The 144,179-nt window shown below is 37.8% G+C and overlaps 3 protein-coding genes across 8 annotated transcripts; all 3 read left to right on the top strand.

Annotated features, from left to right (window-relative positions):
* Positions 1–1,839: 1,839 nt before the first annotated feature.
* Cr2 (complement C3d receptor 2) lies at positions 1,840–39,651 on the top strand. Of its 3 annotated transcripts, XM_051186693.1 has the most exons (25): positions 1,840–2,089; positions 11,599–11,778; positions 13,329–13,428; positions 13,788–13,873; positions 14,403–14,801; positions 16,878–17,054; positions 17,132–17,234; positions 17,829–17,914; positions 19,065–19,454; positions 26,631–26,819; positions 26,905–27,004; positions 27,248–27,327; positions 27,821–28,228; positions 28,928–29,104; positions 29,180–29,270; positions 29,559–29,635; positions 30,461–30,868; positions 31,676–31,757; positions 32,283–32,365; positions 32,816–33,208; positions 34,035–34,220; positions 35,820–36,005; positions 36,617–36,640; positions 37,297–37,369; positions 39,087–39,651. In XM_051186693.1, the coding sequence occupies exons 1-25, from the start codon at positions 2,014–2,016 to the stop codon at positions 39,157–39,159; spliced, it is 4,227 nt and encodes a 1,408-aa protein (XP_051042650.1). In that variant the 5' UTR covers positions 1,840–2,013; the 3' UTR covers positions 39,160–39,651. The 3 variants fall into 3 exon arrangements, with proteins under 3 accessions (XP_051042650.1, XP_051042652.1, XP_051042651.1); XM_051186695.1 differs by lacking the exons at positions 1,840–2,089; positions 13,329–13,428 and having other exon boundaries at positions 11,683–11,778; XM_051186694.1 differs by lacking the exons at positions 1,840–2,089; positions 13,329–13,428 and having other exon boundaries at positions 11,683–11,778; positions 13,788–14,801.
* Positions 39,652–54,746: 15,095 nt separating this feature from the next.
* Cr1l (complement C3b/C4b receptor 1 like) lies at positions 54,747–100,301 on the top strand. 3 transcript variants are annotated; one of them, XM_051186697.1, is made up of 12 exons: positions 54,747–54,882; positions 62,919–63,098; positions 63,731–63,830; positions 67,112–67,197; positions 72,893–73,288; positions 75,478–75,580; positions 76,735–76,820; positions 81,402–81,581; positions 84,929–84,952; positions 86,154–86,229; positions 94,275–94,379; positions 100,244–100,301. In XM_051186697.1, the coding sequence occupies exons 1-12, from the start codon at positions 54,768–54,770 to the stop codon at positions 100,284–100,286; spliced, it is 1,494 nt and encodes a 497-aa protein (XP_051042654.1). In that variant the 5' UTR covers positions 54,747–54,767; the 3' UTR covers positions 100,287–100,301. The 3 variants fall into 3 exon arrangements, with proteins under 3 accessions (XP_051042654.1, XP_051042653.1, XP_051042655.1); XM_051186696.1 differs by lacking the exon at positions 100,244–100,301 and adding an exon at positions 96,774–97,019; XM_051186698.1 differs by lacking the exon at positions 100,244–100,301 and adding an exon at positions 98,719–98,737 and having other exon boundaries at positions 54,749–54,882.
* A 1,385-nt stretch (positions 100,302–101,686) lies between these two features.
* Positions 101,687–124,588, top strand: Cd46 (CD46 molecule). Of its 2 annotated transcripts, XM_051186699.1 has the most exons (11): positions 101,687–101,945; positions 105,760–105,948; positions 106,900–107,002; positions 108,775–108,860; positions 109,641–109,838; positions 111,041–111,223; positions 113,052–113,099; positions 117,523–117,564; positions 119,698–119,733; positions 120,554–120,614; positions 124,473–124,588. In XM_051186699.1, exons 1-11 carry the CDS (start codon positions 101,819–101,821, stop codon positions 124,492–124,494), a joined length of 1,095 nt encoding a protein of 364 aa, XP_051042656.1. In that variant the 5' UTR covers positions 101,687–101,818; the 3' UTR covers positions 124,495–124,588. The 2 variants fall into 2 exon arrangements, with proteins under 2 accessions (XP_051042656.1, XP_051042657.1); XM_051186700.1 differs by lacking the exon at positions 111,041–111,223.
* The last annotated feature ends 19,591 nt before the right edge of the window (positions 124,589–144,179 follow it).

Genomic DNA, 144,179 nt, shown 5'->3' with positions numbered 1-144,179 from the left:
CTAAGTAATTTGCCTTTGGAGAGCAGAGTTACAAATATAGGTAGAGGAAAGATGTGGAAAGTCTATAGTGATAGACTGGAATTAGAAGCACACAGCACCCATCCTCTGATATATCTGTCCGAAAATGCAAAATTTCAATCTAATTTTGAAGAAACATTATATCAAACCAAACTGAGTGTGTTGGCAACCAGCCTCCAGGATGGTCCACCTTCATCTTTGACTCCCAGTATTCCCATCCATGAATAGTATCTTTGAGAAGAGCTGACTTTTGTTCTGAAAATCCCATGAATACTGAGGATCATGAAAGGCATTTTGTCTTTTGTCCTTCTTGATCTAAAAGAAGTTAGCTGTCTTAAGATGAGAAGTTTCAACTCCTACAAACCAACAACCCAATGGCCATACACACACATGATGAAGAATCCAGCCACTGAGTGTGCATCTTCTGTGTGCTTTTTCTGCCCCAGTCAAGCAGATAACTGTAGTTCCAGCTATCATTTTGGCCAGAATATCAGGGAAGATAGATGTTCAGTACAGCTAAATTGTTTCCAAATTATGATTTCAGAAACTAAAAGGTAATATTTAGTCTCACTTCAAGCCACTACTAATCTTAAGGTAATTTGTCATTACACTATATAATAAATATTTTAAGTGTCATTCTAGAAAAATAATTATTATGTGTGCTTCAAGGATATCAAAGACAAACAATGAAAAAAACATCAAAATTCCAGATCTGGAGCTGGGGAGGACTTTGTTGGTACAATGCTTGTCATATTAGCACGAGAACTTGAGTTTAGATTTCCAGAATCCAGGTAAAAGCTGCATCCAGTATACCTATATCCTAGCACAACAGAGGCTGAAACATCCACCCTATCATAGTCTGCAAGTTTGGGTTTCAAAGAGAGACCTTGCCTCAAATAAGAGGGTGGGAAGTTGGCAAGAAAGACATTAACTTATAATCTTCACATACATCTTCATGTACATGTGCAAACACATGAACATGTGTCTCAAACACAAGTGCATGCGCGTGTGCGCACACACACATACATACACACACACACACACCTCCCACTCGCAGAGATTTTTTCTCAAATTAAAGACAAGGAGAGCCAAGAGTCAAATATATGATCCTGAAGGGTAGATGATTTTGATGTTCTTACTTTGGCATACCAGACTATTGAGATATTCATCAAAATTCAAGTACAGTAAATATTATAAAATAGCACTGTATCAATATTAGTGTTTTGTAATCGATCATTGTACTATAGTTGTGAAAACATGTCCTTATTTTTAAGAAATATACATTAAAATATTTAAAGGAAAGATAAATGCCTATAATTTATTTAAAAATATCAAAGTAACAATTATACAACCCAATTTTATAGTTAAAGATATATCCTTTTATATATTTTTGTACTGAGAGACAAAATTTCTAAAGTATTAATCTTTAGGAAACCCCTTCACAGGTATACAGAAATTAAAATTTTCACTATTTACACTAGAGTAAAAAAGACTGCAATACCAGGCAGTGTTATTCCTGAACTTCCACTTTAAGTAAACCATTTTAAGTTGTTTTCTCAAACTCAGAGTTCACTACATTAATTGGGTTTGGAAATGAATTAACTGGAACAAAATGCAAAACAGGTTTGAAGAATACAATACTGTGAGTTAGCACAGCATACGAATATTGTAGATGAGTATTATTTTGTGAAATGTTTCAGATGTTGGCAGCGAAAAGGTTAATGTATTTGGTTGCATAATCAACAAAAAATAAAAAAGCCAGGAGCTGAACAGGACCCAGCTTGAGTCAAAAGCAGACTTCCCCGGGGCCACCCCTCCCTGCCTCTTCCGCTCCTGGCCACCTGCAGATGTGCTCCACAAATCTTCAGTACCCAGCACTGAGCAGACACTATTTAAGGGTCCTTCCTCACAGCTTACTACCAGCCACCAGCGGCCCTCAGCCAAATTCTCCTATCCTTGCTTAGAGGCTCACAACACTGAGAAAGCAACCTGCTGATGAGCGGCTGTGGTGACATGGGAGCCTTGGGTTCGCTCTGGGTTTTCTTCACTCTCATCACGCCAGGAGTTCTTGGTGAGCTGGGCATGGGAACATGGATAGGGGAACTCCTCCAGGGCTGGGAAAACTTTGTGCCCACACAATGGCTAGAGACAAAACCAGGGATGCAGGGGCCCTGCTGTATACTTGCCTGTCCCGGACAGCTTTGGAGACTCCCTCAATCTCTGTCTGATGCAGAATGGCCCCACCTCTTCTGCGAGCAGACCACCACCATTGAAGCTTGCACCACACATGGGTGCTTTGGAATGACTGATGCCTTGGTTCAGTGGTTGTCTCTCCCATCTCAGGCTCCCAGATTCCTGGGAATTCAGCAAGTGCTCAAATAGTTCCACCAAGGGTCCCAAGCTGTGTTCAAGAATCACAGAGCATATGTGCCTCTTGGCATGCAGAAATCCTCTCTAGCCATGGAAGGGTCATTGAGCCCCTGCTTCTTTTCTTAAAGAATAATACTTGATTCTCTGATATGGGTCTCAGACTTTAGATTTGAGAGGATATGTAAAAACTAACTAAAGTTAGTTTTTAAAGTTGAACATGAAAAAACTGTGACTTCTGTAATGGTGTGTGCTTTCAGAGGTATCCCTTCAATGTTCTCTGTAAGAGTTTTTGTTGTTGTTTTGGGTTTTTGTTTGTTTGCTTGTTTTTGTTTTGCAGATTGACTTTCTTTTAAAGTAGTATAATTTGTTCTGGTAGTGAAAGCATAGGTTATAAGACATTTACTATAAGCAAACATCAATAGCTGGGTGAATTTTGGCAAGTCACAACATAATTTGTTCTCATAGTGAATATATTCATAGGTTATGTTTATTATAAGCAAATATCAACAGCTGGGTGAATTTTAGTAAGCTTGTTAGAGTCCCAACCTTCAATTTCTCATGTATGAAATGAAGGTAGAAATGAGCTGTGCTACCATCTCACAGAACTATGAGATATCAGGAGCTGTTAGAGAAATTAGGTCACAGGCACTCGATTGTTGACACTAAGTGTAGCAATTAGCCGCTGATGGTGGTTCTAGTCAGTAAAGGGTCTGAATATTATGCATTAGTTCTGGTACAACTTTTACCGGAAAATAAATTTTAGGGATTGCTGGACATCATTTCATGTTCACTGATAAATGTTTTGTGTTTAGTACCATACTTTCATTATCACACATGACTCTCATTTTAAAAAAGTCATCCATTAGATGGCCAGGAATCCCAGTATTAAGGCATTTGATGATAATTCTCAATAATGATATCCCTCCCCTTCTGATTTGTGGCCAACTTTTCAGATTTACTTTTATCCTATAAATAAATGTTCCATCTACTTCCAAAGAACTTCTAAATCATCCATGTAAAGCCCTTAGATCTAAATAGTCCATTACACCCTGTCCTTCAGAAACATTTTCTGAACGGTTTTTCCTCCCGCCGCTGGTCTGGTCCCACCGCCACGCCAGCCCCAATTAACACACAGAGACTCTGTATATGATATAATTCTGTTGGCCAGTTACTAGTTTCTTATCGGCTAGCTCTGTCTTATTAACCCATTTCTATGTATTTCCAGCGAGAGACGGCTGGCGGGTCTATTCTCTCCAGACTCTCCATCTTGCCCCCCCCCTTACTACTTCCTTCTTGTCTCCTAGTCCCTCCTATCTCCTTTCCTGTTGGCCAACAATGCTTTATTCATTAACCAGTATGAGAAACATATACAGAATGACATCTCCCATCATCTCCTCTTTTCTGTCTAAAATAAAAAGAAGGGTTTTAACCTTAATATAGCAAAATATATTACATAACAGTTATCAAATAAGAATCACAGTTAACACTATTTAGTCCATTAACATTTAGCAAGATTTAAAAAACTATTCTATCATCTATCCTATATTTGTGAGTCTAAAGTCTTATATGTAACTTATCTTTAAGCTTAACTAAGGAAAATTGTAACCATAACTATCTGTCTTCAACTCCTTCAAAGACCACAGAAGGATAGTATATAAACTCTAGAAATGACAGAGACAACTCACTGCCTGGTCCCCCGAAGTTCTTTTGTAATCTTCCATCTTCAGCCCATAGGCCATAGTGTGTCTAGCAGACTCTTCAGCAAAGCAGGAAACTTTAAACTGTCTTCTTGTATTGGCAGTTTGTCAGTCATTTTTCTCTGTGTCCTGCAGACTATCTGGCAGACTCTTCCATGAAGCAGGAACTCTGTAGCAATGACCATCTTGAGTCACCAGTCACTTTTCTGTGGGTACTGCATGTCCAGTTTATACAGCATAAAGTCAAACAGTTCAGACAAGAGCAGTATCTTGTCCAAATGTCTAGTCTTGCCATATTGGAAGCAAACTCATAACTCGTTTCCTCGATGTCCATCTTCCTTTCTGATGCAGGTGGTGTTGCCAGGAGCAGTTATGTCTCATTGTCAAGAAAAACCCTAAAACATTTTAAATGCCATACTCTGTAGGTCTTTGAAAGGTTTGAAGAATTCCTATTTATCTCAAATACATCTCTGTGTATCTTGAAAGCCTAGCTAACTTAACTCTAAGCTTTGACTATCATAGGTAATTATCTATAATCTGTACTACATTATACATTTTTGAATGAACTATATAAACACAATACCTAAACAAAAGGAGAAATATACACATCACAAAATTGACCTTAAATTGTATCAATAAATGAAAATCCATTCCCAAACAAACTATGCATATCTATACCATAATTCTCTTTTTACCTTTAAAAAGATATTGGTTGTGATCATTAACTATTTATAACCAAGTCCATTTAAATGAAAACAAACATTTATAAACAGTATTTGGGAATTTGAGTGTCGTTCTTTCCAAACTACTTCCTGCTGATAGGGGGCGCTGTCATGGGGATCCTAAGAAGATGCAGAAATCCTGGCTGTAGTCTGCAAGGCTGCCTTGTTCAAGCTGTTTTGAATGTTGGATCACCAGGAACACTGTTTCAGGGGGTCTGACTTGATCAAACCACATTAGTCTGGAAGGAATCCACAGCTAGATTCCTTTTCCCCAGTAACTTGTCCTTGAACTTAAATTTTGGAGTCAAAGCATTTTTAAAATATATAAATTGAATTAATTCAGCATTTTTTTTAACAATTGTTTCCTCAGCAGTCAAACAATACAAAGACAATATAATACCATACAGTAACCAGATTCTCTCTGAGCTTTTCATCTTTATGTGGCTTTATTATTACTCTGTTTCTTTTACTTTTATTTTTTCATTTTTTGAGACAGGGTTTCTCTGTGTAACTTTTATCGGTCCTGGAATTCAGTCTGTATACCAGGTTAAAATCACAGAGATCTGTTTGCCTATGTCTCCCGAGTGCTGGGATTAAAGGCGTGTGCCACCACACCCAGTTCCTGTCTTTTTAAAACCATTTTTTTTTATTCTTTCCCAAGCCTACATATTTTTTTAAAACACACTGTAAACTTTTAGCGCTTTTTCTTAATGTGAATCTGTCTTTACTGTAAACCTTTATCTTTTTGTAGCCACAAGTCTTTATCTGTTAAACAACAACATTGTTAAAATGAAAGTCTTTGTTGTTTCTGCCGTGGTGTATAAAAGATGGCGGCAGCTATTTTACCACCAGCACTGAAAGCTGCGCTCACTGCCTTGGTCTGCATGCTGCCGGCTTGGAGATGTGGTCACTGCCATTGCCATCTCTCATACACACCAATAAATTGTTAGCAGAGTTTCTTAAAAGCTGTGCGGTTTTTTGCCGCTTATGCTGAGTCAGGAACCTTCCCTTAAAGGAGCTGCGCAAATATCTGCTTGTCTCTAGCAAAGCAGAGTTCAACTGAGAAAAAATGCTGCTACCAAGAAACCTTGCTTGTCTCTGTTCTTTTGTTTCTAAAACCCTTTTTTAAGCTTTTGTTAAATTTTAAGAAGAAGTTCTTATTAGCCACGTGGGCGCCATATGTAACAAGTACGATTTTTCTGCCTGCTGCCGCTGGTCTTGTCCCGCCGCCACACCAGCCCCAAATAATGCACAGAGACTCTGTATTTGATACAATTGGCCAGGTGCTAGTTTCTTATCGGCTAGCTCTGTCTTATTAACCCATTTCTATGTATTTCCAAGTGGTCTTACCAGCGAGAGGCAGCTGGTGGTTCTAGTCTCTCCAGACTCTCCATGTTGACTCTGATCTTCACTCTTATTGCTAGAAAAAGGGAAAGAGGGAACAATGTTGGTTTCATTTGGGGAGCTTGGGCAATCTATGGGGCCGATGGCATTGGGACCAGTATTTAATCCCTAGTGCATGAACTGGCTTTTTGGAGCCTATCCCCTATGGAGGGATACTCTCTCAGCCTAGATACAGGGTGGAAGGCCTGGGTCTGGCCTCAAATGATATGACAGACTTTGATGATCCCCAATGGAAAGTCTACCCTCTCAGAGGAGTGAGTGGGGGTGGGATGAGGAGATTGTGGGGGGAGAGGGAGAACAGGAGGGAGAGGGAAATGGGATTGGTAGGCAAAATAATATTGCTTTTAGTATAAATAAAAAATTTGTATTTTTAAAAATAGAGGGAATAAGGACTTTAAAAAAAACCTATCATACAATAGTTTGTAGACTAGTCTTTCTTTTTCTTTTTTTAAATGTATATTTATTATTTTTTCTTATTTTACATATTGATCCCAGTTCCCTCTCACTCCCTCCCTCCCTCCGTCTCTCCCATACCTGCCCCCACTCCACAGGGAGGGTGAGGCCTTCCAGGAAGGATCATCAAAATCTGTCAAGTCATTTGGAGTAGAGTCTAGGCCCTCCCTCCAGCCTCTAGGTTAAGAGAGTGTCCCTCCATGGGGAATGTGCTCCCAAAGTCCTTTAGTGCACCAGGGATACTTCCTGGTTCCACTGTCCCAGGTCCCTTAGACTGCCAGGCCCTATAACTGAGACCCACATTCAGGGGGTCTGAGTCGGTAGAATGTTGGTTTCCCAGCTATCAGTCTGGTGATCCATTGGCTCCCCCTTGTTCAGGACAGCTGTCTCTATGGGTTTCTGTAACCTGGTCTTGACCCACTTTCTTATCACTCCTCCCTCTCTGCAAGTGGATTCTAGGAGTTTGGCTCAGTGTTTAGCTGTGGGTGTCTGCTTCTGTTTCCATCAGCTACTAGATGAGGGCTCTGTGATGATATATAAGTTAGTTATCAATCTCATTATCAGGGAAGGGTATTTAAGGTAGCCTTTCCACTGTGGCTCAGATTGTTAGTTGGGGAGTCATCCTTGTTGGTCTCTGGACATTTCTCTAGAGTCAGTTTTCTCTTCAAACCTATAATGGCTCCCTCTATTATGCTCTCTCTCCCTCCATCTCTCTCACTCTGTTTTGGCTGTCATCTATCCATCCCCCAACTCAATCTTCCTGGTCCCACATGTTCTCCTCTCCTCCCCTTCTCTTTTTCTTAGCTCCCTCTACACTCACTGCCCCCCCCCCCCACTGCCAATATGCTCAGGAGATCTTGTTCCTTTCCCCTTCTGTGAGGGGCCTTGTATGAATCTCTTAGACTACACCTTGTATCCTAGTTCCTCTGGTGGTGTGAATTATAGGCTGGTGACCCTTTGCTCTATGTCTAAAATTCATATAAGTGTTCCTCTTTTTGTGACTGGGTTACCTCACTCAGGGTGGTTTCTTCAAGTTCCATCCATTTACCTTCGAATTTCAAGATTCCATTGTTTTTTTCCCAGTTGAGTAGTATCCCATTGTATAACTGTACCACATCTTCTTTATTCATTCTTCAGTTGAGGGACATCTAGCTTACTTCCAGGTTTTTGCTATTACAAATATCCTTTCTTTTAATTTGAAAAATTATTACATGTATTTATTTCTTTGTTTATTTGCGTGGGAAGGGGGAGCTGTACTTTCAATGCCATGTCCTTGGAGGTCAGAGGACAATTTACAAAAGTTAGCTCTCTCTTTTCATCATGTGGGCTCCAGAGATTAAACTCAATTGGTCAGTCATATTGGACAGCAGGGACTTTAGCTAGTGAAACATCTCACCTGCTCCCTTCCTGTCTGATCAGAGGAGAAACCAACCTCTGGAGATTCTATACTGTGACCTGGAAGGTAGGTAGTTGCAATAAAAGTCCAAGGTCTCCCTCTTAGTCTGTATTATTACCACTGATTGAATCTTATGAATTTAAATGGTTTCCCTTATTATGGAAGATAATTTCGTTTTTCCTTACTTACATTTGATAATCACACATTATTGTCTGATTATAGTAACTGGTAGATGTGGTATTACATTGTGAAGTCTATCTTCATTGTTTTTAAAACTTCATTTTTCTTAAAGTCTTTCTTGCTGTTTTTTCACAAAGTATGTATTTGGGGACATTGGTAGGTATTAATGGAAGAAAGCAAAGAATAACAAAAGAGGGAGATAAGGCAATACCTGGCTGCTGACAACAGTGACTATTTTTCAATTCAGCCATGGGTGGTCAGTGAATGCCCCAGTCAGAAGACATTCTCTGCTTAACTTTCACTTTTACCTGCCTCACACTTCTAGAGGAAAAATAAAAAATAAAAATTTGTTAACTCTCAGATATACTTCTACTCTTGGAAGGCTTCACACCTTGCCTAGATTACCTCTGATCTGAATAAGAGTGATTTTCTGGATCTCTGCAAATAAATTTGAGGAGGTAAAAATGTGAGTCTTCACTCATACACATGGATCACATGGATGTTACAGTTTCATAGATGTCTTATAGGGAGGAATTTATTTATTTATTATTTTATTTTTATTTTTATTTATCTATCTATCTATCTATCTATCTATTTATTTATTTATTTTGTAGATCCAGTAGTTTTTATGGGAGGTAAGGAAGGGCAGGCGCCGGCTAGTCTCCCTTGGGAGCGGCCTTCACCCTCATCTCTGCCAGTTTGTGGGTGAGGAAACCCCACTTGAAGCTTGCCGCGGGGTCCACCTCCCGTGTCTCGGGGCACTCCGTGTCCTCCTTGGCAGGCTTGTCCTGGCGATCCGGTCTGGTTCAGCCATACTGTCCACGCCGAGCAGCATGGACGCCGCCGCTTGCTGCTGCTGCTGCCATCTGCTGGCGAACGCGTCCCAGAATCCTGGTCCGCGTGGCTCTGTCTCTGCTATGGCCACCTGCGATGAGGAGAGGCGGGGGGCTTCCACAAGGGGACAGTGAGCAGGAGAAGAGACAAGGGCAAGGTCAGGGCCCGTAAGCAAAGGGAGGGTTCAGAGGCTCTGGGGCTCAGTGGGACAGGGTCAGGAGAGGAGGTGAGAGGGCTGGGCAGGGGGGAACAGGATTCCCGAGTTGGATGGAGCTGTCAGGAGTTGGAGACAACTGAGACAAGCAGGGTCCGGAAAGCCAGGGACGATCTCTCAGAGAGTTGGGATGGGCTTGTTTAGGCCCATAAGAACACCCCACCCCCCAAGAGGGGCGGGGAGGAGCAGACGGGAGACTGCTGGGCGAGCCAAATGGTTAGGGAAAGAGGAATTTGGCACACAGGAGAAAGGGGAGGAAATCCTAGCACAGATGCTTCAGGAAGAGGCAGAAGCTGAAGGGCTATTAAGAAGGGATGACAATGTCCAAAGGAGTCTCGTCTCTGGAAAAGTCCTGGGACAGGAAGGCAATGAAAGTTCGGGAGGAATTTATTTCATTATTAATGACTAGCTCTTTTCTCTGGTACATAAGAAAGCTATTACTAGCTGTTTTTGAGTTTCACTACTCTATTTGATTAAAATAAATATAGTTAAAAGTAGAGTACTAGGAGGTTAAGACAGAAGGATCCCAAGTTCAAGTTCAGCCTGGGTTATATACTGAGACTCTGTCTTATAAAACCACAAATAATAAATAAACAAATTCAATGAAGAATAAATATATTTTCTCTATATCTAAAAGTTTAGTGATTAAGATAATCATATAAATCAATTAAAGTTATTTTGATTATACAAGATCTCTGTGGTACTTTAGTTTTTATTTATAAGATTTTTACTTGGCTGGAGAGATGGCTCAGTAGTCAGAGCATTTGTTGATCTTGCAGAGGACAAGGTTTTGGTTCAAGGCACCTACTTGGTGCCTCATAATCACCTGTAACTTCAGTTGTAGAGGATCTATCACTGTCTTCAAGACTTTGCAGGCCCTGATCACATATAGTGCACATACATACATCTAGGCAAAACACTCTTAGATGTGAAATAAAAAATTAAATGTCCAAAAATTTTTAAAGAGAGTTTTTACTTGAACTATATAATATACTTTGAGCATATCCTATGACCCTCTCCTTCTTAATCTTCTCCCTTCCCATTAGTATCTTTTTGTTCTCCCAGACAGTTTGTCTCAACATTCAAATATATATGAAAGAAAACAAAAGATAATTGTTTTTCTGAGAATGACTTAATTCACTTGATATTATCTCCAGTTGCATCCACATTCTTACAAACAACATAAGTTAATTCATTTTTATGGCTGAAAAAAGTCCCATTGTGTATATATACTACATATTCTTATTCTAGTCTGTTGCTGGGCATCTAGATTGGTTATATAACTTAGCCATTGTGAACAGTACTGCAATCAGCATTGATGTGTAAGTATATCTGTGATATGTTGACTTGGACTCTTCTGAGTAAATATTGACAAAAGCACTGGATCATGTGGTAGGTCTAGTATTATTATTATTATTATTATTAAATACTATTTACTATTATTTTGCTGAGAAATCTCCAGACTGACTTTCATGATGGCTGGATGAGTTTACATTTTCATTAACAATGTACAAGTGCTTCCTTTTATATACATCCTTACCAGCACTTGTTGTTACTTATTTTCATGTCTGCTATCCTGAATAGTGCAAGATGGAACCTTAATGTAGTTTTTATTTTCATTTCTCTGATGACTTGTGAGGTTTAACAATTTTTTCATATTTATTGAAATCTGTACTTCATTTGAGAACCATATGTTCATTCCATTATCTCACTTAGTAATGATTATTTTTTGGTGTTTGTGCTTTTTATTTCTTTATATATTCTAGATATTAATTCAATATCTTGTTAGCAAAGACTTTCTCCCATTTTGTAGACCATCTCTTCATCTTTTTTCTTCTTTTGCTGTGCAAATGCCTTGTACTTTCATTAAGTCTCATTTGTCACTATTTTCTGAGCAACTGGTGTCTTTCTTATGCTGATATCTTTCAGCATTTTTCCTTCATTTTCTTCTATCGCATATATTCATCCCTGATGTTCTACATGCTTTTCTTATTTTTCATGACTTCACTGTGTAAAAAAAAAAAAAAAAGAAACAAAAGGCAAACAATCCACCCCCCAGTTTTAAACTATAAAATTGTAAGAGGGTGGGATTTTATGAAAAAAGTTCTCCAGCTATAAATTCTAAAGTCTGTCTTAAAAACTGTTTCAATCTCTGAATTTCTCTGTGTCCACCCATACTAGAATGATTTCCTTAGATAATATTGCTCCAGGCAATGTTAGTTCTAAAAGTCAAATTTGTTAGGATAAATGGTGGAGGAGAGAAGCAGAGAAACTTCAGCCTTTCTGATATTTCTGCGATCCTTATTCTAGGTCAGTGTAAGTCGCTGCCAAAGTATACTTTTGCTAAGCCTACTATTGAGAGTCATAAGTCTGTATTTGCTGTTGAAACAACTTGGGAATACAGATGCCTCCCTGGGTATACTGGGAAGCCATTCTTAATCACCTGCTTAGAAACCTCCAAGTGGTCAGATGCTCAGCAGTTCTGTAAACGTGAGTACTCCTAAAAACCATGTTTGATTTTATTGTTTTATCTATATAGGATAGTATGACATTTTCCAGAAAAAAAGAGACAAGTAAATTAGTAAGTCATGGCAAGTAAAGAGTGATCCCAGCCTCTTTGTTTCCTTTAATTTCTAAATTTTCTGGGTACTAGGGTTTAAGTCGTCACTATGGTTTAACCTATCACCTTCATGACATCATTCTGATTTCTATATCATGTTAGAGATTAGATGTTAGCATACAAAAGAATATTAGTTTCATTTCATTCTTACCACATTCAATTCAAGAAATATTTTCTCTTTTTTCTTCTTTTATTAATTTATTTTTTATAATCCAACCCCAGTTCCCCTTCCCTCCTCTCCTCCCGCTCCCCTGACTCTCCCCTCAACTTTCCATCTGCTCCTCAGAGAGGGTAAGTCCTCCCCTAGGAAGTTTACTAAGTCTGACTCATCATCTCAATTAATGCAGGACTAAGAACCTCTCCACTCCCACACCCCTGTGTCTAGGCTGAACAAGGTATCTCTCCATATAAAATGGGCTTCACTAAGTCAGTTTGTGCATTAGTGTTAGATCTTGAACCCACTGCCAGTGCCTTCATATATTGTCCCAGTCACACCGTTGTCAGGAAATATTTTTATTAACTAGCATGTGTGAAGTAGGAGACAATAGATCATGTAAGGCACAACAAAAATTACACATATATAATGTATAACTGAGGACTGAACACAAGTTGTTGCACAGGTTAGGCAAAACTCTATTAATGAGATAAATCCCCGGATTTTATGATGTTGTTTAATAATAGAGGTAAACTGCTATTCAACCATAAAAAACTAAAGGCTATCTAAAAGAAATAGGGAGATTGAGGCCTTCTGGGGAAAAATTTGAAAGAAATGGAAAAAGATCAGTATGGTTTGAGTACATGTAAACTTCAAGACTGTCTACTTTTTCTTGTGAATAATGGTAAGCCATCATAATTTTTAAGTGGAAAGTATTATGTGACCATATTTATAATATAAAAAGAAAACTCATGCCATGCTATGGAAGAAGTACTTCACCAAGGAATGCCAGCATTAGAAAGTAAATTTTGCCACTCAACAATCCAGTAAAACTGTAAAAAATATGCCTAAGTGGTTTGAGGAGATATTCTGGAATCCAGACACTAAAATTTTTTAATTTATTGAATTAAATGAAGTATTATAGGATGAGTTATAGAATGGAAATAATGGCTTTAGGTTTTTAATATAGGAGACTTAGTAGGTGATGCCATTAACTGATATATTTTAATAAAGAGAAAATTGAGGTTTTAATATACAATTAACCACAAACAAAGTTTTCTCTCATACACAGAAACATAGACAATAGGGTTTTAACAGTTTTCCAAAATTGATTGCCTCTTGAGAAAATACACATTTTACAAATCTCAAAAATTGCTTTGAAAAGAACACATGCAGGACCATCAGCAAGTCCCTCAGGAGATTTAATAGAAAACATACAATGTCTTCTCCATTCCAGCGCCAAGTCCTATTTTGTTTCCCTTGTAGGTAAAGCATGTACAACTCCCAGTGAACTCCTCCATGGCTCTGTGCATATAAATACGGGTATCACGTTTGGGTCAACAATTACATATTCTTGTAATAACGGGTGAGTAGGCAGGAAGCATTTGTAGGATGTGTGGATACTGAAATAATATTTCTAATCAGAAACCTTTTAATATGAATTAATACAAAAGCATGGTCTCTTTGACTTGCTTCAGAAGTGACGCTTTGGTGTTACTCAGTTAAGAGGATCCTTAGAAGGAAAGAAGTCTCCAGTGTTATTGACAAGGAAGTCAGACCATTTGGCTATAGACCATTGACCTACTATAGAAGTCCTTCTTTATCAATACTTCACTGTATCATTCATGATATTCTACCTTTTCTCATTCTTTAAATGGAAAAACATAGGCTTTTCTAAAGTACTAAGTGTAACTTGGATGTGATCAATCACCTCTTTGCTTCCAGATATCGACTCATTGGTGACTCATCTGCTACATGTATTGCCTCAGGCAAGGGTGTAACTTGGGATAATAATATTCCTTATTGTGAATGTGAGTAAAATAGTCTCTTTATGGCATCCTACTAAATTACTCTTATCTCTTTCTAAAGGGAAACTTGGCATCTGCACATAAAAATGAGTGCCTGGGAAGTCTCACTAAGTTTGGGTTGTTATGGACACAGCTCTGAATGGAATTCTTCCATGATCTCTAGTTCTATAATAGTTTTCCACTAATGTTCTTTTATGATATTATTTAATAGTGAATAGATTATTACATTTAAAATAGGCATGCAATTACACACTGACAAATGTAACCATGCAAAAGTAGATCACCCTAAGAAGTCTCTAGTAACAGAGTGTCTGTAGTCTGTCTGGGCTCATAACTTTTTGACTTTTTACCAGCCAGTTCCATGTATTTTCCTTTCTAGCTTACTTTTATTTAGATCAGAACACAGAATTCTGATATTATAGACATGTTATAGGTAAAGTTTAAGTTTGGTTTATGAAAATGAAGACTAAATTTTCAGAAAATATAACATTTCAATGCCTTCTCTCTTTTCTTAACTACTTCATTTCAAAAGCTATTCCTTGTGAATCACCTCCAGCCATCGCCAATGGGGACTTCTACAGCAGCAGTAGAGACAGCTTTTTCTATGGAATGGTAGTAACTTATCACTGCCATCTTGGAAAGAATAGGGAAAAACTGTTTGACCTAGTGGGTGAGAAGTCAATATATTGCACCAGCAAAGACAATAAAATTGGCATCTGGAATAGTCTACCCCCTCAGTGTATTGGTATAGTCAATTGCCCAGTGCCAGAAATTGAAAATGGAGATGTGGAGTATGGATTTAAACACTCCTTCTTCTTAAACGATACAGTAATGTTTAAGTGCAAGCCTGGTTTTACTATGAATGGCAGCAATATAGTATGGTGCCAGCCAAACAGCAAATGGAGCCCTCCACTGCCAACATGCTTCAAGGGTAAGTTGGGATGATATCTGTAAATAAAATATGAGGTTTTGCATAATAGATACAAGGTACCTACAGAAAGTATAGGAGGAATATGTGACTGGATTTTCAAGATAAAGGATTTGAAAGTAAATTTTGGAAGCAATATTTTTTAACTTTACCATTCCATGAGTATAGAATCTCTGTCAAAGAGATGAGGATTTTATTATATTCTGGGGCAGTACTATAATTGTAGGGGGAAAGTATAACACACTTTTAAAAAGTCATTGGGATGTTTTAAAGTAGAATTATGAGACATGAAACTCTTTGAAGAACATAGATAATAATAGTTAAGAACATTCGAATAGTTAACATGCTTTGGATAAGACCATGAAAAGCATAGAAAACAATGGCATAAAAAACTAATTATGTAGAATAAAAAGTATCTCTATGACAAGTGAAACAATAAAGAGAGATCATATATAATGGGGAAAAGAAATCTAACTTCAAAGTATACATTAGATATTTTTCAAAACTAAAATAAAATGGACAACAAATTTATGGCAAAATGTTTAATATTACTAATCATCAATGAAGTGCAAATCAAATCACAATGATATATGACTTCTCTTCAGCTAAAATTAATCATAAAAGAAAAAAAACAAAATATAGAACTGGTTCAGTGTATAAAGTTCTTGTTGTACAAGTATAAAGGCTTGAGTTTAACACAGAGAACCTATATTGAAAAGGTTCATGTGGTGACACATGCTTATAATCCTGGAATTTGCAAGGCAGACAGACAGATCTCTAAGGCTTGCTGACCAGCTAGTCTAGCTTAGTTGGTGAGCTACAGTTCCCATTGAGAAGACTTGTTTCATAAAACAAGGTCATGTCCTCTACATGCATAAGTATCAGTGTACACTCCCATGTGCATACACATACACAAGTATGAGGACCTGAAACCACTCCTACATATATAAAGACCTCTCCATTATACAATGTATCAAATGCTGTTAAGAATGGAGATAAAAGTCAGATTAAATAGAAGTAAGTTCTGGTGTCCCTATGAACAGAATTACCACTGTATATTATGAGAGTTGTTGTATATATTTTAAAATCTAGTATAAAGGATTTTGAAAGTTTTCACTGCAAAGGAATGTTAAGTTTTAGAAGACAGCTATGTTTACTCTTATTTTCATATTATACAATATACTTACTCATATGAGTATCACATGAGATTTTATAAGTATGTACAATTATGTCTTTTAAAGAATAAAACACAGTACAAAAGTTGATCATTAAAGCTTTTAATTATTATATTTTATTTAAATGATGATAAAATAAACTCTTCATTGTATTGGCCATATTGAAAGACAGAATTGCCTAAGATAAGAATTTGATTCAAAAATTTGTAAACATCCATCTTGGTACTCAAAATGAATGTTGTGGAAGAAAGCTGCTAGTTAGATCTTGAGCCTGTGGCCACCATTCTCTCCTTCTAGTCTTAATGTGAATTGCCTGCCTTTATAAAAGCCTGACAACAAAGTTCAGAAGCCTCATAAACCTTGTTTTTGTAGTAAAAATGATATGTCAGATTTGGGTAGGGAAATTTTGTGTTACAAAATTTGGTTCCTTGACTGCCCTATTGGTGGAAGCATATCTCAGATCTTTAGTAGAATGAAGTGAAAAATAAGTAAGAGTAATATTTCCTGACATAGATCAAGAAATAGAAAGCAGATAGACATATAGCTTTCTACATCTGGGCGGCAAAAGGCTTAACCCCACTCTGTGACCCTACTCTCTGCCTTAGCGTGGAAGAATTGCCAAAGTCATTGTTTGTTTGTTTGTTTGTTTTGTTTTGTTTTTGAGACAGGGTTTCTCTGTGGCTTTGGAGGCAGGCTGTCTGGAACTAGCTCTATAGATCAGGCTGGTCATAGAGATCCACCTGCCTCTGCCTCCCAAGTGCTTGGATTAAAGGTGTGTGCTACCACTGTCCAGTGCCATGGACTTCTTTATTCCACTCAACTAAACCCAAGATAACTGAAGTTATAAAGAATAAAGTTCTTATTGCAGAAATAAAAGGACTTCCTGCTCCTGTTCTTCCCTTAGGATGTCTACCACCTCAAAATATCCTCCATGGTGATTATAACAAAAGAGATGAGGAATTCTTTTCTGTTGACCAGGAAGTGTCATATAGCTGTGAACCTGGCTATACTCTCATTGGAACTAACCTTGTGCAGTGTACATCCTTGGGAACCTGGAGCCATACAGCCCCAACATGTGAAGGTGCTTAGAGCTCTATTCAAAGGAAACACAACTGTTTCCTGACTCTTCATGTGCAAGCCTTCTCTCTTCTTTCCTAGTGAAATCATGTGATGCCATTCCAAACCAACTTCTCAATGGCCATGTGTTTCTTCCTCTTAATCTCCAACTTGGGGCAGAGGTTTCCTTTGCTTGTGATCAAGGGTGAGTGTAAAGTGAAAGGTCCTGCATTGATTGTTTCCCATAATGATTTCAAAGTATGAGTTCTGAAGATAGATAAGTTTTTACTCATTATTTTCTTTCTTTTACTTGGCCTTATCTGACTAAGAACTCTGTTACTACTCAATTCCTTTTTATTTTCTTCAAGTGTGCTTGACCAGTAAAAGTAGGTACTGTCACTTCATCATCTGGAACTGCAAGGTTTTAGTTTGCAGATTAAGACTCCTGTTATAGAGAATGGATATAAAATTTGGACTTAGTCAGACTCATTGGAATAAACTTGGGAAAGAAGGTCTTTGCTATTTTCTCTATAGGAATACTCAACAAAATCTTGACATTTGAATACTGAAGAGGAGAGGGAGAATTCCAAAGAAAAGATGCATTTTCAATATGTTTTAATCCATTATTTATTCATTGTTCAGTAGACCACCAGATTCAAAAGTAACTGTGGGCTTTTTCTTAAGACAGAAGTATTTTAAAATGCATACCATCCTATGAATACTTGAAAGAAGTGATTCAGTCTGTACAATTGAAAAATATTTTGTTCTAGTGATTATTTGCTGCTCCTTATTGTTTAAGGTTCCAGTTAAATGGAAAATCTTCTAGTCAGTGTGTCCCAGAAGGAGAGACAGTAATCTGGAATAATAAGTTTCCTGTTTGTGAACGTGAGTAAAAAATAAGAATAATCAAATATGGAACTTGTCTCTTGATTCTATATTCCCATACAGTTACTAAATAAAACATCATCCAACTATATACTTTTAAAAATATTTGCCACTTTTCTCTGTTTAAAATGAAGGAAAAATTTTTAATTTGTTCACTTCTTAACATATTAAGTTGTGATTCTTTAAATAAAGTAATAAATGCTCTGGAAAGTTACCTATAACAAAACCAAGCAGAACACTTTCTAGTGTACTAAAACTCTGGTTATGCCTCTATATGTTGTTTCTTGTACTGAAGAGCTCTACCTGGAGCAAAATGGACGGTACTGAAAAATCAGACACTGACAATTTTCTCTTTATTCTGTAACTTTCCCAGAAAAGATGTGTATATATTATCATAGTAGCTGTTAACAACTAATAGCCTTCATGAGACCAGGATGTAAAAAGAATACGAGATCAATAATCAGATAGTTTTCTCAAAGGAACCTAGCATTAAGGGGCCTTAAATGACTTGTAATGAGGTTGCAATGTCTTCGGTAACTGTATCTAATGTCACTGACTATACTACCCACAAGCTAGCTGTGTGTTTCAAACAGGTACTGCATAATTAGTGTGCTTTGAGTACTGTACTGGCCCATTTCACATGCTTTTATCTCACTATATTCTTATCATACCTTATGTAACCTGAACTACAGGAAACTGAAGCTAGGGGAGGGTACGACTTGCCTAAGGTCATACAGCTATTGAATGACAGTGAGGATTTGAAAACAGGACTATTGAGCCCAGATCCGTTCATGTTGACTCCCTACATGCAATTAGCATGTCATTAAATATTTTAAGTTTGCCTCTTTGTTTATTGAAAGTATTTGGAGTACAAAAATTATAGAAATAATCTCTGAAAGTACAGACTAGATAGCTTTCTTTTCTACTTCCTTATTTGGTTAAGGTGATTTATATTGATTTCTTTGACAAGGATCAAGAAAGAGGTAAGAACTTAAGCATTTAGAAATGAACAATTTATAAGTAAAATCATAACAAAGCATTTGATTTCTTAGTATATTTCTGGAAAAGTGATTTGATCTGTACTAGGAGCTTTTATTTATTTAGTTTTAAATGATTAATATGCTCACTTGGTCTCTTTTTTATTTTACAGAGATTTCTTGTGACCCTCCTCCTGAAGTCGAAAATGCTCGGAAACCCCATTATTCTCTTCCCATACCCCTTCAAACAGTTGTGCAGTACAGCTGTTTACCTGGCTTCCGTCTCATTGGAGAAAAGACTCTTTTTTGCATAAGTAAAGATCAAGTGAATGGCACTTGGGATAAAGCTCCTCCTGTATGTGAAATTTTGAATAAACATTCTGGTTGTTCAGAGCCCAGTGTACCAGGTGGATTCAAAGATAAAAGATCTAGACCACCTTTCAAACATGGTGATTCTGTGACATTTACCTGTAGAGCCAACTTCACCATGAAAGGAACCAAAACAGTCTGGTGCCAAGCAAATAAGATGTGGGGACCAACACCACTGCCAATCTGTGAAAGCAGTAAGTACATAATTAAAACCTAGTCAAGGGCCTGGAGCCTACAAGCTGTGAGAGCCCTGAGTGTGGAAACAAAGCTTCATCAAGGGCTGGGGCTGTAAGAGTGTTGGGTATGGAAGTAGAACCTTGCAGAAGACTATGATCTTCCATTTATGGGCAGATCATTTTATTGCATGTTCCCAGGGACTTGTTCCTGGCACATGAGCTGGCTTTTTGGAACCCATTCCCAATGCTGAGTTGCCTCTACAAACATGTTCACAAGTAATCTCTTTACTCAAACCACCTTCTGGCTGAGACCCATATTCAGGGGGGCCTGAGTCAGTCCCATGCTGGCTTCCCAGCTATCAGTCTGGTGGCCTGTTAGCTCCTCCTTGTTCAGGTAAGCTGTCTCTATGTGTTTCTGCCGCCTGGTCTTGTCCTCTCCCTCTGCATCTGAGTTCTACTTCGACTCAGTGTTTATGTATGGGTGTTTGCTTCTGTTTCCAACAGGCATCAGTTGAGGGCTCCATGGATAAGTTAGTTGTTGATCTCACTCTCCGGGAAGGGCATTTATGATAGCCTTTCCACGGAAGCTGAGATTGTTAGTTGGGAGCAGTCATGTAGTTCTCTAGACCTTTCTTTGTGTTCAATTTTATCTTCAAACCAACATTGGCTCCATAGTTTATGTTCTCTCTCTGTGTGTGTCTCTCTCTTTCTTTCCTGTCTTCTATTCCTAACCAGGCTCAATCTTCCTGGTCGCACATGTTTTCCTTTCCTCCCCCTCGTTTTCTCCTACTTCTCTCTCCATTCGCTGCCCCCCCCCCCCACTTCCCCTGAGCTCTGGGGGACTTGTCCCTTCCCAGTTCTGTGAGGGACTTTATATGACTCTCTTAGAATACACCTTGCATCCTAGTTCATCTGATGGTGTGAATTATAGGCTGATGATCCTTTGATCTAGGTCTAAAATCCATATATGAGTGAGTACATACTATGTTCCTCTTTTTGTGACTGGGTTACCTCATTCAGGATGGTTTCTTCAAGTGCCATCCACTTGCCTGCGAATTTCAAGATACCATTATTTTTTCCTGTATTCCATTGTGTAGATGTGCCACATCTTCATTAACCATTCTTCAATTGAGGGGCATCTAGGTTGCTTCCAAGTTCTTGCTATTACAAATAGTGCTGCTATGAACATAGTTGAACAGATGTCTTTGTTGCATGGATGTGAATCCTTTGGATATATGCCTAAGAGGGGGATTGCCGGGTTCTATGGTAAACTAATTCCCATTGTCCTGAGGAACCACCATACTGATCTCCAAAATGGCTGTATGAGTTTGCACTCCCACCAGCAGTGGAGGAGTGTTTCCCTTTCTCCACATCCTCTCCAACATGAGGCATCATTGGTGTTTCTAATTTTAGCCATTCTGGCAGGAGTAAGATGGTATCTCAAAGTTGTTTTGATGTGCAGTTCCCTGATAGCTAGGTATGTGGAGCATTTTCTTAAGTGTCTTTCAGCCTTTTTGATTTCCTCTATTGAGATTTCCTTCTTCAGTTCTGTACCCCATTTTTTAATAGGGTTATTTGGTGTTGTGTTGACTAGTTTCTTGAGTTCTTTGTATATTTTGGAGATTAGCCCTTTGTCGGATATAGGATTGGTGAAAATCTTTTCCCAGTCTGTGGGCTGCCGTTTGATCTTATCGACTGTGTCCTTTGCCTTACAGAAGCTTCTAAGTTTGGAGAGGTCCCATTTATTAATTGTTTCTCTCAGTGTCTGTGCCCCTGGAGTTATGCTCAGGAAGTGGTCTCCTATACCAATTTGTTCAAGGGTACCTCCTACTTTCTCTTCTAAGAGGTTCAATGTGGCTGGATTGATGTTGATGAGGTCTTTGATCCATTTGGACTTGAGTTTTGTGCATGGCGACAGACATGGGTCTATCTGCAGTCTTCTACACACCCTCATCCAATTGTGCCAGCACCATTTGTTGAAGATGCTGTCTTTGCCCAATTGTATAATTTTAGCTGTTTTGTCGAAAATCAGGTGTTCATACGTGTGTGAGTTAATATCAGGATTTTCAATTCCTGATTCGATTCCATTAGTCTACCTGTCTATTTTTATGCTAATACCAGGCTGTTTTCAGAACTATAGCTCTGTAGTAGAGCTTAAAGTCAGGAATGGTGATGCCTCCTGAAGTTCTTGTATAGGGTTGTTTTGGCTATCCTGGGTCTTTTGTTTTTTCCATATAAAGTTGATTATTATCCTTTTAAAAGTCGGTGAAGAAATGTGGTGGGATTTTAATGGGGATTGCATTGAATCTGTAGATTGCTTTTGGCAAGATTGCCATTTTTACTGTGTTTATCCTACCTATCCAAGAGCATGGGAGATCTTTCCATTTTCTGGAATCTTCTTTAATTTCTTTCTTTCGAGCCACAAAGTTCTTATTATATAGGTCTTTTACTTGTTTGGTAAGAGTTACACCATGATACTTTATGTTGCTTGTGGTTACTGTAAAGGGTGATGTTTCTCTGATTTCTTTCTCTGTCTCTTTGTCATCTGAAAAAAGTAAGGCTATTGATTTTTTTGAGTTTATCTTGTATCCTGCTAGTTTGCTGAAGGTGTTTATCAGCTGTAGGAGTTCCCTGGTAGTTTATTGCGTCACTTATGTAAACTATCATATCATCTGCAAATAGAGACAGTTTGACTTCTTCCTTTCAAATTTGGATCCCCTTGATCTCCTTTTGTTGTCCGATAGCATTAGCTAGAACTTCTAAATATTGAAGAGATATGGAGAGAGAGAGGACAGCCTTGTCTTGTTCCTGATTTTAGGAGAATTGGCTTAAGTTTCTCTCCATTCAGTTTGATGTTGGCAGTTGGTTTGCTGTATATTGTTCTTATTATGTTTAGGTATGTTCCTGTTATCCCTGACCTCTCCAAGACCTTTATCATGAAACGGTGTTGAATTTTGTCGAAGGCTTTTTCTGCATCTAGGGAGATAATCATATGGTTTTTCTTTTTCTGTTTGTTTGTATGGTGGATCACGTTGATAGATTTTCGTATGTTAAACCATTCCTGCATTCCAGGGATGAAGCCTACTTGGTCATGGTGGATGATTTCTCTGATGTATTCTTGAATTCGGTTTGCCAGTATTTTATTGAGTATTTTTGCATCGGTGTTCATCAGGGATATTGGTCTATAGTTTTCTTTCTTAGTTGTGTCTTTGTGAGGCTTGGGTACCACCAAGGTTATTGTGGCCTCATAAAAAGAGTTTGGCAATGAACCTTCTGTTTCTATCTTGTAGAACAGTTGCAGGAGTAGTGGTATTAGTTCTGCCTTGAATGTCTGGTAGAATTCTGCATTGAATCCAACTGGCCCTGGACTTTTTTTGGTTGGAAGGCTTTCAATGACTGCTTCTATTTCATTGTGGGTTATAGGTCTATTTAAGTTGTTTGTCTGTTCTTGATTTCATTTTGGTAAGTGATAGTTATCCAGAAATTTGTCCATTTCCTTTGAATTTTCAATTTTTGTGGAATACAGATTTTCAAAGTATGACCTGAAAATTGTCTGGATTTCCTCTCTGTCTGTTGTTATGTTCCCCTTTTCGTTTCTGATTTTGTTAATTTGCATATTCTGTCTCTGCTTTTTCGTTGTCTATCTTGTCGATTTTCTCAAAAATCCAACTCTTCATTGCATTGATTTTTTGTATTGTTTTCCTGGTTTCAATTTCAGCCCTCAAGTTGATTATTTCCTGGCATCTACTCCTTCGGGGTGAATTAGATTCTCTCTGTTCTAAGGCTTTCAGTTGCGCTGTTAATTCTCTCATGTGACTACGCTCTGTTTTCTTCATATGGGCACTTAGTGCAATGAGCTTCCCTCGTAGCACTGCTTTCAAGGTGTCCCATAAGTTCGGGTATGTTGTGTCCTCATTCTCATTGAATATTGAAAGTTCTTAATTTCTTTTTTTATTTCTTCTTTGACCCAGGAGTGGTGCAATTGCACATTGTTCAGTTTCCATGAGTTTGCATGTTTTCTTCTATTTGTGTTGTTGTTGAATTCCAATTTTAAAGCATGGTGGTCTGATAAGATACAGGGGACTATTCCTATTCTTTTGTATCTGTTGAGGTTTGTTATGTCACCTAGTATGTGGTCGATTTTAGAGAAGGTTCCATGTGGAGCAGAGAAGAAGGTATATTCTTTTGTGTTTGGATGGAATGTTCTATAGATGTCTGTTAACCCCAGTTGAGACATAACTTCTGTTAATTCTTTTGTTTCTTTGTTGAGTTTCTGATTGGTGTTCCTGTCTAGTTTTGGCAGTGGTATATTGAAGTCTCCCACTATAAGTGTGTGAGGTTTTATATGAGCTTTGAGTTTTAGTAGTGTTTCTTTTACGAATGTGGGTGACTTTGTATTAGGGGTATAGATGTTCAGAACTGAGACTGTGTGTTGATGGATTTCTCCTGGGATGAATATGAAATGACTGTCTTCATCTCTTTTGACTAATTTTGGTTTGAAGTCTAACTTGTTAGATATTAAGATAGCTATGCCTGCTTGCTTCTTATTGCCATTTGATTGTAAAATCTTTTCCCAACCCTGAGGTTCCTTTGAAGCATAGATGTGTTTCTTGTATGTAGCAGAAGGATGGTTCTGTCTTCGTATCCATTCTGTTAGCCTGTGTCTTTTTATAGGTGAGTTAAGACCATTAATGTTGAGGGTGAGTAAGGACCATTGATTGTTGATGCTTGTTTGATTTAGGTTTGTTGTTGGCAGTGGTATTGTGAATATATTAGTTCTGCTCTACCCTTGGTTTCTGGTGTAGTTGGATTATCTGTTGCCTACATTTTTGTGGGCATAGTTACCTTCCTTGGGTTGGAGTTTTCCTTCCAATACTTTCTGTAGGGCTGGATTTGTAGATACATATTGGGAAAATCTGGTTTTGTCATTAAATATCTTGTTTTCTCCATCTATAGTGATCGAGAGTTTTGCTGGATATAGTAGCCTAGGCTGACATCCGTGTTCTCTTAATACTTTTAGAGCATCCATCCAGGACCTTCTGGCCTTGAGGATATCCATGGAGAAGTCAGGTATAATTTTGATAGGTCTGCCTTTATATGTTACTTGTCCTTTTTCCTTCGCTGAACTTAATATTCTTTCTTTATTCTGTATGCTAGGTGTTTTGATTATTATATGTCGAGGGGTCTTTTTTCCTTGGTCCAGCCTATTTGGGGTTCGGTATGCTTCTTGTACTTTCATGGGCATGTCCTTCTTCAGATTTGGAAAGTTTTCCTCGATGATTTTGTTGAATATGTTTTCGGCACCTTTGAGCTGGGCTTCCTCACCTTCCTCTATGCCTATTATTCTTAGGTTTGGCCTTTTCATGGTGTCCCACATTTCCTGGATGTTTTGTGTTAAGGATTTGTTGATTTATGATTTTCTTTGGTCAATGAATCTATTTCTTCTAGTTTAATCTTCTGCGCCTGAGATTCTCTCTTCCATCTCTTGAATTCTGTTGGTTATGCTTGTGTCTGTAGTTGCCGATTTTTTGCCCAGTTTTTCTATTTCCTTCAGTTTGTGTTGCCTTTATTTTCTCTATTTCAGTTTTCAAGGCTTGAACTGTTTCCTTCACCTGCTTAATTGTTTTTTCTTGGCTTTCTGTACTTTCCTTAAGGAATTTGTCCATTTCTTCCACTTTTTTGTTTGTTTTTTCCTCCATTTCTTTAAGGGATTTTCTCACATCTTCTTTGAGGGCCTCTATCATTTTTATGATGGTAATTTTTAAGTCGTTCCCTTCTGCTTCCTCTGCTTTGTTGTTGTGTTCCATTCTAGTTGGTGTAGATTCCCTAGATTCTGGTGGTGTCATGCTTGTCTTTCTGTTGTTAGGTGTTTTCTTGTCTTGCCTTCTTCCCATAACTTCTTCCAGTAGGTGTTGGTGGGGTCTCCCCCTCTATCTATGGTACTTCCCCGGTGGGCTTATGTGGGTCTGAGATTCAATATCTGTAGCTCTGTGGGGTTTCTCTGCAGTCAGGGACCTAGGGATGGGGTCAAGGATGAGGATCCAGTAGAAGATGCCAGCAGGAACTCAGAGTGGACCCGCAGAGATAGGCGGATCTCTGGGAGGGGCCCGGGACTCCAGCAGAGGACTGGAGGTGGGGTCAGAGACCAAGCAGGTGGAAATTACGGGTGGTCCTGTGTGGATAGTCAGGTCTCCTTTGTTCAGAACTGCTCCGAGAAGTCTCCGAAGTAGGATGGACTCAAAAAATTTCTAATAAAGAACAATATTGATACATTCTAAATAGATTATAGAGCTTAGGAAGTGCTACATTGTTTATGAATATGATTCACTCTGGCCTGGGAGCACAGAGCTGCAATTTCAGCTTCACAGGAGGATGAACTAAGAAATTACAAGTTCAAGGCCTGCTTGGAGTACACTGTGATTTTAAAGCCAGCATGGGCAACTTAGCCAGATCTTGTCTCAAAATAAAAAGGAACAAAAGGGATTGTAGGTGTAACTCAATGAAAGAGTGCTTGCCTAGATCTATCCCAACTACTACAAATTATATTTATTTTACTTATATATCAGTAGGTTGATTAACCAGTAATCTCAAAACAGATCGTCTATGGAAAATAAAGATTTGGGTGGACCTATACATATTCGAATGAAAAAATTATCATGGAATAAAAAACATTAAAATAGTATGTGTTATACATAATGTGCATATTTTTATATATGTTAATATATAAGATACTAATAAATTGTATTAATAATGTCTAATAGGATAATCCTTTGAATGATAAGCTTACAGATGAACAAAACTGAACATTTCCAGTAACTGAAATTTTTCTCAATGCTAAAATATAATTAAAGATGAAAATAACACAATAAAGCTGGGTGTGGTGGTACATACCTTTAATATTCACACTTGGGAGGCAGAGGCAGGTGGATGTTTGTGAGTTCAAAGGTAGCCTGATTTACATAGAGAGTTCCAGGCCTACCAGGGTTACATAGTGAGACCATGTCCTCCCAAAATTGCAATTATTTTTCCATAAAAGGAAACAAGCCATATCTGTTTGGGAATGAGTTAAAAGTTAATGGTGACTGGTCTGGTGACCAGAGATTGCATGCTATTTATTTATAAATGTGTCCTATGCAGGCATCTAGATTCATATATATTATCTGATGGCTTTTCCCCCTATGTGTATGTATTAAGATTTCCCTCTAGTGTGCCCATCACTTCCCATGATCCATAATGGACACCACACAGGACAGCATGTTGGCCAGTTTGTTGCAGGGTTGTCTGTGACATACATTTGTGATCCTGGTTATTTGCTTATTGGACAAAAGACAATTAAGTGCTTATCTTCAGGAGACTGGGATAGTGTCATCCCCACATGCAAAGGTATCTTAAATTTACTATCTACTGGGGGGGGGGACTGCCCTGATATTTACTATGATTTATTTCTTAGTCTTGCCATTTTTCCTAGAGGCCAAGTGTGAACCTCCAGGAGAGATCCCCAATGGGCAGATAAAAGGGCCTCTGAATCTTCAGGTTGGCAAAACTGTGTACTTCTCCTGTAATGAAGGGTGAGTGTTTAGAGTGTAAAATTTAATGCAATTGTATTATATGTGCTTGCTGTGAACTACAAAGCCAACAGAAGGAACATGGATGAGCCTGGTTATTATTCAGGAATAATCTGCAGAGAGGTAGTAAAAGAGAATACTAATAAAAGAGTAGCTATACAGATTAAGTGAACATGTACATTTAAAGTTAACCAGTTTTTCAGCACAAGCTGCCTAATAGTACTAAATTTCAACCCCTGTATCTAGGTATCAATTACAAGGACAACCTAGTCAGTGTGTAATTGTTGAACAGAAAGCCATTTGGACCAAGAAGCCAGTATGTAAAGGTAGGTAAGACAATAGTGGTTTGGTAAGGAAATACAGGGGTCCACACACAGTGCAGCCTTGGCTTTCCTATAAGTATGAATTTCTTCGTATAATCTTGTATGTGTGTGTGTGTGTGCATGCACGCATGCGTGTGTGTGTGTGTGTGTGTGTGTGTGTGTGTGTGTGTGTATGCTCACAGCAAAATAAAACTAGAAATCTTAAGGGTCTGGTCTGTAGTGCAATGCCTTTCAATTTTTTATTATTATTATTCTTTTTCCTTAAGTCAAAAGAAGCAAGCAGCTTTTCTTTCTCTCAAAGATACATGATCTTGGTGACAGAATTCGAGTCACGTACCTAAAGAAGATTGTGTATTTGGTAACTAAACTAAAAAATCAGCAAAGGAGACATACTCAAAAATGAACTTTTAAGACCATATTTGTAATTATATTGCAAAATTAGTTGACTGAATGACTTATTGCAGATTCAGAAATCACTGTCCTTTACCTTCTCTAGAAATTCTCTGCCCCCCACCTCCACCTGTTCTTAATGGAAGACATACAGGCAGCTTTTCAACAAATGTACCATATGGAAGCACAGTTACCTACATCTGTGACTCAAGCCCAGAGAAAGGAGTGAACTTCATTCTTATTGGAGAGAAGACTATCTATTGTACCAGCGACAGTAAGAAGAGTGGGATTTGGAGTGGCCCTCCTCCACGTTGTGAACTTTCAACTTCTGCAGTTCAGTGTCTAAAGCCCCAGATAGATAGAGGCCAAATGTTATCAGATTTGAAAGATAGATATTCCTATAATGATACTGTGACAATTTCTTGTGAATCTGGGTTCAATTTGAAGGGCAGCAGGAGAATCCGATGCAATGCCCAGGGCTCATGGGAGCCATCCATACCAGTGTGTGAAAAAGGTAGGTGCTTATTAATCAGAAAATGGAGCATTTCAAAAATGTATAGGAACGACCTATGAACTTTATGTAAGGTACTTTGTAGTCCCTACACCTTCTGTCATACAATAGTAGATATAAAGTATAAAGAAGACTTTCATAGCACTCCATTACCACTATGGAAAATACACTAGAGTTTACTAAGTTGTCCACTTCTTTAAGAAATATGAGAACAAAAATAATTTTTTTTGTCTTAACAGTGATTTTTTTAAAGGAAAGTTACCAAAGCTTTCACCTGGGAATATATTGAAATCTATAGTCTTCTAAGATAATTCCTTCAGAAGGGAAAAGATGGTGTAGTGGCACATGCCAAACACTGCCATAACTGAGGAGATTGGTACAAAAATGTTGTGAATTTGAGATCAACCTGGAGTACATAGTAAAATACTATCTTTAAAAAAAATAGTAAAAGGGAAAAAAAGAAAGAGTTGTGGGTGGGGGACAGGAGGTGAGCAAGCAGAATTCAAATAGATCAGTGGCAGCCTGAATACAGAAAAAAAATATGATTGAGAAATGATAACCTGAAATTATCTAAGGACTGCAAAATATCACGTATTACAGATAGCTGACGTAAGTATGGGATTATCATATTAATTTTGACTGCTTTGGCTCAGTTTCTATTTTTTACTCTAAAATGTTGCATTGTATCTGTTTTTCCTTTAGAATGTCAAGCTCCTCCTAAAATCATCAATGGGCAAAAAGACGATAGGCACTTCCTCAACTTTGACCCTGGAACATCCATAAGATACAGCTGTGATCCTGGCTATTTACTGGTGGGGGCGGACACCATATACTGTACTCCTGAGGGGAAGTGGACACCCACTGCCCCTCAGTGTAAAGGTACTACAATACAACTACAGATACTTTGCCTAAGATTGTCTTGTGTTGTTACTCATCCTTATCTTTTTTTCTTAGTTGCAGAGTGTAAACCAGTAGGACCATATCTTTTTAAGAGGCCTCAGAATCATTTTATTAGGACAGCTGTTAATTCTTCTTGTGATGAAGGGTGAGTGAAGCATGTCTCATCCTAAATGAGGTCTGCCTTATCAGTGCCCACTGAAAACTGTATAAGAGTTCATGTTAAAAGACTTCCTTAGTCATATGCTCACAGATTGTTTATCACAATGTTTTTCCATGCTTGGGAACTACAAAATTGATGAAGGGTGCTGAAGTTGGCTATATTTTTTCCTGTTGCATTTTGCCCTACAATTTGTCAGTCTGCCTTTGGAGCCCATAGTGCTTGCTTAGCTTATTGGTAACCACATGGCCAAATGATATGACTCATTCTCTCCAGGTCCCAGTTAAGTGAAAGTGCTTATCAGCCGTGTCAAGGTAAAATTCTTTGGTTTATAGAGATCCGTCTTTGTAAAGGTAAGTAACAAAATTGTCAAAGGATTTAAAGTGATATAATATGGATGAGTATACTATTTTTAGACCATGTTATAGGAATTAGCACATTATTTCCTTAAGTTTTATGGCTATTTTGCCATCTTTCTTCCATTAGCTCGTTCTACTTTAATCAGTCAAATTCCATATACTTAGTTTCCAAGTTTATGTTGTGGTTTAGGGTTACCAGAGCGTAAAGAATGATAACTATCTATCAACTGTCCCTACTTCGGGTTACACCAAGGCTGAATAAAGAGATTGGGAGATTGGTGTTAAATATGAACTCAGAACTCAGATTCTATTCTTACTGTCTAATAATACTTCTATGACCTTTGGCAACGTATATGACTTGTAGAAACACTAGTCTCACTTGTAAAAGTGTTACCAAACTGCAGGTTTCAGTTATTAGAATAAAATCACATTGTACCTATTTTCTGGATGATAAAACTTCCTATTGTAAAGTAGGTGCCAAATCAACAACAGCTTTCCTGGGCCAGCCATATAGCTATTGTAACAAGATATATTACAAAAACATGATTCTATCACTTGTGCCTTTTATTCTCATATTGACTTGATAAAATAATTATTAATTTAATTAGAATATAAATATTGGATCTAACTATATCATAATATGTTTATTTTCAATAACAATCTTATTTTCACTAAAATCTGTTTAAATCAAATTTTATATACACAATGTTTGACATTCATAGCACAAGCATTCATCCACACCCTCCAGTGAAACATTGTTAGAACTACTGCACTTCTAACCTTGAATCAGATGTCTTCAGTATCATTTTTGTGCTCCAGAAATCACCTGCCCACCACCTCCTATTATCCACAATGGGACACATACAGGAAATTCCTTAGATGATGTCCCATATGGAACTGTGATCACCTACAAGTGTTATCCTGGGCCAGAGGAAGGAGTGCAATTCAACCTCATTGGGGAACGTACCATCCGTTGTATAAGTGGCAGCAGAGGAAGAGGCTCCTGGAGTGGCCCTGCTCCTCTCTGTAAACTTTCCCTCCCTGCTGTTCAGTGCTCAGATGTCCATGTGGAAAATGGACATAAGCTCACTTACAATGAAGCCCCATACTTCTACAATGATAGTGTGACAATCAAGTGTAACAATGGATACATACTGAATGGAAGTAGTCGGATTCGTTGTAAAGCCAATAATACCTGGGATCCTGAAATTCCACTTTGTGAAAAAGGTAAAAAAAAAAAAAAAAAACAACCTAAATCCAGTAAAATGATATTTACTTATTTATATTTTTCTTTTCTGTTTTTTAATTGAAGGACCAGAGCTCTAACTCAGGGCCTTGCACAAACTTGGCCAGTATAAGCTACATCTCCAGCCCCTATAATTTAGTCTTATTTATTATTTACTACTCAAAACAAGCATCTTTTTTAAAAGGCAAAGTGGACACAGATTTCCTTCATATATTTTCTCCATTGTACCAAAAGTTATATATGTGTTGTATTGTGATCTTTGCATGAGTGTACCCTTGGATTTGGAACATATTCAGAGAAGAACTTTTAAAGAAGACTCATACCAAAAAGCAAGACACAGTCAGGACTTCACAGTTCTGAAGACAGGCAGTAGATAGATTTGTTTCCCACAGCATAAACCCAGGATCACAGGTATATCTATAGAACAGAAAACATTCTGTGGAGGATAAGAACTTCCTGAACAATGCCTTCAAAGTTTCAGATTGGCATCACCTGTTGTGTTCTTTCAGTTCTGGAGTAGAATGCTGCTGTTGGTGTTTATGTCAGAAGTTTGCACTCTAGGCCACCACCCTCTTAGGCCACCATAGTTGGTATATATGTAGAAATAGGTTCCTCTGTCTCTCGAATAACATGAACACACTTGTGACCCTTACTGTAAGTTATGGGAAACAAATCCACTCATTGCCTTCAGGACAATAAAGTCTTGCTCATAAGGTTCTTTTGGTCTCTGAGTCATCCTCCTTTTTGGTATGAGGAACCTAAAAGCAATCTCAACTTTGCCCCTCCAGAAGGATGTGAGCCTGTGAAAGAACTCCATGAGCTTCCAGATGACTCACATGTGAAACTAGTGAATAGAGCCTGTCAGCATGGGTGAGTGTGAAGTTGTCTATCCTTAGAAACAATTTCCACCCTGTACTGTATATTAACTCTGCCCACAGCTTGTTTTGGTAAAGCCCTTTGGGAAGTTCTCATGCTCCAACCCACAACTATCTAATTATCAGATCCTGCCTGCTTTTCTAATGTGGGAAGGGGTTTCCTGAGAGTTTCTTTTATAAAAATAGTTTTCTAATTTGGAGGACTGTAGCAAGATAAATAAAAGACCCAGAGACAGATATTGGTGTTCAAGTTTCAAACTGAAGATCAGTAAAGCAAACCTCAGCTCAGACCAAAGGGGTGATCCTCAGACTTTCCCCTGACTTTACTGCTCCTCAGGTTCACTAAGAATGCTATGCTCTCCCAAATGTGGCTAGAGACTAATTCTCAGACCGAGTGCCTCTACCTTTTATATCTCTCAAATCCTGAGATTAAAGGTATGAGCTCTGATTCAGTCTCTGGTACAGTTATGTTGCAGAGGTCAAATGTTGAAAATAAATGTGGCATAACATCTTTTTGTAGGTACCAGTTGACTGGACATGCTTATGAGAAGTGTCAAAATGCTGAGAATGGAACTTGGTTCCAAAAGATTGCAGTTTGTAAAGGTAAATTATGGACATAGGGAAGTCAACCACAGATTAGGGAATTAGAAAGGGATAATCCATTAGTGGAGAGTAAGTTTACAACTTCTTTAATAGTTTATACTTCTCCCTGCTATGTTGAAAATCTCTTAGTTTTTATCAACACTGGCATTGAGAAACAATTTGTCAAGTAGGAATGAGTATTTATCATATGTATATAAATGTGAATATGTATATATATTTTAATTTTACTAAATAGGAAAATATGTGGTATATTTATGGGATATAGGAACACAGCTATATTTCTTTCTTTATACTTCATTTTATTTTTTGATTTTTCTTTAATGAATCTGTACATAAATTGATAAAGCATGTTCTAATTTCCAAATTTTAAATAATTTTCTATTATAAGGCACTTGTATAGTGTTGTTTGTATTGGGATGAACACTCAAATTCTCTAAATCTCTTCTGCAGTTATTCACTGTCAACCTCCACCAACTGTTGAAAATGGGAGGCACACAGGCATGATGAAAGAGCACTTCTTATATGGAAATGAAGTCTTGTATGAATGTGATCAAGGGTTTGATCTTCAGGGAGAGAAAAGTTTGCAATGCAGAAATGATGCTAAAGGACATGGATCTTGGAGTGGACCTCCACCAAAGTGCTCAAAATCTTCTCTTCCAGCTCATTGCCCTGATCTGGAAGTTGAGCATGGATACAAACTTAATAAAACTCATTCTGCATATTCCCATAATGACATAGTACATATTGCCTGCAATCCTGGCTTTATCATGAATGGCAGTCACTTGATAAGGTGTCATACCAATAACACATGGGTACCAGGTATACCAACTTGTATCAGAAAAGGTATGTCATTTTCATGGATAAAAAGTGAAATGTTTTACAAAATAAAGAAGGCTTTTGAGTATACATTCTACCTAAACTAAAGCATCTAAAAGATAAAGACGTTAGTGTTTTATAAGATGATCTTTCATTTCCTATCTCCTCACTTGGTTCTTTTTTCTCTTTCCTTTGTACAGAGCAAGAGTGCCTGAAATTATGATTAATTTATTTATTAATCAATCTCTAATTTATTCATTCTTATGAACTTAGTTGAAACCATGGGCACACTTTTTGGCAAATATTGTTTGAAATTTTGATATTTAAGGCTATTGTTCCACCCAGAGTGAGGATATTGGATGTTCTGAAGAATGAACCTTACCTTCAAACCCACTAAATTGTCTCATAATTTTGGCTATCATTTGACAGCTTGGTCCTGCTAAGGGCTGTCCTCATTAGAGACTGCCAAGTGCAGCCTCATCAAATCGAGCTCTAAGGGGTGTGGTTTCACTTCCTTGTTCCTGGGCATCTGTATGTATGGTACTAGCCTGTTTTCAACATAGTGGGAAGATAATAGATCAATTAATTTTAGACAGTTACTCTTGAAACAACCAAGGGAATATAATAAAATAGGCTAATAAATCATATTTGTAGACCACAGCTATATCATATGTTCAACTTTTTTCTTCTAATCATTTATAGTATAGAGAGGAAAATCACACATTTATCCAAACTTGAGAATTAACTATTTAGCTTGTTTCTTGTTGCTTTTTTGTGTTGTTATTACCCAGGAATTGTGTTATCAGAATGTTAGACTGTGCCCAGTTAAAGTCTTTCCTTGTTGATCTCCAAGCTTTCTTAGGTTGTCCTTCTCCATCCACAATCCCCAATGGGAATCATACTGGTGGGAATAGAGCTCTATTTTCCCCTGGAATGTCAGTCATGTATAGCTGTTACCAAGGTTACCTTCTGGCTGGAGAGGCAATTCTTCTCTGTACTCATGAGGGTACCTGGAGCCAACCTGCCCCTTATTGTAAAGGTATTTTTGTCTGCTTTATTGTTGTTATTGTTGTTCTTTCTAGCAAAGTAATTTTCCCAAATATATATGTTCAATTAAGCATTTCAGCTTAAAATTGTTATCAATTGTATGATTTATCTGAGTACATTTAATTAATTAATATATTAATCCATAATATTAAAATAAAAATGACATAACTGTATGGCTAATAATTATTTAGTTATTTATATATAGATAGTCGAAGTGATTTTTGTAATTTAAGCAACTAAGCAAAGGTTATAGTCACACTATTGCTAAAATTAAAGTAAGAATGCATTTGACAAAACATCAATAAAAATTATAATGTTCTTTTGATTCTGTTTCCGTATTTAGTAGTGAGATTATGGGCAATTTTCTCTATTGATTATTTGGGAATCTCACATCACACACTTGAATGCACTCAACTCCTAATCTCCTCATGTCCACACCACTCCACTATGGCCTCTACCTCTACAAAGGAAAAGAAAAAGAAAAAAGTCCATTTTGTGTTGTCCATATACCCACTGGTACATGGTTAAATTCCTAGTGGCCAGTCTCCCAGGTGAGAATAACTCTTTCTCCATCTGCATCTGCATGAGAAGCCATCAACTGAGGAGAACTGTGCATTGGTCTGAAAAGGAAGGGCCCAGCTCTCCAATGTCCACTCTAACGATAGCTCTCCTATACCTGCCACCGTTGTACACTGGCAGTTGAGCTCTTCTATAATACAGACAAATTTTACAAATAGTTCTACATATTTTATGAAGTAATTATTATCAACAGTATGTATGAAATAAGAATAATAAGTCAGTATATAATATTGCTGAGGATTCTACTATATGGCAGATGCTGTGCATTGCTTCCATTATTATCATTTAATGTTCCGGAAACCCATAAAAGAATAGTACCATTGTTATTCCTGCTTTGTAGATAAAGTCTCAGAGAGATTTGTGACTTACTCAAAGTCACAAAACTAGCAGTGAGGATTCAATTCCAAGGCCTTAACAGGAATATTTCTAATTTTCATGTTGTGAAACAATGTTATCATATACAAAATTAATGTTCAGAACTATGCAACTGGGGCAAAAGATAGCTCAGTGGTTAAGAGTGTAAGCTGTTCTCCCACAAGACCAAAGTTCAATTCCTACCACCTACATAGGTTGTCTCACAGCCACCTATAACTCCAGATCCCAAAAATTCAATGCAGAAAAAAGAGTATTTCTTGCTTCTAAAGGCACCTGCACACAAAGACTGTACTTATGCACGCATGAGTGCATGCCCTCTTGCGTGTGAGCACACACACATACACACACACACACACACACACACACACACACACACACACACAAAGAGAGAGAGAGAGAGACTGAGACAGACAGAAATTATTTAAATACAGTTAGCATAGACACACAAATAGAAAACAATCCAGATTAAGTTGCTAGGTAGCTGTTGAAAATTGTTGACAATAAAGACTGCCCAGAGTATTGCCTTATGCTATCCAATGAAACTTTGCTTACTGATAATGAAATTAGTTGATTTCATAATCTTTCTAGTAAGGACATTTTCTACTTTATTGTATTAGTAAGATTTCTTTAATTGCAGAGGTAAACTGTAGATTCCCTGAGGATACAAATGGAATCCAGAAGGGACTCCAGCTTGGGAAAATGTATCGGTATGGAGCTACTGTGACTTTGGAATGTGAGGATGGGTATACCTTGGAGGGCAGTCCTCAGAGCCAGTGCCAAGATGACCACCAATGGAACCCTCCCCTGGCTATCTGCAAATACCGTAAGTTCAAGTGCCTCACTCACTGCTATTTATATGTGGCCAGTGTAGGAGGGGAATGGAATGTCTATCAGTGTAGGAGATTTTTTGACATAGCGAACAATGATGTGAAAACAGATTAACTGAAAAGCAGAAATCAATACAAAGAAAAATATAATTGAGTATGGGGCACACATCACATCAAGAGGGCCACAATAGTCTAAAAGGAGCAAAAATGTAAAACTCACAGCCTTCTAGTCTGAAAAAAAAAAAACTTCTGTGAGAATTCTCTCTTGTCTAATTTTTAAGTGCTTACCAACTTGAAAGGACTTCCAAAAACATGTCAACTAACCGATTACAACAGTTCATATTTTCACCTAATCTCAAAAGTCGCTGACTATAAACTGAGTGTATTGATAAACTCCCACAACTCAACTAATTAAAATGGAGGGATATCCATTGAATTTTGACATAATAAAATGATAAATATAACTTGGCAAACCAATATTTCTATCATAAGTAGACTAAATGGGAGCTAAGTATCCATTTCTAGGACATTGCCAGATATAATGGCACATAGATGCCACTAACTTGTACTAACAGACTGATGTTTCATGATCTTTTTTTCTCTTTAGGGTCAACTATTCCTCTTATTTGTGGTGAGTTCTCTTAAATACTTGAATAAGAGTTCTTATAATTTTTTTAATAAATATGTATAATGTAAAATTGTTTTACATTCTACACATTAATATGTTTCATTTTAATTCATTGGGTCTAATGTTCTTTCATATTTTAAATATATTTTAATGTTCTTGGTGCATTATAAAATGTCAATTTAGGTTAAAGTTGAAAATGTACTTTTTAAATTAAATTTCTCTTTTTATGTGCTCTTGGTATTTGGTACAACTGAATAAGTAATCTTATTCTGCTATAGCAAAATATATGTCACAATTAAGGGTCAAATATTATGCAAAATCATGGGATTCTGGTATCCTACCCTATGTTCTTAATTACCATAGAAACAAGATTGTTTACCAATTACACCGAAAAGCATAGGAAAATTTGATTGAAAATTGACTGGAACCCTGTGATCCATGTGCCTAGTGCTGCAGACCAAACATGGACTAGATGTAACTAGAAAAATTTAAAGCTCAATTATGATTATTCAGTAGTTCAGTGTTTATGATTAAGAAAAAAAGTATTATAAAATCACAATAGCAACTTCTGTACCACTAGGAGTAATTCCTACAATCAATTGCTAGCAAGACATGTCTTTTTTTTTTTCTGGCATTAAACATTCGTTTTTCCTCTTCAGGTGTTTCTGCAGGCTCAGCAATTATCATTTTGGTTGGTGTCACCTTCTGTATGATGTTAAAACATAGAGAACGGTAAGTTCAAAGGAATGCTTGACCAATATATACTACAACTTTTGGGTTCTTGTCTTCAACTAAACAAAACACAGCTTACATAAATTGAAACTCTATGTGATCACTAGAGTGAAGTGTTTGTGGTATAGAGGGCAGGCTTCTCTATAGGAACTTTAAAGATATCCAAATACACATCTTTTTGTTTTTTAAAGATATATTTCTTATGTATACAGTGTTCTGCATGCATGTATTTCTGCTGGCCAGAAGATAGCACCAGGTTTCATTACAGATGGTTGTGAGCCACCACGTGGTTTCTGGGAATTGAACTCAGGATCTCTGGAAGAGCAGTTAGGGCTCTTAACTTCTGAGCCATCTTTCCAGCCATCAATATGCATCTTAAGTTGTAATAAACAAATTTAAAAATATTTGGGAAATAGCACCAAAAAAAAAAAAAAACCCCAACAAATAAACATCCAATGATAACACCTAAAGATATTTGGAAATATTCTGTTTAATGGTTCTCTTGTATTCTTTCTTTCATTTTGTAAACTTTCATATAACCTTTTGTCTAATTTCCTTTAGCTCACAAAAAGCCTTTTTGTCCTTCTAAAATATAAAAATAAATATATTGGTCCTAAAAATTAAGTAATTTATGTAGAAAATATACCATTTTTTCTTCTGCGCAACAATGTTAAAGAATGTCATGTGTTGCTTTGCCTAGCATCCATACACATGATTTTGTAAAAAGTTTGCAAGTGATGCTAGAGAAATAGGAGGCATATGAATAGGAGGCATGATAATGATCATGTCTGTTCATTGGTAATATAGTAACTACTGATTGCCTTGTTATATTAGAACCATGCTATTACTATCAGGACATAGACTTTGACATTAAGAAGGTCTGGTAAAAAGAGGTCAAGCTTACAATTCAACAAATACCATGATGTTGCCATAGTTAATTATTATAGTATTTAGTGAGGACACAAAACAATGATTAATGTTTAGTACTTTTATTTGACTAGTGAAAAAAAAAAAGGCTATCTCAGGTGAACCCAAAGATAGTGAAAACAAAGATAGGAATATGTTCTAGATAGAAAGAGGTGTTCATTAAATACATTTTCTGTGCCTTTGAGCTAGTATTCTTCTCCTTCTATCCCTATTATGCTTAAGTTTGGTCTTTTCATGGTGTCCCAGCTTTCATTGATGTTTTGTGTTATGACTTTGTTGGCTTTAATGTTTCTATATTTACTATCAGAAATGTGCATGTGCATGGAATTTTGAAAAAAAAACTGGAATATCCTAAAATAATTTATAATGTTCCTGTTTGCTTATTATCACTTATTAGCATGCTATATCATGGGGTACTATGTTCTTGAGTCTCAATGATATGAACAAAACAGTTATGTTTTTAAAAGTTCATGACACTTATTTCAATTCCATTTTCTAATTTACTCAAATTTATTTTCTACTAATGAAATGCATTTAAACTTTTGTTTTGCTACTGAGAGTAATAATAAATTATCTATTGTCAGCTTCTAACTTGAACAATTACCAAACTAGCAAGTTATTTATTTTATGTGCCCTTAAAATTGGAACATATTGTGCTTAATGTTTAAGAAAATGAGATGAAATCACATGTGAAAATATAATTTTCTAGGATGATAAAAAGCAAACAGCTAATGAATGCTCACAGTTAAGGAGCAAATTTTGACTATATTTTCTTATGCCTCCCTTTTAGCAATTATTATACAAAGACAAGGCCTAAAGAAGGAGCTTTTCACCTACAAGACTGCCACCAACTAACAATTTGAGCAACCGTGGAAAGGCTACCATAAATGCCCTTCCCGGATAGTGAGATCAACAACTAATCCACCATCATGGAGCCCTCATCTAGTACCTATTGGAAACAGAAGCAAACACCCATAACTAAACACTGAGTTGAACTAGAATCCAGATGCAAAGGGAGAGGACAAGACCAGGTTGCAGAAACACATAGAGACAGCTGACCTGAACAAGGAGTAGCTAACGGGCCCCCAGACTGATAGCTGGGAATCCAGCATGGGACCCCCTGAATATGGTTCTCAGCTAGAAGGACTGAACAGTCTAAGGGACCTCAGAGAGTGGAACCAGGATGTATTCCTGGGGCACAAAAGGACCTTGAGGACACATCCCCCATGGAGGGATACTCCCTTAACCTAGAGACAGGAGAGAAGTCCTAGTCCCTACTTCAAATGACTTGACAGATTTACATGACCCCCCCCCCCAGATGGCATTGCCCTACATGTGGAATGGGGATGGGGATGGGAGGGGAGGGTGGTCAGGGTGCATGTGAGGGGGGAGAGAGTAAGAGGGAAGGAGGGAGAGGGAAATAGGATCGACATGCAAAAAAAAAAAAAGGAACTTTTCATTTAGAAAGTATATTCTGTCGATCCATACAACCAAGCAAGCTGATAACATGACAAGTTGGTATATAATAGAACTGAAAATCATTACTAATATGTATGGCAAGGTTTGCTTTAATATTTTCTCATGGTCTTTCTTAAACATGGCCTTAAGTAAATATTGTTCTATATCAGTCTTTAATAGCCATGTAGAATTTAATAACCATGTAGGTATTAACTTACCTACTTCATATTGTCAACTGACAGTCTTAGTTTAAAATATTGTTTATTCAGTAAATATGTAAAAATGTGATTAATAAAATTATTAAGAATAATTTAAAATGATTAAGAATGAAATAAAGTCAGATATAGTGGCCCATGCTTATAATACTAGTGTAGTGAGATATTCACCTTGTCCGCACCTGTGGCAACAGGGCCTGATATGACCTGGGGGAACTAAGGCTGAGGAGGGGGCTCAGAGAGCTCTCTTGTTTGCAGTACCAGGACAGGAGCACATCTGGAGGCATCCTTGGGACCAGGAACCTGCTGATGTTCATCTGTCTATGTTGTGAGTTATTTCTCCCTGAATAAACATCTATTCTGCCTATTTGTTTCTCCTGATCCTTATTAAACATCAATATCTGGTGTCAGAAGCAGGATCTGGATTTTCACCGGACCTGGTTTTCACCCAGGTGGCAGATGCCGCCCCCTTCCTCCACCATTCCCGAACAGGCAGGGTCCCTTGCCTAACCAGGTGTATACACCACAGCTTGTGGGACATTTGCCTCTGCCCTACAACTCCTTTACCTCCACAGCAGCCCTGAGAAGGCACTCACTGTTTCTCATTTTTTGCCCATTACCCTACTTTGCATTCATGCACAGCTTCGTGGTGCTGCCCTGCTTGTGTGTTTCCTACAATCCAGCGATACCAGCAACACCTGTTAACCCTGCGGTCCCAGCAATTGCACAAGGCTCCTTTTACTCATTCATTTAACAAAATTTCACTTGCCATAGTTTGTTAAGAGCTATTCTACAGGGACCAAGATCAGAAGGATCGTCTGCTGCCAGATGCTATTTGGTGGAACACCTCCAGGTGTAACTACCACAAGTTGAGATCTACAACTAAAACCATCAAAGTTCCAGGACAGCAGAATTACACCTAAGATAATTGCAACATTCCTCGCAATTTAAGTTGATATAATATCCAAGATCAATTGTTCCATATCTATGGCGGATCAGGACTTTAGGAATTCTTTTACTTCTTGTATAGAAGGAATTTTAACAGAAGAAAATCATGACTTAATCAATATATACAATTTTTTTGGTAATAGCAATGGGTTTCATCATTATGATATTTTTAAAGAAATGGTTTGAGGTTAGAGCAAACAATAAGGAACTTGTACAAACCATAAGACAGTTAGTAACAAGAATTCAAAATATGGAAAATGACAATAGAGAGCTAAAAAACAGAATGCAGAATATTGAAAATGATAATGGAGAGATTAAAATTAGAATGCAAACATGGAATGTTTAGAAAAAATGTTCAGAATATTGAAAATGACAATGGAAAGCTGAAAATTAGATCGCAAAACATAGAATCCTTAGAAAACAAGGTCCAGAATATTGAAAATGACAATGGAGAGCTTAAAATTAGAATGCAGAACATAAAATGCTTAGAGGAAAAGGTTCAGAATATTGAAGATGGCAATAGAGAGCTGACAGGTAGAATGCAAAACATGGAACATAAAAATGACCAGCTAGAAAACAGTATTTCTTCCATATCTGATGCCTCAATAACCAAAATGGAAACAGTGCAATGCATTAACATGCTAGCAGAAACAGCTCGTTCCTGGTTGGACAAATCTATTAATAAGGTTAAAAAACTGGAACATCAGATGGAAGCAGGTAGAATCTGTCCCATGTCTGAGGATAATGGCAAGCTAGCGGATAGAACATTGTTTCTGGAATGTAGTTTACATGCCATTCAGATAATATCTAAGGATGAGTATGTTAAAAATATGGAATCATTTGAAGTTGGAGAAATTAAGAGACTGACTGATTCAATGAAGTCTCTAGAAAGTTATATGGTTCAAGAAGTTCAGACTCAAAGAAACAATAGTGAATAGATTTCAGGCCTTAAAAGACCTTCAATCTGATACACCAGAAGAACTACAGGGAACAGGGCATGAAAGAGACTTAAAATTTTCTACACCATTTAGGGTCAGGGGAGTTTTCCCTATATCTATTAGTGAAAAACCAACAACGAAAAACACCCAAAAGGTGGCGTTGCATATCAGTGGGAACCAATACGCATGAAATATTTAAAAGGTATAAAGGAAGCAGTAGTCTCTTATGGCATACATTCACCATACTGTGAAGCAATTAATAGAATCATGGGCAAGGAATAACAAGGTAACCCCTAAGGATTGGGATCAATTAATATCAGCTGTCCTTGAAAACTCCTCTCAATTAGAATGGAGGGCTTTATGGAGAGAAGAAGCAAAAGTTCTTGAAATATAGGGCTTAAAGAAAGGTTATAAAGCTCCCCAAAATAAAATTATTGGTGAGGGTCTTTATGCTGACCCAGAAACTCAAGCTACCTATGATGACCACACCTTGTCTTTATGCAGTACAACAGCTTTGAATGCTTGGAACATGAACTAGGGGAGAGGATAGAATCCTATACTAAGATAAGGCAAGGATCTAGAGAATGCTTTAGTGTATTTCTAGAAAGGTTGTCTAGGGCAATACAATTAGAGGTAGCAGACACAGATTCTAGGTGAATATTCATAGAATCATTAGCTTATGAGAATGAAAATCCACAGTGCAAACAGGTGCTTTGGCCTTTAAAAATCAGATCAGCACCCTTAGATGAATTGGTCCTATATACAGCCAACATTGAGTATAATGACAATAACACTGAAGCTTGGGTAGGAGAAGCCATATCTAGAAATCTGAGAAGACATCAAGATAACAGAGGTACTTAACTATCTATGGTGACATAGAAGCTTGGGTAGGAGACGCCATCTCGAAAGGTTTGAAAAGATATCAAAATGTCAGATGTTTTAACTGTGGTAGGATAGGACATCTAAAAAGAACTTGTAGGCAAATTATTTTTAGAACTAACACTCCCAGGAATTAATCAAACAGAATGCCTCAGCCTTCTGGGTTATGTGGAAGGTGTGGCAAAGGCCGACACTGAACCAATGAATGTAGATCGACCAGAGACAAGCAAGGACTTTACAATCGGGAAATTTCTTGGGGGGCCTTTCGAAGGCCCACATGTCAAAGGTGGTCCAGACATTCCCAGTCACAGTGGAAGACAATCTCCCACAGGACAATTAGAAAATCCAGTGCCTATCGTAAAAACTCATACTTCTCTGGATGACAAACTAGTGATGGAAGTTGAATCAAACATGAAAGAAGGAAACAAAAAAACGTAGATTTTGGCAAACCTCTAACTAGTCATAGGCCTAGATTGATAGGTAAAATAAGTAACAGACTGTTTGGAGGGATTGTGAACACAGGGGCTGATGTAACTATCATAACTAATAAATCTTGGCCTCCAAGATGGCCCTTGCAAGAGGTAAATGTTCAATTCTTAGGGATTGGAACCCTGTCTCAGGTAAAACAGAGCATGAGATGGATTGAATGTATAGGACCAGTAGGACACAGAGGAAGGTTGAGACCATATGTGGCTGATATAGCAATAAACCTATGGGGGTGTGCTCTATTACAGCAATGGAAAGCAGAGATTAACATTCCTCCAGTATTAGATATGAACAATAAACGACCTTATGATTGTGGAAAAAGTATTATAAAATACTATACAAGCCGGACACCAAATATCCAGGCTTAGAAACCATAATAAAAGTGCCAAAAAACAGAGGAACCAAAAGCCCTACCCTTAAAATGGCTAACAGATGAACCTGTCTGGGTAGGACAGGTATGACCTCTGAGAAGTTAGAGGCTTTAGAAAACCTGGTTCAGGTACAGCTAAATGCTGGACATATTGAGGAATCTACCAGCCTTTAGAACTCTCCTGTATTTGTTATCAAAAAGAAATCTGGTAAATGGAGAGTGCTTACAGACCTGAGAGCCATCAATAAAGTTATTCAGCCAATGGGTTCTCTACAGCCTGGAATGCCCTTGCCTTCTTTGATACCCAAAGAATGGCCTATTATAGTTATTGATTTAAAGGTTTGCTTCTTCACTATATCTTCACAAGAACAAGAGAAAGAGAAATTTGCCTTTACCGTACCTAATTACAATAATTCTCAACCGGTGAAGAGATATCAATGGAAGGTTTTGCCACAGGTAATGCTAAATAGCCCCACCATGTGCCAATATTTTGGGCAAAAACCATTGGAAATAATTTGTAAACAGTTTCCACAATCAATAATTTACCATTACATGAATGATATATTGTTAGCTGATTCTAAAATAGAAATATTAGAAAAAATGTTTAAGAAAGTAAAGGAAGTTTTACCTTGTTGGGGATTACAAATTGCACCCGAAAAAAATACAAAAAGGAGATTCTATCAACTACTTAGGATATAAAGTAGGTCTATAGAAAATTAGACCACAAAAAGTACAGATTAGGAGAGATTGCTACCAGACTCTTAATGATCTTCAAAAATTACTAGGAGAGATTTCTCAACTACAAACCATTATTGGAGTAGAAGGGCATGATTTGAAAAACTTGTAAATGACCCTTAAAGTCCACAAATACTATCAGCTGAAGCTGAAAAGGAATTAGAATGGGTAGAAAAGAGGATACTAGAAGCACATGTGGACTGTGTGGATCCAAAACTAGACTGTATTCTGGTATATTGCCATCTAGAGAATATTCTTCAGGGATTTAGATGCAGAGGGAAGATATCATATTAGAATGGATATTTCTACCACATAAACAGAATAAAAAACTAAAAACATATATAGAAAAGATCTCTAACTTGATTATAAAAGACTTTGTCAACTGACAGGATGGGACCCAGCAGAAATTATAGTACCTTTAACTAATGAAGAAATTTCCTCCTTATGGAAAGACAATGAATATTGGCAGAGAGCCTGCAGTAATTTTTTGGGAATGATTAGCAACAATTATCCCAAAAGTGAAAGAATCAAATTCATAAAGAAAATGGTTTGGCTCCTTCCACGCATTGTAAGAAAAACACCTATCTCTAGAGTTCCTACATTCTACACTGATGCAAACAAATCTGGTAAGGCAGGAAATAAATCAGGAAAAATAAGTAAAGTAGTTCAAAGCCCTTACAATTCTTTACAAAAGGCAGAATTGTATGCCATTCTCATGGTACTTATACATTTTACAGAACCCCTCAATATAGTTACTGACTCTCGATACGCAGAGAGAGTAGTCTTACACATTGAGACTGCAGAATTTATTCCCGAGGATACAGAATTAACTTCATTGTTTATACAGTTACAAGATACTATCAGAAATGGGATTCATCCTATATATATATATAACACACATCAGATCCCATACAGGTCTGCTAGGTCCCCTAGCACAAGGCAATGATGAAATTGATCAGTTATTAGTAGGAAGTGTGCTAGAAGCTTCGGAGTTTCATAAGAAACACCATGTGAACAGCAAAGGTTTAAAAAGGGATTTTTTTCTATCATTTGGCAACAAGCTAAGGAAATAGTAAGGAAATTCCTACTTGCTCATTCTATAACCAAACTCCTTTACCAAAAGGCAGTAACCCTAAAGGTAGAAATAGAAATGAAATATGGCAAATGGATGTGTTTCACTTTGCAGAATTTAGAAAATTAAAACACGTGCACCATACTATAGATACATTTTCAGGGTTTCAATGGGCTACTGCTCTGAGCTCTGAAAAGGCTGATTCTATTATCACACACCTATTATAAGTAGTGGCCATTATGGGCATATCTGCACAAATAAAAACTGAAAATGCTCTGGCAAATGTTTCCAAGCAAATTGAAACAGTTTTTTGAGTACTATAACATAAAACACATAACTGGTATACCACACAATCCTACAGGACAAGCAGTAGTTGAGAGATCCAATCATATTTTAAAGGAAATGATCCATAAACAGGCAGGAGGAACCAAGACACCCAAACACAGATTACATAATGCTTTATTAACATTAAACTTTCTTAATGCTAATGAAAAAGGACAAACAGCTGCAGAAAGGCACTGGACAATAGAAAAAACTTCTGAACTAAATCAGCCAGTATACTTCAATGATGTATTGACCTCAGTATGGAAACCAGAATATGTGTTACGTTGGGGTAGGGGTTTCACATTTGTATCTACAGGGAAGAAAAGCTATGATATCATCTAAGTTGATCAAGATCCAAGTTGAACAAGAGAAACATCCTAATGAAGAGAAATAACAAGTCATCCAACAAATTGGGTCCCATGAGATGTGTGGCGACCTCTCAAAGTTAGGGAAAGTGTTCTTTTCTTGTCCTTACAGGAAAACAGAAAACATCCATCTTCAAACAGCCAAGAGACACTAAACATGTAGGCACCCACAGAAGAGAAGATAGCTCTCCAGGAAGAATCACTTAATGAAGAGGAATCTGATTTATGGTAAAAATATTTAATTCTAGTAAACTATTTCTATACAGAAATCTATTTCTCTTTTATCTTAACATCAGAAGTTTACTACCTAGTATTCCTCTAGTCCCAATTCATGTAAACCAATGCTGTCTTTGGAGTTGGATTTGGCCTTCCTTCTCTAAATTCAAGCATGTTGTTAAGATTAAATTCACAGTTTCTGCCTTAAATCAAGAAGCCAATTGGTGTAAGGCAGAAGAAAACAAAATCTGGGGACTCATTCACTTATACGCAAATTTCTCTCTGGAATCCTAATTTTCTCATATACATTTTGATGCTTATTGTTGCCTTTCCCTATATGCATACCTTAAAAATTAAAAATTTTACTTTGATATTGATGTTTAAGTTTTCCATGGGATCCTGTTGGAGTTCTATCTTATTACACCCTGGCCAGAATTTCAGATAGAACTCCAATCAAGCATTTCCTGCCACACAGTGACTAGCTACAAATGTCACAGCCAGTCCTATTGAAATTTTGTTGCTAAAAATTTTCTTTCTACAGGATCCCATGGAGCAATCATCATCCCAGTTCAGCAGGAAGTAATCTTAAGATAACAATGCCCCCTTTCCCTACTCTAGGCTTTTAGGGATAATATTCATCTTCTTAGGGTTGGGTATGGAAGGTGATGTTTAGACTCAGGTATCTCTTTTAGACAGGGATAGAGTATGGTTGGGAACGGTATGGTTTAGATGGGATATGGGTAGATTAGCCTATCTTCTTGTGAATTATTTTAGTAATAGTGAGATATTAGTATCATACAGCTTACATGGTTAGAGATCCTTATACATGGTAACCTATGTAAAATTAAGTTTATTCTCTTCCCAGAATTGTATATAAACTGTATATTTTGTCATATTGTGAAAATCTCTACAGTTTTGATATTTTTTTCACAATATCCTTGCCACATTGCATATATGTATACTTTTCCTTATGTTCAAGTCAGTTTTGTATATTGGTACAATTTAGGATATTTTTTTATCATGCTGCACTTTATAGTTCTACCTCTGCTTTAGGGAATTACATATATATATATATATATATATAGAGAGAGAGAGAGAGAGAGAGAGAGCTTAGGTATTTGTCCCTGCTTTACTCAGGGAAGTTACAATCAGTGTTATAGCTAGGTTCCTATGTTTCCTATACCTATGAGATTAGTCAGAAATAGATGCTTAATCTTCAAAGACTTCATAGACCTGCATCACATAGCATTTAAATGTTTTAATATTACTATTTCATTGACATGATACACTATTGCTCCTGACAGCACCATGCACCTTCCTGAAAAATGTTGGACACTGTTGTTGCTCCTTCTGGAGTCCATCCTTGCTTCAGCTATGGCCTCTTGGGCAAAGAACTACCCCCACCTCAACCACTGATTTGGACATGTGGTCCTAAGTGCTTGCAGGAGACAAACATACAAGGCTGCTGAACCTGGCCAAGTCAGGGTAAGACAGCCTTTTTTACCTCCCTGATTTGTTGTGTTCTCTTGGCTTTAGCTGAAACTGGCTGTACCAACGTTTCTGTGAGACCTTGGGTTACTGTCCAGGTAGCATGCTGTTTCTGTCCTTGCTGCACCTTTTTTCCATATTCCTACCTACCCAGTATTATTATTTTTCCTTTGCAGGTCTTTGATGAGGTTGAAGATTAAATTATCACAACTATTATTCTCTCTTCCTAGTTAGATATATTAGGTACTAGACTTAAGCTTTCCAGATTAGGACAACTCTATTGTAAACCCCGTTTCGACTTCACCCTAGGACTAGATAGTTCTTAAGTTTGTATGTTCTTGATTTTCCTTTTCTTAGAGCACACTTGTTATTCACTGTTTTGTATATAGTTTGCGTATCTAGCCCAAATCTTTTCTTTAGACTAAAAGGGGAATTGTAGTGAGATATTCACCTTGTCTGCACCTGTGGCATAGACCACGCCCATTGGGGGATGGAGACAGGGCCTGACATGACCTGGGGGAACAAAGGCTGAGGAGGGGGCTCGGAGAACTGTCTTGCTTGCAACACTGGGGCAAGAGTACATCGTTTGGTACATACTGGAGGCATCCTTGGGATGAGGAACCTGCTGATGTTCATCTATTTTGTGAGTTATTTCTCCCTGAATAAACATCTATTCAGCCTATTTGTTTCTCCTGATCCTTAGTAGAAGAAAGATTGGGAATTTAAGGCTGGCCTCAGCTACATGGTGAATTTGAGGGCAGAGTTGGCTGGATGAGGCCCTGTCTCAAAAGGGGTAATAAGAATAAAGTAAGTATTACTAAAGAGAAATAAACAGGAACAGAGGATAGAGGGGGAAAAAAAGCAATTACATAGAAAGTATTCACTAAGAAAGTGGCACTTATGCAAAGACTGGAGAAAAGTAGGGAGCCAGCCAAGTAGGTACCTAGAAGAGGAGAATTCAAGGAATATGCAAACAATAGCAAGTTCAAAGACTAAGAAGTCTTGCTGTGTTGGCATAACAAGATGGAGTGTGTGGCCTAGAGTGGATTGATCAAATAGGAAAAACACACTAGAGAGGTACTTGGAAAGGAGCATCTATATAGGGCAAACTAGGTCATTGTAATAGGTTTTTATTTTGAGATGGGAAGCACCACCTGAATTTTAAGCAGAAGAACTACATGAAAGTCTTAACTGCTAGGTTAAGAAGAGGCTATAGGAAGTTAAGAATGAAAGAAGGGAATCAACAAGGATGCTGAAATAATAATCCAAGCAAGAAACAACAGCTTGGCAAGGAGAGGACATATTCTGAATGCATTTTTTTTATTTAATTTTATATACCAAAGTCCAATTAAATGAAAACAAATATTTATACACAATATTTGGGAATTTGGGTGTCGTTCTTTCCAAACTACTTCCTGCTGGTAAGGGGCGCTGTCATGGGGGGATTCGAAGAAGATTCAGATATCCTGGCTGTAGTTTGTAGGGCTGTTTTGTCTAGCTGTTTTGAATGTAGGATCATCTTGTAATATGTTTCAGGCGGTCTGGCGTGATCAAACCGCATTAGTCTGGAAGGAATCCACATCTTTTCATTTTCTGTGGAAACAAAAATAGAAATCCATTTCCCCAGTAACTTGTCCTTCAACTTAAATTTTGGAGTCAAAGCAAATTTAATTTATTATTTTACATGTCAATCCCAGTTCCCTCTCCCTTCCTCCCTCCCTCCCTTCCCCCATCCCTCCCTCTCTCCTTCCCTCCCTTTTACCCTCTCTGCCCTCTCACATGCACTCTAAACACCCTCCCCTCCCATCCCCCCACCCCAATTCCATATGTAGGGGAATGCCATCCAGTTGGGGTCATGTAGACCTGATAGGTCCTGTGAAGTAGGGACTAGGGCTTCTCTCCTGTCTCTAGATTAAGGCAGTTATCCCTCCAAGGGGGATATGCTCGCAAAGTCCTTTTGTGCACCAGGGATACATCCTGGCTCCACTGTCTGAGGTCTCTTAGACTACTCAGTCCTTCTGGCTGAGACCCATATTCAGGGGGCCCTGAGTCAGTCCCATGCTGGCTTCCTAGCTATCAGTCTAGTGGCCCTTAGCTCCTCCTTGTTCAGGTAAGCTGTCTCTATGTGTTTCTGCCGCATGGTCTTGTCCTCTCCCTCTGCATCTGGGTTCTAGTTCGACTCAGTGTTTATGTATGGGTGTTTGATCCTGTTTTCAACAGGTATTAGTTGAGGGCTCCATGGAGAAGTTAGTTGTTGATCTCACTCTCCGGGAAGGGCATTTATGATAGCCTTTCCACGGAAGCTGAGATTGTTAGTTGGGAGCAGTCTTGTAGTTCTCTAGACCTTTCTTTGTGTTCAATTTTATCTTCAAACCAATATTGGCTCCCTCTTTTATGTTCTCTCTCTCTGTCTCTGTCTCTCTCTTTCCTATCTTCTATCTCTAACAAGGCTCAATCTTCCTGGTCGCACATGTTTTCTTTTCTTCCCCCTCATTTTCTCCTACTTCTCTCTCCATTCGCTGCCCCCCCCCACTTCACCTGAGCTCTGGGGGACTTGTCCCTGCCCAGTTCTGTGAGGGACTTTATATGACTCTCTTAGAATACACCTTGTATCCTAGTTCCTCTGGTGGTGTGAATTATAGGCTGGTGATCCTTTGATCTAGGTCTAAAATCCATATATGAGTGAGTACATACTGTGTTCCTCTTTTTGTGACTGGGTTACCTCATTCAGGATGGTTTCTTCAAGTGCCATCCACTTGCCTACGAATTTCAAGATACCATTATTTTTTTTTTGCAGAGTAGTATTCCATTGTGTAGATGTGCCACATCTTCATTAACCATTCTTCAATTGAGGGGCATCTAGGTTGCTTCCAGGTTCTTGCTATTACAAATAGTGCTGCTATGAACATAGTTGAACAGATGTCTTTGTTGCATGGATGTGAATCCTTTGGGTATATGCCTAAGCATTTTTAAGATAATAATAAGGAGCTAGGTAATGGTTTGTGTCTGGATTTAAAGGATAAAGAATAATATTGATAATGATGCCAGGGATTTGGGACCTAAGTTACAGAAATTAAGATGATTCAGAATGTGAAAAATAGACAGGGAAGAAATCAGTTCTGCTTTGGGAGTGTTTAATGTAAGATATCTAATAAATAATCAAGAAAGCAACAGACAAATTCACATTTCAAGCATCGCAGATGATACTGAACATACAAATCCATACATAAATAAAGAGACTGAATCAGATCAACATGGGGTTTAAAGAGACTGCAGAAGAGAAAAAGTTCAAGTACTGAGCCTTCTGGCTTCTAATATGAGAAGCTGTAAAACAAGGAAGAGAGGCTGCAAAAAAGAGGCAGCCTTTGATGCAAGAGAGACCCCAATGTGTTGTGCTGAGGTACAGAGAGCTTAGAGAAGAGGAAAGGGACATCTTAGAAGTTTCTGTTGACAGCTATAAATGTGGCAGTTATAAATGTGGCTTTAAAAATCTCATGGAGGGATAGAAAGATGGCTCAGCAGTGAAGAACACTTTCTGCTCTTCCAGAGAACCTGGGTTGGATTCCCAGCACCAATATGGCAGTTCACAAATACCTATAACTCCAGATCCTCTTCTAGAGACTATGGCATTAGGCACACACAAGGTGCACCGACACACATGAACGCAAAATAGTCAGACACAGAAAATAAATTAATCAATAAATTAATTAAAAAAGCAAAAAAGAAACTTACAGTAACATGCTCCCAATGCCCAGGCCACTGGGCAGCCACTGCTGCTATGAACAAATGGAAAAATCATCAGATTTGGTAAGACACATTGTAAGTTCAAAAAAAAAATCTTTCCCAAATTAAGAATGGGGAATATCATCATGATGGGAATTAGGACTCTGTATAATGCCACAACAAGTGCCTGAAAATGAAAAAAAAAAAATAATAAATGAAGGTATAACCAACTCAGTTGTGATTGACATAATGCCAATTATAATTACTGTCAATCAAACAAGAAGGAGCTCGTGGACTCCAGTCTGATAGCTGGGAAACCAGTATAGGACAGATCCAGATTCCTTGAATATGGTGTTAGTTGGAAGGACTGGTCAGTCTATGGGGCCTCTGCTAGTGGATCAGTATTTATCCCTAGTATATGAATGGTCTTTGGGAGCCCATTCCACATACTGGGATACTCTCTCAGCCTAGGCACATGGGGGAGGGCCTGGGCCCTGCTCCAAATGATATGACAGACTTTGAAGACTCCCCAGGGAAGGCCTCACCCTCCTTAGGGAGCAGAAAGGGGAAGGGATAGAGATTAGTGGGGGAACAGGGAGGATGGGAGGGTGCAGGAACTGAGACTGACATGTAAAACAAGATTTTTTTTTTAAGATTTAAATTAAAAATATCATAGGAGAAAGAGGAGGGGAGAAGAGGAGGGGAAGGAATAACATGAGCGATCAGGAAGATTGAGTGGGGATATGAATAGGGGGAGCAAGAAAATAGACACATCAATAGAGGGAACCATGATAGTTTTAAAGAGAAATCTGGCACTAGCAAATTGTACAGAGATCCACAAGGATGACTCCAACTAGGAATCTAAGCAATAGTGGAGAGGCTACCTTAAATGCCCTTCCCCTATAATGAGAATGATGACTACCTTAAATGCCATCCTAGAGCCTTCATCCAGTAGCTTATGGAAGCAGAAGCAGAGATCCATAGCTAAGCAGTGAACTAAACTCTTGGAATCCAGTTTTAGACAGGGAGCATTGATGAACAAAGGGGTCAAGATCATGCTGGGAAAATCCACAGAAACAGCTGGCCTGAGAAAGTGGGAACTCATGGACCCCAGTCTGACAGTTGGGGAACCAACATAGGACCAAACCAGGACCCCTGAATGTAGGTGTCAGCTAGGAGGACTGGGCAGGCTATGGGGCCTCTTGCAGTGAAACCAGGATGTAACCCTAGTACATGAACAGACTTCAGGAGCCCATTCCCCATGGAGGGATACTCCCTTAGCCTAGGTACAGGGAAGAGGGCCTATGTCCTACCCCAAATGACTTGACAGATTTTGATGATCCCTCATGGAAGGCCTCACCCTCCCTGGGGAGTGGATGGGGATGGAATGAGGGGGTTGGAGGGGGACATGGGAGGATGGGAGGGAGAGGGAACTGGGATTGATACACACTGCTAACCATGTTAACTCCTTATCAAAGAATGTTTCTATGGCCCTAGTCACTCAAAATAAATGTTTTAGAAGAGGCTGTCCTTTATATGGGAAATCAGATTCAGAATATTAAAACACATTTAACAACACTGAGTCATGCTGATTTTAGATGGATCAGTGTCACTACTCTACCTTATAATGGTTCATATATGTCATGGAATCAAATACAGGCTCATTTGAGAGGTGTCAGAAATAGTTCCCAACTAGGCATAGACATGGGTACTTTACATTCTCAGACCAATGCTATTAGCCATTCCAGGCTCCAGGTTTCTTCAGCAAGGTCATAGCTAATTACTTTGTTAATTCAGTTAAAACTTTTATTAATAACAACTCTTATGGAACTTTCTTATCAATTTGAGAATTATAGGAGCACTAATCTTTTTACTTTTTTCATTCCAGTCCTCTTTAAATGAGTAAAATCTACAATGCACATTTCCTGGAGAGGAATTCATACACTGAATTTATTAAACAAAAAGCAGGGAATTGCTGTGGTTCACAAGGTCATACAGTGAGATTTCAGTTGATAAACTCACCAGGCTACCCATAGGAATTCCACTGGAGAAAAATTCCCACTTGCAAAGCCCTGGGGATACCTGCCTTTTGAATAGTCACTGTCATCCCTATAAAACCCTTGTGGAACCATATGGCTCCCCCTTCTCCATAAGGGGATCCCCCCCAAGCCCCAGCAGTGTATTAATCAATTATTGGGCACAACTCTGTCCTGTCCTGGTAAATTGGTTAATCTTCCCCCACACTGTGGGGCCCTGGTGTGAAAACACAGTCAAGGAAATCTTTTGTTCTCATAGCCAAATCTATATAACTTACAAGTTAGCTCCCTACAATTATCTTCTAGCAGGACACCCCATGTTGCAGGTCCAGAGGCTGATTACCTTATCTTGTTCTGGTCCTCCAAAGCAGCTATTCCTTGTCAGAACTAACATATTGAGACAGTAGATTAAACAAAACAAAAACCCAAAGCAAGCAAGCAAACAATAAATAATCTTTTAGAATCTACTCACTTAGCTACCAATCCAAAAGCTTGGAGTACCATCAGATAGCATCTTGAGCCTACAGAAAAGCTTCCCCCAAATTAATATCCTTGCTTCTCTGATGTACTCACCAATGTATTTTAAACTTTATTTAAGTCTTCTCTGCTCTGTAAAACCATTAAAAAAAAAAATTGTGGACCTGCTTTCACGTTGGGGCATGGAATTTGGGTAACCTAAACCAATTGACTCCAGAATAAACTCTTACTCTTTTTGAGATGAGAGCTGTGGTTTTTGCGTCGACATATTTGTAAAATGTGCCTGATTAACTCATTGCTTTAATTTTTGTTTCCAGTAGCACGTTACATCTGAATTCATCATAAGGAAATAGGCTCTTACTGTACACTACACAGGGCTTGCAACTGTTAGCTCACTGTTGCAGGTTAGAGTTAGGCTCCACCCTTGCGGCTTTTGAAAAAAAGGGAGTAAGGCCGGGTTGTATGCAAACCGAGTTCCCATAATGCCTTGCTTTCTTTGGAACCGAAGGCACTTACAAATTAGAAAATATCCTGTAACTGACTTGCTAGGTTTTGATTCTGTTACTGCGTCCCTGAAGCAATTTCCCAGGAGATGTACCACATAAACCCCATGAACGAGTAGTAAACAAGACCCCGCCCAACAAGAGGAAGCTGACTCCGGAACTCAGCGCCATTTCCCGCACCCAGGGAGTGGTTGCCTTCTCTTTGTAGTTCGATGTGCCTGAAACCCGTGTGAAGAAAATGAAGGATTCTTGGAGATCACAGCGGCTGAACCCTATAGGGCGCCTTGTAGCTTTCTGCTGTGGCAGGGTCCTGCTGGCCGTCCTGCTCCTGTTCTTGCCGTCATCTATCTTGGGTGAGCCACAGGGAGGCGCGGGGAGGCACGGACGCGGTGCACCCAGACCCGCAGTAAATGGGCGCAGCACAGACTCCAGCGCTGGTCTAGGGTCCGGGTGGGTGCCCAGCGCCCTTTCCCGTGGGTGAGTGTGGGACTCTCAGCCCAGCTTGTACTCAGCCTGTAGGATTGCTTGGTCTCCCACCGGCTTGTCTGTACTGAGTGTAGAGCCAGTTGTGAAAATAGGGTGTGAGAGTCGGGGGAAGTCATGTAAATCTGCAAGACTCAATTTCTAATCCTAGAATTCGGTTGTGAGGAAAGTTAATATGCCCGTGTGTTTCCTCATCTGTGAAATGGAGATACTGAGGTCTTTCGTGATGTTGCTATTTAATTGGTGTTGTTAAGTGACTAACCCAAGTCCTGCTACTTAATTTATTTCTATCCTCCAGCAGTTATTTGCTCCGAAGGCCTAGACGAAGCCTAGGGACTGTGCCCTTTGTCTCCTGCCCCAAACCCTCATCAACTAACTTGAGTCCCCACTTTAAGGACAACCCCCCCCCCCTCCTACCCTATGTTAGTATTTGAAGAGCAGAGAAACTCCAGGGTGCAATGAAATGTTTGCAAGTTAAAAGGACCGTGGAATTTACATATTACAATTAAGTGCAAAATAGAGTGCCCATTTTACTCACTGTGGAAGTTCTAAGTTCCCTTCCATCCTCTTCAATAAGAACTTTCTTTAGAGAAAGACTTTTGCGTTGTTTAGACGCAAAATGACAGTCTTGTGTTTTTGTTGAGCTTGGGTTTAAGCTTTCCACAAGACCGATTGTTTCTGAGAGCAGAGAAAAAGTAAAAACAAAATTTGTGCAAAAATTTGTGCTTAAATTTTTATCTCCTTAGGTACACATAACTGGTCAGATGATGACATGTGATAAAATTTAAAATTTTATTTTTAGAAAATAAGTTTATCAAGAAGGTTAGGAATCTCCTATTATTGCTTAGGGATCTTTGTGGCTTTGTCATCTTCTGGCTAAAATGTTACTACAGTTTTGCCATAGGTATTAAGCTACTGTTATAAACAACTCCAGGCATTATCATGTGCAAAGGAAATTTACCAAGGTTATCACAGTTTCCTTCAAATGTGACTCACACTATGGAGCACTTTAGTTCACAGAGTTGAGATGAAGAAAATACCACTAGAATATTTCCATTGGCCAATTTAAACAAAATATAGTGGGGAGCTTCACCTCAACTGTATATACATAGAGAAACTGGTTCAGGGTTTCCATTCTCTGCCACTTACAAGTGAGGACCTTGGATCCAGCAAATCAATTAACAAGTGCCCACATGTGTGCCTCTGACAGCATTTTCAAAATTGGGCAGACCTGTGAGCAGCAATAATGAGTCCAGAAAAAATAAAAATGAAATTTCTGCTTAAATTTTTATCTTCCTAGGTACACATGACAATTGGCCAGATGATGATATATGATAAAATTTTATTTTTAAAAAATATGTTTACCAAGAAGGTTAGGAATCTACTATCAGTGCTTAGGCCTCTTTGTGGCTTTTTCATCTTCTGGCATGAGAACAGTTAAAAGTAAGAAGGCTCACCATATCAGTTATAAGCAATAAGTAATTAAATTTGTCAGTGCTGTTTACTGGCAGATAAGTCACTACTGCTGGAAAGTGGCTCAGCAGTGGCAAAGAAAGAAGGAAGGAAGGAAGGAAGGATTCCTATCATGTGACTGGATTTTTTACTCTCAGGATTTTACTTAATAGAAATAAAAATCTGTGTCCAACAGAGAAAAATCTACATTAGTTTTTACACCTGGGTGTTTTTTGTTATTTTTTTAGATTTTATTTATTTTTATTTTACCTATATTAGTGTCTATTAGTGTTTCCCTGCATTTATGTCTATGTACAATATGCATGCAGTGCCTACAGAAGCCAGAAGAGGGCATCAGATGCCCTGAGACTGGAGTCACAGAAGGCTCTGAGCTGCCATGTGGGTGCTGGAAATTGAACCTGGGTTCTTTGGAAGACCAGAAAGAGCTCTTAACTGCTGAACAGCCATCTCTCTAACTCTTCCATTGCTACATTATAGGTAATAGCCAATAAGTGCAAACAACCAAAATGTCCTTCAGTTAAATTATGGCATAGTTATTTATCTAAACTGAATATTTCACAGCAATGAAATAGCATGCAACCTAGGTGAATCTCAAAGTAATTATACTTTGTAAAGCTAGGCCAAAGAAAAAACAAAAACTGATCTAAAAAGTTAAGTTTTTGTAGTTAGAGCAGTATGGAAATACCTGGAGGAAGCAAAAGGATGGATTATAAGGGCAAAAGGAGTATGAGAGAAATGCTTGTCTTTATTTCAGTGAATGTTTTATCATGCATACATAATATCAAGTAATAAATTTTTGTACTTTAAATGTTCATCAACTCTATGCATTATATCTTAATGGAGTCGTAAAAATAACTTGAATTATGAAAGTCTTGGCTTTATGAAGTGCCTATTAATGTTTCTATCATAAAAATAGCCATAATTTGAGGGATGGGTAACAGGAGGCGAAGGAAACTAGATAACCTTTCTCTGTTGAATGCTCATACATACCTTTACATTTGTGCTATTATATAAATTAATATTATTATTACATATAGTATTTATATGTACAACTTCAGTAAGTATAGATAATTAAAAAAAAAATCAGTCCAAGAATAGTTCCAGCAATTTTCTGTATTGCTTTACAACTCTTTCCGGCCTCTCCCTAGGAGCTTTGCTGTGAGGATCAGCTTCTCTTGCCTTTTTATTTATTTGTTTTTCTTTTAATTGGACACTGCACTTGGGATTGATTCCCTTGCTGGGACTAATGGGAGAGACAATTATCAGCATTGCATTCATCCTGCATGTCAGAAAAAAGGTGAAGACATAGTATTTGAAATCACAGAGACCTTTATTCACTCAGTGGTTTTGTTGTTCTTTTTCTTTTCTCCATATTTATCACAGTCGTTTTCACAGGAATTGTTTTTTTTTTTTTCACTTAAGTAGGTTTTTTGTTTTGTTTCCCAAAGTGATAATAACTTTGAAACTTAGAAATATGTGGACTCTAACGAAAACTCTGCAAATGAGGGCTTCTTGGGACATAGTCTATCTGTCTGAACTCTTTATGGTACTTATTTTACAGTATGTCTTTTATTTGATTATGGCAACAAAATATGTCCACTGTGTATAATTGAGTGCTAAGCTCTGGGCCAGGTATTTATCTAGAGAAACAAATGATATTTGGTCTCTTACCTTCACATTATCTAGCTCTGATAGCTATTGAAAGAAATCTTACCAAAAGCATACATATGTAAAAATCACAAGTTATAATAATAAAATATTATTGATATGGCAGGAAAAAGTATAATGGATAAAGTAAGAACAAGTAGTTTAAATTTCATATTTTTCAGGAGGTTGTCAGTTAAGAGGTATGTTAGCTGAGACCCTGAAGAGTTATAGAGAAATAAACGATCCCACAGAGAATGTTTTCAGAGATAGAGAATGAATGCATGTATGGAGGAAACAGATGTGGAAAGAGCTGGAGCATAGTAAAAGACAGGTTGAACTTGATGAAATATACATGTGAAAACACAGCAGGGTACCCATGGTTCAGTAGAGTGTATGGGGACAGCCAGTCAGTCTAAAATTCCTAAAATTAGGAACATGAACTTTGTTAACGTGAACCTTCTTCTTTAATAGGCAGTGGTCTCCAATTCTAATTCTAACCATTGCCAACAGAAAAAAAAAAAAAAATCAGCTTTAGAAATTCTTGTGTCTGTTGATTTATATTTAGGAACCATGATAAGAATTTATGAGGTATAAATCCTAGGCCAAATGTGGAATGTATCATTCAGAAACTCTCTGAAATCATCAGTTGCATATGTCTTTCGGGGCTTTCCTAACAATGGGTTCATTTCCTACAGATTTTTGGCAGAAAATAAACTTTTGGAAATAATTACATATGCCCACTTTACTATAAACTGATAACTGTTGTCTCTTTTATATGAATAACAATCACAACTTACCAGGACTCCACTGTGTGTGTGATGAGAGTAAATGTTTTACATAAACTTTCTTTGATACCCATAGGGAACTTACTAAGTGAATAATGCCATCCTCTTCAAGAAGATGGAGAGACTCTGACATGTTAAGCAGTTTGCCCAAGACATCAAAGCTAGGAATGGAAGGACATTAGGTTCAAAAGGCCAGGTCTTTCTGAGTCTATTGTTTTTAATACTATGTCTTTTCAGTTTTATCTTGATACTGAAACTTTATGGCCTTAAACAAAAGAAATGTGTTCTCTTGTAGTTAATTCTGGATTTCCAAGTCTAGTTTGCTGTGTTGCGCTGTAGGCCACAGAGGAAAATTAGTTTCTTTACTCTTTCCCGCTTCCAGATGCTGCCTGTATCTCTTGGCTCATGGCTATTTCCCCTACTTCAAAGCCAAGAGCTTTATATTTTCAAATATCCTTCCATCTCTTGCAAACCTCTTACTTAAGGTTCATTGTGAATATATTTAGTGTTTATCCAGGGTAATCTGTAGAACTTAAAAAAATGCTTAGTAATATCTACACAACCATTATACCATAAAATGCCATGCTTACATACTCTAGGGATTAGAACATAAGTATCCTTGGGAAGCAGTAACTTAGTATATTACTTTTCTAGTCACTGTGACAAAATAACTAACATAAACAATCTGAAGGAGAATAAACTTATTTTAGTTCATGTTTTCAGTGGGTTCAGTCTGTGCTGGTTGAGGAAACATGGCAATGGAGCAGTTGGGAGTCTGTAGCACGGGGAGTCTATAGCAGCTGGGTTCTTGCTTGGTATCAGGACAGGAAACAGAGAGCATTGGCCTGACCCAAAAGTGGATATATCATTGAAAGTTGTGCCCTTATTGTCCCACACTGCTGGATTGACCCCATGCCCCAAAGATTCCACCACCTCCCAAAATATCCTCAACAACTGGAATCCAAGAGTGACAGTGATGGACATTTGCAGCCAAACTATAGCATTTAGTCTACTATGCCTTTCTAGGTAGACTTTCTTGAGTTCAGCCACAAGAGGGAGTCTATTGCCATCAGCATCCAGGCTAGTAGAAAGTAACTGGCCTTCAGCAAACAGATTACAGTGTCTGTACTGAAGATGATTAGTTGTGGGTTAAAATACACATCATATTTAAATGTTTGATAGTAATAGAACAACAGTTGGAAGTAGATGGAGTTGCATTTTCTGTGATTCTTGGTGGAGAAATTATATTGTTGTTATTAGATGTTTATGTATATATTAAGATCATGTTATTTTTGAAAGGAAAAAAAGTATAGTAAAAGTGACAATAGTAAATGTAACCACTAATCAAACAAAATGAAAGAACAAAAGACCACAAAAGACAAAAACCACAAAAGACAAAAAGAGTAGTAAGATGGCAAAGTTAATCTTAATTTTATTAAATATTATTAGTCAATTCCTATCTAAAAACAAAAGTTGTCACGTGACCAAATATTTGAAACTATGGGCTAAGGGAGCAGGGGGCCCATGGCAGACTCACAGATGTACCTTAAAAGTACTGTTTGTTTCTGATGCTTTGATAAACACAGTGAACAAAAGCACTGTGGGGAAAAAAAAATTAGGTTTACTTGGCTTACAGATTATAGTTCATCACTAAGGGAAGGGTTCCAAGGCAGACACTCAAGGAACTCAAGGGACTAGAAGCAGAGACCACAATGGAATGTTACTTACTAGCTTGTTTCCCTACAGCCCAGGTTCACCTGCCCAGAAGTGGCATCACACACAGTGGGCTAGGCCCTCCTAAATAAGTCATTAATCAAGAAAATGCCCTCACATACATATAACACAGGCAAGTCTTATAAAGACAGTTTCCCAGGTAACTACTTTATGTCAGGTTGACAAAGACTCACCAGCACAGAAAGATTTTAAAATTTCACTGAAAATAAAAGCTCTTGGTTTCTTTCAGGTACTATGTACAATACAAGCTACAGTTCAGACTAGCTTCTGGCTCCAGAGATAGATTATACTAGGCCAAAGCTTTGTAAACTTGGGCTTTAGCAGTTGCAGTTGCTATGTAAAGAGTACCACATAAAAATTAATGTGGAACAGGAAATGAAATGGACATTTTCAGTCTGATCCAAAGGTTTGAGAAGTTATATAAGGCCTCTAATCTCATTGCATAATTAGTGATATGGACAAGAGACTTACATTGTTTGAACATAGTTATATCATCATTTAGACTAAAAATGTCATTAAAAATTAATGAGACTCTAAAGACCTTGTAACATAAGCTTGAAAACATCTGTCATAATGACTCAAAAATGAGACAGTAATACAATCAAAAGGAATAATAATTTCAAGACAGGGCAGGTGAATATAAAAGGATGGAAAACACCATGTCAGAACAAACCAAGAGCTAGCTTGGTAAATGGCATTATGATAATACAGGGTTGGGAAAGTAGCTCAGCAGTTAAAGCACTTATTATACAAGGATGAGAACTGATATTCAGATTACCAGAAACTCATACTGGGTGAGTGTGTCAGCCTACCTGTAATTCCAGCCTCTAAAAGTATAGACAGGGGATCCCCAGAGTAATTAGCCAGCAAGATGAGCCACATCAGCAAGGTGTGGGTTTCACTGAAAGACTCCGCTCCAGTGAGAAAATTGGAAGAGTTGATAGAGGATGATTTTCAACATCGCCCCAGGCTTCCAAGTGAACACACACATACACACACACACACACACACACACACACACACACACAAAACAATTGAAATATAGGATATTAAATATGCTTTCCTATTTAGTTTTATTTCACAAACAAAATAGAACATAAAGCAAGATAAGATTGTTGTGAAAACTAGATATATTTATGATAAACAGTTAACCTTTCATGAAATATAACAATTTAAGTTTGCATATTCTAATGATACAATATATAAAAAAGTGGACATATTGAAAGGAAATAGACAATAGAATATTTGAACATGACTTTTGAGCATCTAGTAGAACAAGCAGATCCATCAAAATCAGTAAGTTATAAAATAATTTTAAACTAACATACATACTGCAGTTGCCAAAGTTGACCATATGCAAAACATGATGCAATCAACTTAAATAATAGCTAGAAATATGTTGCTCAAAATCTTTTGTATGCCTTAATCCATCCTTTATAATTTAAACTAATTAACTGAGTATTGGAAGGAAAAGAAGTCATAACAAAAAATGTAATATTTCCAAAGTTAAGATTTTTTCCAACAGTTAATTGTTGATTAGTTATTATTGGAACTGACAAGTTAATTCTGCCAAGCCTTAAGGGATGATAACTGAATCTAGAAGTTAAATAAAAACATATATCAGGAAATACATTCACAAATGAAATACAGTTTTGGTTTTTGAGTCCTTGGCCAACGTGCTGATCCATTCCTGAATGCAAGCTATTAGAGCTTGCTGAACAACTGAGAGTGTTGAGGGGGTGGTTCAATGCATGAGTATGTTTGTGAGGATGGGATGGATAACATCTAAGCATAGATACTCTCTGACTGGTTGACAATTGGAACCATATGTGGAGTTTCCCCCTCAGTGAAAGACTATCTGCCCTACCTATATTATATTAATATACTACATGTGAATTAAGCTACATACACATTGCTTACAACAAAACAAAACACAGGTCTCCATAACTCCAGTTCCAGGGGATCCAATACCATCTCCTGACTTTCAAAGGTACCGCATGCATGTGGTGCATGAGTCATGAAATAAAATGAATAAATCTAAAAAATGTTATTAAAGCAGAGGCATTTTTAAAAGCAGAGACTTTAATAATAGATGCTAACTGAAGTTATTTTAAAAGCTTACTTAAAAATACCCATTAAAGGAATTATTCCTTTTACTACTATTAGAGTATTCTGTTTCTTCTTTGATAACATCTATGGAGTGAAATGGAGAGAAAGAAAAGTTCTTTCATTAATAACAGTAATGTTGCTTTGTTGTCATTCTCCAGGCCAGTGCCAATCCCCACCATGGTTTTCATTTGCCAGCCGTTTAAATGGAACTGATGAATCTGTGTTTCCCATTGGAACATATTTGATGTATGAATGTCGCCCAGGACATTTCAGCAGGCATTTCTTCATCATCTGTCAACAAAACTCAGACTGGACAAGTGCTGAAAATATATGTATACGTGAGTAACTGAAGAGGAAGCTGACAAATAGTATATACTTTGTGACAAATAGTAGAGCTTCAGTTTATCTGGATTTAAAATTATGACATATGTCACTAATAATATCTAAGGTATACAGTACATTGAATCGTTCTTGTAGGTCGTATTTTTTTACTCTGTGCTTCTGTCTTCTCAAGTGTTAATAAATTTAATAATAATGATCACCATAAGGCATGACTGAAGCAAAGTACCCTCAGGATATTTCACTTAGTGTATCCAACTTTGCAAATGTCACTAAGTAATTCATGATTCTGAAACAAAAGAGCATTTAGTAACTAAGAGATGAAAAAGAAAAAAAAGAAAAAGAAAAAATTCCCAGACTTTGAGACATATGAATTAGAACATTTAGAAGAATGTTTTGGTAATAAATGATGTATACATGTTTTTGGGAGTCACCATATGACAATAAGAAAGAACTCGGATTTTTCTTTTGGAAAGTAGTATCTGGTTAGTTTCCTCAAAGTGGCAAAAATCTGCAAAATGTAACAATTATGTATGTTCTCTACAGTAAGTTATAGTTACTTAGAATCTCATAAACTAAGAAAAGTTCAGTTTACTTTACTTAGTTCCAAAATTCTGTTTCTTTTTCACAGGCAAACAATGTGAAACTCCTAAAGATCTTGACAATGGCAAAGTACACGTACTCACAGACTTTCGGTTTGGGTCCATTATTAATTATACTTGTAATACAGGGTGAGTTAACAACAACATCTCTTCGATCAAGACTTCAGGAACATTGATACTACATTCTAGTCAGGTCTCTTCCTGACTTGTTACTTCCTGCTTTGTTTTTTGGTAAAATGGTCAATTTAATAAAAGAATGTAACAATTATAGACGCATATTCATGTCAGAACACATGAATATATATAAAGCAAATATTAGCAGAATTGAAGGATGAAATTGACAGCATTACCATACTTATACAGGACTTCAATACTCTCAACAAACTCATTTAAAAAGGAACAGCTTTAAATAAATAGCCATCAAATAACAGAAGAATCTATATTCTTCTCAAGCATACATACAACAGTTTGTAAAACATGTAAAATAGTAGACAACTATCATGACTACACTATATCAGAAACAAATTAATGTGTTTTTGTCTCTTCATAATAGCAGAACGTATTAACAATAATTTCACTAGGTATAAATCATGATTTCAGTAGCAATAACTTGGTAGTTAATACTGTTTTTTGGGTGACCTTGGCTGAGGTGAATATAAAGTTTTGTTTTTGTTTTTTGTAAATAATCCAATTACTAATATTAACTTCTAGCTTATGCATTACACACACACACACCCTCTCTGTTATGTGTTAGGGATACTATTGCTGTGATGAAATACTCCAAATACCCCAAAGCAACTTGGGGAGGAAAGGGTTTATTTGGTTTATGCTTCCAAATCACTGTTCACATTGAAGGATGTCAGGACAGGAACTCAAATGGGGCAAGAACCTGAAGGTAAGAGCTAATTCAGAGGCATGGAGGAGTGCTACTTACTGGCTTCCTTACAGTTTCAGAAGTTAGTTCTTTATCATCAGAGTGGGGAGCTATATCCTGATCTCTAGGCAGACTGGGCAGGAGAGAGGGAGGGAGGGAGAGAGAGAGGGAGAGAGAGAGAGAGAGAGAGATGCTGGGCCTGGTGTGGGCTTTTGAAACCTCAAAGCGCACTCCCAGTAACATGCTTCCTTCAATAAGACCATATCTCCTTATCCTTTTAATCCTTCTCAGATCGTACTACTTCCTAATGACTAAGCATTCAAATATGTGAGCCTATGGAGTATATTCTTATTCAAGCCACTGTGTGTGTTGTGTGTGTGTGCGAGTTTCAGAAAAAATCAAAGCTAAGAAACCAGATGCCACAGTCTTTGCATTAATAAATCCTGAACCAAACTGTGACAAAGAAGCTAAAGAAGCTGTGGTGACTGTGAATTGGCCTAGCAGGTAAATCTTTGAGAGGAAAGGTATATAATTGAATGTAGCTGAAGAGGCAAAGATAAATTCTTAGATAAATTCCATTTACTTACCACAGCCTTTCAACAAAGGAAACTGTAGGACCTGATAGCTTCATCACTGAATTCTAATTTATGTTATGAGGCCAATATTATGCTAATACCAAAATCAGACATGACAACAGAAGAAAATTGCTGGCCAATATCCTTAATAAACATGCTTATTATTCTCTACAATTCTACTACAGAATTTACGAGTGCATACCAGGGGCTAATGACATTAATTGCCAACATCCATATAAGTCATGGCTTCCTGTGCCTGGGGAAATGAGAGACAGACAGATCCTAAGAGATTGCTGGCCAACCTCCCTAGCCAAAAGAGTGAGTTTTTAGCCCAGTGAGAGATTTTATCTCAAGACAGTGAACTAAGAAGATGCCTTGCATCCTGCTCTGAGTTCCTTGTACACACATATGAGCACACTATCACACAGGCCCCATGTTTACTCACACAACATACACACTGTCATACATTGTGATTAAGTGGGAATTTATCACTGAAATGCAAGCTTGGCAATGTATAAATAAGGTGTGATATATCACACTGACAGAATGAGTTATAAAAACATAACTATTGCTAGAAGAAGAAAAATTTGAAAAAATTCAAACTCAAGTTCTCTAAAAATTAGTCATAAAAGGAATATAATTTTCCTATATTTTTCACATATGACAAGTCTATAACTTGTATTCAATAATTGTATTCAATGGTTAAAGGAAGTCTTTTCTATAAGATTAGCAGCACAAAATCATTTTCACCTCTCTGAAAGGAAAGCTTTTCCCTGCCCTGTCTCTGAACAGCTATCTTCTTTCTATGGATGTCCCTGATTTTGAACATACTCTATTGTCTGTCAGTAGGTAAATGGTTAAATGAATGATGCATCATGCTATGTGCTCTAACTTACAGCAAAAGGAATTGCTTGATAAATAACCAGGAATTATGCTGAATAGAAAGCTATATGGCCACATTCTATGTTATTCTTTATATAACTTTAAAAATTACATAATTATAGAAATGGTTACCAACCATAAGAATGAGTGAGGAAAATCAGGAATGGGAAGGAGCAAAATGAGTATCACAGTAAATAGACAGTACAAGAGATTTTGTGTTTATTTTAGTTCTTTCTGTGGTGGGAAATATGCAAGCCTTCATGTAAAATCATGTCCTCTTTCCCACTGGTTAGTGGTGGCACATGCCTTTTATCCCAAAATTCAGATCTCTGAGTTCAAGGCCAGCTTGCACTACAGAGTGAGTTCCAGGACAGTCAGAAAGAAACAGACATATCCTGTCTCAAAAAACTGAGAGAGGGAGAGAGGGAGGGAGGGAGATGTGGGGAGAGAGAGAGAGAGAGAAAGTGTGAGAGAGAGTGTGTAGTTGTACTTCCCAAAATGACATGTTTATGTATAAATCTAACAAAATACATATGAAATAAGTGTCATGAGTTGTTTTAATTTTATGGCACACTAGACAATTAGCAGCATAATAAATGAGAACTGCTGCCTTTAATCAAGTATTTCTGTTTAAAGTATGAAAAATTTATTTAACTTTTTGGTCACATTTGAGTTCCTTGGTTCTAGGTTAATGAATCTTACTAAAAAGGCATACCCTTAAGTAGGCATTCATGCTTTTGAGATATAAATGAATTCATTCATATTAGTATAATATACACATACACATGATATATCCTTTGCCCTCAAGAAGTTTGTTATGTCTTTAAAAGTAAGACTTACAGGAAACCACTATAATTTACTGAAGATTATGTAAGATAATAAAAAGAAAAATCTCATTTAGTTGGGAAGGTATTAAGAAGAAAACCAAAAAGTCCAAAGAAGCATGTAAGATTTGAGAGCTCATGGTCTTGACAAGAAAAAAATATCTCCTGATGCTTGTAAGGTAGTAGTAATTTCTGGGAATCAGCAATTTAAGCAGGCAATTACTTATGGATTAATTAACATTCTTCTGTGTGTAGATACCGCCTCATTGGTTCCTCCTCTGCTGTATGCATAGTCTCAGATAAAACTGTCACTTGGGATAATGAGGCACCTGTTTGTCAGAGTAAGTTGAATTTTTTATTTCTGTTACCTTTACTCATGTACTTTAAATTTTCTCTGGAAATACATGTATATTTTTGGGGGCTGAGATTGAACCCAGGACCTCCTTCATGTCTTTTAGAAAGTGTTCTATCACAGTTGTAAACCTAAAGCCCTGTAAGGGATTTTAAGAATCTTTATTAAAATTCCTTTTTTAGAATCTGTTCTTCAAGTTAATCACGATGTTCTGGCTAGTTTTAGCTCAACTTGACACAAGCTAGAGTCATTTGAAAATAAGGATTCCCAATTGAGAAAACGTCTTCATAAGATCTGGTTATAGGTAAGCCTGTAAGGCTTTTCTTAATTAGTGATCTATGTAGGAGGGCCCAGCCCATTGTGGGCAGTGTCAGTCCTGGGCTGTGGTCCTGGGTTCTATACAAAAGCCATGGGGAGTATAAGCAGCACCCTCCATGTCCTCTGTATCAGCTGCTGCCTTCGGGTTCCTTCCTGATTTGAGTTCCTGCCTTGGCTTCTCTCAGTAGACTGTGTTTCAGGATATGTAAGCAAAATAAACTCTTTCCTTCCCAAGTTGCCTTTGGTCATGGTTTTTCATCACACTAATAGTAACCCTAAGACAGAAGACAACTGCAGCATTCTTGAGTAGGTTTCTTGGCAACTTCCTTTAAGTTCTTCTTTGTCCTGGCATGTTCCTTTTCTAAATTAGAACATATAAATGTATAAAAGTCTTCAAATCTTATTTTTTTAACCTCAATTCACTTTAAGTTATGTTTGTTTTTCAATCTCTAATATATTTATCATTCTGCTTGGCAAATTAGTAAAATTTTTGTCAGTATTCTTCAAGGTTAGTGAAGCTATGGACTAACCTACACTTTCACTTTAAATATTCATACAGAGTATTTAAACATATGCATTTTATGTAAAAAAAAAATCAAGTGACAGACTGCATATTTTCCAACAAATATAACAATTACATTTTCTTTTGGTCTATGGCCTCTTTTGTTTCTTTTTGAAAATAAAATTTCTACATTTCAACAGTGTTAACTTTCTAACCTTCTAGTTACTGATCTTCCTTCCTTTGTTCCTTCCTTCCTGTAGGGAGTAAGGTTTTTCCTCCCACCGCCTGGTCTTATCCTGCTGCCGCGCCAGCCCCAAATAATGCACAGAGACTCTATATTTGATATAATGCTGTTGGCCAGGTACTAGGTTCTTATCGGCTAGCTCTGTCTTAATTATTAACCCATTTCTATGTATTCCCATGTGGTCTCCTTACCGGGGAGTAGGGCAGGCGTCTGGTCTCCCCGGTCTCTCCATCTTGACTCCTCCTTACTACTTCCTCTTTCCTCCTTGTCTCCTAGTCCCGCCTGTCTTGCTTTCCTATTGGCCAACAGTGCTTTATTCATTAAACCAGTATGAGAAACATATATACATAATGACATCTCCCATCCTCTCCTCTTTTCTGTCTAAATAAAAGGAGGGTTTTAACCTTAACATAGCAAAATATATCACATAACAGTTATCAAATAAGAATCACAGTTAACACTATTTAGTCCATTAACATTTAGCAAGATTTAAGAAACTATTCTATCATCTATCCTATATTTGTGAGTCTAAAGTCCTATATGTAACTTATCTTTAATCCTAACTAAGGAAAACTGTAACCACAACTGTCTTCAACTCCTTCAAAGACCACAGAAGGATAATATATAAACTCTAGAAATGACAGAGACATCTTGCCTATCAGTCACATGAAGTTCTTCTGTAATCTTCCATCTTCAGCCCATAGACCATAGTGTGTTTGGCAGACTCTTTGCAAAGTAGGAAAGTTTAAACTGTTTACTTGTATTGGCAGTTTGTCAGTCACTTTTCTTTGTGTCCTACAGACTGTCTGGCAGACTTGTCCATGAAGCAGGAACTCTGTAGCAATGTCCATCTTGAATCACCAATCACATTTCTATGGGTCCTGCACATCCAGTTTATACAGCATACAGTCAAACAGTCCAGACAAGAGCAGTATCTTGTCCAAATGGCTAGTCTTGCCATATTGGAAGTAAACTCCGTAATGCGCTTCTTCGATGTCCATCTTCCTTTCTGATGCAGGTGGGGTTGCCAGGAGCATTTATGTCTCACTATCAAGAAAAACCCTAAACCATTTTAAATGCCATATTCTGTAGGTCTTTGAAAGGTTTGAAGAATGCCTATCTGTCTCAAATACATCTCTGTGTATCTTGAAAAACATAACTAACTTAACTCTAAGCTTTGATTATCATAAGTAATTATCTATAATCTGTACTACATCATACATTACATTTCTAAATGAGCTATAAAAACACAATACCTAAACAAAAGAAATATAGATATCACAAAATTGACCTTAAATTGTATCAATAATGAAAATCCATTCCAAAACAAAGTATTCATATCTATACCATAATCTCCTTTTTACCTTTAAAAATATTGGTTGTGATCATTAACCATTCATAACCAAGTCCATTTAAATGAAAAGAAACGTTTATCAACAATATTTGGGAATTTGAGCGTCGTTCTTTCCAAACTGCTTTTTGTTGGTAAGGGGTGCTGTTATGGGGGATCCTAAGAAGATGCAGAAATCCTGGCTGTAGTCTGCAAAGCTGCCTTGTTTAAGCTGTTTTGAATGTTGGGATCACCAGGAACGCTGTTTCAGGGGGTCTGGCTTGCTCAAACCACATTAGTCTGGAAGGAATCCACAGCTTTTTATTTTCTGTTGAAGCAAAATTAGAAATCTTTTTCCCCAGTAACTTGTTCTATTAATCCTGTATAGTGTTCTGCCTGCCTGTATGCCCTCAGGCCAGAAGAGGGCACCAGATGTCATTATAGATGATTGTGAGCCACCATGTGGTTCTTGGGAATTGAACACAGGACCTCTGAAAGAGCAGCCAGTGCTCTTAACCTCTGAGTCATCTGTCCAGCCCTTAGTGACTTATTTTCTGTTCAAGAAACCTTTGTCTGTTATAATTATGACATTTTTCCATCGTATACTTTTAAAAGGAATAAGGGAGTTTATTCTGGAGCTATTTTAAGTGACTATGGTTGAGGAAAACAGTTTTAGATTACCCCAAATTCTGTGTTCTAGTGTGGAAACACTTTCATAGTTTTACAGAACAAAGGAAGTTATAAAAAAGACAATTTTAAAAGATTGTTGGGTATATCAGTTACAACAATATGGGAAAAGCTTTTCTATAGATCTAAGATGATAGCTGATGACATTTTTAGCTTTCTAGTTGGTAGAAGGTAGTGGTTTGCTAAGGTAGTAGATTCCAGAAGGTTTCTATCTATTAGTTACAAAACGTTAGTTATGACACAGAAGTGGGGAAGGAATGGCTGGTTTGGAGGACTACAACCTACAACATCCCAGGCTCTCTAGTTTTAGTCAGTCAGTCAGTCCATGCATATACAGCTTATTTTAAGGAATTTTCTCTCACAAAGTTTCTATAGCCATAATCAAGGTGCTTTTAAAATACATTCACTAAGTAGGTGGGCCGAAGTATAGCAGATGCTATACTCTACTATAGACCTCAGATGCTATCTAAAGGTATTCATAGACTTTTGATTAGTAGAAACTAGGATTATGTTAATATATCCCCAAATGTTTTTTTCCATTAGTCACAGGATATTAGGTCTGACATAGAAGTAGACAAGGAATGGCTATTTAAAGGTCTAAAGGTAGCCCAAGATAAAGTGTTAATTAGGCTATGAATCTGCAAAATCATGAGGGGCAGCCTTCTTCCACCCCAACCCCTTGATAATACAATTAGCCAACAGACCGAGGTGATACTTGGTACAGAAATAATCTCCAGAGAACCACCTTGCTCTTTCAAGCAGTAAGGACTTCTTCAGACCATCTTGTAGGACCAGGGCTGAGACAATGATCAATGAAAGGAGACTATACAGCAGGAAGGACCATGGCTGCTTAATCATAAAAAAATCTTGCCTTTTGTCCCAGTTCTTTCTCTGTAATTGTCTGTCATTACCCAGAAGACAGGCTTTGGAGTCAATGGCCCTCTTTTTCTTCTCCTTTTCCCTGTGTGTTCACTTTGAATAACTCTTCTTTTTCTGCTTTTCACCATCTCTTTAGTTTCCTGAGAACTGGTGGCCAAAACTACATATTAGGCCTGACAGAATCCTGGTATAACAACAAATCAGACAGAATTACAGAGAAAAAATGATTTAAGGTTTGGGGAATGAGCTAGGTTAGACAGTCTCTCTTTGTATGATTAATATGCTTGTTATGTAGAGGTGAGCAGGTGACTCATTATAAAAGGAGACCAACACAAAAATAATCAAGTCACTTGCTTATCACTGTAATGAAATAAGTGAGATAACTAACTTCTATAATAAAATATTTATTTCAACTCAATTTTTTTAAGGGTTCAGTCCCTGATTTTGTAGTTCTATTGCTCTGGACCTCTGCTGAAGCAACACCTCATGGTAGGAGCATGTGGAAGAACAAAACTACTCACATCTTAAACTAATGAGCCAAAGCAGAGAGGAAGAGTCAAGGTCCCACATCTTCTCAAGGGCACATCCTCAGTGATGTGCATTTATGCCACTCTGGAGACCAAGCCTTTAGTACATGATTGCTATGGAAACATTGTCTATATTTAAAACACAGCAATAACCCACACTCTTCAGAGAATAGTTTTCTTTTCGCTGCAAGACTCCAGGACACTGCCAAATAGCACTATTTTGATTCAGTGTCAGGAATTTTAATTTTACTTGGCATTACTTTAAGATTTCCAGCTTTGGAAATAGCAGGTGTCAGTCAGCCTTGATTATAAAAGTATTTACAAGGTATTACCAGGACTTGTAGGTATTACCAGGACTTCCTTGGTTAGCAGGACTCCAGATTTTGTCCCTTGATTTGGTGAGCCCACAAGTTCAATAGAATCTTAGTAACCTACTATTGGTTTGGCTTCCTCTTTCCCATGGAACAGTAGCCCAGTGGCACTTTCTTCATTTTCAGTATATTTAGGGGTTTTTGTAAACTAGGGCATAAAAAGCCATCTTATAAAGTTGAGGTTTCTTGTACATGTCTCAAAGTATTTGAAATTATATTTGAAATTTGAAAGAACTTATTTATGTTTTTTTTTCCCCTTGGTATTCTTAAAAATTCTCAGTACAATCCAGTGTCTTACGTATTTTTGAAAGAATATTAATGGTCTATGTTTTTACTTAACCATTACATTTTCAAATGCTTAATATATAGTAATCTACAGTTTCACCAATTTTCTTATATATTTGCAGACACTCAAAATTAATTTTGTATTCCTGTCATTTTGTATTTCATTAAACCTTTTTTTCCTTAGTGAATATTATTTTTTAAAAACTTCCTTTTGGTTATCAGCAAATTTGAAAATTAATAAGCAAGAAGAAAAAGCTGATATAAACTCTGAAATGTGGTCAAAAAGCTATTTCAAATGAAAAGGTCAATTATATTTATAACTGCATATGTTTATAGGAAAAATGTAAGAAAAGTTTATAAGTAAAAATTATTATGTGCACTTAATAGCAACATTTAAAAACACATTGGCAAGTCAATAAATATTCAATGCTTTTAGTAGCATTTATACACATTTATAATGAGTATAAGTATCTTCACTTCAGTAGTTTATTAGATTTCCCTTATTAATATTAAAAAAAATTAATCTGCTCTCTTTGCCCAGTAATTCCTTGTGAACCACCCCAAGCCATTGCCAATGGAGATTTCCTTGCTCCTACAGAAGATTTTCATTATGGGATGGTGGTTACCTATCGCTGCAAAACTGATGAGAGAGGGAAGAATCTCTTTAACCTGGTGGGTGAGCCATCCTTACACTGTACCAGCACTGATGGTAAAGTTGGAGTCTGGAGTGGCCCTCCTCCTCAGTGCATTGAAATCAAGAAATGTACACCTCCTCATGTTGAAAATGCATTCATGGTGTCTGAAAACAGAAGCTTGTTTTCCTTAGGGGATATTGTGGAATTTAGATGTCAGCCTGGATTTATGATGGAAAGAAACAGCAGTGTGCAATGTAACAAACTAAACAAATGGAAGCCAGAGTTACCAAGCTGCTTCAAGGGTAAGTCTAACCAGGGCTTGGGGAGCATGCAATGTTATTGGGGTGTTGGAGGACCAGAGATAAAGGGTGGTTTTTGGAAGAGGGTGCGTGGTGAATACATTGGATGAATAAATTTTCTTGGGAGGGAATATGAAATCAAGAAGGGACATGTGATTATGTGAGTGTTTGTGCACCCTTGTAGGCACATCCACTCAAATTTGAGAAGGAGCTAAATATGAACAAGGAATGTGATATATCCTGGGAATTCTCATATACAGAATTTCTTTTCATGTATTGCCATTTCCATGCCCTTAACAGTTATTCACATGTGTAATCTTTACTAATATGTAATGAATGATCCATGGCTAGTCATATTAAATATGTGCATATTTAATTCCTAAATTGAAGTGGTGGAGTAGTTATCATTTCCTCCATATTGAAGCTTAGGGGTTAGATAATTTTCCAAAGTGATACAGATACTAACTTGCAGAGCAAAAATTAAAATCCAAGTCTGCCCATCTGGCAGATTCTTTAAGGAACAAGGGTTTTCCTATAGATAATGGGTTGTAAAGATATTAGAAGGACAGGAAGAATAACAGGAAAACAATGTTGCCAAAGATCAGGGGCTACTGTTGCTACAGGAATAGAGCTGATAAAGCTGGCCCTATCTTGGTTGACACTGTCAGCCCCTGTCATGGCTGACATATCCAAACCCTGCCACTACTTCCAGGATAGAGCCAGTCATTGATAGTCATTGGTGTTGCTAGAATTTTAGTGGCTACTGCTCACTTGAAAGTCTTTAAGACTGCCTAACCTGATACTATCCCTGGATGTATAAAGGTGTCTGTCACATCTCTTGTCCTTTAGTTTGATACATATATCTTCCAGGTAGCAAAACTTAATTAGAGTTCTTAGAGCAGTGGTTTTCAATGTATGTGTTGGGACAGGACGCCTTTAGCAAACTTCTATCTCCAAAATATTTACATTATGATTCAATTCAATAACAGTAGCAAAATTACAGTTATGAAGTAGCAAAAAAATAATTTTATAAATGTGGGTCACCACAACATGAGGAACTGTATTAGCAGATGACAACATTAAGAAGGTTGACAACCACTGTCCTAGAGCAAAAAAGTTGTAGTTTTCATGTTTCTATCCATAACAATCAAAAAACAATGTATAGCATGGCACTGAGGATCAATAGAAATTTAATCGGCCTAGTCTTCAAATATCACAACTCAATATATTAGTCAAGGAAAACACATGAAAGATGAGCCCTCAAAACAAGTATTATAACATCAAAAATACTTGGAAATCCTTAAGGAAGTCATTTATTCTAGACCAATACTCTAAAGTTCAGGAGGAAAATTGAGTTGGTAGGAGGTTTTGGTGTGTGTGTGCTCCCCATCAGTGAGGCAGGATTCAAAGCTCAGAGCAGAAACTATTGTTAGCACCATTGTGCTTACCCTTTGGGAAATATATTAGAACATTTAGATTCTCCTTATTGACTAATGTATGAAACCCTTGGTGATGCCCTTCTAGTATGGGAATCTAAAATAAACCATCAATCTTTAATTTTGTGTAGGATGAGTAGAAACTGGAAGTGTAGCCGGGCAATGGTGGATCTCTGAGTTCAAAAGTAGCCTGGTCACCAGAGCTAGTTCAGAACAACCAAGGCTACTCAAAGAAACCCTGTCTTGAAAAACAAAATAAAACCAAAAAGAAATTGGGAGTAAATAACTTTTGTGTACCTCTTAGGGAGAAAACAATAACTCAAGACTGTTTAGTTGTAGTCACAGTGTGCATTGTATTGTCACTTTTGGCAGAAAGGTTGTTTAATTTGTCATATATAAATAAAGCTGTTCTACTTTTCTTCTTTCTTTACCCACATATAGTTGTGATCCTCTTGGCATCTGTGATCCAATTTCTCATTGAGGGAAATTTTCACACCATAAAATTTGTTCTCCCTTAATATGTCATCCTGTTTAGAAATCCAACACTAGAAGTATACCCCCAAACAAAGATGATTTTTTTTCCACCAAGCAGAAACCATTGCTCTAGCACTCTCCATGGAGCTGTTTCTCTGAATGTCAGAGTCCTGTGGCTCCCACATGTGCAGGTCTCTAGGCTGTCATCTGGCTTGACGTATATGGCTTGTGTTTTTATTTTCCACACACTGCTATTATTTCTGTTTGGCTCTTTTTTTCTAGTGAAATCCTGTGGTGTTTTCCTGGACCAGCTTCCTAATGGGCGTGTGCTATTTCCACTAAATCTTCAACTTGGGGCCAAAGTGTCCTTCGTTTGTAATGAAGGGTGAGTGTGAGAAGGCCTGATCTATGCTGGACATTAAAATTAAGTCTGAACTTGTCTAAAGTATGGGAAGGTTGGTATGGGGAAGAGAACTTCTGATATTGTATATAAGCAAGATTGGTGACTTGTAGAATTGATAAAAGGAAATATGAAGGGAAAACTGGGACATTTATTAAATGACAGATTCAAAAAACAAGTATACCTACTGGTTTAAAGTGTAGAGGTAATGCACTAAATGAAAAAAATCATTTTCTAATAGAAAATAATTCTAGTAATTTTGAGAAAGTTATAACAATGCATTTGGGATTGTTTTAAGAAATATATAATCCCTCATTAATAGAATTTATAAGAGAAACAAAAAAATAAGATACAGTGTTTTAAAGCCCAGTCATGTGTCATTGGATCAGCAATGAGCTATGGGCTCTGAAATGGGATCATGTTGTCTATTGTTAATATTTTAGCTGAGGTCATAAATGTTATTCACAGCAGACTTGCCTCTGAAACTACCAATCATGGACAACAAAGAACCTGCTCTCCAGTGCTTCACAGAATCCTTGGCAGGCACCAAATATCAGGACCCAAAAGAGTTAGGAGGGCATAAGGATTTAAACATCATTTGAAAATTGTGGATGACGGCATACAAAAAAAAAAAAAAAAAGGTCATAAACCTGTACTTCATAAGTCTTCTGCTTCTCTGAATTACTGAGAGAAGAGTAACTTATTCTTCAGTAACTGCATGCTATTGTGAGCTGCATAGACAACAATTGCAGAAACTGAAACATAAGAACAATCTATTTCCTACCAGTTAGCTCATCTTTCCCAGTGCCAGGGTTGGCAAGATGTTGCATTAGCAGTCTGTTTGCATTTGTGGCAGTGAGCAGTACCCAGTTCCTTTAGCATGATCAGTGCTGCTGGGTAAGGGTCTGGCTGAGCCCTGGCTACTTTAATTTAAACTGGAACTTTATATGACAGGTCCCTTTGCCTTACAATTCTGTTTTACCCACCTGCTGGAAGTTGTGGTAGTCAAGTGGCTCAGCATTTACATACTCCTTTTACCTTCTAGTTCCATTTCCTCAAAAATCCTCAGATGCTTCTTTTGGCTAGGCTTGGGAAATGAGGTCAAAAATTTTACAGTCCACTACCATTTTCTTTCTTAGGTTTCAATTAAAAGGCAGTTCTGCTAGTCATTGTAGTCTGTCTGGAAGGGAAAGTATTTGGAATAGCAGTGTTCCTGAGTGTGAAAGTGAGTATATATCTAGTTGTTCTTCCTAACTTCTTGTATTTTAACCCATACCTCCTTTTCAGTATTTCTTCTATATTCTAATCTGACTTATCAACAGAAGTTAATTACATTAATAAAATTTTGTTTTGAATCAAAGTGAGTATTTCCTTGCTTTGGAACCCCTTTCATCAGCTTCCATCCTTCTGAATTCTGTGTGATATGTCCTGTATGGTTTGCTCCTAGGCCAAGAAAGACTGACAAGTTTCTCTTTCCTTTCTTCTCTTTCTTGGTTTTTCTTTTATGTTCTGCCATCAATATGCAATCACTTATTCATGTTTATTTGGTAATTTGTATATATAAAACAAATGTTCACTTAATCAATTTTTGAGCCAAAATTATGTGCCTTATTTTCATCTGCACTGGAATTACAACAGTGATGAAGATAAGCTAATTTTCTGTCCCCATATTATTTATTCTTAAATAGGGAGATGAACAAGAAACAAATACTATGGAGTTAATTGATCAGAGGAATATGAGGGAAAATTAGGTAAACCCTATGAGACTGAGTAGGCAAGGTAACATTGCCAACATATGCATATAAAGTATGCTAGAATATTAAGAAAAATAAGATTAAAAGAAAACCTCATGTGCAAAATCATCTTTTTAAGTATTTATTTATCTATTTATTTATCTAAGGTGTATGGATATTTTGCCTGCGTGTGTGCATCATGTGCTTGCCTTTTTGCCATAAAATCCAGAAGAGGGTATCAGATCCACTGGGACTGGAGTCACAGTTGGTTATAAGCCACTGTGAGGGTGCTGGGAAACAAACCCAGGTCTGGAAGAGTCCAAGTATTTTATTTTTAACAATAAGTATGAGTCTCTTACAGGCCATAGTCATGCACTTTGTAAGTTGCCTGCTTCTCAGAATTGCTTAGAAAAGCATGACCTTTCCTCTTTTTCTTCCTATCACTTTTCTAAGCATGATTTCCTAACATTTTGGACTCATTTTGTCTGCACTTCCCCTCCTCACTACGAGGCTTTGAGTCTATCTTTGTGGCTGACCTCCATGCTAATTTAACTAAGAGAGCATAGGCTTTTTTTTGTTCACTCTTCCCTTGCATCTCTATCCTCCTTCAAGTAGCTGCTGATATTTACAGCTTGCATGCTCAAGGGTTTTTTTGTTTGTTTGTTTTTAAGTTCAAAAAATTGTTTTCAAGCTTTTAAAAAAAATGAATAAATTAAACAACCAATTTTACTAAAATCTTTATAACTAAAAATCTACTTAAGCATCTTATGGTGCTTTTCAGGTTCCTGGAGACAATATGATCAATGGCTGTTCTACTGCCATGCACTAGAAGTCTTTGATGTCTCCAGTTTTTTTTATAGTGAAACTACTATAATAATGAGACCGATGGTTGGTATCAGTGAGTCAGTAAGGGAAGATCTCATTCCTTTAAGGTATTTAGTGTACATGGAGTATATTTTAGAAATATATTCTTAGCTCCTATGAGAGTGAAGATCTGTCAGCACTCTTCCTGGAACCCCTAGTCACTGTTAAAAGGCTGAAACAAGGATGACCACAGCTAAGACTCCTAGCAACAGTAGATAACTAACAACAGTGGATACTTAGCCTAACTTGGCTATCTCTTGTGATCAGATTGCTGACTACTTCAATTGTCACCAGAGAGCATTCATCCAGTAACTGATGGAAACAGATGCAGAGATCCACAGCCAAAATATTAGGTTAAGGGGGTCAAAGACATAAGAAGAAAACACACAGGAAAAAACTAACCTGGCTCAGGAATGCACAGAGTCTGAACCAACAACCAGGGAGCCTTATATGGGACCAGCCTAGGCCCTCTACAAATATGTTACAGATGTATAGCTTTGTCTACTGCAACTCCTAATAATAGGAACAGGGACTGTCCCTAATGCTTTGTCTCTCTCTTGGGAACCTATTCCTCATACTGGATTGCCTTGCCTAGCCTTAATACAAGGGGAGGTACTTAGTCTTGTTGCAACATAATATGCCATGCTTTGTTGATACTCAGGGAGGCCTGTCCTTTTCTGAGCAGAAATGGAGGGGGAGTAGATTGGGAGAGGAGAGCAGAGGAGAAATGGTGTGAGAGGAGAGAGGGGAAACTAGTTGGGATGTAAATTTTAAAAAAGGCAGCTTTGCTAGTCATTGTGTCTTAGCTAGAATGGAAAGCCTTTGGATCAGCAGTGTTCCTGTGTGTGAATGTGAGTAGAAAGAATAGCTTAACCATGCACCCTAGATTGCACTCCTGATTTTCTGCCCCAGTGTATTTTCCCTCATAGAATTACCTGTTACCTACATCTTTATTAAACTACTTATTTGTTGGAAGAATTCCAAGAGAAGCCTTATATAGCATGTGTTTGTGATTTATCAACATGTGATATGCTAATTTTAAATTTGTGAGGAATATGTAGGAAGAAAATTAGATTATATAAAGTTACATGAAATTATACTTATTCATCGGGGCTGATCTCTCTTCAATTATCATTTCTTTTATCACCTCACAATCTAGTTATTTGGCCTATTCTCTACTCTGTGGTGTTTACTGGCAAAGGCTTCTGTGTTAGGTCTTTGTATGTGTGGAAAGAGCAACGAATAGGTCAGTCATCCAAGTTTTCATGGAGTTAGTTTTCCAGCTGGGAAACAAATAATGAACAGGAAAATAAATATTTTTTGAAAAATTACAGTACATAAGTAGCATGATAAATAATGATGTGTAATAAAGAAAATAAAACAAATTTATATAAGAATTTATTATGGTGAGGTAGTGGGGGTAGTAAGCATTCTTTAACATGATGGAGGACCCTTCATTTCCAAACCATTTGCTTACAAAAAACACCAAGGATTCAGAAATTTATAAATTTCTGAATATTATAAATTTATATTTATATATAAATATCTAACATATTTCCCAAAATAAAGCAAGTCTGTTTTTTAAATTTAATTTTCCTTTGATTATAAAATGTTCATTTCAAGTAGGATTTATTAAAATAAATTGCTAGATATCTATTTGTATGTTTTGTGGTGAAAGTTTATAGGACTATTCAAACCACAGAAACTAAGGTATTGAACCATTAAGACTGACAGTAAATATGCTTCAACTGTGAATTACTATAGTATGATAGAATTTGTTTTGTTTTTGAAATAAGGTCTCATACTCTAGACTCATACTCTAATCTGGCATAAAAACATCTCTGTAGTTATCTGATGACACTATTGTATATTTGATTGGTACTGATAATGGCCTTGAATCACCAAGAAACAGTTACTTGCTAAAGATGATAGTGCATGCTTCAGATAGGATTCCTTAGAACTTAATGTTTATGTGACCAAAGCTTCATCTGTCCTCAAACTTGTTGTAACCAGGACTCTTACTATCCCTAGTATAAAGTAGACAATTGAACAGTTGCTTAAAAAAAAAAAAAAAAAACAGAAACCTATTTCCAAATCCATTAAAAAAATTCATTTCTTAGGTAATCTAGGACTATTTATTTTAGGTTAGCTCAGTTTCATCTTAGCAAAGACCTTATAGATCAAAAGTACTAATGTCCTACTTGCAGGCATCATCACCATATTAGCTATTTAATTTAAATTAACAAAACTTAAAGTTTTTATCTCTTTCTAGGATTTTTTTTTTCCATAATCTTCTCCAGTTGTCATCAATGGGAAGCATAGAGTTACTGTTCTGGGAGCTTCCCTCCCTCTCTTCCTCTTTCCCTTCCTCCCTATCTGTCTCCCTCCTTTTCTTAACACTATTACTACAATTCATTTTGTCTTAACCAGTAAAGCACACTTCATACCAGTGCCTTTCCATCTGTCATAGTAGTGAAATCACCTGGAATGTTGCTAAAAAGATATTCCTTAGCTCCATTCCAGGACTCAGATTCTGTTTTGAGAAGGGTCAGAAGGCTGTTTTTTAACAAATAATCAGAATACTCTTGCAGGAAAATCACACTTGCAGAAATATATCTTTTTCTTGTTGACACCTATAGAAAGAAACATATTTTAGGCAAATCTTAGACAATTGCAACAGAAAAGGCTTTCCTTGAAGTTGAAGAAGATATTCATGGCTGGAAAGAAAAAGAAAGCAATTTCAAGGATGAGTTAAATGAAATAAAAGAAATTAAATAGAAAGATGGTATTTAAAAATTAAAATCGCAAGTTACTGACTTCCTTATTCTATATACAAAAACAGGCCAGAAATATTCATGTACTCCAGAGAAAAATATCAATGTGTGTTCTCTACTTAGAGATTTAACATGAAATTGGTATTTCTTTAGGTTTGGTCTCCATGGATCCAGGGCTAAAACATGGTTGTCCTAACTTATGATGCTTCTAATCAAGTGTCCCATGTTCCCTTACTGTACACAAAAAAATGAAAGTCAGAAAAACTTAAAGTATAAGAAGTTTGGAGGAGGCAATAATAATTCTTTATTGAAAATATATTTTGTAGAAAGCAAAGTTTGGGGTTGCAGTTGTTTCTATAACAGTAGTTTCAATTAACAACAAAATACTAATTTTCTTGTGTTTTTTTTTTTTTTTTTTTTTTTTTTTAATTGTAGAAGTGAAATGTAAGCTCCCAGAGATAAGTGAAATCCGGAAGGAGTTGAAAGTGAAAGAATATTACTATGAAAATAATGTAACCTTGGAATGTGAGGATGGTTATACTCTAGAAGGCAACCCTCAGAGCAAGTGCCAGTCAAATGCCAGCTGGTTTCCTCCTCTGGGCAAATGTGTACCTTGTAAGTACAAAATATAGGGATTGGAGCTCCTCCCTAGTATGCTCACTGACTGCCCAGTCGTCTGTCTATTCTGGTGCCCACTGTGATGGCTGTTACAGTATATAGTGATAAGGGAGCTGAGAATGTGCTCTCTCAAAATACAAGTTAAGATATTAGTAAAATCATTTGAAGTATGACTACAAGAATAGAAAAAGCACAATAAGCACATACACACAGAGAGACAATATACCCACACTGAAAACCCAACATATAAGCAAAAGACCAGTAAGGTTATTAAAAAAACTTGCCCCAACAAATCAATATGACACACACACCAAAAAAAATTCTAATACCATTGATTTGGCCATCTCCTGATGGGCATGGGGTCTGCCCTTCAGTGTGGTTTTTACACCCGTGAGACTCCACAAGAAGAAAATAATTTTTCATTTGCAAGCTGTTGTCAACTGGGGATGGTTTCTTGGTTAACCAGTGATAGATCATGTCCACTTGCCCTCTCAGTACTGGGACCCCATTTGTCTTAGACCTATGCAGACCCTGTACATTCTACCACAATCTCTGTGCACTCATATGTGCATCAGTCCTATTATGTCTGGAAGGCATTGTTTTCCATCTCCACTAGCTCTTAAAATCTTTCCACCTCATCTTCTGCAAAATCTGTACATTTGATCTTTAGGACAAAGAAGGAAGCTAACTTTTTATAAAAATTGTTCATGTTTTGAACCTGTTGACCAATTTGAAATGTAAATAAGAAGGTACTGAAGTACACACAAAAAGTATATACAAAAAGTACATAGAATAAAAGGTTAATAGCATTATTATAAAGTACTATAGTGGTAGTTGTAATGGAAATAATTGTAAAAGTTGATATTGAACATTTAGTACTGATGTTCAAAGACTAGTGATAGATAAGTGATAAGTGGCTAAGATAGGTGGTAGATGATAGGTAGGTATGTAGGTAGGTAAACAGATATAGATGATAGAGAAATATGCCTCATAACAACCATCAGGTCATATTCTTAGAACACCATTTAACTGCGAAATGAATGAAGGGCTTAGATAACTTGACCAAAACCACAAAAATAATGTAGCCTGGGTACAATCATCACTCCACATATCAATAGATACTGTATGCTATAACAAATAAATGAAAAAATGTTCTAAATAAATAATTATCAAGAGGAATGATTAAAGAGACAACTATTAGGTAAAGGTACCCCGCAACAACTTTGCAGGGGAAGGGTTTATTTTGGCTTACACTTCTACATTGTAGTTCATCATCAAAGGAAATCAGGACAGGATCTCAAATATGTCCAGAACTTGGAGGTAGGAACTGATATAGAGTCCATGGAGGAATGCTACTTACTGGCTCTCTCAGCCTGTTTTCTTATTGAACCCAGGATCACTACCAGCCCAGGCATGACACCATGCACAATGGGTTGGTCACTAAGAAAATGCCCTATAGGCTGGCATACAGTCTGATATTATGGAGATATTTTCTTAATTGAGATTCTCTTCTCTCACATAACTTGATAACTTGTGTCAAGTTGACATAAAACTATCTAACACAGAGGTGGAGACAAAAGGGTTCAAATATCTACCAATTGAAGATTCTTGAAGTCAGAATTGAGGGTAAACTACTCATGGATTGTGCTGTAGCATTGTGAACATTTTTCTCTGGATTGAGATCTAGACTAAAGCAGCCTCCTTTGAACTCTTATTCCTCACGATATCATCTCATCTCAAACCTTGAAATCTTACTTCTTTGAGGGGAAAAGAGGCAAATGAGAGCATAGAAGGAAAAGAAAAAAGAGTATTTGTCCCTATGACTTAGAATAAGTTGCCCAAGATACCAGCTGTTGGTCTTCCTAAGAAGGAAATTAGGGAGTAAGTTGTAGAGATGCTACAGCCTTGAAATAGCTCACTATGGGAAAATTTGAAAACAATTAAAATAAGAACAGTTACCATTGAGTGAATGTCTTGGCACTCTCAGGTCTACCACATCACCACCTCAGTGACCTGTTAGTGATATCACAGCCTCGTCTTCCTTAGGCAAGGGTTAACCTTGTTACAACCCATGCAAGCATGGTGTTGCTTTCAGAACAAGTAGTTCACCTTCAGAGAAGATATGAAAACTCAAAGAAGTCTTCATTGGAATTGTAAAGCATATTCTAAAGTCCATTCTCATTCCCCAAGATCCTTTTCATTGGAGCAACTACTGCTTTTCTAGAATCCATTTGTTTGTTTGTTTGTTTTTGTTTTGTTTTGTCCCAACTGTCACTCAAAAGCAAAAGTGCTCTGTTGTCCTCTCATTTTATGTATCTTCCTAGTTCACATTCCTAGTACCTGTGCCATTTCTCAGTAAAAGATGTTTGTCCAGTTCAGTATAACATGACCTTGGAAACAGAAGCAGGAAGTGCAGAAAATACCTTAGAATACAGGATTTGGAGAATAGGCATAAATACTATTTTTACTCTAGTATATAAATATATACAAACTTCAATTTCATTAGAATGAAAAAATAAAGCATAAGAAACCAACAAGGTAAATTTCCCTCATTTTATTAACAGTGAAAAGGGTTTTAGGCAATTGGTATTTAACACAAAAGAATGTAATAATATTGTTGTATATTGAAAGTACTATTGTGTATTTGGAAAAGCCTTTCCAAAAAAAAAAAAACAGTGATACAATGTGTAAACGGACCTGTATAAACTAATGAAGTACTGTAAAATGTAAAAATACACATTTTCTTAACAGTTTAAAAGCAAAAACTTGAAGCATCTTAAATACATATATCACGGGGAGCTAGAGAGATGGCTCAGTGGTTAAGAGCACTGACTGTTCTTTCAGAAGGCCCACATGGCAGCTAACAACTGTCTAATTCCAAGTTCTGATACCTTCATACAGGCATACAATACATATACATAAAATATCAATACAAAATAAATAAACATAAGTTACTGAACAGTGATATGTCCGTGGGATAGGTTGTGTTTGCTGCTTCTGTGTTAATTTGCACTACTAGCTCACTGTGTGAAGACTTTATTTGTGTGGGGAAAAATATTCAATGAAAATGTGCCAAAGCCTTTTTGAGTGATATTTTTCTTTTGTGTTGCTTTATACATTTTCTTCTGCAGTGATATTATTTTTATAATAAAATGATAATTAAAGAAGTTTGCAGTGAGTGAAAATGATAAAATGAAATTGTAAGAGTAGCACCAAAGACTTTTTATATTAGGAAAACAATAACTAACTCCTTGATTAAAATCAGAATGAACCATACTAGCCTAAGCAGCTATGTGGCCACATTATGTGCCAGTAACATTTCTGTGGCTTTGTTTCTCTTTCAGACTCAAACAGTAGTCTCATTACTGGTAAGTCCTGTGATGGGTTGCTTAAACAGTAAGTATCTACTTATAATAAGTGATAATGCAAATAAAAATCTCTTTTAAGTTCAATTAAAATTAATGTAAGTTTAGGGCAGCATATCTCAACCTGTGGGTCATGACCCCATTTCACAGGAGTCAGAAAACACAGATATTTACATTATGATTCATAACAGTAACAAAATTACAGTTATATGAAGTAGCAATTAAAGTAATTTTATGGTTAGGGTCACCATGTGAAGAAGTGTATTAAAGGGAAGGCTGAGAACCACTGGTTTCAGGTATAATGAGACTACATCCTCATGGACATTGAGGGACCTCATCTTTGATTCATTTTAGTGAGTAAACATTTTTTACTGTCAGCAATTCTTTATTTTAACATTGCGGGTGAGACAACTCCCTTTTTGCCCTGTACCTGGAAATATGTTTCTGGGTAATCATCCTGATAATTTGTACTGATAAAGTCATAAGACTATTGTGTGAATGAATTTTGTGTCTGGAGATAGGATATTGCCTTTACCTTCATTTCTGTTACTGTTATAAAAGCAACTTAGAGGATAAAGGAGCTTTTTTAGCTAATAATTTCAGGATTCGCCCATCATTATGGAAAGTCAGATGGCGGGAACTTGAAGCAGCTGTTCACATCCACAGTCAGGAGCCTTTCTTCATCCTTGTACAGTTCATGATCCGTTGCCTGAGAATGATGCTACCTACTACATATGTGTCTGCAAGGCTGAGGTGTCACCTTAATATATGTAATTAAGGCACCCCATAAGCCAACCAGAGCTAGATAATTCCTCACTGAGACAATCTTCTCAAGTGACTCATGTGATCATTTAACCAGCACAAATAGAGTTTGATACCAAGGGGATTTCTATCGCATAGAGTGGCCTGTCTCATGCATTCCATTAAAGATTTGGGTAAACTGTGTATGCTGAGCCAAGCAGCACGATTGCTATGAAGATCTGTGTTATTAGGAACAAGCTTATAGGATGCTCTGGTCAACCAATAACTATAGAACTGTGGTTGTAGGTCTGATGTTCTAGATTAAAACCAGGGATGAGCAGGACCTGGAGTAAAGGTACATGGAAAAGAATCATTGGTAACCAATAGTAGAATTAGCTATTAAGATAGAGTTTAAGATTTCTGTATTATGTTTTTCATTTAATTATTTTGTTTTCTTGTTCAGGCATTATCTTTGGGATAATCTTTGTTATTTTATCCATCATTGTTCTCTGTTGGCTGATTCGAAAATATAAAAAAGGGTGAGTAAAGCCACTTTCTCAGAAATCTGTCACACAGAGCTGTGGTCTGTATCTGTGCCCTAACAGTCTGCTGGCTTAGACAGGATAGCCATGAGTTTGAGGCCTGTCTGAGTCACAGAATAATACCCTGGCTCAAACAAACAAAACAAAACTAGCCTGGGAAGGTAACTTGGTGGTGAAAGACCTTGAAGGGCAAGTATGACAACCAAAGTTTGGATCCTAGCACCCATGTAAATGCCAGGTGAAGACAATGGATCTCCTGGAACAAGTTCACTAGTTTTCTAGACATATTTGCCATATAACTTTGCTTTGGGTTTTAGTGAACTTGTCTCAGTGGAATAATGTGGAAAGCAATACAGGAAGACTCCTAGCACATCAAATACGTACACCCTCACACATGCAAATGTTATATGCAAATAGAGAGGGTAGAAAAAGAGAATATAAAGGAAAAATTTGAATCTGTAAATTTTATGTTCCTTGGAATGCAAAGCAAATTTTAAAAAAGCAATAGAATATACCTCCATAAAGACAGATGTGATAATTCTCAGGAAGGTTGCCTTGGTTACACAAAATATGATGGTTACAACAAAAGAAATATATATGATAATAGTCATTATAAATTTGTTTGTGTATGTATGCATGTACACACACACACACACACACACACACACACACACACACACGCCTGCTAACAGCATAACACCTATGTAGTAGTCAGTGGATAACTTGTGGAAGTCAGGACCCAAGCTCAATCTCAGATCATCAGGCTTGGCAGCAAGCACCTTTACTCACTGAGCCATAATGCCAGCCCCAGCCCACCAGCACTTAAAAAAAAAAAAAAAAAAAAAAAAAAAAAGTAAAGTAAAAAGAAATAACCTTTTAAGAAGAAATTGAAGAAAGAGAAAACAGGCAGAAGGAGTTTCTTAAAAGTATTACATTCTTAAAGGTATGAAGCTGCTGACATCTTATTATGGCCAACATGCAGCAGATGCTGACCTGTAAACATAGACTCATTACAGCACCAGAAGCTGAATGTGGTATCCTATATATAGCACATGCATCATAGACTACCAATGTAGAAGCACTAAAACTTGGCTACTCCTGACACATGGGGTGCTTGAAATATTTACCAAGTGAATAAACTTGTCAGCCATTACTAAGAGTGTTGCAAAAGAAAGTGTGTTGCTATAACTGCCTACCAAATTAGAATGCATTGTAACTAGTCCTAACAGCTTGTGCCTATTATTCTACTGAGTCAACCATCTCAGTCTATGTAGGTAACTAGCAAAATACAAAATTGGGTAGCTCAGAAAATAAGCATTGGTTTTTCATAGTTCTGGAGGTTGGAGATCCTACTTGCTACCTAGTGAGAGTCCTAGAGAGTCATAGAAGAAAAAAGGTAGGAAAATTATGAGCTCTCACAAGAGCCCCAATCTCCACCATAGAGGTTTCAACCTTTGGAATCAAATACTTCTCAAAGTCGTACCTCATACTATCACATTGGGGTTTGGGATTCCAATGTGTCATTTTGGGAGTGGACAAACAGTCCAACATAATACTTTAATTTGGCAACATTTGTAACACCGATAATTTCACATACCACTTTAATCCCCAACTTTCCTAGATTAAGAATATCTACTTGTGTGGTTCCATTCCTGACCCCAGTAAAGTAATTTTTCCTTTATTCCAGCCTAGTTAAATCTTCCCACTCTATTATTTATTAGGTTATTAGGTTCCATGCTATACTACTCCCTTCTCCTTACCAGATCATCAGCTACTGTGAGCAGGAAATAACTATATTCACACAAAATTATTATTTTATTTATTTATTCTCTCATAAAATACACCCCAACTGCAACCTCCCCTCCCTCCACTTCTCCCAGTTTCCACCCCTTGTCTCCCCTTTCCTCCATACCCTCTGTTTCCTTTCAGAAAAGAGAAGGCTTCCTAATGATATCAACCAAACACAGCATAGCAAAATGCAACAAAGCTAGGTTCAAACCTTCATATCATGGCTGGATGAGGCAACCCAGTAGGAGGAAAAAAGTCCTGAGAGCAGGCAAAAGAGTGAAGGCTATACTCCCTCTCCCATTGTTAGATGTGCCATTGTGTGAATATACCACATTTTCTTTGTCCAGTCTTCAGTTGAGGGACATCTAGGTTGTTTCTAGTTTCTGGCTTTTATTAATAAAACTGCTATGAACATAGTCAAGCAAATGTCCTTGTGGTAAGATGGAGAATCGTTTTGGTATATGACGAAGAGTTGTGTGCCTGGGTCTTGAGGTAGGTTGATTCCCAATTTGGAGGGGGGGGGAATAGCTATGTTGATTTCCATAGTGGTTGTACAAGTTTGTACTCCCACCAGTTATGGAGGTATGTTTTCCTTGCTCCACATCCTCGCCAGCATTAGTTGTCACTCTTGTTTTTGAACATTTCTTAAGTGTTTCTTAGTCATTTGAGATTCTTCTATTGAGAATTCTGTTTAGGTCTGTACACTATTTCTTAATTGGATTGTTTAGGGTTTTGTTTTGGTTTGACTTTTTGTTGTTTGTTTTTTTGGTGGGGGACATTGATGTCTAGTTTCTTTAGTTATTTATATATTTTGGATATTAGCCCTCTATCAGGTTTGAATAAAAACTTTCACCCGTTTTGTCCTATTGACAGTGTTCTTTGCCTTACCAAAAGTTTTTCAATTTCATGAGGTCCCATTTATTAATTGTTAATCTTAGTGCCTGTGCTGTAGGTGTTCTGTTTAAGAATTTGCCTCTTGTGCCAATGTGTTTAAGGCTGTTCCTTACTTTCTTTTCTGTCAAATTCAGTGTGTCTGATTTAGTGTTGAGGTCATTGATTCACTTGGACTTGAGTTTTGTGCAGGGTACTAATATGGATCTATTTGCATTCTTCTGCCTACATACATCCAGTTAGACACTGCCTACATACATGCACCATTTGTTGAAGATGCTTTCTTTTTTTCCATTGTATATTTCTAGCTTATTTATCAAAATTCAAGTGTTCCTAGGTGTGTGGATTTATGCCTGGGTCTTTGATTAGATTGTTTTGGTTAACTTGTATGTTTTTATGCCAATATTATGCAGTTTTTATTACTATATCTCTGTAGTACAGCTTAAAATCAAGAACAGTAATACCTCCAGAAGTTCTTTTATTGTACAGGATTGTGTTTCCCCCCAGCCCCCATATAAAATTGATTATTGTTCTTTCAAGGTCTGTTAAGAATTGTATTGGAATTTTGATGGAATTGCTTTAAATCTCTGGATTGTTTTTGGTAGGATGGCCATTTGTATATTGTTAATTCTACCAATCCATGAACATAGGAGATCTTTACATCTTCTGATCTTTTCTCCAATTTCTTTCTTCATAGACTTGAAGTTTTTGTCATACAAGTCTTTTACTTTCTTGGTTACGATTACCCCAAGATATTTTATATATTGTTTGTGGCTATTGTGAAGGCTGTTGTTTCCATTATTTATTTATTTATTGTTTTTGTTTGTTGGTTGGTTGGTTTTGGGTTTTTTGTTTGTTTTTTGTTTGTTTGCTTTTCAAGACAGGGTTTCTCTGTATTGCTTTGGAGCCTGTACTAGAACTTGCTCTGTAGACCAGGCTAGGCATGCTATAAATTACCTTTTTGTTTAGGTATGTTCTATATCTCTGATCTCTCCAAGACTTTTATCATGAAGATATGTTGGGCTTTGTCAAAGGCATGATTTTTGTTTTCTTTCCAGTTTGTTTATATGATGGATTACGTTGACTAATTTTCGTATGGTGAACCTTCACTGCATCTCTGGGATGAAGACTACTTGGTCATGGTAGATGATCTTTTTGATATATAGTTTTATTCAGTTACAGATATTTTATTGAATATTTTTGCATCTATGTTCATAAGGGAAAAGGGTCTGTAATTCTCTGTTGAATCTTTGTATGGTTTGGATATCAGGCCTCAAAATGAATTTGTCAGTGTTCCTTTTGTTTCTATTTTGTGTAATAATTTGAGGAGTATTGGCATTAACTCTTCTTTGAAAGGCTGGTAGGATGTATATGCTACAACTGTCTGGGCTGGTTTTTTTGTTTGGGTTTTTTTTTTTTTTTTTTTTTTTGCTTAGGAGGCTTTTAATGACTATTTCCTTAGGGAGCTATAAATGGTTTAACTTTAACAAGTGTTGTCTATCAGAAACATCTATTTCTTTTAGATTTTCAGAATTTTTGAGTACAGGCTTTTAAATATGACTTGATGATTCTTTGGATTTTCTCTGTCTGTTGTTATGTCCCTATTTTTCTTTCTGATTTTGTTAATTTGGATAGTCTCTTTCTGCCTTTTAATTAGTTTGGATGAGGGTTTGTTCATCTTGATGATTTTCTCAAAGAACCAACTTAGTTTCATTGATTCTTTGTATTGTTCTCTTTGTTTCTATTTTATTGATTTCAGGCCTCAGTTTATTTCCTGCCCTCTATTTTTCTTGGGGATGGGTGTGCTTCTATTTCTTCTAGAGCTTTCAGGTGTGCTATTAAGTTGCTAGTATGAGATCTCCCCCGCCCCACACACACACACTTTTTTTTTTAATGTAGGCTTCTAGTGCTGTGAACTTTACTTTTAGCATCACTTTCACTGTGTCCCCTAAGTTTGATTATGTTGTGGGTTCATTTTCATTTAATTCTTAGAAGTCTTTACTTTCTGTCTTGACCCAGTAGTCATTTAGTAGAGAATTGTTCCATTTCCATGAGTTTGTAGGCTGTTATTTCTGTTGTTGAAATTAGCTTTAATCCATGATGGTCTGATAGGATTTGGGGAGTTATTTCAATTTTCTTGTATCTATTGAGGTCCTTTTGCTTGGAAAATCTTTTCCCAACTCTTTACTCTGAGGTAATGTCTATCTTTGATGCTGAAATATGTTTCTTGTATGCAGCAGAAGGTTGGCTCTATTTTCACATCCATTCTGTTGTTCTATGTCTTTTTTATTAGGGAATTGATATTGAGAGATCTCAGTGGTCAGTGATTGTTCTTGTTATTTTGGGGGGTAGGGGTGGTGTGTGTGTGTGTGTGTGTGTGTGTGTGTGTGTGTGTGTGTGTGTGTGTGTGTGTGTTTCCCTTTTGGTTTTGCTAGTGTTTGATATTTATTTCCTGTGTTTTCATGGGTGTCGTTATCCTCCTTGGGTTGGAGTTTTCCTTATAATACCTTCTGTGGGGCTAGAATTTGTGATTAGTTATTGTTTAAATTTGACTTTATTATTGAATAATTTGTTTTCTCTATCTATGGTGATTCAAAGTTCATTGTGTATAGTAGTCTGAGTTGGCATCTCTGGTCTTAGTCTTCAGGAATTCTATCCATGCCCTCTGGCTTTTAGAGTCTTCATTGAGAAGTGAGGTGTAATCCCAATAGGTCTGCATTTTTCCTTTGCAGCTTTTAATATTCTTCTTTGTTCTGTATGCTTAGTGTTTTGACTGTTATGTGGCAAGAAAATTTTCTTCTCCAATCTATTTGGTGTTCTATAAGCTTATTGTACCTTTGTAGGCATGTTCTTTCTCCTATGATTTTGCTGAAAATATTTTCTGGGCATTTGAGCTGGTATTTCTCTATTATTCTTAGGTTTGGTCCCAGATTTCCTGGATGTTTTATGTTAGGAATTTTTTAGATGTTTTCTTTGACTGATGTATCTATTTCTTCTATCGTATTTTCAATGACTGTGATTCTCTTCCATCTGTTGTATTCTGTTGCTGATGCTTATGTCTGTAGATCCTGTCCCCTTATCTAGGTTTTTTTTTTTTATTTCTAGAATTCTGTAGATTTGTGTGTTTAATGTTTCTATTTTCATTTTCAGGTATTGAACAGTTTTACTCATTTCCTTCAACTGATTTTTCTAGCTTTCTTTAATGGATTTATTCATTTTCTCCGTTTTTTTTTTTTTTTCACTTTTCGTCAATTTCTTAAAGGATATTTTTTTTCCTTTCTTCCTTAATACTGTTTAGACTTTTCCATTCAGAGCTGTTGACCTTGTTCTCTTGTTGTTTCTAACCATGCCCAAGTCTATACAAATCGATTCCTTTCGAATCAGAGAAAATATTGACAACTTCCTTGATATGGTATTTGAAGTAACAAAACTCTTAGAGCCATTATCTATAAAAGCACTTTCCGTTTGTATTAACACTAATAACCAACCAGAGGGCATTCTTTCAGCAGGTTCTACCTACTTCACCCACATGTGCCATTCATCACTTATTCACACTTTGCAACATGACTTGTCTCACTACTACATCTGTAAGACCCTCAGAATGAGGAGTCTTCCAGGTTCGGTCTATACCCCAAGAACTCAATGTCCAGTCCAGTTGCTGCAAAAAACGCAAGAGGCTTTAATGAACAGGAAACGTTTGCGCAAATGGGCTCCTCCAGCACGCAGGCTAGAGAGAAGCCCCCTCCCCTGGGCCCAAGTGTTTTTAAAGGCAAGCTTAGGGAGGGGGTGGGACCCTCTGTCCATTGAGTACGTGACCCTTGGAGGCCAGATGGTCTGCTATTAGGGTCACCAGACCTTAGGGCTTCAGGGTGTGCTAATTAATTTTGTCTGGGCAAACCAGAGTTGCAGCTATCTCTTTGTTTCCTAAGGACCCTATTTACCACCTGTTGACTCACAGGAAAGGAGGGGCAGTGTGAATTCTTATCTCAGGGCCTTGTGAGAGGAAGCTAGCAAATTCCAAGGGAACAGATATTAGTTTCCAGGTTAGTCCAACATTAACATTACTTTTTAGGTCTTTCACATCACCGCCCTTCACTCTTCTTTATCTTCAGTATCACACTGACCTTCCATGTGCTAGAGAAACTGGCCTTGATTCGTGGTCCCTCTGTGTCTTACATGCTTCTGTCAATCTAAGAGGGTAAAGAGGAGTTGAATGGTGAGGAGTAGTGGTGAGTTAACTGTGTTCTTCATTCTTAACTCTAATACCAACTCACAGATAATCCAGCATGTTCATATTTGTTATTTATGTTATATAACATACTTGCTAAGTAACCCCAGAAGACACAGCAGAATTTCTGATGACAACATGGGGCTTATAGTCAGACCTGAGTGTAGCTATGAATCCCTGGGCAAAACACTGACCATCAGGCTTCATCTTCCTTGCTTACAAGATAATAGCTCCTATCTAACTGAACACAGTACTATGCTTATTACAGTGAATGCCAGAAATTTTTAAGTTAATTAATTTTTTTCTCTAAGTTACTGCATCTAGTCATCCCTCATAATCTGAAGACTGTTGATTCTAAAATTCTCACAGATACCAAAGCTTTTGTTTATTCAAAAACCTTAAATAAAAATGGGTAGCACTGGAGGCTATAGAGATTGCTCAGCTGTTAAGAGCACTTGCTGCTCTCAAAGGTGACCAGGGTTCAGTTTCTGCATCTGGCATCCAAGGATGTCAGGTACATAGTCGGTGTACCTACATACATGCAGGCACTCACACATACACATAAAATAAAAAATTTGAAAGGCCAGGCATGGTGGCACACGCCTTTAATCCCAGCACTAGGCACATCTCTGTGAGTTTGAGACCAGCCTGGTCTACAAAGCTAGTTCCAAGACAGCTAGGGCTATTATACAGAGAAACTCTGTCTCAAAAAAAGCCAAAAAGAAAAAAAAAAAAAAGAAAAAGAAAAAAGTAGTAACCCACTAAACCCCCTATATGTCTTAATTGTCTCTAGATTACTTATAATACTATAATAAACTTACCAACATCACTAATGATCACAGATCACAATGATGCTATATCAGGTTGCAAAGCTATTAGTATGTGAAGTTGTCAAATTTCATGGGAAACCTATTTACTAACCAAAATTATTTCAGAAATAGTAAGATGTGTTGCTCAAGGTGTGGACACACATATATAGGCAAGCATAAGTCTGACATAATGGGTTTAGTATTTCCTAATCCAAGATTTTACTTAGTGAAATTATAACTTAAATCTTGAAATGAAAGTCATTAATTACTTTCAAAACTGTAACATGATTCATAGAGCTTTCCTTTTATTTTTCCCTACCAATTAGCAAAACCACAGACGGAAAGTGTAAAGGAGTGAGTATCCATTTAAATCCTCAAGAAGACAGCTGTAATCACCCTCAAGCTCTGCTCACCAGTCAGGAGAACAGCAGGTACCTATACACATCCTGAGTTCAAAATATTTGCAGCAACTAAGATTCGAAAAATAGAAACAGTTAAAACAGGATATTACACACAGAATCTGGAAACTACTTCTTGAGCTGGATCATTGCCATTTTTATGATTTTGTTTAGTAACATCAAGGTGTGTCCTGTGACCCTTTCAGGGGTGGTGAGTTTTGCTTTTCCTGGTAGCCAGGAACACCCACATACTCATGTGGATGTCTTATCTATTTCTTGATTTCTGATTTCTAATTATCACTGATTTCTATACCTCATTCGGCTTCCTGTGACCCCCCCCCACACACACACACACGCACCCTTTTTTTTGGGGGGGGCGTGGTTTCTCTGTGTAGCCCTGGCTATTCTGAAACTTAATCTGTAGACCAAGCTGGCCTTAGACTCAGAGATCTGCCTATCTCTGCCTCCCAAGTACTGGATTTAAAGGCATGCTACACCACCACCTGGCTTCACTCTTTCTCTTCTTTCTGTCCTGCACTACAGCTATTTCCATCCCTAACTCATCGTCACCTGATCCCTGCATCCTCACCACAATTCCTTATATGGCAAATACTAGCCAAAAGCTGAATGTAGCATGATGACATAACTGAATATTGTGAATCACTGAACTAAAATCCAAACAATTCCAAGGATCCAACTGCAATCTGAGCCAAATGCAGCTAGCCACTTGTGTTACATAAGCCATTCTAATTGCTCATCCTCACCTAGCCATGTTGTCAGTGGCTGCTTTCTACCCTAGTAGGAGGTGAGTGGTGAATCAGGCCCAGAAGCCACATGGCCCACCAAGCCCCAGATACTTACAAATTTATCCCATTTTTAAAGCAATTTTTATTAGTAAATAAAATCACTCTAATTTTGACAGTTCATATACCTACAGTGTTGCATTATAACCTGACATAACATTGTTGTATTCTGTGGTCACAAGTGATATTAGGAAATTCTAGTTTATATCAAAGATCCAACAGTGACAACATATGTTTTACTGGCTAGTCCTCCTAAGCCCTGAATTTCTACCCTCTTCCCTTGCCTTTTCAGTAGATGTCCTATAGATTGCTTAGAGCTATACTGCTTACTCAAGTACCTCATTCAGCCCTTGGGCCTCTCACAAATCCACAGCTCCATATCTTTTTATTATACAGGTATTCCTTTGCTCAGTGACTTCTCAGGAATCCTAACACATCATGTCCATAGTTCCTCAGGACATTCTCAAAATAGCACAATCTGCAGGTCTATAATCCTTATACGTGGAAGCAAATGGATAAGGATAAAGAGTTCAAAGTCATTTTCAGTAATATAAGGAGTTTGATTAATGCCAGCTACCTGACATCCTGTCTAAACAAACAAACTACCAACACACACATGCACACATACACTCACACCAGAAATAATAACAGCTTATGCTCTGGAAAGGAATTAGGCTATTGTCCTAATAAACATAAGCAAAAATATCACATTGTTTAATAAAATTCTTCTATGTGTATGAGTTGACACTTGGCATTTTCTCCCAATACATATCTCTAAAATTCTTAATTCAATAGTAGACAGTAGAAGAGGCCCTCGGGAAAAAAATAGGAGGCATGGGAAAGGCATTTTATAGTCAATAGGATTGTAAATGCAGGCAACTTAAATTGTTTTAAAGAAACTGCAATTAATATTTTCTTTTCCTCTGCAAAATGAATTTGCAAAGCCTTCTGATTATTATCTGGTTTCCTAGTCTCTTCTTTCCTTTTGTCTTGAAGCTTGTTTTTCCATATTATGTATAAAAGAAAATGAAACACTAATTTTTTTTTAACTCAGAATTTATGTTACCCCTAAGTTGTAATGGTAATCTAGTCTGATCCTCTTCAAATGACTATTATCATCAAGGCTAACCCACCAGAAAATAGAAAAGTTGAGGTGATAGCAGTATGCCATCCTACAATATCTTTTAATGTTGGTCCAATTTTGAAGGGAAAATCATACTACTTCTATAATAATAATAATACATATACATATATATATACATATATATATATATATATATATATATATATATATATATATATGGCAAAAAAGAATAACATAGAATGCCATGATTTTGTGGAATTCTCTGAGATCTGTACCCAAGGTTCCTAAGGGTAGAGTTATTTCCTTTACTGTTGGGATCTATAATGGGAAATTTGTGCAGAATCAATTCCAGGCTAACCATGTAATCACTCTGTAGGAAGAAAATAACAGACTGGGATCTGGGATTGTTTTTACAGGAAATTGTTTTTAAAACATTTTGCAAAAATGCTCAAAATATCATTCATTTAGATTTGCATATGCAAGATTACCTACCTGAAACTCTTTCCCATTTTTCTTTTTGCTCATATTCCAATGGCCCAGCTCGGAATTCACTCACCCAAGAAGCCTCCTAAATAGCCATATTGCAAAATGATGTGTCTCTCTGAATATTAAAACATATCCTGTCTGTATCACTTTTAAAATAAATATTTTCTTTTAAGAGCCAGATGTGTGGTTCATACATGTAATTCCAGCACTTGAGAGGCTGACGCAGGATTGCCACAAGTTCAAAGTTCCTCAGGGCATTTAACCTGTCTCAGAAATAAAAAATAAATAAAAATTAAAAAATGGTACGACTTCATTTTTTAAAATGGTAAATTTTAAAAAAACTCCTGCAATCAATCACTCTGGAGAACCCTGAGGCAAGAGGATCACCTTGAGTCTGAAAAGAAAAACCAAAAAGCATATTATAAACGGATTAAGGTCAGTCTTGACTACCATCTTCCAAAGCATAAAGATAAATTATTTTTGACAACACTTTGTAGATAAGGAGTGAAAAATCTATACTAAGCTTAAGACCTGTGTACCCAGGCCAGCTGTCGAAGCGAAGAAGTGACAAGATGGCGGCATCTGTCAAAGATATAGCTGTGTGGTGAAAGAGATAATGTTTGTAGGAGTGTTGGTAGTAGGTGATGCTGACCAGTCTTGAGAGAGAGAATGAGGAGTGAGTGTTAAGTGGCCAGTAACAAATAGAGGTATTTGTGTTTGTTCACTGGTTGAAGGACAGCATTCAGGCCAGAAAGAAAAGACTTAAGTGTTGTTGGGTACCCTGTACTGAATATGCCACCCTTGCTTGTTCTTCATGGTAGTAACAGGAAATGGTCACACTTTCTAAAGCTAACTTTCTTCTCAGAGGACAAGCCACCATTTAAACCTCTGCCACAAGCACACTTCTAAAGAGACTCAAGGAAATGCTTTGTGCATTGTGGGTGTCCTATGTATTTTCCAGAACTAGTCTTTGTTTATTAACTGACAAAAGGAAAACCATGAAATGTACTCATTTATTTCTTATTTCCACTCCATTTCCTCCTTTACACCATTCTTTCTTGAGCCTTACATAAAAAAACACAAAAGAGAGTAATAATCACTTTTGATGAATCTGCATTTATATGTAATTCCAGTATCCTTATTATCAGCATATGAATTATTGATAATTTGGTTATCCATCATGCTGTCATCTAAATGAAAATATCCTGTGATTTTTTTAATGTCCCTTGTTACAAAACAAACAAAAACAAAACAAAATCAGCAAAATTGGCAAAGTTAGAGGATGCCCAGGATTCCATGTTAGTTAAGAAGTCAATTCATTTCAACACAGTAAGATCTAAGATTCAAGCTTTTGACATTACTTCACAGAAATGCAGAAAATTTTGTTTGGGGATAATGAAGCTTCAACAGAATCCAGCAAAGTTCTGCATTTAGCCTGCCTGTTTGGAGGTTACTCCCCTGCACTCTTCCCCAACCCCCTCCTCCCTGCACTCTTACCTTAAGTTGAAATCACACACCAGAAAGTTAGAGGACAAGACTGAATGGACAGGAAATTGAATGATTTAAGAGTTCAGCTTTGTGAGTCCATCATTTTTCTTATTTTAAAATGTTCATAATATGGAATGGGTTCATTAAAGAACATTAGGAAAAATGCAAAAAATATGTGACAACAAATAATCATTCTGTGTAACAATAGCCATTACCAATACATTTTTAAAACAGGACACACTAAACCAATTGGAGAAAAGCATATGTAATACCAGTTGTCACCTTCTCTTTGGAATAGAAGTAACTTGCTTATTTAAAAATATTTTAAATGTTGATGGGGGAAGTTGCCCAAGACTACTTAAGAGAACTGTCTGAAACCCTGGGTTTCTTGTAGTGAGATATTCACTCTGCCTGCACCTGTTGCACTGACCATGCCCATTGGGGGGGGTGGGGACAGGTGTGGATGGGTCATGTCCTCAGAGGCTCTCTCTTGCTTCCTGGTCTGAGACAGGTAGCATCCGGAGGCATCCTTGGGACAGGAACCTACTGGTGGTCATCTTTCTCTGTTGTAAGTTATTTCTCCCTGAATAAACATGTATCAGCCTATCTGTTTTCCTCCCCACCCCCATCCTTATTTCCCATAATAGTTTCTTCTACTTTAAAAGTTCTTTGTACTATGCTCTGTATTTTTACAAATGAAATAGACAGTTGTCACAAAATCACTTATCGTTGAGTAAATTCAGAATACACTAACTAAAAAAAGTGCAACTTTTAAGAAGTATCTATCAGCACATGCTAAGTTGGAGCCAGGTAGGAGAGGTAGTGCTGAGATAGACTGCAAAGCAGGGCAGCTATGGGAAAATTATGACACTATAAAAAGAAAAGCTAGAAGAATTGATTTACAAACTTTTCCCTGTAAAGAAATGATAAATAATTGAGATTGATTAAACTGATTTGATTATGGTACAGAGTTGAGGACCACAGACTCAACCCAGATTGTATTAAAATTTTTATTGAAGCTGCTTGCAGGGCAGCCTCCTTAAAGCTAAAGATGTGCTGTCCAGAAGGGAAGTGTTTTTAAAGATGAAGACCATAATTATTTTGTTTCTGTGCAATTTGTAGCTGTATGGGAAACTTTCACTCCCATTGACTCTGTCTCATTCCCCTGTACACACCAATATGCATGTTACAGAAGCCAGAGCATGTGGTTAATTATGTCACAGCAGTTACACCATTCTGGAGAGGGTACACAATGCTAGGAGCTCATCTTTCAGGAATTTAGGGCAGAGGCCAACATGTACTAGGAGGGTGACTGGTATGGGATGGAGTTTCCTTAACCATCACAGTTATACAATACAATGTATATATTTTATAAACATCACATGGTACCTATTTATAAATTATTTGTTTGTTATTTTTATAAAGAACTTACCTAGTTAATAATCATATTTCACACTTTTAAAATAAATGGCCCTGACTAGAGAGACAACTTAGCAGTTAAGGCCCTTACATATAAGATGTATGCATACATGTTCATGAACACATACACATATGCATGCATACTGCACATATATATACACATGAAGAAAAATAAAAATCAAGTGGCCCCATATCTTTAGTGTGTGTGTGTGTGTGTGTGTGTGTGTGTGTGTGTGTGTGTGATATTTTGAGCTATGCTCATGATCTTAAGAAAATGTCAGACCCCTGGATATTGAACAAAAGGTTTGTACATAATTATTGCCAGTTTCTGTGTTGTACAGTATTTTGTTTGGCGCTGTACTGGCTGGTTTTATGTCAACTTGACACAAGATCAAATCACTGGAGAAGAGAGAGTCTCAATTGAGAAAATGACTCAATAAGGTTGGGCTGTAGGCAGGCTTGTAGGTTATTTTCTTAATTAACGATTAATGTGGGGGTGCAGCCCATTGTGTTTGTGGCCACCTCTGGAAAAGTGGTCCTCAGTAATATAAGAAAACAGGTTGAGCAAACCATACGGAGCAAATTAGTAATCAGTGTTTCTCTGGCTTCTGTATCAGCTGCTGCCTCCAAGATACTGCCCTGCTTGAGTTCCTGTCCTGACTTCTTTTGATGATGAACTGTGATGTGAAAGCATAAGCCAAATAAATCTCCCCTCTCCAACTTGCTTTTTGGTCATGGTATTTTGTCTAAGACAGACACCATAAAGATGAGCTAGACATGAAAGACAGGGGAAGGAAGAGGCCTATGCAAAGGTCACTGACTCCTCCCCCCCTACACACACCACCACCACCACATCACCACTACCACCATCACAAAAAAAAATGCAACTTGTAGTGTAGCAAAAAGGATATTATATACTAGAAAACACTTGAAAAGTTTGTAATATAATGTATTTACCTTTTAAGTGCTGCTACATAAGCATGAGGACTTGAATTCAGAATCCACATAAAAAGCCCAAAAGTGCCCATAAGGCCAGGAGCTGGAGAGACAGGCAGGAAGAGTCCTAGGGTTTGCTGGCTCAATAAGTTTTAGATTCAGTGACTGCCTCAAAAAAAATTAGTTGGAGAATGTGATGATTTGAATAAAAATGGTCCTGTAGATCAGTAGTAGCGAATGGTGTTATTAGGAGGAGTGGCATTAGTCATTAGGGGATGGGCTTTGAGGTCTCAGAAGCTCAAGCCAGGCCAAATGGTTCACAGTCTCTTCCTGCTGCCTGTGGATCCAAACATAAAGCTCTCAGCTACGTCTCCAGCACCATATTTGCCTGCATGCCACCATGTTGCACTATGACAATAATAAACTAAACCTCTGAACTGAAAGCCAGCCCCAGTTAAATGTTAGTATGGGTGAATGCATCTGTGCTTGTAGGAATGCATACATGCCGGAATGTACATGTGGTTGTGGAGGTCAGGGGTCAACATCTGGTGTCTTCCTCATTCGTCTTAGCCAGGGTTTTATTGCTATGAACAGGGAGGCCAGTCTGAAGCAGCCTGGTTAAAATGAGCTCTGGGAGTGTGATGACTCACAGCTATGCCCCAGGTCTCTGTTTTTAGGACCAGGTGCTTTATTCTTCAAGCTCGAGTTTTGAGCAATGACCACAGGGCCAACTATCTTTCCCCCTTCCTAAATAGAGTGACCTCCCTATTTAAGTGAGCCAGTATTAGCTCCAGCTGGTAAGCACACCCTAGAGCTCCTGGGGGAGGAATACAGAGCAAGTCAGTTAGGAGACAGCCCATAGAGAAGTTCAACCCAGAGGATGAGCTTGACATTCTGTGGAAGAGTGCCACCCAAGCAGAGGAGTGCAGCAAAATCAAAGAGGATTTGGCAGGAGTGCTGCTTGGTGTGTGTGGAGTTAAGGTGTTTGAGAAGGAACACAGCAGTCAAAGGCTAACAGTTGACAGGCCTGATATTTCTGGGCAGAAGCAGCAACACTATTGTTCCAGCCCCTCGAGCTGAGGCCCCGCCTTGTTGCTAGCCGATTGGCCTAGCCAGCACCACCTCGAGCGGTCTGGCCACGCCCACCTGTTGTGTCGCCCAGCACACTTTAATTTTAGGATTGTTGCGTCTGTTCACTTAGCTCAAAAGCTGCTCTCCGGTGGCCTGGCGCTCAGTTTTCCCTCCATTCTGGTAACATGACGGCGGCGCCTCTCGAGTCGGACGCAAAGCCTCCCCGCCGCATGAGGAAGACCTACGCTTTCTGGTGGTGTTTACTGGGCATCTGTGCAGAGGCCCTTCTGTTCCTGCTGTCTACTTTATCAGGTAGAATCCAGGAGAGAGACTATGTCTTGGAGATGCTGGTACCTGGCCTGCAGTCCAGGTGGATAGCGAGGAACTCACTCACCTGAAGTTGGGATGGCCACGGTTGTGGTGGAGGATCTGGTAGAGTTCTCCTAGGGTTATGCAAACGTGCGATGTGGAGACCATGCAGTCCCTATTTTCAAAGTGCAGGCTTGCTTAGTGGGCAGTGCTTAGTGGGCAGCGCTTAAGAGGTGGGCAGCCTGAATAGAGAGAGAAGTAGATGTCCAGCCAGAGCCTGGCTGTGGCAGTAGCAGTTTGCACTGTTTTTGAAATACAGGGTAGGTCTGGTCTTTGACCCTGGGGAAGTCAGGTTGCATTAATTGTGCTATGGGTAAGCAACTCGCTAGGTTTAGAGGGGAGGGAAAGTCACACCTGCCTTGTTTTATTTTGAGTCGAGTTTCCTTGTTGCCTGTGGCAGGATAGGCTTGGCTTACAAGTGGTTGTTTTGTTTGGCTTTACATGTTTTATTAGATTTTTTTTCACACAGAACATGTTTGATCATATTCCTCACACTCTCCTCCTGACTTGGAGTTATCCTAGCCAATATAGACAGTGTCTGATGGTATTACCAAATTACTTTAAGACATTGTTTATCTTCCTATAAAGACAGTCATACTAGAAAAAAAAAATCTAAGCATCACTCTTAAGACAATAAGTATAAGTAACACTCTGGTTTTCACCTCAGCTCATGAACTCAAGGTTTCTCCCATCACATTTTGGTGGTGTTTTAGTACATGGAATAAATACTACACATGCTTATTGTATAAAATTAACACAAAGAGCAATGTTTCTGTTTCCTCCAGTTTTTCAACCCTCTGTGTCTATGTTTCTGCTACATACTGTTGTGAAATATTATGTTAACTATGTGAAGACATGATATATTTGTTTATGCTGTGGAATATTATTTTAAGTGTACAAAGGTGTGTTACATTTGTTTATGCTGCATTTGTTTCACTTTGTCTCCTAAGGCACCTGATTGGTCTAATAAAGAGCCAAATGGCCAATAGCTAGGCAGAGAAAGGATTGGTGGGGCTGGCAGGGAGAGAGAATAAATAGGAGAACCAGAAGAGAAAATTAGCAAAGGAGAGACATGTCCAGGGCAAGAAGCCAGGCAGCCAACAGCCAGCAGGCATAAGCAGTGAAAATAAGATATATCTTTTTTCACACTTGATACTCCAAATGTCTCATTTCTTTTTTTTTTTTTTTTTTTTTTTTTTTTGGCCTTAGTGTTGGTACTCTTATATAACTCAAGTACCAGAATGTTAAATATCATATTTGGCTAATGTATAGAGCACAGAGAATATTCTTCCTGCCTGCAGGAGGAAACTTCTTTAAAGAGCTCTACTTTCATTGATCTCTATACAAATTCACTTCACATGGAATAGAAGGGGCAGGTACTAACAGTAATAAGAAACCAATGGGTTTTTAAAGAAGAATAATGTTTGGAACAGACTTCAAGCTAAATGTTTAAGAAGACTCTGAAACTATTGGAAATAGATGAAAACAGATAAAATAAATAGGGTATAACATATATGGAGGAAAATGAAGAGGAGAAACAAGATAAAATATGAAAACTAAAAGATAGATATGAAACCTGAAAAACTCATTGTGCTAGGCAGGGAGAGTTGAAGGACAGAATAGGGTCTCATTTTTGGAACTCAACTTGTAAGGAAAGGGGTTTATAAATGCCCAGCATAGAAAGCCTGTCATCAGGATTGCAGAAGAGAATCTGTTAGATTTTGAGGTTCTTCTGTTGTTCTTTTGATTTAATTTCCACCTATGAAACACAAACACAAGACTCAGCACCCACAAGGAGTTTATTGGTAGAGGGGAGAGAAAGGGAGAGAGAGAGAGAGAGAGAGAGAGAGAGAGAGAGAGAGAGAGAGAGAGAGAGAGAGAGAGAGGGAAGCAAGAGAGAAAGAGGGAGAAAAAGAGAGAAGGGGAAGAGAGCAAGGGAGAGAGAGAGAAAAAAGAGAGAGGCATGCTTGGCACGCTTGCTTAAAAAGGGACACTTGCACATGTGTAACTGAGTTCCCTGCACAGCCTGGTAAAATGTGAACAACCAGGTAAGTCGTGATGTAGAGAAGACATGGCCATGAGCATCCTGCCCATCATCAGTGGGCGGGGTCAGCAGACCGCTGGGTTTCCATCTCCTTTCTTCAGAAGAGTGGATGATTCTTTGAACAAAGCTGTCGCCTCCTGCTGTTGTGTCTGCTCTTGTCTTTCTAAGACCAGTAAATGTGTATACTCTAGTATCTCAGTCCTTACTCTGTGTGCTACAATGTAAGGGAATAGCCAGCTGCTGAGTTATAAAATACTAGCAGACAGACCAAGAAAAAAAAGAAAAAAGAAAAAAAGAGAAAAAAATGGCTTTCCTTTCTCCAATCAATAAATCTTTAAAATGACTATTTCATTATTAAAATCATGACAATATAATCTTTGAATGTGTTTTCTTGTACTTTTATACCACTGTGAGGAGCTGATGCTGGTTATTGTAGCCACATTGATGATTAGATTTCATCTTAGCTATTGAACACAGCCATCATGTGATCTAACTAAGATACCCTGATAGGGGGCAGCCCAAAGGAAGGGAACAGAGTACTTTCATAGTTGAGGCACAAGATGTTCCTTCCAGGTGTCTAGAAAGAGGAGAGAGCTCAGTCTACCTAGCTAGGAAATGGGCTATGCATCAGTGCAAGCAAAGACACCCCAGGGTGAGACACAGCTGACCAGCAACTACTTAGTTTGATACAAAATAGACAAGAGGAATGTAGAGTGCTAAAGAATCATGAAAAGCAAGGGGCTAATTTGGAACAATTCAGGCTGTGATGTTTTTACCCCATGTGTGGAACATCTTTAATTCCTTAGTACAACTTGAGTCTAAACTAGATCTGCTGTGATGCTGTAATGTCCCCAAGCAATATAAAAGGCTTTTTTTTTTTTTTTTTTTTTTTTTTTTTGAGGACTAAACACAAGATAGGATAGAATCTGCCTTGGGAAGTTCTAGAGCATTGGCAGTGGTACTCAGTGTGGCCTGCCCATAATGAGGATGATGATAAGTTAAAGGACACCATATGTTTAGCACAGAGTGCTAAGTGTTTGCTATTTGTAATTTTTTAAAAATCCTCATCATTATTGTTATAAGCTCTGATTACTGTACTTCCAGGAAATACAACTCACAGTATTTGTAATTCACTTTCTAATTATAGCAGTAATGCAGACTGAGTCCACAATAAACCAGTAAAGTATACATATTTTGACATGAAATAAATATTAACACAGGAAAATGTTTAAACTAATACAATTTTGTTTTTAAGACTGGCTGGGAAACAGCAAAGAAAACACGACTTTCAGATATCATCAAAGCAAATTCTCTGAATAGTAAAGAATTTGAATTTTGATTTAAAGAGGTAAAGAATCAATCACAGCACTCATTCAACTTTGGTAGTGAATGAGACATAGTCCTTAAGAACAAGATGGTCTCATAGCTCCCTTTTTTAAAAAACCAAGACTATTTTTCCTATCTCCTTGTTTTACTTTTAAATAAAAGTTCAATTCACTATGAAATAACCCAAAAGCCGATCTTATTTTAAAAACAGTCAGGGATATTCTTGCATTATTGCCACTGCTTGAGTAAGGAAAGGCATGTACTAATAGTTTAGAGTCTTGCTAAAAACATTTCTTTTTCCTGTCCTTCTTGCTACAAAATAACATTCTTAGTTGATAAAAGTGGCATTCACACTTCATCTTCATGTTTTTGCCCTCTTATTCCTAGATGCCTGTGAACTACCTCCACCATTTCAAGCTATGGAACTCAAGGGTGTACCTAAACCCTATTATGAGGTTGGAGAGACAATACAATATCAATGTAAAAAAGGATACCTATATTTGCTTCCATTCTCCATGGTTGCTACCTGTGAACCAAATCATACATGGGTCCCTATTTCAGATGATGGTTGTGTTAGTAAGTAAACTCAACTTTTTTTTTTCTTCTTGATTTTCCAACATTTTAGGGAGGGTACATCTACCCCTATAACAGTGATTCTTTTCCTATGTGAAACAAAGCTTTGATTTAAGTATGAGGTGTTTTTGTTGTTGTTGGGTTTTTTTTTCAGGCTTTGAGAAATTTATAGGGAATTTTTTTCTTGGAAATTTAGTTGATTTTAATTATTAATCCTGTCCTTTTTATCAGATACTTGTCTGATATTGTGATAAAACACTATGACCAGGACAACTTATAAAAGAAAAGGTTTAATAGGGCTTCTGGTCTCAGGGGGTTAGTATTGTATAGGAAATTAGATTCTGGGACACAATGTAGGCTGATTGATGGTTATTTCGGGAGAAATCATACCAGAAACAGGTAATTGCCACAGGTTCCTGCTCCAAGGATACCCCTGGATACTCTCTGTTTCCAACTGGGAAGTAAGAGAGTGAGCTTGGGTCCAGGACCCCAGATCCAGCCCCCACATGTCACATCGGCACCTGTCCTCAGACCCCTAATGGGCGTGGTCAATACAACAGATGCAGATGGGATAGATATCTCACTACAGGTTAGAGTCCATGATGGTGGATCAAAGGTGTGGTGGCAGGAACAAGTGAGAGCTCACATCTCAGAATGGCAAATAGGATCAGAGAACATACTGGGAATGACACAAGTCTTTTGAAATCTCAAAGCACACCCCCACCCCAGTGACATCCTTTCTCCAGCAAGGCTACACTACCTAATCAGCCACTAACTGAGTACCCAACCTTCAAATGCCCTTATAGAGGACATCTTATTCAAATCACTATACCCTTATAATGTAATCATTAAAAATGAATCCACAAACTCAAAAGAACCATGAATTTTTTACTTTGATTCAAGTACAACTGGCTTTGGAGTTGAATTAAATTTTTTATTGTTATTTTCTTCTAGAAGTAGAATGCATTAAATTACAGGACCCTTCATTTGGCCATGTACACTACATAGATGGCAGAGTTTCATGGGGTAGTCGAGCTCAATTTTCTTGTGTGGAGGGGTAAGTTGCTCCTTATGGGAAATAAGGTAAATCACATTGTTCTACTTCTCTTTTTAAGTATTCAAGTAAATTTGCTTTAATTTTGCTTATTATATGACAAGTTGTATTCCTAGCCAAACAACACTTGGGTATTATATGGAGATAGGAGAGATGCTTAATTGATAAAGAAACTGAAGGAAAACAAATCCGTAACACTCTTGTTGTTTATAATAATAAGTCTATGATAAACATTAAGAATGGAGTGATATGTCAAGGGTGGTGTATCCTTGTAATTTTAGCACTCAGGAGGATGAAGGCAGTGTGGGGGAGGAGTATGGCTACATAGTTAGTTCCAGGGCAGTATGGGCTTTATATCTAAAGGAGATAGGTAATCACGGTGACGTTGCCATTCATGGTCAAGTTACCTACTGCCAACTGAAGGTTAAAGTGGGGTTCTTATGAATTTGAGGTAGAACTAACTGCTAACCAAAGGAGAATTCTGGAAGGCATTAACAAATCAGAATGTAGCCTAACTCATCTTTACCACCATGTGATGTGATATTTCAGTTGTAAAACATTATTTTTCAGACTTTTACATAGCCTGAAGTGTCTCCAAAGGAGGCATTAGCCACTAAGCCTTTATTCTCTAGAGCTCTCTTAGAAGTAATTGTGACTCTTGGGGAAAATTGGCTGTGATGGTTTTAGAGAGTTTCATTGATAATTTTGTTTTTGTCTTTTGAGACAAGGTTTCTGTTTAACAGCCCTGGCTGTCCTGGAACTTGCTTTGTAGCCCAGGCTGCCCTTGAACTCACAGAGATCTGCCTGCTGGAATTAAGGTGTGCACCACCATGCCTGGCAATATTTTTTTTTAACTATCAAGTAAAAGTACATTCAGGTAAAGCTATGTGAAGGAAATTTTCTAGGTACTTTTAGAGGACCAAAAGTTTAGGCCATAAATCTTTCTCAAAGACTAATTTTGTTGAGAAACCCAGTAGATACAGAAGCTATTGGCAAAATAACAAAGAATACCAGATAAGAATATTTTGTGGTGATGACATGAGTATCCAGAATAATAATCTGTGGATTTAAATAATGGGGAGACTTGATAGCATTAAACATGAGCTATTCCTAGAAAGACATTATAACCATATATTAGAAAGAGATAACATATTCTTTCTACTTGTTGTGTGCCAGACTAATTCTCTTGAACAATCCTATGGGGAGTAGTGTGGAGAGAAGGGAGAGGAGAGGAATGATCTCACTATGTAATCTTGCCTGGCCTGGAGCTTCCTGTGTAGACCAAACTGGCCTTTAACTCACAGAAATACGCATGCCTCTACCTCCTGGGTTCTGAGATTAAAGTTGTGCGAGGAACAAGAGAATTTTTAAATTGTTTGTCCAAGCTTGAGTAGGCTGTCAGTCATGAAAATAAGACTAGATAGAGCTCAGGCAATCCTTTTCTAGGGAACCATTTCTCCTATGCTTCATTCTCTCAGAGCAGAATGAGTGAGTAAGGACATAGAAGCAGAATAATATGATTGTAGGAGATATCAAACATGACAGGCCACATCAGATGTCTCTAGACATCACAGCTCTTGTACTGTATGTTCACGGACAGAAAATATTCATCTAATTAAATTTTAGTTAGATTTGTTTAGTACTTTCATGATATTTAAGAAGCCTATCCTTCAAACTACTATAGTACAGGAAAAATTATCTAAAACCGTCCTTCAATATTGTGTGTGTCTTACCAGCTGCCAAAGAAAACGGTAACTTTTTCTTTGCTTATTTAGTTATTATTTAGTTGGTATGTCAGTTCTACACTGTGTGCTTAAAGGCAATGATGCATACTGGAACGGTCCTTCCCCACGCTGTGAAAGTAAGTAAATTCTCTGTTTCAAATCTAGACTATCAGCTCTCAATCCTTTTGGCCTGGGCCATATTATGATTTTAGATTAATAAATATCCCCAAAAGCTTTTCTTCATGGTTATGTCTATTGATATTAATCATGTTGGGTTTAGAATGGACGTATTTTTAAGTAATTATTTTTAAGGACAATAAACTATATATTAATATATCTCACGTTTTTATTTGAAAATTTAAAAGAATAGGGACACTGCTTTATGTTTTTGCAAATCTTTTCAACAGGGAGTTAGTCTGTTCAGTTACTAAACTTTGTCGTTTCTGCAAAAACATTGATTATGAAGATGAAAATAATACATGATAGTATTTTAATATGATTCTAAGCCTCCATTCTATTGAATGAATGTATCTGTACCTTAAAACATTTTTTCAGTCAGTATTCAGCTTGATTTTTTTCATCACAAGCGTTTTTCACCAGACGATCAGCATCTTTTCATCTTTTCTATTGACTAGGACAAAACTTAGCATCACCTCACAAATAAAGTCATTATTCCCCTTAAAAAAAGAAATGATTGTTGTCCTGAAAGGTCATTTCTGTGTTAGTGGTTTAAATGTGAGTGATGGATTTTCCCATAGAAACCCTCTTCTAGATAAAAATTGGGGTCATAAATAATTTATAGAAATCCTATATTGATGAATTTGTTAACAATAATTCATAGATCTTCCTAACACTGCCTTGAATAGATATACTATCTTGCTTTTAACTTTTAATTTCCTTTTTTCCTTTTTATAAAGAGATCTATTGTTTACCACCTCCAAAAATAAAAAATGGAACCCATACCTTTCCTGATATAGATGTATTCAAATACCATGACGCAGTAATTTACACTTGTGATCATAACCCAGGACCAGATAAGTTTTCCCTTGTTGGAACTAGCATGCTGTTCTGTTCTGGCCATAACACATGGAGTAGCAAGCCCCCGGAGTGTAAAGGTAATCATCTTTCCTTCATTTGTAAATAGTTTTACCTAAAAGTAAACACAGTGAGCATATGTCCTTCATCCTCTTATAAAACTCTTTTCTAATTTAATTTCATAGCTGTTAAGTTAAATCATGAAATAATTCTAGTTATTGAGTTCCCTTCTCATTTCCTAGAACATGAGCCTACAGCCATGAGGTAGGATAATACTGACCAAAAATGATCAAATGGATTCAAACAAAAACCTCTAATCTAGGAAACTCAGTGAAAACACACACACACACACACACACACACACACACACACACACACACACACTGGGAGAACAAACAATTTCATAGGTTTTACTAGTTTGATACACCTACTGAAAACAATTAAAAGTAGTCAAAGAACCATAAAAGCAATTAACATTCAGGAGAGGTGACAGTTGGCTTCTCTTCATTGAGGCTGGGAAACAATGGTATCTATTAGGTACTAAAAGAAATAATTAACCTATAAGATTTTTTTTAATCCAGAAAAAAAACCCTTCATGACAGAAGGTATAAAAAATAAGTGAACTATTTCCATATAAACCAAAGCTGAGAACTTTACTAGCCGACCTACAAGAATTGCTAAAGAGAAGCTGCAGTGATGATTCAGTGGTTAAGAGCGAAGAGCATGGACGGTTCTTCCAAAGGACCCAAGTTCAATTCCCAGCAGTTCACAACTGTCTGTAACTCCAGTTCCAGGGTATCTGGCATCCTCATGCAGGGAAAACCCCAATGTATATTAAAAAAATAAATAAATCCTGAAAAAGAAAAACAATTGCTATAGGAGCCCTGGGCTCCCCTACAGGGAAAAGGAGAGCAGTGCACCTAACAAGCTGATGTGATCAGTCTCAGTTGGTGCTCAGATTTCACCTCACAGTATAGGGTGCCATAACCATAGTGCCTAGCCTAGCCATTTTTGTCCCTGTCCCACAATTCTCCTAGAAGACTATGAATCACTCTAATAGATTGCAAGTCATTGGACTTAATGAATGGGGAAAAAATGGGAAATACTATGTGTACTAGCATAGGTTGAGTATTAATGTGAACTTTTGAGGGATCTGTGTGCTCATATTTGGAACACAAAATATGTTTCTGTAACTCTGGGTTGTAGTTTTAAAGTTTCAGAAAATTGGTATGAAAAATAAACCAGAATTTTATTAAATTCTGGGTGATTTTCCTCTTTTCAGTGGTAAAATGTCCATTTCCATTACTACAAAATGGAAGACAGATAGCAGGATTTGAAAAAAGAATTTCCTATCAAGCAACAGTGACGTTTGAGTGCGAAGAGGGTTTTTACATGAAGGGCAGTGACACAGTGGTCTGCAGTGCTAATAGCACTTGGGAGCCTTCAATCCCAGTATGTCTTAAAGGTATAAAAGATGTATTATTTTCCTTACTTATTCTTCTGGTAGTTTTTCTTTGCTTGCTTGTTTTAAAATTTATTTATTTGATGTTAAATATGATGATACTCCAAAAGCAGTAATTTTGATACATAGCTCAAGCTTATTCTTATACCATACATATAACAAAATTCTGCTGTTTTGATTTTTGGTGTTTTTCTGGGGATTTTAGCTTGTGTGTTTTATGTATTTAGCTTTGCTACTTCATCCTTTCCCCCTTCCCCAAATGATTTGCTTACACTTTTGCCTCCTTATCATGTTAGATTCAGGTAATGTTTCATTTCCTGAACTGTGGTCAGTTTAGGGGTGAAAGTCTTGTTAATTATTTTGTTTAGGGTCTAAGCTGGCCTTAGAGTCATAATTGTCATAATATTCCTGCTTCAGCCTCTTCAGTGCTGGAATTGCAGGTATGCACCATGCCTAGCTTTTCAGTTCATTTGTTTTGGGGTGTGCGTGCGTGCGTGCGTGCGTGCGTGCGTGTGTGTGTGTGTGTGTGTGTGTGTGTGTGTGTGTGTGTGTAAATAGAAATTTGTGCTGCCTCCAGAATGAGCCCTGTATTTTTCATTTCCTCTCCACTCCTCTTACCTACTTGAATGTTTTGTTTGTTTGTTATTTTTGTTTTTACCAGGCAGCATTGACAACAGAAACTAGATTTCTTAATAACTGAAAGCTAGAAAGCCAGTGCTGTTGAAATGAAATAGAAGGTTTTTGGAGACTCCCAATGGACTGCTGTTAAGCATGGAAGTTGCTATGATGGGAGAAACCATCATTCCCACATCAGGGCTCCTTGCTGTGGTTCCTCCACTTGATGCACTGGAACCCACAGGGTGGTGCACAGGACCCTAGCTTGACTCTGCCTAACCAAACTGACTTGATTTTATGAACGTTGGATTCCTGTTACTTTAGCAAGTGTATTGAACTCAAGTAAATCTCAGTTATTGGTTCTAACTTGTTTAAAATATTTTCTGTCTCACTAATATTTTAAACAATGGAGAGATTTTGAGAATTGTACATGATTATTTGCTCAGCCAGTGATTAGAATGCCTTTTTTTCTTTCTCTTTCTTTTCTTTCTTGAGACAAGATTTTCAGTATGTACTAGAACAAGCTGTGTAGACAAGGTTGGCCTGGAACTCACAGATTTTCCTGCCTCCCAATTACCAACATGCCCAACTTCTGGAATACATTTTGATAATTTCTACAAGAACCTGAATTGGGTTTCTGTTGAAAGGAATTTTTGAAAGAGTTGACAGTAAGCACTTGACAAAATATTTATAAAACACTAGTTTTCTATATGAAAGACATGTGAGAAAAGGCTCATAAGAAGTGGAACTAAGAGGAATCCTTCTGTTAAAAAAAATATCTTGGTAGCATCGTCAGTCACTTTTTATTGTCCATTAGGGAAGTACGTGCATGGAAAGTGGCACAGCAGCAGCCTGTACTAGTGTGGTAGGTTTGATGGTATGTGAAAAGTGGAGGGATTCTGATGCCCATTGTATGGTATCTGACTTTTTAGGATGCATATGTTTACCTTGAACACATTCTTTTTATGATTTATTTTTAGTTACATTTTAGGATTTGTATTTGTAAAATATAAAGCTGTAATGAACATTCTTGTACACAGGTCTCTGCTATTATATATGTAGATTGAACATATTCATAGACTGAATCCCTAGTAGAACTATAAAGTACATTTTTTACTTTGATAGGTAATCTTTTAAAATGTTAAATATTAAAATTAAATCCATAAGTTTACATAAATAAGTTTAATGAATTAATAGACTCAATTTATTTTTCTAGGTCCTAAGCCTACTCATCCCACCAAACCTCCAGTTTACAATTACCCAGGTTTGATAATTCTTTATCCTACTGATGTTGTTAAAAGTTCCATAAGAGACAGGTGAAAGATGGTGCCTTGTTTTGTCATTTCTTTGATTACATTTTTAAAGCATCTTTTGAGCTGGTGTTGTCGCTATGATGCTCAGGCTTTCTTCAAATCCTCATCTCAAGTGATCTTTGCCTTTAGATTCTTGCCACTAGGTTCAATGGTCATTTATTTATATCCTCTTCCCATTTTTTCTAAAATAGTTTCTTGATTTATATACTGCTGCATATAGATTTATTTTATAGACTTAAATTATATAAATAGTATTGTCAAATTTAATTGCTACTAATATTTTTAGGGTTTTTTTATTTACTTTTGTAACATTCTCTTATTTTTCCTTTCCTTTTTTCCCATTATTTTATGGTGTGTGTGTGTGTGTGTGTGTGTGTGTGTGTGTGTGTGTGTGTGTGTTTGCATGTATGTGGATGTGATGTTATGTTGGAAATCTGAGGTTAATGTTGGAAATTATTCTCAATTCCTCTTCTACCTTACTCCCTGTGGCAGGATGTCTCCATCAAATACAGAGCTCACAGCTAGTCTCTCTAGTCTCTAAAAATCCTATCTCCATTATTTCCACCAATGCCTATGAGCTTTAGATGAGAATGGGGATAGACAGATAATTTAGTAGCCAAGAGCAAGTCCTGCTCTTGTTCAGTACCCCTATCTGATTCTCAGCATCCAAGTAGAGTAGCTCACAACCAACTATAACTACAACTTCAGAAGATCTGACACTTTTCCTGCCTCTTCAAGTGCTTGCAAACACATGGTGCGCGCGCGCACACACACACACACACACACACACACACACATACAGACCAATTAAAAAAATAAATCTTTAAATAAAAGAAGCTTTTGGTGTTACCCTGGTGGGAATTACATAATTTAATTCATATATCTGAGTTCTTTGTACTAAATTGTTGGTACATTTTAAACACATGATGGTATTTGTGGGGAGGGGTAACAGGTTCCTTCCTCCCTCATCTCCACTCAGGCACTAAAAAGGACTGATGGATAAGTGGAACTATAAGCAGAGCTTTGTCATTTGGGAAGAAAATAGCTTGCCCACATTCTCCTTTGAACTCTACCCATTCCTGCACCAGAGTTGTCTTTTTTGAAACTACAGTACTTTTTTTAATGTTTGACATTTTTTAAAATTTCTAGACCACTCTTATGTTAATCTTATACCTTAACCAGACAATTCTTTGGCATTACACACACAGACATTCTTGTGCAACCAATTTTCTTTCATCATCCCTAAATGGAACTTCCACTGTTAAATGATGACTTCCCTTTCCTCCCTCTCCCAGAACCTGCTGAACACTGTTCACCTTGTTTTCCCTTATAACTGCCCGTTCTAAATACTTCCTATACCTAGGTCATACAGAATTTGTCCTTTTGTGCCTTGCATACTTCATATAACTAAATCCTTTTAAAGGTAAATCTTTTAAAAATCCATGTAACTTTCATCTTGTGCTAGGATTTTTTTTATGGTGAATAATCCTCCATTATTCATATTTCCACATTTTGTCTATTTGTTCATTTTGGTAAACTACGGTTGCTTGTGTACACCTTCTAGCTATTCTGTACAAAGTTTCCACTTTTAATTCCTCTGGTGCACATCTAGGAGTAGAACTTCTAAGTCATAAGGGGATTTTTTTTTGAGGAACTGTGCTGTCTTCCACAACAGCTACATGATTTTATAGTCTTCATGAGAAGCGAACAAAGGCACCAAATTTCTTAACATCTTCACTCTCAGTTGTATTGGCCTATTGTTTGACTTTGTTTTGCTTCTGTAACAACATCCATCTGTTTGTTTTATAATGCTGAAACAGAATAGCACATATGATATAATTTATCTCTCATGGTTCTGGACTCAGGGAAATATGTAATGTCAAAGTGCTGCTGTTTGGAAAATGCCTTCTTGCTACATCATAACATGTCAGAAGAGAATAGAGAGGTAGGAAAAAAGTATATGTAACATGGGCAGACTTACTCCTACAATAAAAACCCAGTTCCTAGATAATGGCATGACACATTTGTGCCCTCATCACCTCAATACCCTTATGTTAGCAAGAATTTCTACATGAATTTTGGAGAAAGTAAGCATTCAAGCCATAGTACTAAGTTAGTAGGTATGATTATATATGATTGATTTTATTTCCATTTCCCCAATATTAGTGAAGGGTTGAGCATCTTTTCATGAGCATGTTGGTCATCTGTATATCTTATTTAGAGAAATATTTATTCAAGTCCTTGGACTTTTCAAATTGGGTATGTTGCTACTGAGTTTTATGAGTAATTTGGATATTTTATCAAAAATGAAATTTACAAATGTTTCTTCTCATTCTGTGCATTGCGTTTTCACTCTGCTAGTGTCTTTTAGTGCACAAAAAATTTCATTTTGATAAATTCAGTTAGGTTTTTTTTTCTTTTTTGGTTTTTCGAAACAATCTACTTCACTGTTATTGTGGTCTATACTTTGTGTCACATTCAAGAAATCCCTGTCAGATCTAAAGTCATGAAATGTTTCCCATGTTTTCTTCTATAAGTTTTATAGTTTTAGACATTATCTTCAATAATTTGATCCATCCAAGTTATTATTTTTTACATGTTTTAAGGCTCTAACATCAGTCTTTTGGCTGAAAATATCAAATTTTCCAACACTAATTGGTGAAGAGACTACCCTTTCCTGACTGTTCCTGTTTATCATTGTTTTTTTAAAAAAAACCTTAAAATGTGTATGTGCATTTGTTTCTGAGTCCTATTCCATTCCATAGGTCTGTATGCCTATCTTTTTTAAATCAATAATACTGTTTTAGTTAATATATCCTAGAACATTTTGAAATCAAGAAGTATGAGTTCTCTCAAATTTATGTTCTTCAGATTTCATACTGAATGGATGGTCCTATACTATACTATACTATGGACCATAGGATAGATTTTTTTTTACTTCTGCAGAAAGAAAGAATCGTGATTTTAATAGGGGTTACATTAAGTCTGTAATGTATTTTGAGTATTATAAACAACTTAATCTTTTGTCTAATAAACACAGGATGCCTGTATTGGGATTTGTTGTTATGATAAAACACTATGAGAAACAATTTCATTAGTTGTTTAAGAGGTTTTGTTCTATATTCTGCTAACACTACTGCTACTGACTTAGGGTGAAGAGGGGAGTATGCAGTAGACAAGTCTTACTCATCTTTTAATAGATAGATATCAGAGAGAAATAGACCATGTATAACCTTTAGATGCATGCCTATGTCCTCCAGCAGGGCCTCACTTCTTAATTGCTACCACTTACTAATGCTGCCATCAAGTAACATGTCTACCAATGATATCCATTAATTTAGTCAGAGCCCTCACCATTTTTCAAGAATGGGTCCATCAATTAATACCACATCTTCAACACACGAGCCTTTGGGAGATGCTTTATATGCTAACCATAACCATGTATTTCCATGTATTCATCTCTTGACTCATTTACAGCAAAGTTTTGTAGATTCCTCTGCTTAAGTGTTTTACTGCCTTGGGGTTAATTATTCTTAGTATTTTACCTTGTAATGTTACTGCAACTAGAGTTGTCATAATTTCCTTTTAAAAGTACTCATTATTCTTTGTGTGTTGATTTCATAGCATGCAACCTTCCTGAACTCATTAGTTCTAGTTAGGGTTTTGTGGAAAACTGTGTACATAAAAGCACATGTCATCTTGTGGCTGAGGCTGTTGCAAAGTGGTAGTAGAGTGATAGCCTCGGATGTTTAAGACTGAGTTTAACCCCCAACAGCACAAGAAAACAAAGAGAACTCTATTTTCAAGCACATTTTTATCTTTTCCTTTCTAATTTATATTCATTTTCTTTGTTTTCCTTACCTAATTGCTTTGGTTAGATTCCAATTTTATGTTGACTGTAAATGGCAAACCTGAGTAGCTAATCTTGTTCCTGGTTTTAGAAGGAAAGTTTGCAATCTTTCATTCATTATTAATAATATTAACTGTGGGTCATTTTCATATGGGATTTATTTTGTTGAGAAAGTTTCCTTCCATTCTAGGTCGATAGCAGAAGTATTTATTGAGCCAATGTTTAACTTTAATTAGAATTTCATGAAATTTACAGACTAATTTTGAGGCTATACTAAAAAGGCAATTTCTATGCTACTAGAGGGAAGAAAGCTAATGGTGAAAACATGAAACTAATATTTTATGACACTACTTAAAAAGAAATATTATTAGCAGTATTATAAGGAATATCATAAGGAAATTAAAGTTTATGAGTTTTTAGACATTGGTGAAAAATAAAGATGAGAATTTAAAGGATTTTGATTTTTATTCTTTTATTGCTCTGTTTTACTTAACCCATTTTTCTTCTTACTTTTTTTCCCCTAGGATATCCTAATCCCCGGGAAGGAATATTTGGCCAAGAATTAGGTTATTATTTCAGTTATTTATACCCCTGAAGTATGAGACCTTAACACTTTACATGGAAATATCATACATTTTATTTACTGGCAGTTAAGTCAATAGTAATAGTTGGCATTTAGGATTACTTACTTTGGGCTGACACCATGACAAATGTAAGTACTACTATACAGAGTGATATGTAGGTAAGTACAGTTTCATAGAAGGGCTTCAATATAGGAAAGTAAGTTGGCTGAGGTTTCTCTTCCTATTTATGTTTGATCTACACAGACCTGAAAATGCTGTAAGTTGGAATAACTTTTTTTATATGAAAGATTGGTTTAAGCACAATTTATGTAGACCTCAATTTATACAATGTACATTAAAGTAAGTCAAGTATAGTTACAATAGTTAAAATTCAGTGAAATTTAAATACATAATGAGCAAGACAAAGATCTTCTGTCTTATTTATTAGACTAGGTTAGTAATAATTATTTTTTAAAGTCACATTTGGCTTACTGTTTTTTTATACATGTGTGTATACATGGGAGATTGGGTCTGATAAACCCATGGTAAATTGATAATATACTTAGTGTACCTAAAGATTATCAGAGGTGGTCAAATGAGTTTAACGCATATGACCCTGGTTCTGCAGGAACTGTGGCTTTCCGATGCTGCCCAAGATCTACAATAAAGTCCGATGTCATATTGGTAACCCAGGCAAAGGTCCAAATTCAGAGTTCAGCACTGGTTTCTGCTGAATATGCATCAGTGACTTACCAATATAAAATAAAAATCATTCAGTCAAACCATCAGTTTCTAAACTGTCTATATGTTTTAACTTCAAATTCTGTGGTTACTGTGTCACTGTGCAAATAAATCTAGTGCCTTCTTAAATTGTTAAGCATGTGATAAGTGTGTGTGAAATGAGAAGAGCAGAATTAAGACTAACACTTTATGCTTTGACTGACAGCAACTTAATAAAAAACATGGAACTTTAGAAGCAAATACATCATTAAATACTTCCAAAACTTAGGAATACTCTCTGTAGACCTAGTTAGAAAATTAACTATTAATTTGATACATCCTAGAATCACCTGAGAAGGAAGAAGCAATTTAGGAATTGCCCAGATTAGATTGGCCTGTAGACATGGGAAAAGGGAATTGTCTTGATTGTTGACAATAGTAGGAGAGCTTAGCCCATTGTGGACAGGTAGTTCTGTGCTGTATAAGAAAGCTAGCTAAGCAGGAACCTGATGTCAATCTAGCAATAGCCTTCCTTCATGGCTTCTCCTATATTCCTTTAGTGGTGGGTGATTTCCCTGGCTGGTGGTAATGCTGAATGGAATAGCTGGCAAGCCTGTCATCTTCAAGTTCTACTTTGAGTTTCTGCCCTCATTTACCTCAGTCAAATATAAGCCAGACAAATTATTTCCTCCCTTATGTTGCTTCTGGCCAGAGTATTTTATCTCATCAATAGAAAGAAAACCAGAACACCCAGTTAGTCAACTAAGCTTGTTTAAATTCTTCTGCATAACTCATCAATGTATGCTGGTATTTCTTAAGCATGTCGCATATGTGTTCTGCTACTGAACTATATTTCCACCTCTTACGTTACACTTTGAGAAGGGAAGGTCTTTGGTATTTAAGATTATGTCTTTGTTAGTGGGGTGGTTGTGAGGGCATAAGGAAGACAGGAAGGTCCCTCCCTGATAAGGTAGAGTATTTGTAAGTACTACAAATAGTATTTGTTTAATTAATTTATTGAAGCTTATTATGACATTCTACAGATCTACTTTTTAGGGAAATGGATTTCTTTTAAAAATTATAACAAATTGTAGATTGCATACTGAACTAAATCAAATATAAGAAAATAGTATGTTGTGTAATGAGTTTCCTCTATTTGGTGAATTCTAATTATTCTATAATAATCTTTACTAAATAACCTGATGGGGTAAGAAAAACAAAAACACTGAAAACAAGTTCACAACTTGAACCCCAAACCTGGAAACAGGCTTACAAGTGTTCTTTGATCAAAATGACTTTGGTATATTAATGATGGTATTCACAGTAGATTCGTGAAATTCTCTTAAGTGTGGATTATCTGAATTAGTCTAGAGAATTCTAACTGCTTGGCTTCTTCTTCTTCTTTTTTTTTCTTAGATGCATGGATTATTGCTCTGATTGTTATTACTTCAAGTAAGTGTTCCGAATTTTTCACTGCTTAAATCTAATTGTTACTGTAAAGCAGTACATTTTACAAAGTTTTTAAACCTGAGATAAACAAACATAGAAAAACTTGGTCTTTTATATATTAACCTTTGTTAATTTCAATTGTTTCATATTCTATATGTCTATTTAGAAGTAGCCTGTAATGATGCATGCTTTCTTAATATGACATATAATGTTCATCCTAAACATGCTTTTGATAATTTTTTTAAAATTCAGCCAGTACTCTCCTGTGATTCCAGTGAATTGGACTTAGAGAATAAATAGTGTCAGACTCCAGTCTGACAGCTGGGGAACCTGCATAGAACCAAACCAGGCCCCTGAACATGGGTGTCAGTTGGTGGCCTTGGGCAGTCTATGGGGTTGCTGGCAGTGGAATCAGTATTTGTTGCTAATTCATGAACTGGCTTTTGGAGCACATTCTCTATGGAGGGATGCTCTTTCAGCCTAGATACACAGGGGAGGGCCTAGGTCCTTCCCCAAATGTTGTGATAGGCTTTGATGATCCATCCATGGGAGGCCTCGTCCTCTCTGAGGAGTGGATGAGGGTTGAAATGGGAAGAAGGTGGGTGGAATGGGAGGAGAGGAGGGAGAGAGAACTGGGATTAGTATGTAAAATAAGATTGTTTTAAAGTAAAAAAAAAAATCACCAGAAAAAAAGAGTGCAAATGGAATCTAAACGTGTAAGTGTTTACCACTGAAATATAACTGATTTATTTCTTCTGCTTAGATTTTGAATCTTGGCAATCATTCTCAGAGTTATATGCTATTTATTTTCCTTTTCTTATAGTTGTTGGAGTTGCTGTAATTTTTCTCATCATACTCAGATACCTTGAGCACAGGAAGAAAGGGTAAGTATTCTAAGTTAATCATCACCTTCAACATGCCTAGTTTGTCATCTGCCTTGAGCACCCTCCTTTTTAAAGTATACCAACAGTAATATACCCTACAAATTGCATTTCTTTGCTAAAACATGGTCAGCTACTTTTAACATCATTGCAGCCTAAGAATCTGTGTGAAGTTGATTTTTTTTTTTAGCAGCTGTTATGACTACAAGAACATTTTCTATGGAATTTGAAGTTTAAATTGTTTAGTGAAGCAAAGTCATTATGAAGTTTTTCCTGCCCTAGGTAAATCCTTAGTTCAAGAAATGGCCAAAATTAAATTTGAAATATTTTAGTATGATATTTTCACTTTAAAGTCACTGAAATTTTTTATGTTAAAAGCTTATATTTGTTTTAACTTGGCTAGTGGTAAGAAGCTATGAGGGGGTAGCATTCTTTATTAATGTTAACCGGGGTGATTGAGACTATCACTATTTGATTTCTCTCTTCTGTTATAATTTTTTTTAATAGAAGTAGCTGAAGGGCTAAAATTCAAAGCGCACTCTATTATCTTTTATCTGTGTTCTGCCACCATAAAATGAAAACAAAGGGGGATTAGAACAGAAAAAATTACAAATACATATATTTCAAAAGAAATAAGGATTTAGAAGAGATGGAGGTATTCAGAGTGATATGTCCATAAGTGAAAATAGGGATTTGAAGTATCAAAATTAAGTATAGCAAATTTACATATAATGTTAAGATTTGAAATAAATCTTAGGACATGGATCAGATTACTGCCTTGAAGTTTCTGATAGAATTTAGGTAATTTCATTTTTTTGTGTGTGTCACTTTAAAAGAGCTCTGAGCAGCAGGATGAGGGGTGGCTTCCTTGTCACCCAGAGCCATGTTAATGTTGTGCCTGGGCACATAAAGATATATGGATAAAAGGGATTGTTACACTACAGCTTCCATGTTGAGTTGCCCCCCCTTTTTTTCCTCTTTAATTTTATTTTATTTTGAGATAGAGGGGTTGCAAGGGCAGAGCGTAGATATGAAGGGATGGGAAATGAATAGGATCAATATGCATGGTTTTGTTTTGAAAAGTAGCTGGTGGACACTAGTCCCATGAGTTCGGATATATTGGAGGGAAAGATAAAAGAGGAAGCTTAGATTACTGTCCTCTTCACCAAATTATTAATGTTTTCTTATATTCTTTTCCCAAGTTTAACACAAAGTACACAGATAGGACTCTGTTGTGAAGTAGTCTTAAACAGTTATGACCCAGTTCCCTCCTAGCAGTCCAATTGCCTCTACTTCTGAAACAACTAAAACCTGAATATAAAGGTGTTTCTGAGCCAGAAGGGAAACAGTCAACAGAACCAGTTTATTTGAAGTGCAAGCTGGGGAAGAAAATGCCCTCTTTATAGAAACCAAAGTATAGTTTACATTTTACAGTGTAAACTAATATTCTCTGAATCAAAATATATTTGGCATATTATAGAAAAACAATATAGCCTCAGCTTTTGAATAATTATAGTTTGTTGGGTGGTAGTGGTGCACACCTTTAATCCCAGCACTTGGGAGGCAGCAGCAGGCAGATCTCTAATTCCAGGGCCAGCCTGATCTACAGAGCAAGTTCCAGAACAACCAAGGATCACAGAGAAACCATCTCAAAGAACAAAAAAATTATAGGTGTTTTATCTTAAGCTTTCTGACTCCATCCCCCAGTCTATCTTTGGATTAAAATGAATTAAATGTTCTTTTAAATGCCAGGTATGGTGGAACATACCTGTAATACCAGTATACAGGAAACTGAGTCAGGAAAATCCCAAGATGGAGCTCAGCCAGTTAGCTCCTAGTTAGCTTTAGCCTCAGCTGTCCCAGGAGAGTAGAAAGTATAACTTTCATAACTGGACAGACCCCTTTTAGCTGGCATGCTTTATCTTTCCTCTACCCTGTAATCAGAGATAGCAGCCTTGTTCAGGAAAATATCCTTTCCATTAGCTTCTGTGGCTTTTATTCCCAAGATTTCATGGACTATGAGACTAGGTCTCATAGGACCTACCTTGACTCCTAGCCACGTAGATATACATTTTAGCACAAATAAAGAAACACTTTTCCCCCCTTTAGTTTTTAGGTAGTCTTACTAGGTGGCAATGGCTGAGCTTCATCTCAGTTTAAATTTTTCCCATTTAAATATATTTTAAAAAATAAGTAAATAAAACGCAACTCCAAACTTACCACTAATTTTAAAGATTTATTTTATCTTTATGTGTCTGTGTCTGAGGAATGAGTTATGTATATGTGAATAAGAAAGCCAGAGGCCTTGGATCTCCAAGTTACAGGTGACTATGAGCTACCTCATATGGGGGCTAGGACCCCAACTCCGGACCTATGCCAGATCATTGCTTTTTTTTTTTTTTTTTTTTTTTTTTTTTTTTTTACTATTTTGAATGTTTGGATTTCTTTTTAAATTTTGAGTTAAGGAAAAAAATCCACTACATTCCACTATATAAAACTGACTATAAAAAATATAGCACTTTTCAGATAATTCAGTGATGAGCTGAATAATTAAGTCACTTAGCACAGTATAAATATAGTGAAGGGGTCATAATGAAAACCTACCTCACAGAGAAGAACAGGTAATTATTGCTGCCTTTTATACTGGGTGGGCATCCCTAAATAATACTGGTAAATAACTGGTTGCTCTAAGTTTTAGGTTAAATTGTTGCAGTCAGTTTCATAAGGCAGGGGCTAGAGTGCAATTGTCTCTGCTCAAAAGTGAATGGCCATAGTATAGACTTTCAGAATCACTGTTTCTCTCAGACCTCATTAGGTACAAAACTCAGAGATCAGAGAAGCCTGCATGCCTCCCTGGTCTTTCCCATTGGTCCTAACTTGAAACAAAGGAAACATATATGTTTACCAAGTACTATGCACATATTTTAGAGGGGATCAAAAACACACAATAGAAGAAGGTTTTTTGTTTATTTGTTCATTTGAGTTTTTTTGAACATTTGAAATATTTTCTAGTTCACAGACAATACAGTATAAAGTTTTTTTTTTTCTATTGTTGTTATTGGAAAAATACAGTTCAGTAGTAGACTACTTATCTAGTAAGTTTAAAGAACTGGATTCCATTCCCATCACAAGAAAAAAAATGCCTATTTTCAAAGTAGGTTTGTGGAACTTAATTTCTACATGTAGTTATATTTGTTTTGATGTTGCTCCACCTTGTCCTCCACCTGGCCAAGAGCTGAGAGAACTAGTGCTGAGAGAAGAAAACTGCCACTCCCGATTAACTGTCTTTTCTCAGGTGTGTTTTAAACTTTTACATTTAGTAGCATAGAGTGGCCACAGAAGCCACTTGGGGAGACTGAATACAAATTGAAACTGAGTGAGGGTGAATCCTCTGAGTGATCCCCCACCCCTTGTGCCCTCTAAGTGGATACTTTGGGAAGATGATTGAACAGAAAAACCACCAAAAAACTCTGGATTAAGAAAAATTAAAATTTGTACTCATTTTCACATACTTTTAAAGATGTAGCAGTTGTACCTAGAATCAGCATTTAAAAAACAGACAAAAAGATAGCATTTACTAATTGTTTAAAAGTAAAAAATGGCTTTACTGTTTTAAAACTTAATTTAAAACATTTTAATCAAATATTTTATTTTTTAAATAAATTTTCCTTTATAGCATGGTCTGCTTCAAATTAATATTTATATTTTAGATGTATAAATACATATTTTTATTTTCACCAAATAATTTATCTCATATATTCCTCATATAACTATATGAGGAAAAGTGGTTCTTGTTTTTAAGATTGTCTAAATGATAGAGAAAGAGGCATATTTGAACTTAAAATATTCTTTTAACTACAGAAATGTATCTGCAGCAAAATGAGAAGTCCCATGTGTGGAAGTCATTACTGTTCCATTTTTGAAAATTGGCTCTTCAAGTCTGGCAAAAGTAAAATTATATATTTGCAGGAGCTTCATTTATGGTAATGTGTTTTTTTGTGTGTGTGTTTCTAGTATAAATAAAATCTGTTTCTAACTGCAATCTCTGTCTAACCTCTTGACCATCTCCTCACATCCTAGCCCCTCCAGCTTACCAAGGGTTTCAACACAGCCGAGTGTCTGTGTCCTGAACAATATGTTCAGCGGCATGGTACCCGCAGGAAGAAGGCCATATTTCAAGCATGAAACCAGACCTTCTACAATTCCAGTCCTTCTCCCTTTACCTCACACTTTAATTGCATATGATGGCTGTACATTAAGCTCACATCTGTGTCTTCCACACTCTTACCCTAATGTTACCTGAAATGATTCTCTCAAGATCCATGTATCTCCAAAGTCATTGCATGTCCTACCTGTCCTGTGAAGCTCTGACTCCTCAGGTTCTTAATCCTTCATTGCCTAGCCTTAAGTTAGCCACATTTAAGAGTCTATATATTTGTGTCTAATAGGTGATGTAACTTTCATATCACTTTAATACATTCAGAGGACTCAAAAAATAAAGCCCAGCAATTAAAAACTTGACCTGTGTAACTAATAGGATTTGGTTTTCTTTATGCAAACATTGTTATTGCTGCCTTTGCAGATATGAAGTAAGCCAGACTAAGTAAAGCCAGGCCAGTGTTCCTCACCTGAGGCTGTCCACTAGTCTCCCCCAGGGAGCTTTATTGACTCTTGAGTACTACCTCAGTGGGCTCTCATATTATTAATTTGAGATGTGGCCTGAACATAGGAGGTTTTGATTTCTCTGGTGATTTTAATTTACCAGCTGGGCTGAGAACCTGCATTAGTGACCATCAGGCCTGACAAAAAGAGGGTAAAACTTTAAAGAAAAACACAGTTTAATTCTGCCTATTAAAAATTTTCAAAGACTTTAATGTTGTACATGGATTGAACAACATTGCTCATCGTGCACAAAAACCCTGGATTCAATTCTCAGCACTGGAAAAAAAGTTATTAACAGATTATTAAAATAACCTTGTTTGCTTAGAAGTCCTGATATCTATCAAAGCAAGCAATGATAAACTGTAGTTTTAAAATGATAGTAATATTTATGGATAATATCAACACAGAATGAAATTTGTATTAACTAAAGCATTTTAGATAATTAACATAAAACTAGCATATTTTAATTAGCATAAAATATAGAGAAAACTTTTACAGCAACCAACAACAAATTGAATTATGCTAGAAAGACCTAGAGACAAAAGGAATTTGAATTTGTACCTTAAAGTAATTTTAAGGTTTTAGGGAAATGAACAATTCTATAGTGTACTAAATTTGTGATACCAGACAGCTAACATTTTTACCGAAGACTAGATTTTGCATATTTTAACAATTTGCTTTCTTAAGAGCAGAATTTAATAGCCTATTAACTTTCACAAGTGATTCAGAATTGAGTGAATCTGATAGAAGAGTATTTTCCCCTATGTTTTGGCTCTCGGGGCTCATCCAGATGGTACTCTAGATAAACTGTCAACCTTTGAGACCATAGCACTGATGCCCTTCCTATGGACAGTATTTGAGGGTCCTCTGCCCCTTCTCTGTAAGGCTGAAACTCCAGAGCCATGGATTTTATTTTAAATCAGGTAGAACACTAGTTCTTTTCTGTTTTGGGGAAAGTATCAATATCTTTGTTCCTTATTTCTTATTATGGGGAAAATATAATGCTGGGGGAATAGAGATGAACATACAATTTCCCTTCTTGATTGCATATAGACAGCAGGTGAACACATAGCCACACAGATGATACTGGAAAGCTACCCACCTGACAAAATTTTAGCTCTGAATATTGTTGACATTGCAATGCTAAGCCCTGTGTTGAACTACGGAGCTCTGATGTTTGGAGCTTGTGGTTTCACTGAGAATTCAGGGAACATCTAATGCTTAGGTGAACACATTAAGTATGGTGCTTGGAAAAATTAAGTCATCTGATTACCTACCTCCACCTGCAACAGCTCAAAAAATATTAAATCTGTACTTGAGGTGAGCTTCAACCATGAAGAATTCCTTCTGTAGACTCCCACAGCAATGTGCTTCTCAAATTCTGATATACGGGTTAATCACATCGTGATCTTGTTAAAAGCTGAACACTAATCAGCAAAGACAGTGTGACCAATGAAGCAAAGTGTGACCCTGAGGACCTTGGAAGCTTGAAGAGGACAAGCCAAAGAATACAGTCTGTTTATTGACAAAGAAAGGCAAGAAACATATTTTTCCTTCATATTCTGAAGGGTTTGTGTCTGATAGTACCTTGATTTTGGTTAAATTTCTGTGTTAAGACATCACATTTGTGTTGATTAGTTACAACAGTTACAGGAAGTTTATGCACAAACATAATAACAAAGAACTATGACCAAATAGTATGGCCTTTTGAGAAATAGGACAATGGCTCTCAACCTTTGGCTGTACACTAGCCTCATCTGAGCCCCAATCTGAGACCAGCTAAAATAGTACTTCCTTACAGGGATGGGACCCAAGGTTCACTCTTCCAGTGACCAAAGCTATGGCAATATGCTACTGGGTTAGAATGTGTCCCAGATATAACATATTAAAGGTACTATCTTAGGTTTTCCTAAAAAGTATGTACATAATAGTGTGTTGCTATTCTTGAGACTATATGTCAGCTTCCAAATAGAAGGCTTGGACCAACTTCTTAAAGACACTAGGGTTCAGACTTAATTCATTTGATCTACTAAACTGGTTGCATTTTTTCTTCATCCAGTTAACAAAAGTATATTATATTCACTTCTAAAAACTCTGGTAGGCTTAATACTTCAACAAAAGACTTTCTACCTGGATTGACAGCATGATTTCATAAGCCTGACTCAGGAGGGTATTGCCAAAAAAAAAAAAAAAAAAAAAAAAATCTGCATTAACAATCAATTATGGAAAACTACCCCAGAGTGACAATTTTATGTAAATGGCTCTAAGCATTCAGATTTTAAAAATGTGTTTGATAGGTCTTCTTGCATCATTATACTCCTCAGAACTTCAGTATATAGAACTGTTTAAGCATTCAATAAGGATGTTATAAATTTCTTTTATGGAAAAAAACTTAAATCATTGTTTTTGCACTTTGATATTAAACTACACCTTCTAGCACTCATTTATGAACTAGAATCATAACCTGGGAGTATTTTAATTATAATTTTCAATATGAATTAATTGGGAGATTTGGACAGGGTAGCTAAGTTTTTTTTTAAAAAAATGGCTTAATGTGTAGTTAATACCCCAAACTGTCATACTTAGAGGAGCTACAGTCTCCTACTTTAGTGGAGCAAATTAAACAATACAGCTGAAGGACTTAGCCATTCCCACCACCACATCCTGAGACTTAAGAACATGGATTCTTTAATCAAAAGCTCGAAATAGCTCTGTAGCTGCAGGATGTATCATAGTCACTGGGAAATCTTTCCAGCAAGTGTTCCATTCACCTCCCCCTTTCAGCACAATAGGCAAGGCAGCCATCTGGGGTAAGACTACTGGGATGTGGGATCAAGAAAGGCTTCCTGGGCATCAGTTATTGAAACCCACTGACTTGAAATGATTATACTGCAGATACTTCATCGTTAGGTATGCAACTTCTATGGAAGGGGCCACCTGCTTTCTTCCTGAATGTTCTCCAAGTATGAACCCTGTTCCCCAATGCTGTCAAATCTCTGAACACTTTTATAAATTTGTCTCACCACCCATTCAAGGGTTGACATAAACTATCAGCTGAACTCCATCTGCTACAAATGCAACTGAAATTAGCCTGCTCCCCTTTAAGGGCCACATGACACTTTGGTTAAGTAAGTTCCCTGCAGCAACACTGACAGGAGGAGGGCCAGAGTCCACAGTTCCCTTGAAACCAAGAATAGTCTTCCCATTTAGTAACATCCCTCAGCCTAAAGCTCTAGCCTTCTGTCTCTGATAATCTTTCATCTTTAGAATCTCATTCCTGGCTTAATGACCTTCATGTTTCATGTTTGTCTGCAGCAACCTACTTCAATTCCTTATGATTGGAACAGCAAATTAACTTTCCATTGCCCACTTCTCATTGCCATAGAATTATGAATGGAAAATAACAGATAAAAACACAGACATGATAAATTGAATATAGCAACTATTTATTAAAGTCAGGATACATGAACATACAGGATACAGAAACACGGTTCAGCAGCAAATGGTTTATAGAAGTCATAACAGTAGTACATGTAAGAAATTGCAACTGAGGTTATTAAATTAAAATTTAATTGTAAAAATCCATTAAGTTATCCCTAACTTCTGTACCACATACACATGCATTAAAGAAGTTAGGAAACTGTGCTCTTCCTTCTCTGCTCTGCCTGTGTAGGAAACAACAGGCTGCTGCTGACCACACACCACGAGGCTCTGAGGCTGGTGCTTTTCCCCCTACATCATAACCGATTTCAAATGGTGCTAGACAAAAACAGACTCTGAACACCAGGAGAAATCGGTCAGCCTGTGTAAGAGATGGGCCAGTGGTGGTCTTCAGGTCTGAACCTCAAGGCAGACAAGTGACAAGTTTGACTTCAGCTGTGCTGCAACCATGACTGAGTACTCCAGGCACCTTCCAGGTACAGGCAGGCAGTACTGATGTGGGTGAAGTAGTCCTCCATTTGCAGAGCACTCTTCCCTTTCTTGCTACAATCAACACCCAGAACATCACTGGACAATAAACAGTACAGGGCCAGGCCCAAGCCACCCTCCCCCTCCCATGGAATTCTGGATAAAGTGGATCACTCCTTACCCTGTTCATGCCCTTGCATTTATTTTGAACACAACAACTTTCCCACTATCACTGCCTCTAAACCAAACAGACCCAAGAGCAAATTTTACTGTCCAAGTCTTCCTTTGACTTCTTGAAGGAGAGAGCCAGTCCTGTGTACAGCTGCTTCTCTGTAGTCTAACCTGTGCTGTGCTGCAATTCTTACTCCTAAAACACTGATTTCAAATGGTGCTAGATACAAAGATGGAAAAATCTAAGCCACCATGTGAAACCAGCTTCCAGAAGAAGAGCATCTCACTGAAGAAAATAGAAGTGCAGTCAGAAGATCCAGCCTCACCTCTGAGAATCATGCCTGTCAGAGTGGAGGACAGTCATGCAATGTTGCTCAGGGCAGCATCAGAGTCACAGCCAACATTTTGAGCAGACAAGACCAATGCAAAGCTTGTTCCCTGTATGACTTCACATTAGTCATTAAATTATTATACACAATGAAACAAAAGATCTAAGTCCATTCTACATATGTACATTTGTAATGTCTTGAACTTACATAGTATTTCCCAAGATGCATAGTGTCTGGCATGCATAGTGACATACATTATGACACTCCTTCAGGACAGTGACATATGAGATGTTAACTACTGAATACAAGTGTGTCACCTGTGTCAGGACAACTCTTCTACAAGTGTTATTCAAAAAGAGCATGTTCTTTCTTTCCATCCCATGACCCTGTAGGCTAGCAATTTGATTTAACCCAGAGTAACTTTAAAAGCTGCCATCTTATTGTATATAATCCTCTAACAAAAATGGAGTACGTTTTTTAAATTTATCTGAAAATAAGATTCACAAACTATTTTCCAAATTGGACTGCCTCTTTGCTCTATGTTTCTTTTGATGTCACAACCCCGAGAAAGGAGATAAAAGAATAGAGCAGTATGTTCCTGGTTCCTGGGCAACTCTTTTTTTTGGCCTCCAGATATAAGCGTATCTCTTTTTTTATGGCTCCTGGCTGCTACAGGGTAATAGAGCAAATATAATGTGAACATCCAGTGTCACAATACTTAGTTGTTCCAAGAGTCCAATGAAGCAGGTATTGTTCCGATGCCTGCATAAGAAACTGTAGTTATAGGACCAGGTGGACTAATTTCTGTATTCCTGTCCTACCCATTGCCACTGCTTGGTCTTGTACAGCCTGACTGTGATCTCCTTTCTTTTGAACTGAACTCTTAGAGACTGGGTTGGGATATTTAGCTCAGGCAATCTGGAAGGGAGTGGAAATAACTCACTGTAACACATGATATACTTGGGGTAGAGCTGAGGGCACATGGTGTTGGTACTGTAAGGGGTCAGGTAGTCTAGGAGAACCTGCTTTTGCTCTATTGCCCCACTGGTGCCTCTGTCTTCCCCAGCAATAGGGAAGATGATGGGGCAATGAAGCCTACATAGATAGATAGGCTTAGCTTCTAAGAATCTGGGCCAGCCAAAGGAGAAATAGAAGGCTCAGCAGCATCCCTGAGGCTCTGCAGGGTCTCAACTACAGAGAAGTGCAGGCAAATCTATACACTGAGTTCCTGAAAGACAGTGACATTGGCTGCCAAAATTAGGGCCTTATGAACTAGATAGGTCATATATATATATATATATATATATATATATATATATATATATATATATATATTAGATGGTAGCTATTAACAAGGGTCAAAACCCTGTAAATAAACAGACAAGGTTTGCATATAATACTTATCTTTTCTGATTTTTACTTCAGCCAAATTTTCTTAGCAACTTCCTATTGCTAGGATCCTTAGTCCCCCTTTCTCTATGTTAAAGAGAGATATCTGCAAGGGTCCAGGGCACACCCTTCCTCTCAGAAGTCTAGGCCTGCACAGTTACCTCTCTCTGGCAATTTTCCACCTACTTCCTCAGCTGCCATCCCCACTTGTTCTATCTCAGTTCTAGAAAGCGCAGTTTGCTATCATTTAGAAAATACCTATTTCTTTTGATTCTCAGCATGGCATGAAGCTAATGCCTTTCTTCCTATCCATCAAGTGGAATTCTGCCCAAGCTCAGGGGAGATGCTATGCCAAGCAAGGGGAAACTATCAGTGAAGGAAAAAGTAAGAGTTCCATTGCAAACCCTGTTTTCTGGTGGATAAGAACCACTAAGCTACAGAAGACGGAAAGAAAAGTAGTCCTAGTGCATTCAGACTGCTTATCCATCCAACTCCCCCCCAGGTCTCAGCAGCCAATAAAAGCAGGTCCCATAGTTAGCTGAGCAATGTCCCTTTTCTTAAACAAGGTGGTAACCCTTCACTAGTTTGGAATAGCTGGATGATTTGATAAAGTTTGGAAGGCTCTAGCTTTCTGGCACCAGGCCTGACAGTCACCTGGATGTCTATGGCAGCCGCCTATGAAAACCTTGAGCTGCTAGGGCTCTGATCTCAGTGAGAATAATGGAATTTCCCCCTCCTCAATTTAATAGTGTCAAGTAAACTTCAAGCTACAGGGTTTGATGGGTTGTCTAGAAAAGACATTCCAACTCACTTAGCAGAATTGAAAAGATTGCTGAGCAGAGAAGAAATCTGAGACCACTCTTCAGCCTCCATCTATTCCTGTACCTGTGTCTTCCTGGCAGCCATTCTACCCACCCATGACAAGACACTTCTCTGGCAAGGTAGGGGCCAGACGAGTGGAGGGGAGGCCACTTATTAACTCAGAATACCTGCTTCCTACATGCTGAGAACAGGGCCCTGCCATGGTCCAGAATGGCTTTAGTGTATTCATCTGTAAAGAGTAAGCTAGGGAAAAAATGATCAATTCTCTGTCTGTCTGTCTGTCTGTCTGTCTGTCTGTCTGTCTGTCTCTTGTGCACATGCCCAGAGTACTTAGGAAGGAAATAGCCAGAGGCAACAACAGCATGCAAGAAAGACACAGTAATCTGTAAAAATAATATTCTATCTAGAGATACACAAAATTAACACACAGAAAAACCAACCCATGAAGGCCAGACAGAACAACTAAAGGTTAAGCACTCTTCATGGGCCACTGGCTTAAAGAAGAAGAAGAAAAAAGATTAAAAAGACTACTTCTTCTTTAGTCTATGACCACTATGATTTTTAGAATCCTAAATATCCTGAGCTCAGAACAGAACCCCACAAAATGTGGGAAGAAAATCAATGGGAGGGGGAAAATACAGCAGAATTTCATCCTGCTGGCCCAGCTCTGCTGTCTGATGTGCTTACATGCAGAATGTGGGAAGGTTCCAGCCAGGCAATAACTTCTCGTTCCTGACCCAGCACTGGGTGCTGAGTCACAGTTGTAGCATGATGGGAGCTCCTGTTAGAAGCAGGGAGGGTGCCAGAAGCCTGCCATCCATTTTCTTGCCTTCCTCTAAAGACTAATTTGGGGGTTCCCCACCAGTTAGAAGAACTCATCCTTGGGAGGGGAGGAGAGGGAAAGTCTTTTTCAAAGAAAAGGGAACATCTTACCTCTAAGAGAGACTGCATATGTGAACTGAACAGGCTGCCTGGCTTTCTGTCACTCTCAACAATAGCCCAGGCCCAGCATCCAGGACATTTTGTCTTTGGCTGTCACGGAATGCTGCCAACAAGCTTTGGTTAATGAATCAGAGAAAAGGGTGATAAAACGAGGGACATATGTTGAGGATACACGAATAAAGGGAAATTTGGAGCTTGTCGGCCTAACATCAGTGACCACTGATTCCTAAAGTGGGCATAACAATCCTTGAGACCCAGTGTGTCTTGCAAGTGCCTGCTTGGGTAACCAAGGGAAAAGCAAAGGCTTCAAAAGCCCATGGGGGCCAGTACTTCCTCTCTTGGCTTCACTGAGTTAGAGACATTGAGACCTATTTCCTGGGCAAGCACATTCTAAAAACTAGGTTTTCTGTCTCTTCCTCAATGCTATTGAACAAGTCTTGGGTCTCAAAAGCTCCCAAGCTCAGTACAATTCCATACAGGTCATGAAGGTCCTGGCACAATATCTGGGCTGGACAGGGCATGGTACTATGGCTGCCTTTTGTGAAGAAGGAGGAAAGCAGGTATAGAGTGAATGTTAGATTGCAATGTGCCCTCTTTATAGCAGAGAGCTCTGCTCTCATTGGGAAAAGAAACACAGCCCAGTAGTACTTTCAGGGAAGCAGAAGCTTGCCACAAGAGGAAAGGTAAGCCTGCCTGTGGTCTCCCAATGCCTACCACAAAGTTCATGGCCCCAGACCTACACAGCCCACTCTCTTAACATTCCCAAATGGTCTATATGGCTCAGTGGAGGATTCAACTTTAAGGATACCAGCTTGATACCCAAGCCCAACTTCCCTACCTTATCAACCAGGACTGGTCAACTCTTCCTATAGTCAAGAAGCAAGGGAAGGGATAGACACAACATCCTATCTGTTGCAATGTACCTATTCACTTGGTTCCCAGGAGTTTTCTGCAACAAGCCTCACTTCTTCTGTGGAGGGCAAACAGTTACAGAAGAAAGCATTTCAGTTGGCCATTCTCAGCATAGCCCTAGGCATGTCACCCAGGATGGACCCACTTATCTCCTAGTGGTAGTTCTGCCCAGTACCTGGGAACATACTTGGCAGCATACAGACTTGAGCACATGCTACAATGTATATGTAGTTGCACTGCTTAGGGTCAGGGAGGGAGGCTAGGCTTAGCAGAGATAAGTCCAGTTAGTAGCAGGACCTAACCTACTATTCTAACCCTTCTCTAAACTACTTTTCTAACCCTTCTCTGTTATAATTTCTGCCTGCTAGTCTCAAGAACAATGAGAAGGTGGAAGAAGAAGGGAGGGGTTGGGGAGAGGGGAGACAACAAGTCAGAGGAGGAAGTTTCACAGTCTAGTGCATTCCCATCAGATCAGAGGGGAACATACACAACTTCCCCTTTGCAAGCACTTTTCTGTCCCCTTTCTGGACTGGGGATAGTTTAGCACTGGGCAGGGCAGGCATTCAGGTACCCAGCCAACTGGGCTCTCACAGGCTCAATCTCATGTGTGGCATGTTCCCTGGGGCCATTACCCACCATGCCCTTTTCCTCACTGGGGAGCTGCACCCTATTGTTTTCAAAGTTTTATAGATGTATTGTTTGTTGTCCAACGGATTAAATTCTTTGGTGGCTGGGGAGGCAATAAGGGTGCAGGTGAAGACAAAGGAGGGGCAAAAAGAGAAAATACAAGTAATCTCTACTAGGTCCAAAAGATTAAACACATTCTTTTTGAATACGAAGTTCACCTGTTTTGGGGAGCAGCCAGTGGCTAGAGGCAGTGTCCCCTCCCTCTCTGTGCCTATCTACCCTGGTCATTGACACCTAGCAGAATGGCATGTGGTTTTAGACATCCAAGACCATCCGGATTTGCGCTGAAAAGAAATAACAGCTTATCAGATTTAGGATTTGCATACCTAAACAACCACTACCCCAAATTAGGTACCTACTATAGGGTAAATTGACCTCTGCCAGGGTCCATAGGCAGCTAAACCCGAGACAGAAAGGTCCCTGCAGTGGGCAATCTGTTTATACTCCAAATCAAAGGCACTCATTCACTGATACCAGAAGACCTGTACTTTAAGAATGTAGCAATGTAACTGCACAGACTAGTTAGCCCTCCAAATCCCCAGGTTCTGACTCCCTGCATTCCAGTCATTGTGTAAGAATATGCACATATAAATATCAATTATGTCTTTATATGCAGACTTTTTTGCCACTATCTTCTAAAGAATTCTTAAAACAAATATTTGACAGCATTTGCTTTGAGTTAGGTATTATAAGAACTCTGGGAATGGTTTAAAGTTCATGAGAGGATATGTCTAAATTAAATAAAAATCTTATTTCACAGGACTTCAGCATCTGTGGATCCAATCCTCCATTGACTGAAATGACTATATTCAGAAATGGTTAAGGAATGTAAGAGAGTAGGAAACAGACAAAAAAGGCAAAGGAATGTCAATAGTAAGTATGAACTTGAGAAAGGCCTCTTATCAAGCCTTCTGATACTAAGTCTATAGCTAGCAATAACTCAAAAGGACACAGGATTTTCCATACTTAATACAACTTTCATTGTGCCATTAACTAATTATTTCACACTTTGGATTTCCTCTAAGCAATATGTCCACTTGAAATACACATCTAAGTATTTAGCACCAAAACAATGCTTGTGACTCCCCGAGCTATGAGGCTACTCTGAAACTCTTCTACCTTCTTCCTAGAAAACCTCATCTGATCTTACTTCCTCTATTACCTTTCCCCCAACCACAAAGATTGTCAAGAGTCCCCTGCAATGGAAGTAATGGCCTAGGGTAGGAGTAGTAATGATACAATTACAGAAATAGAACAGATCTTCCCTGGAAGATATGAGAGATAGCATATACTTTCTCTACTTTTTATATGAAAATTACGAATAATTTCCATAAGCTCAGTGGCAGAAATTCTCTCTGCAAAGGAAAATGGGTTATACTTCCAGATTCTGTGCCTACATTGTCTCCTCTACTCTCCCAGCTTAAGGATGCACAAAGGCAGACAGGGTTGATTAAAGGTAGAACCAAGGGCTTTATATCCTGTTACTTTGGCCATATATAGTTTCAGGGGTCATCTCAAAGTCTTTTGGAAGATAGCTGAACGAACACAGTTTCTCAGGGTACTGAGGACTTGTCTATCATCATCTGGACCCCATCTTTCCTCTCTCTTCACTATGTTGTTTTGTTTGTTTGTTTGTTTTTTAAGACAGGGTCTCACTATATAGCCCAGGTGAGGCTAAATTCAAGTCTCCTGCTTCAGCTTCCTGACATGACAGAAATTAGTCACCATATTTTCAGTGAGTGGTATCTTCATCCATATAAAATGTTATCTATGGCTTCTGTTATTTTACATTGCTTTATTATTGAAAATCTTACACCCACAGCACAAGAATAAACATCATCTCAGGGCTCTGGACCTCCAACACTTAGTACATTCCTCAACATCAAGAATTGTTCTTCCCCAACACAGATACCAAATAACATTTGCCTCACTCTCCCAAAAAATGAATGTGCACAGCCTTACTGGGACATAGAATGTTTGCTTTCTTGAGATTATATCATTTCTTGATGATATTAATTCACAAAAATGTCTGACTTCAGCCCAAGAGTGAGGAGAAAACAAAGGGCTTTGAAATCAAACATGCTGAAGTATGTTTGATCATCAATTGTGTGACTTTGACGTAAGTCATTTTATAATTACACTTTCACTAACAATAAAAGGGAAATAACATCTGTTACCAAGAGTGGGAAGAGAGTTTTCCATGGATGGCAAGATATTTGATGCCATCTCCTTGCTTCATCATAGACTCCACCCTGCCTAGAGTCTAGACATTTGGATGTGTCTTCCCACACAATTGTGACTTGTTCCTATTATACAACCACAAACAACCATGGCCCTGTGTGGTTTCCTTCATCCTATTCCTGTACTCTACCCATATAGGGATGACTCTACAGCATCAGGCTCTGTACAGACCATGGGGCCTCAAGAGTATTTTCTTGCTTATCAGCCCATAAACAGTTGGAAAGAGCCAACAAGTAACCAAACCCGGTGTATGCTTTCTTCGTGCCCACTGACGAGAATGAAGGGAAAGCAAGGCCCTCCTATAGATGGCAGGCTGATCAATAGGCCAGTATCTCTTACTTATCCAGAGGCAGACCATACATATAAAAAGTGACCCGTGAGAGTTCCCATCCTCTAAATCTGCAGCCTTGAGGGCCCACCCAAGCCAGTAGATAGAGCCAAGATATGCACTGAACAATTCACAGCCCCAGTAAGAAAAGGATACAGTGGAACCCAAATGGTGTGGACCAATCAGGTCTCTGGGTAGGGCACCATGCATTTTACTATGGTCAGTCATGCCATCTTAGCTTTAGTACCATAGGTGGCTTCTAGAACTCACAGGCTCAGAGGCTAAGGAAAAAGTGTCAGGCATGCTTAGGTCCTACAAGGAATGATAACTGTCCTGCCTGCTTGGCTGGTCATACATAATGCTGCTTCTTGTCACAGCAGAAGCCAGGTTAGTGACCAGGAGCAAAGCATTAGATGAGGGTCTGAAAGAGAGAAATGGGCAAGGTGGTACATCCCTAATTCAGAGAGACAGCTGTGTGACAAAGGGCAAAGCCAAGATCCTCTTTGCTCTCCACTCAGGCAAAAGAAGGACTGGGAATGGTAGTAGAGGTCACCAGAGTTGGGCACAAGACCTAAGGCTGTGAAGCACAACTAGCAGCACACCTGGCTTCCAGTGGGGTTCATCTTGAAGAACCAGGTTTTTCCTTTCCACTTCCCACCTGTAAAGCCAACTGAACTTACCTCTTTGTTCAAACTTCAGCCCCTCCACCCCCAAGTTGTCCCTCACACATCACTGAAGCAGTAACTGAACTTGTCTAGCTCCTTGAAATAACAGACAACTTATCCAAATTGACTATTCTTGTCAGATATCTCAGAGGCTTGTCCCAAAGGGAGAGACAAGACAATTAAACATGTGAGATGGGATACATTAATCTTTCGTGGACAGTAGTGGGAGGGGCAGGGAAGGTGAAACACATATAAACAATGCCAGTAGGGTAGCTACATGCGCTGGCAGGGGTTGAGATTCCACAGGTACCTAGTAGAATTAGCCAAGATTATTCATTTTCTCCTTAGACATTTGGCTGTTAGTTAGTTCCCACTAGCCCTAGGGATGAAGAACACTACCAGCAATGATAGACAGGGAATTCTGAGTATTACATCAAGCACCTGCTGTCTGCTTTCTGGTTGGTGTCTGCAAAGGAGCTGTCTTCCCAGTTTTGAGGACACCATCACTTTAACTCAATACTGCTATTGCTGTAAGACAGAGGAAAAGTGTTTCCCTGTCAAGTGCCTGGAAATATTTTGAAGACAATTGAGGGCTTAAAGAAGAAAATGATTCATTCAAAGGAAAATACAGAGTAGAGAAAAATCCAGAATCCAGTCACTGCTCAGCCCAGTCTAAACTTTAGATGCCAGATCTAGCCTAAGCCCCCTTGAAGGCTCAGTATGTCCAGAATAACGCAAATACCCACTCTGTACAGGAAAGGGCATACTTGAGCCCTGGGCAGCTCCAAGAATCTTTGGGATTGTAAGGGGAACTACACCCAGAATAAGCTCAGTTTAGATGTCAGCAGCCAAGAAGCTTCCTTTCCCTGACTATAGGAAGCAAAGGTGCCCTCGTACTGCCACGTGCTGTCTACATTGTTGCCCATGTATCTCCCAAATATCTCACAGCCTAGCTAGTTGAGCAGGCTGACCTTATGCCAGCACTCTGCCAGTTACTCACCCATTAACAGAAAAAATAGGAATGAAAGAATAGAGAGAAAAGAACATTTGTTGGAGGTTCTGAATGGCAAAGTTTGAGGGAGCAGCCACACTCCAGCTACATGGGAGGAGGCTCAGGCCTTTCCTTTGTTGCCTCTAGTTTCTAATCAGCAGATATTAATTCATCAACAAGATTAGATCCATGTTGCATCAGACCATACCTGAAGTTATGGAACCACACAAATTGGTAGCACAAGATTACCTAAAGAAAAAAAGGCTATCTAACTTACCATGCTCTATCACCCAACATTATAGGCCTATTCACCACCCACCTCCCTTACTAGGACAACTTCCTCTCCTTGCCTTGCTAAATGAAGGTGAAGATAAAATCACAAAGAACAGATATGGGTCTTGGACCAGTAGCTGAGAATGTCCTCATTCATCCTAAAAAGAAAAAAAAAAAAAAAAATCAAAGGGAAGAAGAGGTGTGTAGGAAAGTACAGAGAGGGAAAGATCCAAAAGAGCGAAGAAAGGTCAAAAGATATTCTTGAGCAGAGCAAGTCAAGCAGGAAATGGAGGAGACACTGGGAGCTGGTATTTGATGTAGGGCATAACCACCTTTGGCTATACTGAGTGCCCAAGTCTTCTTTTTCCAAACATGGCATCCATCCCACCTCAGCAACTTCATCCAACATGACCTTTCATCTATCAGCACCTGAAATAGGAAAAAGAAGAGTAAGTATAACAGACCCAAACCTGATATGGACATACACCTTCCAGTTTTGGAAATAACTCAATCTCCACAATGTGGTTATGATAGAAGTACTATTCTCCCACAGGGAAGAGTAGACACGTCTGATAATAACTGCTTAGCTCAAGGCTATATATAGTTGAGGTTCTTACCAGCCTAGAGATTTGAAGCTAGAACTTGGCAAATCTATGCCAAATGCTGGCAGGGACCATTCTCATGCAGTCAGCCAGCTAGGAGCCTCAGCCCAAGCTAGGCACAGTGATTGCAGCAGGGTCCTTCATGAGGCTATTAGCACTTTTCACCAAGGACATGGCTACTGGATCCATTTTAGAGAAGATTGGCTTCTAAAGTGTGAGTCTAAGGGAAATATGTGGTGGCTGAACACTAAATTCCAACCTTTCCTTCTGAAGGACAAAGGGAGGGCACATAGGAGAGGAAGGGGGTATAGAAGTCCAGGACTATAGATACCTATTCACTTTGCATATTTATTTGAAAGCAGAAAAAAATACACAAGATGAAGATGAATACTTACCTACTAAGAGCAGAGTGTTCAAGCAGCTCCTCTTTTCTGTTCCATAAAAATGCAAGCCAACCACTCTAGCCAGCAGTATTATTGCTTAGATGCACAAACATCATCCTCAGCTAAGCCCAAGTTGCCAAGAGGTTGTCACCTATTTACAGATGAAGCTGTACTTTGTGAGTTCTCTGTTGGGAAGAGAAATAAAGATCAACTTGGCTGTGCTCACAAAACCAACCAATCAATGATCTGCAATTGGAGTTTATTTGTAGCCCTTGAGACAATAGTCCTCAGCTGTGACAGATGCAAGATAACCCTGGGCAGAGCAGTGTGGAAAAAGACTAGTATCTGAAGGCACAATATCAGGTCCAGGAGTACCTATCTACTTTGGTTCAGTAACAAACAGACAATAGGGTTCTCTAAAGCATGGCAGACAAATTTTCATCATATGCATAGCTCAGAACCAAGAAATATGACCCCCAAGTTCACAATTCCTACACTTATGTAGCTTTTCTAGCCAAGATGCTCTCTACACAGACACAAAAGCTAGAGGCTTTGGATACCTTTGAGAGCACTGTGGGTATATATAGTTAGTTCCTGTATCTGCTCCTCTCCACTCTGCTGTGACCCCAGTCATATCTCTTTGTCCCCATTTGGTCCTCAGGCTCAAGAGACAAGCATCTCAGAGATCCTAAATGAGTCATTTTAGGTGGTCCTTGGGTAGAAGAAGTACTCTTGTCTACACTAAAATCAGTGACTAGAAAATATAAGAATTAAAACTGGTATTTGGAAAAAGTCTGGATGAAGCTCAGGGCCAGGATATCCCTCATTCTGAAACTTAAATTTTTTGTTCCTCATCCTAAACTATGTCAAAGATGCCAGAGAGAAAAGGGTAATAGTTTGACCAGGATATAATTGCAATGGAGGCATGGTGGAGCATGTCTTTAGTACAATGCTTCAGGAAAAAGACTCGAACTCTGGACTTACACTCTGAAGTGCTAAGGGGGCAGAAGGAAGGTGGGGGGGATTCATTTCATAAGAAGTGAGGAAGATGAAGGGAGAAGAGTAAGCTCTGACATGGCACAAGAGAAGGAGCTGCTTTCAGTTAGGGCAAGTGAGGTAGACCACCATCCACACAAAGCTCAGAAGATAAAGGGTATTCAGGCATCCTGTCTCCAATGGAGCACCCACTCCAGGGGACCATAGTACCCTGTCATGGAGGGTTTCCTTGCCCACTCTTGGGAAAGAGTTGTTACCTCCTACCCTTAACAAGACCACCAAATCCATCACAAACACAACCTCTGAGAAATCCAAAAGGGATATCTGGCTCTGAAAATTATCTATCATTTGGGACCAGTGAGAATTTACTTTTTAAAGAAGAAAAAAGGAGGAGGAGAAAGGAAGGGAGGGATAAAAAGGAGTATGAAGGTAATGTTTTCTAAGCTCACTGAATAACACTACCCAACCAGCTGTCTCTCCTCTGAATCTAAAATCCAAGGGTCTCTCTCCATTCCTGAAGCCACTGCCTTCTGACTACCCAGACCTCTGATGCAAGACTGAGAATCAGCCCAGAGGCATGAGCTGTTTTTGCTGCTTTCCTGTGGTCAGAACATTCTGGTTGTTCAGCTAAGAGCTCAGTCTCCCAGCTCCCAATACACTGAGTCATCTTCCAAAGAGAGAGAGAGAGTGAGAAAGAGAGAGAGGGGGGGAGAGGGGGAGAGAGAGAGAAAGAGAGAGAGATAGAGAGAGAGAGAGAGAGAGAGAAAGGAAACACACACACACACACACACACACACACACACACAAAACAAAGCAGCCACCACCAGGGCCCAGATTGGTGTTGACAGAGGACCTTCAACTACACAGCCCAGAATTGGTGATGAGGAGCATCAGGATGCTTGGATTCCCCTCCCACAGGTCTCAACAGCATCAGGAAGCATGCAGTCACTATTGAGATTTAGCAAATAGAGAAACAAACCTAGCATCGAAAAGGCTGTCAGGAACACTCATTCTGCTACCACCAATGTCCCTTTGTTTCCTGCTTCAGAAACAAAGGGGCACTCATCCCTGGGGGACACCACTACCTTGTAGGCTTGAGGTCCAAACTACTGAGACTCCCCTCTCTGTACTTGCTGTAACAGCATGGAAGTACATAATTTCCCCCTAATTTACTAGTCATCTCCTATTCTCTCATTTTACATGCCCAATAAATCTACTGGCAGAGAAATACTGGGTCAGACAAATCCACAAGGAACAGACAATACAATGGGCATGCCTATAAACAGGCTTCTAGGGCTCAACTTTGCAAACTAACGTCATTTAAGTGAGAAATAGAATGACTTGTCTAGAATCACCCAACTGAGATTGAGGTACAGACCTGGTATGAGCAGTTCAATGTGTGCACCTGCCAAAACACCAGGGGCTTACCCTCTATGAAGGTGTTCCTACTTACACACCTCTGGCTGTTCTTCTAAGAGGTAGGAAGGCAAAGTAACCGAGGTTTGTTCGTTTCAGCTACAAAAAATAAATCACCTTGACTGAACCTGGCCAAGAAGGAAAAGGAGAATATTATAAAGTAGGTATGGACTAGCTGAATGACCTAACATAGTGTTAAGAAACTTAACAATATTCCTAAAATAGTCACATTGGAGGTGTCACCTTCTAACATCTTATAAACATGGAGGATTCATACAGGGAAAAGACTTTGAAAACTATGGTTCAGTCACAGGACTCTCCTTAAAAGGGTTATGATAAAAAAATAAACAAGTAACTGTTCTTGTCTAACATGGCATCCGGCAACAGAAGAAGTGAATAGGGATGTCTTCTTCCCCCCCTTCCCCAGGCTTCTTGTTAAAGCACAAAGTCTGACAGATAACACATGGTACCACACGCAACAAAATACGATGAAAGAAAGGTACTATGGTTACAGGGATTTACTCAGGAAGACATCCATGAAGACAGTGGAACTGCAACAGGTAGAGAGCAGGCATGGAAAATATCAGTATTGAAAAGGGGAGAAAATAAAAGCACAGAAATATGAATTGGCTGGTTTTTACCTGAGGAAGGCTTTTTGGGAAAGCTAAGGCCAATTTCAGACAGCCCTGAGTATCCTACTGAATGGGAGGAATTACAATCTGATGATGCTAGGAAACCATTTTAAAATCTCTGAGCAGGAAGACAAGATGGCCGCTATCCGCAGCAGGGCCTAGAAAGGGTTGGGCAGCAGGGAGCCTCACTAGAGGATAGCAGTTAGAAATGTAGCCCTGGCAGGGGGCATGAAGGAAAGGCAGGGCCATCTGACCAAATGCTGTTGCCTGCTGTGTACCTCACCCCCATCCCCATGTGGAGGCTGCCAGAGGCAGAGCCTATTTAAAGAACACAAACTACAGGTCTGCCACATCTCAGATGAGATACTATATCTGCCTCTATTCTCCTCCAACACTAGGCTCTTCATCTCTGAGTTTCAGGCTTCCTAGGGCATGGAAGCCAAGTGCTCACACTCTAAAGATGGGGCCCCAGGCCATGGAACTTCAACCCAGAGGGTTTTCGTTTAGACCCCCACCCAATGCTGTGACCCAGGGCAGAATCAGGCAGTTCTGCCTCCAGACCACCATCACTACAGCAATCATAGCTACATCCATCTATACAGTGCCCACACCCTTCCATCATAGCCCCACCCACTTCTCAGAATTGGTACAGCAGGGGCAGCAAAATTTCCAGCACCAGCCATCATATGGAAGACCACAGAGATGTCTTCAAAATGGCAGCCTCAGAGGACTCCAGAACCCAGTCAGGAAAAGGAAAGCTAGAGACAAGGAAGGGGAACTGCCAACCCCCCTCCCAATAGGCTTTCACACCTTCCCTCATACTAATACTGTCAGGTCTTCTTCAGAAAGTCCCTCCTCCCAAACCAAAAGGATAAAGGGAAAGGAGGACAGTACCCCCATCTCCAAGTCCCAGGGACCATAGGACAGGGTACTTAGAAGGACATTCTGGGGCCTGTGTCCCCAGATGAGACAGCAGACCATTTCTGTATTCAAATTTAGTCACTAAGTGGATAAGGGCTAGCCCATACAGGGAAGGATCCTCCCAATGTTCCCCAGCAGACCCTGGGCTGTGAGCCCTGAGAAGTGGGGAGGTAGAGTTGCAAAGAAGGCTTGAGAAGGCACAGGCCACCCTGAGTTATATAACAAGCAGGGAGGTGTTTGTCCCAGGCCAGAGGCTCAGGGCGCACCACTGCGCTCATGCCCTGAATGCGCAGTCAT

The sequence above is a fragment of the Phodopus roborovskii genome, unplaced genomic scaffold (assembly GCF_943737965.1).
Source record: "Phodopus roborovskii unplaced genomic scaffold, PHOROB, whole genome shotgun sequence".
Classification (NCBI taxonomy): domain Eukaryota; kingdom Metazoa; phylum Chordata; class Mammalia; order Rodentia; family Cricetidae; genus Phodopus; species Phodopus roborovskii.
Note: the sequence above shows the minus strand (reverse complement) of the source record. Positions and strands in the feature narration are given on the sequence as shown.

Excerpts from the sequence above, each read along its gene's own strand:
- Cr2 (XM_051186693.1), top strand. The coding sequence starts at position 2,014 with ATGAGCGGCTGTGGTGACATGGGAGCCTTGGGTTCGCTCTGGGTTTTC. Across the intron at positions 27,005-27,247 it reads TACTTCTCCTGTAATGAAGG|GTATCAATTACAAGGACAAC; the intron begins GTGAGTGTTTAG and ends CCCTGTATCTAG. Across the intron at positions 29,271-29,558 it reads AATTCTTCTTGTGATGAAGG|GTCCCAGTTAAGTGAAAGTG; the intron begins GTGAGTGAAGCA and ends CATTCTCTCCAG.
- Cr1l (XM_051186696.1), top strand. The coding sequence starts at position 54,768 with ATGAAGGATTCTTGGAGATCACAGCGGCTGAACCCTATAGGGCGCCTT. Across the intron at positions 81,582-84,928 it reads TCTGGGCAAATGTGTACCTT|ACTCAAACAGTAGTCTCATT; the intron begins GTAAGTACAAAA and ends TTTCTCTTTCAG. Across the intron at positions 94,380-96,773 it reads ACCAGTCAGGAGAACAGCAG|CTCGGAATTCACTCACCCAA; the intron begins GTACCTATACAC and ends CCAATGGCCCAG.
- Cd46 (XM_051186699.1), top strand. The coding sequence starts at position 101,819 with ATGACGGCGGCGCCTCTCGAGTCGGACGCAAAGCCTCCCCGCCGCATG. Across the intron at positions 105,949-106,899 it reads TTCAGATGATGGTTGTGTTA|AAGTAGAATGCATTAAATTA; the intron begins GTAAGTAAACTC and ends ATTTTCTTCTAG. Across the intron at positions 108,861-109,640 it reads TCCTTCCCCACGCTGTGAAA|AGATCTATTGTTTACCACCT; the intron begins GTAAGTAAATTC and ends CTTTTTATAAAG.